At 39.6% G+C, this 127,446-nt stretch overlaps 2 protein-coding genes across 4 annotated transcripts; both read right to left on the bottom strand.

The window, feature by feature from the left end:
* Window positions 1-26,324: 26,324 nt before the first annotated feature.
* Window positions 26,325-89,503, bottom strand: brms1 (BRMS1 transcriptional repressor and anoikis regulator). Of its 3 annotated transcripts, none has more exons than XM_079810804.1 (11): window positions 89,354-89,503; window positions 87,395-87,616; window positions 86,589-86,679; window positions 54,374-54,501; window positions 54,191-54,270; window positions 48,688-48,772; window positions 43,815-43,907; window positions 43,225-43,289; window positions 43,105-43,144; window positions 27,438-27,546; window positions 26,325-27,330 (listed from the first exon to the last, which is right to left on the bottom strand). In XM_079810804.1, the coding sequence occupies exons 2-11, from the start codon at window positions 87,600-87,602 to the stop codon at window positions 27,213-27,215; spliced, it is 1,017 nt and encodes a 338-aa protein (XP_079666930.1). In that variant the 5' UTR covers window positions 87,603-87,616; window positions 89,354-89,503; the 3' UTR covers window positions 26,325-27,212. The 3 variants fall into 3 exon arrangements, with proteins under 3 accessions (XP_079666930.1, XP_079666931.1, XP_079666932.1); XM_079810805.1 differs by having other exon boundaries at window positions 27,438-27,542; XM_079810806.1 differs by lacking the exon at window positions 27,438-27,546 and having other exon boundaries at window positions 26,326-27,330.
* Window positions 89,504-89,786: 283 nt separating this feature from the next.
* On the bottom strand, window positions 89,787-127,046 carry ppp1r14bb (protein phosphatase 1, regulatory (inhibitor) subunit 14Bb). Its single transcript, XM_079810657.1, has 4 exons — window positions 126,236-127,046; window positions 92,402-92,485; window positions 92,275-92,307; window positions 89,787-91,752 (listed from the first exon to the last, which is right to left on the bottom strand). The coding sequence occupies exons 1-4, from the start codon at window positions 126,434-126,436 to the stop codon at window positions 91,684-91,686; spliced, it is 387 nt and encodes a 128-aa protein (XP_079666783.1). The 5' UTR covers window positions 126,437-127,046; the 3' UTR covers window positions 89,787-91,683.
* Window positions 127,047-127,446: the final 400 nt, after the last annotated feature.

Genomic DNA, 127,446 nt, shown 5'->3' with positions numbered 1-127,446 from the left:
ATTCAGAAGAATATAAATGATGATTTTTAGAAAAAGGGAGAAACATTTTTTTAAACGAGGATACCAGTTTTCCATACCGAGTGACTCTTTTAGACGACAGTGAAAGCGGTAGAACGGTTACGGAGGTAAGAAAACCATCGAGAATAATTCCCCTCTGAACTACTTCATTTGCTTTTTCGATTGTATTTAAAAAAATAACAATAGCACTGTTCATTCTAGAGGCAGATATTACATTCTCATGCCCACAATTTCCCCTACAGCCAAACAACAACTCTCCACACTTACTGTATGAATACATTTCCTATTATCACTGTAAAGCTGCTTTGAAGAAATCTGTTGTAAAAAGCACTAGATAAATGAAGGTGACTAGACTGTAGCCGCCACTTTTACACCGTGACGACGCGTGAGTGAACTCAAACCATGCGCACCTGAAGGCGCCATGTTTCTCACAAACACCCCCCCCAAAAAAACATGCCTCAACTACAAAAAACAAAAATACTCCTAAACCATACAAAAAGTAAAATAAATAAATAAAAAAACTCAAGCATGAGTCACCACGCACGCTCACACTCACAACGCTCCACTCACTCCCAGCATGCACACAGAGATAGAGAGAGACTGCAAGTTGTACGTTTGAAGAGGGACAGCAGTTTCATATTAATGTCATGTTAGTGGAGCGTAAAATCAATTTTAAAATGTCTGAAATATAAATACCAGCATATATTCTAGTAGATGCACATTAAGCACTGTGATGTCATGATAACATCATTCTGCAGATTTTGCCAAAAGCAATAAAGTTGAGTAATTATAAACACATAAGATATTCAGATATATATAATAATCAACAATAGAAGATTCAAAACCAGCCATTTTTTGGACTAGCTCACTATAAGGAATGTGTGTAGCTAATGTACTGTGGTTAATATGTCATTATACTGCTTTTGAAAGTTACTGCACTACAAATTCCTTATTTATTTCTCCTCTCCTCCTCTTTTTAATCACTCTATCACCTTTGCACCATGGGAGCGCTCAGGTTTGTGCTTCCATTGTAAGTGAACAGCAAGTCATTACACAAGCAATAATGAAGTAAACAAATGCAAAACATATGTCTGTGGGGCAGCAAAGAGAAGCTTCATTTTCAATACTCCTTCAAAATGTTTTATAAATGTAATTGAGTAATATGTTTACATGAATCCCACTTAAAAGCTCAGACAATGTGCTTTTCTCATTTAGCAGAATGCTTTTTAAAAATTTCCCTATTTGAATGATGTAGAAAAAGAGACCATAATTATGGTAATCGTTGGTGCGCCGTTAATAGTGGAAAAGTCTTTCAGTCTGTTATTAATATGCTGCACAAGATAGTTCATACTTAACCTTGAAATAAGCCTTGATTATAGTTTCATATAGAAATCTCACTGTGACATTTCAATATGGATACATACTAAAATTGAGATTCACAAAAGAAAACCTGGTTGTTGTTGGGGTTTTTTTGCAATATAGGCAAAAAATACAATACAAACGTTCAAACTGATTGAAAAGTTGATGCAGTCTGAAGAGATCAGAGGACGATTGTTTATTGAGCTCTTGGATGCATTCAGTTTTTCAGATTGAATCTTGCTTGCTTGCTTATCAACGGCATAGTGCAGAGAGATCTTCAATTGTGCCACAATTTCACAATAGCTTTTCAATAAATCATATGACTTGCACATGGTTCTCACACATGGTGAGCTTAAATTATTAGCTTTTGTGTGCTAGAGAGGAAATGTGAATGAGCCTGTGCAAATGGTGTTCATATTTGACGCATGTTTTAGCATGTATGCATATGAAAGCCAGAGACGCATACAGACACCTACGTATTACCAGAGATACCAAAAGATACATGAAACAGAAAAATGAACTATTCATTGAAGCTGCTCAATTAAACATGAAAACTGCTTTGTGTTTATGTATTTTTTTTAATGGCGGTTTCTGCCATGTTCTGATGTTTACAAAGGAAATCCTCAACCAATAAGAACCTGTAAGGTTATTTTTGGCATCAACAGCTTGTGGGTTTGATGTGGAACAGTTCTATTGAACTAACAGGACTACAATTACTACAAAGAGAATGTAATAATTATCTTTTATCATCATTACAACTATTGCCTGTTCTTTGTATTCTTCGGAGATAATTACTGTTACATTTGTAATTCATAGTAAACTCAAATTCTGTACGTGGGTGGAGAACTGAGGACATTTCAGTCCTGAGTCTTTCAGTTGAGGATGTCTCTATTGAAGCTGAAGAATTAAAGCTCTGTACGCATTAGTATAATCTCTTAATTTGTTATAAAAGGGAAAGTTTTGTCTATGTATGAGTATGCTGATGCCATTCCGTTTAAATCGTACATTGTATTTACATGATTTTAAGAATGTTTATTTTGTCATTTTGTTTCCTTGTTTTGCTCCATTTTAAACTTTGCCTAGATGGTTGTTGCTTTGTAGTAATACTATTGAAAGATGTTATACAAAGATTGAGAATACAATAAATTAAATAAAGAATTACAACAAAATAAAATATCTTTACTCACAAACACATATTGAGTGTAATGAACTGCTATACTCATGATTTGTGATGGTGTTAATGAATTTCATGACCTAGTGTACTCTCTGTAATGTAGGCCATTGGACAAAGACTATGGACTAAGGTTTTCACAATAGACAATTTTTTGGTACATCATTGAATATGTAACAGATGTTAAAAGTAGGGTGGGCAACTTCGGAAAGGCTAGCAATAGCAAGCTAGTTATGAAAGCATGAGATCCAACCCTTCCATCGGAGCATCTCCGAAGCCACGCCTCCTTCAAAACACATGAACACACACAGCCCGAACATAGTCTGTAAAGCGTCATGAGACGATATTAAATGACCATGTGTTTCAAAGCACATAACATTACAACAATAATGCATGTAAACAAAAAGAATGAGTATATGCAAAAGAATAAGTATATAATCAAGGAAACAGACATAACTACATATAAATATAAAGTTACAAAAACGACTGGAGAGGGTGAGAAAGCCAGCAGGACAACCAAGCTCCACGACCAGTACACTCTAAAAAAAAAAAGGTTCTATATGGCACCAAAAATGGTTCTTGGCTCGTAATCATAGGGGAACCTTTTTTAGTGCTATATAGCACCAATTTTGGTGCTTCAGTGGTTCTTCAGCGGTTCTTCAGAGGTTCTTCACCGGTTCTTCACCGGTTCTTCAGAGGTTCTTCACCGGTTCTTTGACTAAGGTGCTATATAGCACCTCTGAAGAACCGCTGAAGAACCACTGAAGCACCAAAATTGGTGCTATATAGCACTAAAAAAGGTTCCCCTATGATTACGAGCCTTTTTTTTTAGAGTGTAGAGATCAAACTCCCAGCCCTTTTTCCCTTTTCTTCCTCTTCAGCTATCCAGCTTCTTATAAGCAGCATGGTTAATCACCGTCAATTCTCCACACCTGTTTCACAGCGCTTAACCTGAGAACACAAATAGTGTTACCCAAATACAAAATAATGTATTACACCCCGTGGGTTATCACAATAGTGTTGACATAGAAAAGCATAATTCCGATTCCAGGGACGCCATGTTGTGAACTCAGCATAAGCTTGTTGTTTTGGTGTTTTGGGACTGTAAAAGGGACTGTAAAAGGGACTGTAAAAGGCTGCTGTTTGTTTGCTGCGTCTGAAATCACATAGGGCCTACTCTCTTGAGTAGGTACTTATTTTAAATAAGAAATTACTTCACGACTTCTAAAAAAGAATGTTCTATATAGTATGAGTGTGTGCAGTATGAATGTAATCTGGCCGTACTACATTCGCCATGCTGTCATTATCATGTGACCTACCAGCGGTAGTTGCTTTACTGCCATTCACAAATCCTCTCTCGTGGCCTCAGATAGTAAAGTGTTCATCGTATGCACCCTTCAGAATCTTGCCGGAAGTAGTTAGTTCATCCAGGTACATTTTGCCTACTCTTTTATGAGTACTGTGATTTCGGACATACTTTTTTGTCACATACTGTTTTTCGTCTTCTATATAGTAGGGAAGTATGTGATTTCGGATGCAGCCTCTGTCAACTCTGGATAGCATTACGGAGCGCACTCATGATGTGTCTGCGCGGAGGAATGAAAATACATAAATTAACAGGCAGGCAGGGACATCCTATTGGACAAACATTTTTTGGTCCTGAGACTTCTACAGAAGTTATATGTAAATGTTTTCATATATTTAGAGCAATTCTCTTTTGATTGCCATCAGGATGTGAAGAGAATTTTAACCAGTAGGCTATAGCAAAAAAAGTGTTAATGAAAAACCTACCCTACCTTTAAATGAAGGTGATGATATAGAGTATTTACTCAGTAGGAAACATCTGCAGGGTAAATATAGTATTTACTATCAAATAAATACTTACCGGTAACTGCAATATGTATAATCTCTGATGCATCAATGAAAAATTACTCATAAATACATTTTATTTCTTTTTACATAGCAGTAATTGATTATAGCCACAACCCGTTATCTGCTTTCCTGTAACATTTTTATTCATCTTAAAGGAAGATGCTTTGTTGTTATTGGACCCTTCAGGGGTACGTGACCTGGAGGTTGCCATGTTTATTTTGGGTACATTTGTCATGTGACAGATCACTCGTCAAATGCAGCAGACGGGGGAAAAAACAAGTCAATTTCATGCTTTTAGGAGCCCTCCAGATTGAATCTGCTGCTGCTAAAACATTTACTATAATAATAAATTATTTGTATTTTGTGTGTGTTCCTGGAAAATATATATATTTATTTGTCAGAATACACAGATATTTTTTTTAAATGGCTGTCAACTGTTTAAAACCTGAGAAAAAAAGTAAAAACAAAAACAATTAAATGTTTTCCTTAATAGTACATTCTAAGAAAAGTCCAGAAAAAATATACTATGTTATTTAATATGAAGGAATTTTCCTTATTGCTTTTTTCACAGGTGTTTTGCCTATATTTTAAATTATGCTTTGTGTGTTGCATTTTAGGGTTAAATGAAATGTCCGTAAACTGAACAGATACTGTCCTGTTAGTGCCTTTTCTGTTTTTCTACTTATTTTTCTTCTTTGGCCCTATCCGGACAGGATTAGTTTAACATGGAGAGGTGGGGTAAAGTAATTATTACCAGAGCTTCCCAGTGATTTTAGTCCCATTCGAATGCGCCATGTCATTCCGGACAATGTTGTAAAGATTACGGCGATTTTTACCTTCTGTAAAAAGGTCCGGAAAAATTACCTCAGGTAATACTAATCCCGTGCTAATAGACCCGCTGTAAATATGTACGTAAATATTCCACCATTTCCTGTTTAAAAGTAGTTTCTCGTTTTTTCAAGTCTGGAGCCACTTGAAAAAGCCTTCAGTTGGGTTCTAGGTGGAGGCACATGACGTAAATCGCACTTCCCCCCTCCCACTTCTGCTAGCTTTACTGAGATGTTTTATCCTGTGTGAATTGGCCATTAATATTAAAGACATCCTGTGGTAAAATTACCCCATCTACCCTTGTAAAACTAATCCCGTCCGAATAGGGCTTTACAGTGTAATTATGTGTATGGTATTTACAGCAATTTAATGTATAAATCAAGTAATTACAGCATGACTTGCTGGCAACAGTGTTCCACATATGTTACTGTAAAAAGTTCTAAAAAGTGAAAGGCCCCTTCACACAACTCATCCACGTTCCCCAATGTTCTATGGAGAAAAGCATTGTGCTATAGAGTATCACTCCTGGCACAAGTCAAAGTTCATTGCACAAGATAAGTTCAATACCAGACAATTTGCAAGAAACATGGGTGGTTTTGGCCGGATTATCGAAACGATGGAAAAGAGACTGACGCCCAAGTCGAACAACACATTTTACAGAAAATGTTATTTATCAGATAACATTTTCAGAAAAGGAATGTCCTTGCTGCCATGAATTTAAGCAAGCACAATGACTTTTCTCAAAGACTTTACCTCTTTCATTGGCAAACTTTATAGTTTAATGCACTTGCTATAGCAACCTTCTATGAAATTCTTCTATGATGCTATCTGTAACTTTTCATGTGGAGGTGAAAGCTATGCATTGAACCCCTTATGTGAGTCATGTGAAAGGGCTTTAACGGTATAACAACAATATCTAGTGAATGTGTAAAAGCTTGTTTCATTAGTGCTCTTAACATATTCTGACATTTACAGCGGTCTTTCACTACATTGATGCATACATCCCATATACTCTTGAATCTTTTACTTCACTGAAAAAATCTAATAAAATGAAACTACGGTAAAAATTGCATTAACCCTTAAAGGGATAGTTCACCCAAAAATGAAAATTATGATTTTCTCACCCTCTAGCCATCCTAGGTGTATATGACCTTCTTTCAGACGAATACAATTTGAGTTATATTAAAATATGTCCTGGCTCTTACAAGCATTATAAATGACAGTGAATGGCAGCCCAAAATTTGTAGGCCAAAAAAGTGCATTGATCCATTATAAAAGTATCCACACAGCTCCAGTCCACTGGAGGCAAGTTGCTGTTTTATTTCCAAATTCCAAACAGAAAACAAGGCTGTGGCTTGGCAAAACAATAAACAAAAGACTTGACTTGACGACAGACTTGACTATAAAATAAACTTACCAACAGTAGGTTACAACATCAATACTAGACAAGGACCATGATAAACATGAGGGCTTGAATACACAAGGACTGATGACAAGACATGGGACACCTGTGAACAATGATTAGACAATGAACCAATGACACAACGCAAGAACACATGAGGGCATGGGAGTCACATGACAAACCAGGAAGCAAGACAGTGAACATGGCAAACTAAGAACATGAACATGAAACAACACCCAAAACACACTGTGACACCAGGGGGTTAATTAAGGCCTTCTAAAGCGAATTAATGTTTTTTTGTAATAAAAATATCCATATTTAACATTATAAAATCAAATATCTAGCTTCCGCCTTCCGTATTCAACTTACGGAAAAAGCGTAACTGCCGCAATGATGATGTTGGACCTACTGTAGTAATAACAGTAAATGCACTATTACATTCAACTAACCCTAAACCAAATAACAGGTCTTTACCATAGCATTTTTTGTCTTTTACCGTTAAAATTACAAAGGTTAGCATAGCCCTGTTAGCCCCTGTTAGTAAATGTTGTAACTACATCGCCTGCAGGAAAAAAAACTGATTTCAAAAAACAGAAAAAAAACTCTTCAGTTATTATGCTCTTTGAGGTCAACCAAGGATGAAATCCTCCTGGGCCGTTCTCTATCATCAAACTCTCCTGCATTTTCCCCCTACGTATCTTGCGTTCTCTGTTCCTTGAGCTACTCCATCTTGTTTTGAAACAATATCCAGAGCAGGCCAGGAAAATGATGGAGAGCCGCGGGCTTTACAAAGACAGAGAGAGAACAGAGCAGAGGTGAGAGGAGGTCTGGATTAAAGGACCCTGGAAACGGATCTCGCCCGCAGGTCCTGCTCTGTCTCGCTCTGACACTTTCCTTCATCTATCCAGAAAGAGGAGATGGACGGTTTTTCTTTTCCTTCCCTTAAAAGGTTAAGTTCTCTTTACCTTTCCTCATTGTCTGAGACAGCCTGTCTTCTCCCAGACTCCCTCTCATTATTCTTCTCTTTCCTTTTCCAATGGCTTTCGTTTACATGCTGTCTACATATAACTACATATTGCATGCAGCCTCTGCATCTCCATATTTACACATATACACACGCAGACAAACACATAATATGTTGTTCCTTAGCACTGATCTTCGGAAACACAAAACTACACTCAGTCATACTAACATACATAAAGCAATATGACTGGGGTGGGTATGAGAAAACAATACTGAAGAAAATAAACCTGCAATCCAAACACGTTTGCTCAAACACAGTGTTAAAAATGTTTGCACATAAGGAGGGGGGGGGGGCTTTGATGTATGAGCATGGAGAAAATACTGCTGCATAAACCTGAGAAAAGGGAGTGAGAAAAAAAATCCTTAAAAAAAAACAGGCCATACCAGCAGAGAAAAGGAATAACCAAAGGAAATACTGAGGAAAATGTATATGAAAATATGAAAAAAGCACGTAAATGCAGTATTATGAAGGATTTTACGAAGGTATCACATGCCAATACAATGAGGGATAGATGGACGGATATAAGAACAAAAACACAGCTGAACCGAATGAACTAATAATGAAGGTAACCATGGTAACAAAGGAGTGGCGGGAAACTGAACAAAGGAGCACATGAACGAATCAGAATACAAACAGAAAGTCCAAACACAAACAGACATGTGACATTATGCCTCCTCTGAGAAGGCGTGAGCTCAGGCCGTAGAGGGAAGATGGAGGCAGCTTGGGAGGACGACAAGGACGTGGCAAGGGGCATGTACCAAGGGTAGGCAGATAGACCGAGGACGATGACCAGGGGGGGACAAAAGAGGTAGCATCCATTGTGGTGATGCAGGTAGGAGTGGCCAGGTGGAAGTGACCCAGAGCTCAGCCATGCATGACGAGGCTGGAGGCAGAGCCACGGGCTTGTATTGCCCAGGAGCAGGTGACTCCCAGCAGGTCCACGGTGTAACTTCGCCACTGAGAGGAGGATGTGGTGACACGGCGGGACTGATGGGAGACGATGAACGTCCATTTGGGGTGGTCTGTTCATCTGTCATGGTGGTTGCAGGAAGGCAGACACAGATGTAGATAATAAATCCTAATGGTTTAATGGTAATAGAAGCAAACAGATGATCAGGCAGCAACACACACTCACTAAGACGTGACCGTTCACGGAGTGACTGAAACGGAAGAACTTATATAGGAACATAAACAAGCAAACACAGCTAAACAGAATGAACTAATAATGAAGGTAACCATGGTAACAAAGGAGTGGCAGGAAAGGAGCACATGAACGAATCAGAATACGAACAGAAAGTCCAAACACAAACAGACATGTGACACTCGCATCGTTCTGGGGGAATTTTGGCCCACTCTTCTTTACAATGTTGCTTCAGTTCATTGAGGTTTTAGGGCATTTGTTTATGCACAGCTCTCTTAAGGTCCCGTCACAGCATTTCAGTCAGGTTGAGGTCTGGACTTTGACTGGGCCAGTGCAACACCTTGACTCTTTTCTTTTTCAGCCATTCTGTTGTAGATTTGCTGATGTGCTTGGGATCATTGCCCTGTTGCATGACCCAATATCGGCCAAGCTGTAGCTGTCAGACAGTTGGCCTCCCAGTTGACTCTAGAATACTTTGGTATACAGATGAGTTCATGGTCGATTCAATGACTGCAAGGTGCCCAGGTCCTGTGGCTGCAAAACAAGCCAAAAATCATCAACCCTCCATCAGCGTGATGGACAGTTGGCATGAGGTGTTTGTGCTGATATGCTGTGTTTAGTTTTTGCCTAACTTATTGCTGTGCATTGTGGCCAAATATCTCCACTGTGGTCTCATCTGTCCATAAGACATTGTTTCAGAACTTTGCAAACCTAAGCTATCCTGCAATGTTCTTTTTTAGAGAGAAGAAGCTTTCCCCTGGCAACCCTTCCAAACATGCCATATTATCCTGTCTTTTTCTGATTGTTCTGTCATGAACATTTAACATGTTAACTTAGGCCTGTAGAGTCTGAGGTGAAGTTCTTGGGTGTTTTGCGATTTCTCTGAGCAATTGCACTCCTGGGAAGATTGGCAACTGTCTTGACTGTTTTCCACTTGTGAATAATCTTCCTCACTCTAGAATGATGGACTTCAAATTGTTTGGAAATGGCCGTATAACCATTCTCAACTTGACAGCAGCAACAATTGACCTATCGGTAAGCCCCTCCCATCGAACGCAGATGATCCAATGGTAGTTGAGTATCAGTTGCGCTGGGACCAGAACTCGGACATCTTTAGGTTTCAGCGCCATAGAGAAACATTGGAAAATCCGATGCTGTCATCGGTTTGATGGTGTTTATGCTACAAAAATAGTAAACGTCGTGCCTGAGGTACCGCAACACTGATTCCAGGGATCCTGAGAGGATTTTCTGGTTGTCATTCTCACATTAAGTTACTATTAAAGTTAGTAATTCCCTGCTAACGTACAAACCGACTAACTATGACTAACTGTTCTCATGCAACTGTGTAACGTTAGGTCAGAAACACGAAGGTCTACATTTCAGTGCATCTCTCCATATTAAACTGATTAAATTTGAATTTATGTAATCTTACTCTGCGGTACATGAACAGTGTTGATCCTGGATGTTATCATCTGCGATCGTAACAAAGAGGCTTATCCCGTTTGCATTGAGATCTGTAAACCATCGCTTCCAAATTAATCTCTCACCATATTTATTTTATTTCTGTGAGTTTAGATATGTTTAAAGGTCTGCATTATCTGTCTTATAAGGAGGACTCCTATTTTGATGGGTGTTATAGTCTACGGGTAGTGAAAGGGAGAGCTCGCACGCAGTTTATCGGAGTTGTTTTGCACATACAAAGTTCACCAGTAATTAACTGCACCCCCGAAAAGCATAAGGTCTGTGTATATTTTTGTTTACTGTGAGTGTTTTTGTGTAAGTTGCTGTGTATGTTAATGGAAATGCCATGGAGAGAGGGTGAATGAGACGCACTTATGCTTTGTTTGTTTGTTCAGCTCTTACGATGATTTTATTTGAGTGAAAAACGATGTAATAAACTTCATAAACCATCAGTAAAGTTTGGCCATTATTCGGACGGGGTATACGTTACATTCTGTGTCCAAAAACATCTTGGGATAAGGTTTTCACACTGACAGCTGGACATTGTAAAATATAGCAACTTCGTTTGTTTGTCCGAGTTAGCAACAGTAACCAAACAGGGCGGGGCTTACCGATAGGTCAATTGCTTCTTTAAGATAACTGCTGATGTCTTTCCTCCTTGGCATTTTGTTAAGACACACCTGAATGCTCCAGATCAGCAAACTGCCAAAACTTTTGCTTTCATTGAGGGGATCACACTTGCTGATTATCAATTAATCAAAGACATTTGATTTAGCAGCTTCCAAGGCTCAACTTACTGTATTTACAGGGTATAATTCACTCAAAAATGTAAATTATGCCATCATGTGCTCACCCTCATGTTGTTTCAAACCTATAAGAATTTCATTTAAATTAAAAACGCAAATGAAGATATTTTTCAAGAAACCAGAGAAATATTTCTGTACCTCCATTTAAAGTCCATTCCTCTCAAACTTAAAAGATCCAAAAAATGTCATAAAGGCATCATACAAATAATCCATTGAATGGTCTGATCCAAATCCAAGTCTTCTGAAAAGACACCATGTCTTTATATGATGAACAGATGTACATCGACGCACATAGCCTACTGTGGTAAACACGGACGCTCAAATGCTTTCATGACGTGCAAAAATAACATGAGAGAGAGTAAATGCAGAACTTACCATTTACAGTTTGGGAATAGTCATTTTGGCACGCTTTCTTGCGATTAGAACTGTGATTACATTGATCATCTGAAGCGCACGCACTGTGCGGAACATAGCGAGAGTCATAGCGAGTCTGTGTGCACACGGCACGAGTAAGCTATAGGCTACTGCATGAGAAAATATATGAAAGTATACAGAGTTTCAATGACATTACTACATTAAAATACTATACATAATGTTAAATATCATGCATAGTAATGCAATGGAGGAATATTTGTGTGTCCTGATAATAATATAATAACTATAAATAATAATAAAAAAGTAATAATAAAAAAAAACTCTTCTTTATTTTGGCTTAAAATATCGTGATAAATATCGTATTGTGAGTTTAGTATTGTGATAGTATCGAATCGTGACACAAGTGTATCGTTGCACCCCTTGTCCTGATACATAAAATTATATAGGCTAATTCAATAGGATGTTCTCCCTTTTTCACGACTGAATGTTTTATCCAAGTTAACTTACTTAAGAAATAACACATTTAGCCAAAAAGCCTGATTTATATGAGTTGTAAATGAGTTATATAGTCTTGACGCTTACAACAGCTTTGTGTGACCACTTTTATGATATTTTGGGTGCTTTTGCATTCTTTTTGAAGCTTTTTAAAACATCAGTTCTGTTTCATTGTAATTGCAGTGGGGGGCGACCAGTACAATTCTTCAAAATCCTCCTTTTGTGTTCCACAGAAGAAAGAAACTCATACGGGTTTTGGAAGCAACGTGAGGGCGAGTAAATTATGAGTTTTGGGTCCTCCTCTAAATCTTTTCAATTATTCTTAACACCCATGTACTGTCACTTTGTTGCATTGCATCATTCTCTTTCGCTTGCTGGTCTCCAGAATCCGTCTCATCCACACTGCTGCTCTTGTGTCCGATCACCCTTCTCGTTTGTCTTTTTCCATCTTTCTCTCTCTTTTTTTTATCTCTGCGAATTCATCCTCGAGGCTGCGTAGTCGTGAGGACAGGTGGTCTGGCTGTGTGTGTCAGCGAGTGCGTTTTGCAGATGACAGGTAATGTGTCTGCCGGTGTATGTGTGCGCAGTCACGTGTGTGAGTGTGAGTGTGTGTGTGTGTCATCTCAGTGGTGGGTCCTGAGGTTCTCACGGTGCCCTTTCATCTCCAGGAATGTTCTGTCATTCTGTGTTTGTGTCAACGGCCCCCCTTGCGCTGTCACGACAGGGGGGAGGAGAAGAGGATGGAGAAAGAGAGGAAAGGTGAGGTGAATGGAATGAAGAAATTGTTTTCTATTTTTTTTTTTTTTTTTTTACTATTTCCAGTCCCCTACTGAGCAATAAACCAAACTTCTTATGAGTGAACCATTTCAACATTTGACAGCCCCTGGATGTCAAACACACATAGATCTTTTTATAACAACTCTGAGAAAGGGAGAAAGACGGAGAAGGGAGGCCCTTTATGAGTCATGATGCTTATTTTACTGTCTCCACCTCCATGCTGGTCTGTGTAAATGCTGTAGCCCCCTTGTAAAGAGCATGTGACTCTCTTTCCCTAAACACCACACAACATGTGTGCATCTGCTCTGCATCTGACTCATACACACACATACAGGCTCTGGTTTATTCATCCGTTAAACGAACATTCATTTGGTTACATCCTGTCTGGTCAGCGGCGTTTTAATATTACAGCGGTAATGTGTGTGTGCTGTGTGCCGGTGTGCTTACTGTTGGCTTGTCTAAAATTATTATATGATGTCTACAAATGTCTATGTGTGATTAACATGTGAGACAATCTGCAGATTTTTGTCTATCAAGTCTTTTTTTTCTTCTTCTTCTTCTTTGAACGTTTTTTTAAGAAAATGTAATTTAAGAATATGAACTGAAATTTTAAATCAAGTGAACTTGTTTGGAGCCCTCACAACCGACTCCTTCCCTACATACTAATTTAATAATTTGACTCCTGGTGGTCTGCTATTATTATTAATAGTCAGTTTTCCTGTCCATTAGTCATGAACTCCTCTGTAAACACATAGCGGCTGTCATCATTAAAGGAGCTGCAGCATTTTAACTGAGTGCTCACTAAAACCATTAATTTCAAGCATTTTGGAGTCATTTTAAGTTCTTTTTTATTCAAACAAGACTGAAAATTATGATAATGTGGGAGTGGTTCCAATTTTTTTTTTTTTTTTTTTTTTTTACAATATGTGTCCTTAGAGTGTTCTTATGCAAGAAAGTAGCCTTCTGGTGATATAAAGTAACTACATGGGTTAAGGTTTGGTTTAGGGGTGGGTTCAGAGTTATTATAACCAAGTTATTGTAATTGCTATACATAGTATGTACATACGGAACAGGGCTGTATAATATAAATAAAGTGCTACCGTGTGAGTTGTTTATTATTAGGGCCCGAGCACCGATGAGGACCCTATTGGAATTGTTCGGTCTATTCTTCTTCTTCTCCGAAATTAATAGCATTTTTGACGGCTTAAACATGATATGGGTTTCAGAATTAGGTGTGGCAAAATGGCCAGCTACAAAATTTCAATTGTTGTTTCACGTACAAATATGAAATTCGGTAGACATGTAACAGCCTAATACCTACAAAAAAAGTCCCTGGTAGCAAATTCTGAAAACCCATCAGGAATGTATGCGATTAACGCCATGAAACATGACGTTGTTTTAACTCAGGCATACTGTATCTGCCCTAAACCTGAAGACATCTACATAACAATATTCAGTTATAATCAAGGCACCACCTGCTGGTAGCAGGAAGTGTGGCACATCAAAATGACTTTGCTATTTTTCTCCTATATTTACCCACTTAAATGCATGTCGCCCACTATTCCCTGTTTTCCTGAGGCCACCGGGTGGCAGTGGTCCCGGGTGCGAGGGCCCTTTCATTGCTGCTTGCAGCTTTAATTATTATTTATTATATTCATTATGCCTCCTTTCCTCATTTCAGATTGACATCGTTGTAAGCCAATCACAAGGTGGTGTTTTACCCTTTAGGCACAGCACGCCTCAACATTTGACCATGATCATGTCCATACCTTATGATATGCACAGATAATTGTTTTTTAGAATTGATTTTAAATAAAGTGAATTAGTTTGAATCTCTCACAATCAAGCCCTGCCATATACATTTTCACTGGAAACACTTCAGTTTATTTTTCTTTTGGAAGATGAAGGTGTTTCTTCAAGTGAACCTCCCTTGCTGTAAGAAGCTGTACCGGGCATCATTCCTACTGAGCGATATCAGATTGTTTTATTCCTCCTTTCCTGATTAGGTAGCACAATCTATCTTTCTGTCTGTCTTTGTATGACTATCTATCTATCTATCTATCTATCTATCTATCTATCTATCTATCTATCTATCTATCTATCTATCTATCTATCTATCTATCTATCTATCTATCTATCTATCTATCTATCTATCTATCTATCTATCTATCTATCTATCTATCTATCTATCTATCTGTCTGTCTGTCTGTCTGTCTGTCTGTCTGTCTGTCTGTCTGTCTGTCTGTCTGTCTGTCTATCTATCTATCTATCTATCTATCTATCTATCTATCTATCTATCATCTGTCTGTCTGTCTGTCTGTCTATATGTATTTATGCCTACTGTATATAGGAAAAGACAATATGTCTGTCTAACTCTGTCATGACATCTGGAGTTTGATTCTGTCTTACCTTGAATAAAGTGGTATGTTTTCTATATCCATTAATATGCCTAAAACTTGAGGTGGGATTTGTCATACCCAAAGGCAGTCTGGTTTGCCTAGCTGGTTGGACAGCCTGACAGCCCTCGTGTCCACTCTCTCTCCTACTCAGTCTTTGGCAGTGTGTTTTCCCCGAGACTCAACACGGGTGCTTGGATTGCCAATGAGAGCTTGAGGCTCCGATTCTTATTTCAGGTGTTGCTTTGAGGCGGTGTGTGTGTGAGTTTGTGTTATTACAGGGGATTAGCTGGTGAGCTTCTGTGTTCGAGTGCTTGAAAACTCAGGGACATTTTCTGCTGTCATACTACAATATATTTCGAACTAAAATGTGAACACAGTGCTTTATAATTTACATATATGACGAATGAGTCACACAACATATCACGGGTTAGATTAGAAGACAATCAAGACTATGAAGGAAGATAGCGTGAAATAGAAAGACTGGTATAGAGAAAAAGAGATCGCCCCAGCTGTCATTTAAAGATAAACTTCTGCTCCTACTCAAGGACAATCACTGGAGGATGAAAATGACAGATGTGCATCTGTGTGGCAATGTATATGTGCCTGAGTTAAGAACTATACTATACTGTAGTATGTATGAGTAGTATATCACTCTCTTTAGCATGCTGCTTAAGGACGAAATAACCTCTCTCTTTCTCTACCCTCAGGTAAAGTTTTATCTCATCTAGTTAATTGCTGTCATCTCTGCTTTGTTAGGGCTTTTGTACTACACACAAACACATTTCACACACAAGCACACCCACATTGCATACTAATGCTTTTAGCACACACACAAACATACAAACAAATACGCACACACAAATATTAAATATAATGCATACTTATCATTTCTTTATGTAACTGAATAATAGCACCACATAATTCTATTTAAAAATGTGTTAAAGTGTCACCAAATTAACAACATAGTCTGAAACCCTGTTTATGGGAGTGGCATAATACAATTATTCACACATGCAGTTTTTCTTATCAGTATTTCATCATATTGTCCTCATGAGTCTCAATAGTCCAATACTGTTAAAGAACAAAACTGTATATTAATGATCAACACAATGTTTTTGCACAAAGCACAAGAATACTGCTTGTAAATAATGTTGGTATACAATGAGTTTCACTAGCAAAGACTGATATGTTTGGACTGATACAGTCATTAAACTAGATGTATCCTTTACTAAAAAAAAAAAAGATTTGTGAAAGGTCAGCCGTAACCTTTCTTAAATGAAATGATAAATAAATACATTTCAGTAACAAATGCTTGAGTTTAAGGCCACAGAAAAAGGAGGAGGTTTATGCGAGTGTTGGAATGAAAAGAAATACAGATGAAAACACACTGACCTTTGCAAGCATGTTTTTGACTCTCATGATTCACTTCTGCTGCCATGGCCAACTGGGACAGACTGTCTATGACACACACACACGCCTTCAACACCTGCCTGGATTAGAGAATACACTTCTCGCTGTCTGTATATCCCGACTGGATCATAATGCTCCAATCTGTATGCACGTCTCTTTCTCTCTCATTCTATCAAAACACGTTCTGTCGTACTCTGTAGATTATAATTAAATAGTTTTCCTGAAACACTCTCATAAGGCTATAGACTATACAGTCTCCCATGCACTTTTTGTGTATGCACTGTTTGTATCATGCACAGACCTGCAGATCATTTAGAAATAATAATTTAGGATAACACCTGCATGTTTTTAATGTTTTGCAGTCTGGTAAAGTCTGCTGCCAATGTAGGCAGCTCAGTAGCTCTCTTTCCCTCTCTCGCTCTCAAATTCAAAATTGCTTTATTGGCATGACTGTAAATAATACAATATTGCCAAAGCTTGGAATATATGTGCATAAAATAATAATAAAAACCTCAAAATAATGGAAGAAAATATTATGACATAACTTACATTTAAATAAACAGTGTAACAAATTAGAACATGTTTGAACATTTGATCTCTCTCTTTCTCTTTCTCTCTCTCTCTGTCTTTCTGTCTGTCTCCTACTCTTCACACCCACAAGCTGGGATAATAGCGCTGCGTCTGCAGCTTGGCAAGATGGAGAATGTGCAGAGGGAATGAGGAAGTGCTGAGAGATCGAGAGAGAGGGAGGGAGGGAGAGAGAGCAAGTGAGAGCATCTCTAGTGACATGATATTTAGCACAGCCAAAGCTATCAGAGAGAAGAGGAGGTCACAGAACTGGATATGTTAATGAGAAAAGGAGGCCTGGAGCTCCATATCATGAACTCTGTTTAAAAGATCAGCATATATTGTCACCAGCACGTGTTGTGTTTCGGATGCTGGTGTCTGGAGTCCTTAGCAGGCTTCCCAACAAGCTTAACTATTAAAGAGTTAGTTCACCCAAAAATGAAAATTCTGTCATTAATTACTCACCCTCATGTCGCTCCAAACCCGTAAGACCTTCATTCAACTTAGCAACACAATTGTAAATATTTTTGATGAAATCCGAGAGCTCTCTAACCTCTCCATAGACAGCAATTTAATTACCACTTTCAGGGCCGAGAAAGGTAGGAAAAACATCATTCAAATAGTCCATGTGACTCCAGAGGTTCAACTTTCATTTTAGGAAGTGACGAGAATACTTTTTGTGTGCAAAAAACAAACAAAGTTTCTCCTGAAGCCAATACGGAAGTGCCTTAAACTGCAATTCACCGACTGGCCGCTAGGGACAGGCTCCAGAAGGGAGCAGAATCTCATTAAGCCCCATGTTAAAATGCCCAACTTCACAGCAGAATAAAACATGTTTACTGCCTGGTACAAATTGTGGTTTTGGTCTATACGGCTAATTGTGCCCTTCATGACAACTGTGAGGGGGGTGAATTTTTTTATAACTCATTCGTTTACATTATATAAAGCCTTAAAGTTCTGCATAATTAAGGGCGTGGCCACTTCGAGTGACAGTCGGATAGCCATTTATCTGCTGTGTGTTAGTCATCGCGTCACTTAAGCTCCGCCCAAGTCCCGCCTTTTTGTCCATTTTCTGTTATCCGGGAGTGACGCGCGATGACGCGCTGCCAAGATGGCAACGGCCAGCTCGTCCATACTTTGCGCTTCAGAACGGTTCATCAGGATCCTATGGGTGACGTCACGGACACTACGTCCATATTTTTTTACAGTCTATGGTTCTGACGTAGAACTCGGAAGCGCTGCACTGTATTTACAACATGAACTGTGTAGGAGACTGACACAGATGAGAAGAAATTGTTGAATAAAGTAGTTATCTTTGTTAGGTTTTTTTTTTGCGCACAAAAAGTATTCACGTCACTTCATAAAATTAAGGTTGAACCACTGTAGTCACATGGACTCTTTTAACGATGTCTTTCCTACCTTTCTGGGCCTTGAAAGTAGTAATTCAATTGTCTATGGAGGGGAGCTCAGAGAGCTCTCGGATTTCATCAATAATATCTTAATTTGGGTTCCGAATGAAGATCTTACGGGTTTGGAATAACATGAGGGTGAGTAATTAATGACAGAATAAAAATGTTTGGATGAACTAACCCTAAAATGAACTAAGGCTGTTAGTTAACCCAAAAATTAAAATTAAGTCAGCATTTATGGACCATCATGCAGAACCCAGAAAAGACTGATAGAGACCGAAAGAAAAATTACACCAGGACTGAAAACTGAAATGGTATTTGATGTCTACAACTATTTCTCTATTTTCACTTACATAAAATCGAATAGAGTAAATAGTATGTGTATTTGGCGTGCTTTCCGGGGGGAGAGCTCCGCGCTCGGAATGTGGCACAAACCCAGAGAGTATACTCCCCCCGTATCCCTGGCTGGGATATAAACAGATAAAAGTGAGTAGCTGGGGTTTAGGAGGGATGCTGGAAAACTGTCATGAGACAGAGAAGAGTCGGCTATTTATATATAGGTCTAATAAATATCAATTAAAAGCGGATATCAAAATGTGCAAATACAATGTGTTTAAAAGCATGATTGAAACAAAAGCGATTAATAAAAATAGTTTAAAAACTAGAACAGGTTAGGCCAAGGGTGTCCAATCCTGCAGAGATTAAGTCAAGTTAACTTTATTAATATAGCAGCTTCACAGTGTTAAACAGGAAAATAATGCAACAGCATTTGATTCGGCTGTACAGCCGCTCTGGAAAAAATGGTGATGTTATCTAGCTCATTTCAATTATCATATAGTGACATTGCGGGCAGATCAGTAATATAGTTGATGTAGTTAATTTAGTTTAGTAATTAAATTTATTTGGATATTTAGTTGAAAATGTAGTGTCCCCAACTGAGCAAGCCAAGCCAAAGGCGACAGTGGGAAGGAACCAAAACCCCATCAGGTGGCATAATGGAGAAAAATAAACCTTGGGAGAAACCAGGCTCAGTCGGGGTGCCAGTTCTCCTCTGGCCAATTAACAAACTGTGTATGATTATGATTCTGGCAACCTTACAGGTCAGAAGTCATATTAGATCGGAATATTCGAAAGACCAGAGGCCTCATGCCGGAGACGGGTTTATTGAGGATGACGTGTCGATTAAACAATTATTAAAGGGTCATGAAACCCCAAAACACTTTTTTTGAGATGTAAACAGATATGTATAGTGTGCACATCATTGAAAACACTAAAGGTACTCATTAATGTTATTCATATGTGAAAAAAATATTTTTTTTTTCAGTGCGATTTCTGTCTTCCGGTTTTAAAAGCTAAGTCGGAGCAATGTCACAGAAGCTGACGTCAGCGTGTACCGTAGGCCCATGTATGGGGCTGCTCGAACATGCTGACGTCGACCGTTTCGAGCGATTCTCCACCTATATTCATGACCTAAAGCTCATTCAATCCAATCACTGCGCTGTAGTATGCATAAAATATAATTTAGTTATTATGCATGAGACACTTTCTGTCAGGTTCGTCTTCCATCATTATTGTTGAGACATGGTGGGGAAGTTTTGGAAGCAGCGTGCGGAAAAGTCAAGGAGGAAAGTGAGGTGTTGTTCTCAGTGAGTCGTGAAGTTGCTACCTGGATTACTTTTGTGTGGGTAAAGACTGATAATCTTCGGTGGTACAGCCGATCGCGGATGGTCGCGCTGATACGAACTAAGGGTGCTGAGCAAGCTGTAACCGGGACGCCGTCTGTGGAAGCCATTGCTAAAGGTTCGGTAAAGTAAAATTAACTTGAGGAATCGCACGGCGAACCCGCAAGCGTTGACATTAATTTCTTAATTTATGTCAGGAGTGCAAAATAACCGATCTGTAATGAACAATACTTTGAATGAAATATCAACAAAAATCTTAAAAGCCACGTCTTCTCCGTTTTATTTGTGGTCACAGACATGCACTAACCCGCATGTGTTCGGGCTCTTAGTGAAACAGTGTGCATATTTGGACAAATATAGATTTATTCTAGCTGCCGGACAGCGCGGGTTGTCACAGGCAATCCAGCGCGCATCGTCAGTCACTGACGTTACTGCGTCCCTTCGCTTATACCCCGATCTAGTTTCTTTTCTGGTGCACCAGAAAAGGGGCTACTTTGGCTGATAAGCCTGGGTGACCTGAGGATTACAGTGAGGCTTCCCTGCCGAGTAGGCTACATCTCCGTGGGCCCCCCACTCCTCTATCGCATCGCAAGCATGTAGAGACAAATATAGATTTATTATCACATGTTTGCTAAATATTTCGTCATACAGAATAATATTTATTTTCCTTTCTCACTGAATTAGCCTATGCTGATCTGAAGACCTGAAAGACATTCGAGCGATCTCTGTCTGTTCTTCCTGCTGCACACCACTTATGATCTCAGAGCTCTCTCAGTCGCTGTACTCATCCCTCATCTCTCTGTTGTAAACATTGCCAACGTGTGAACCAAGAACATGTCTCAGAATCGCTGTAACTGCTGCTTTAGGTATTGCTATCCATGTCACCTGTGTCTGTGCATTGCCGGTTCGCTGATTTTAATGCGCCTATGACATTCCCCTATTTATGCAAACCATTCCCTCTTTCCACACAATACCCTTCCCACCTTTTCGCAGTCGACCACGCCCCTTTTTGGAAGCCTTTTCAAATCGAAGGTGAGAAGGTTTCATGACCCTTTAAATAGGAATATTCGAAAGATCGGAGTCATCACGCCGGAGACGGGTTTATTGAGGATGCCGTGTCGGTGAGGCAATTTCAGGGGGAGACTAATTGACACAGTCTCTGCAGACACTTCAGGGATGCGTTGGTCATGTCTGGGCGCAGGTCCACAATCTGATCTGGATCCGGCCCGGATCCGGCTGACTGCAGTAAACCTCAGGATAAACAGAGAGACTAGCATTAGATGCCATTCTTTTTATTATGTAACGAGTACATCAGGTGTTATGGGAAGTGTTCCCGGTTCAGGCTGACCTAGTTAATGCAGCCTAACAATCATTTAATTGATTTGAATTCAATAAGTTTTCACCCCCCAGCACTTAATGCATCGTGTTTCCTTCAAATTTTTTTGTCTTGTGGACTATATGTAAAAAAAAAAATTATGTAAAATATTTTCACAGATTCTGCAAGTGGTTCACATACTTTTTCTTGCCACTGTATATATATCTATATATATATATATTTATATATATTAGGGATGCCACAATTCTCAATATAATATTGAACCGTTCGGTACGGCATTCACGGTTCAATACGCGCTTGTGAATTGCGTTTTTTTCGGTTTCCCATTTAATTAATTATTTTTCTACAAATTATATCATTTGCCTCCATCCCAATACTGAACAACATATAGTGTTTTATTTTTACATTCATTCATTCAATTTCATACTTAAATGCTGCTGTACTGCACTGAGCTGCCAGTGTAAATCTTTATATATATTTATTTTATATTATACAATACACTAGGAATGTGTACAAGGTTTTTTTTAAGTAAAGCTTTAAGTTTAAGTAAGGTTTTTCAATTCTTTTAAGTAAAATAAAAAAGAGTATTGCAATAAAAAAATTGTCTTTTTTCTCTTTAACCTCTTGCTGTTCCTGTCGCCTAAGAATAGAATAACAAAAAATGTATGTGACAAGCCATCAGAACCGAACCGAACCGAAAACCGTGGTTAAAAACCGAGGTATGTATTGAACCATGGACTAACTGTATTGTTGCATCCCTAATATATATATATATATATATATATATATATATATATATATATATATATATATATATATATATATATATATATATATATATATATATATATATATATATATATATATATATAGTGTTTAATTTGGGTTGGAGCTAAACTCTACAGGACAGTGGCCCTCCGAGAGCATGATTGGACACCCCTGTGCTAGATACTAAAAACAGCACCTACTCCTCTCTATAAACAATTGAGGCTGCAGTTTACCACACTCAAGCGAATCCCCTAATAAACATTACAAAATGGACAATACATAACATCTTTATGAACACAATAAATTATGGTTATGGAAGGCTGCTCCACAGTCTCTCCATCACAAAGACATTTTGAAGAATGTTTTATCAGTTTTTGCCCACACAATGAAAGTCAAAACAACATTGAACCCTGTTAATGTTCATTGTAACTTTCATTTTGTGTTCCAAAGAAGAAGATCATGCAAGTCGTATGGAATGACATGAAGGTGAGTAAATTATGACAGCATTTTCTTTTTTAGTTGAACTATCACTGTGACAGTTGTGACCCTAGGACACCAGTAATATATGTCAGGTTGGAAAGACAAAAAAAAAAAAAAAAAATTGCTTACAGCATCAGATAATACCTTTTATATATCGAATGATACTTTCACCAAAGCAGTAAACCAGGTTTGCTGATCTAAGACTGTCTTTACAGCAGGATATTTAGTGTAGCCAAAGAAACTGGGAAAGAAAAACACATGGCGAGAGCAGAATGGATGAACAGAAAATGTTCAAATAGAAGTGAAGGAGTGAGATGAAAACTGTGGGGGACAGAGAACAGAGTGAGAGAGAAAGGAGTGCTAATAAACACAGACTCTGATTGACTCGAGTGTTTTTAACTGGATGCTGCCCACGTCCAGTACCATCACCCAGGCTTTGTTTTCACCCTGTCAAGCCTGCTCTCCTCCGCTCCGCTCGCTGGATTGTCTGTACGTTCTGCTCTGCCTCTCCACCCCAGTGCTCATATGAATGATGGGGAGCTCAGAACATGTAATGAGGCTAAAAAAAACTGGAGGATCAACAAAGGGACAAATTATATTTAGGATTTTCCCTTTTTTACCTCTCTTGTCTGTTCAGGAATGAAATGTGCATGAGAGCAGGTGTGTAAATATGTGTGTAAAAATGTTAGCAGCAGGTCCGTCAAGTCCTTTAGGTTGCGAGGTTGAGCCACCATGGATCTAATTTGTTGGTCCAACACATCCGACAGATGCTTACAGATTCCTGAATAATGTGTGCAGTGTGGCAGGGTGCATTATCCTGCTGAATGACGCCACTTCCAACAGTCATGAAGGGGTGTACCTTGTCTGCAACAATGTTTAGGTAGGTGGCACAAGTCACCAGGGTTTCCCAGCAGCAGAATATTACCCAGAGCATCACACTCCCTCCTCAGGCTTGTCGTCATCCCACAGTGCACCCTGGTGGCATCAGTTCCCCGGGTAAATGGCGCACACACGTAAACGGCTGTCCCTGTGATGTAAAGAACTAAGGGCTCAGCAGACCAGGCGACCTCCTTCCACTGCTCCACAGTCCAGTTCTGCCACTTGCTTGCCCATTTCCTGCGATGGTGAGCAGGGGTCATCTTGAACAACATGAACCAATGCTAAATTTCTTTTTCTATATATCATGTATTATTTACTGCAATGAGCTCATTGTTTCTGCCTTAAATTAATATATTGTTTATTAATACAGCTAACTGTGTGATTTGTATATGTACATTTCTGAAATCCATAGCTTCGACACGGTCACATCTGATAACAAGTCACTCTAAATTGTAATGTAGACACATGCATTTTCTGTAAAGCTGCTTTGAAACGATATGCATTGGGAACAGCACTATACAAATAAATGTGAATTGAGTCTTAGGCATTCTGATTGGTCTGCAGCTTTGCAGAAGAGTGTGATGCACTGTCTTAAGACACATAACTCCCATAACCCCAATCCCATTACAATTTTGTGTGACACAGTAGACCTTCTGTTGGCTAGGCCCAGATGGGATAGCTGTTGTTGCTCTCCTGCATCGATGCACCTTGGGCACCCAACACCCTGTCACCAGTTTGTCCCTCCTAGGACCACTGTTGGTAAATTCTCACCACTGCTGACTGATGGCAACCCACAAGCCTTGCCATTTCATACTCTGACCCAGTTGCCTTGCCATACCAATTTGGCCCTTGTCAAAGTCGCTTATTGCTGCCCATTTCTCCAGCATCCAACACTCTGATTACCAGAACTGATTGCTTACCGTAATCTAACCAGACCTTTTTAGGAGATGATCAGAGATATTTGCTTCACCTGCGACTGCTCGTAATGTTTTGGCTCATCACTGGTCAACACATATACATACAGTAAACATCATCATTTGTGATCTGAAGATTATCTCAAGTCTTTTGGGTTTGGAACGACATAGGGTGAGAAGATGATGTCAGATTTTTCCTTCTTCTTTGGTGTACTATCTCTTTAAAGGCGCTGTAAAGACTTGTTGTCCTACCTGACAGATATCACTGGTTTCTTGGGTACACTATAAAAAAAATCAGGTCTCCAATTGAACATTTTCTAGCGACCGATCACATCTAAATTTTTCAGTTAGCCAAATTTAATTTCTGTGAATTAAATTTCATGAAATTCACAGAAATTCAATTTGGCCAACTGAAAAATTTAGATGTGATAGGTCAGTAGAAAATGTTCAATTGGAGACCTGACCTTTTTACAGTGTAATCACACCTGTCTATGCCAGAGAATCATTTTGCATAAGTTGACATGCCTTTGGAGTGAAGGGTTGTGTGGTAAAACCTTTATAAAATGGCAGGAAGCACCTTTTGGATTAAAGTATAAAAAGCATAAGCTGTTCAGGATACTGATTGGTAAATTATACATTTTTCAACAGTGCTACAAGACATGACAGCAACAATCAAGGTACAGAGGTTTAGCTGTATGATTGGACAGTTGCTGTCAGGTAGATGCTATTCTGTGGGCAAAAACGCATCTAATTCCACTGAAATCAGATGTGTGTTCTACTGAAATAAAATGAACACACACACACACTCACACAAAAAAAACAAAACAAAAAAAACAGGCTCAACGCCATGCTTCTGTATATATTAATGTGCAACACCCACAATTAACATAGCTTACCTATCAGGGACTATATCTTCAAGTGCAAGTATGACACTAGTTTGCATTATAAGATATTTTGGTAACACTTTACAATACGGTTGTACTAGTTAACATGAACTAACCATGAACCTCTGTTCAGCATTACTTCATCTTTGTTTACGTTAGTTCATAAAAGTCCAGCTGTTCATGGTTAGTTCACAGTGCATTAACTATGTTAGAAAGATTTTAATAAAGTATTAGTAAATGTTGAAATTAACATTAACAAAGATAAATACATGGTTTATAAGTGCAGTTCATGTTAACTAATGTAGACAAAAAACTGTTCGCAATAAGGTTTGTGCTATATTGGGAATATAATCAAGTGTATCTTTTATAAGTCTCAGTGTATTTATGGTTCAGACCAACCTATTTCCATGCAACTAATGTCTGTCCACCTTAAATCCTCGAGACAAGACCTTACCTCTTCCTCGCGAGTCTGCGCAGCTTCGCCTCTTCAATCTCTACAAATCACGAATCACTCAGAGACTCTTGAATCGTTATATTCATTAAGTTTCAACGACCCAATGATTGAAAGCAGAAGAGTCTCTACTTGGATGACGCCAGGGCTTGAGTTTTTAATTTTCAAATGTATAAATTAATTTTAGAACATCTCGAGTTTTCTATCCCCCGTTGATTATATTTGTTTTCCCTTTAGTGCTTCTGTTCATTACGCTAGGGTTTAGTCCCATCTAGTGGCTAAAAGCAAAGCACTAATGGAAAAGCAGTGACACTACAGCGCCCCCTAGAGGGCACACGCGGTACATGTTTAAAATAAACACCTTCAGCCTCTGACAGTCCAGCAAGATTTTATAATGAACGACTCATTCAACAGCAAACGTAATAAAATTTTAGATTTTAATAATGCTTCTTGTTATAAATACATGGTTATCTTGAACACTTCATAAATAAGTCTTAATAAGCACCCTCTGGTTTAGATCACTTTACAGATGTCTATAAATACGATGATTAAAACAATAGTCTTTCAAAATGTTCTGGGAAAAAATCTGTTACATCTCTTGTTTTTCTGAGTGCAATGAAAGGTGTTTGATTGTGTTTTCCTGCGTTCTAGGTACAGACAGTGCTTTTCACTGAGACCTGATCCTGCTTCCTTCTAAAATACAAACCTTTAGCTATTAAAAGCACATCCAAGATCAGTTTAAAGAAGCGGTTTAAGATAGAGAAGATCTGATGTGTGAACGCAGTCCTTTCTGCCCCGTGGTGTTTTTAGTGTACATTAAATGGACTTTTATAACCATTTTAAATGGCAAAGACAAACAAACAAACCCATAATAATGAGTTTGTATCAGACTTCATTTTCGGTCAGCATTATGGATATATTCAGTGTGAGGAACTCAAAGTATTATGGTGCAGAAAGACTTCATATGATCTATTAGCAATTGGTCAACAGGTTTTGAATGTGCATGTTGTGTATGTATAAATTAAAAATCAGCTGCACCAGAAATTGCCTACTTAATGTTAACAGTGTTGATCTGGGACCAGATCAACCTTATCATATTCATTATGAAATATTTGAAAGGCCAAAACTGATCTAAGATCATAAGTCACTACACATAATACACATCCTCCGTTCTGATCAACACCAGTGCATAGCATTAGATTGGATTTCATAAGCTTTTCTAAAGGTGTTGGTACATTTGTGTGTTATTTGGTAATTATTAAAGGGAAGGTTCACACACTCTCTGAGTGTAACGTTTATCTTCTTTAAGCTTTTCGTATGGCATGTTTGCCTTTCTGAAGTTGGGAGACGTAGATTTTGGTTTTGGTGCCATCTGTGCGCTTGAACCAGACCTCTCCTGCGCTGATCCCTGTTATTATGACCCTAAGAGAAACACACAAGAAAACAGGGAGACCATTTCAATCGAAATGTTATTGCAAACAAAGCCAAAGCGAAGACAGATGCGGTCTTGTGTCTTATGCTCTACTGACTGTGCTGGGCTGTTGTCATTGACTTCTAGAACGACACTGCTGCCTTTGGAGAATCTCTCTCCATCATAGAAGAGAGCCCCATCTTCACATCGCACGGACACCTGCCTGTCTGAGACACAAACAGACACGCTCACCACCTTCAACATGTTACGCTTTAATAGCTCGTAATGCTCCGACTCTCTATTGTTGAGACGTTTTATGACTATAAAGGGCTGTCTAGAAATTGCTGTCATTAAATTGGTTCACAGACATGACATGATAAAGCGTTCAAGAGTCTTTGTGTGAACTAGCTGTGACCACAACAAGAGATGAGTGACAGATTTTGTTAATCAGTTTCACATAGGAGAACGCTATACATCAAATATCGTCTGATCATCTATTTTGATTGTCTCATGTTCATGGTGGGCAATCAAACAGCTTGTCACTGAAAGCTTACTGTGTCATCCTGGTTAGGGTTTCAGAGGTAGGTATTAAGAAATGGGGCCCTGTCATACACCCGGCGCTATGTGACACCAGGCACGACGCAAGTGCTTTTTGCTAGTTTTAGCCTGATGCTTTTTCACATCCAGTTATCATTTTCACGTCCAGCGTCACTGAAACAGACTGCGCCATTGACCAACAAAAACCTGGTCTCAAGTCAATAGTGCAGTATTTTTTTTGTGTTATTTAAAGGGGGCGTTAGTAATATGTGCCTATAGGCGGGTGCACAACATGCGTAACCTGCTTATTACACACACTGGGACGCTCAGCAGCACACAAACATTTTTAAATATTAAAAATAAAAGGAATTCTCTCTGGAGAGAAAAAGTGGATTTGACCCGCCCCAAGTACACCTGCGCCATGTGCTTCAGACCATGCGCTCAGATCTTTAAAATAGGGCCCTTAGTGTTGAGTTTAACTAGTTGAGAGTTTGACTTGCTCAAAATTTTAAATAAACAAATGAAAACTGCATCTGGTTGTCAGTAGATTAGATTAGATTAGATTAGATTAGATTCAACTTTATTGTCATTACACAAGTACAAGTACAAGGCAACGAAATGCAGTTTAGGTCTAACCAGAAGTGCAATAGCAGCAAGTGCAGGATATACAATGGATGCGTAAGTGCAGGACATGGATATGTACTGAATATGTATAAATATGTATAAATAGAGAGACGTTATTACTATAAACAGAACTGAATTTACAGGTGAATATGTACAGTGAATAAATATACAGATGGCTATTACTATAAACAGAATTTACAGGTGAATATGTACTATGAATACAATATACAGATGGCTATTACTATAAACAGAATTTTACAGATAGAGGTATACAATAATATGCTAGGCTAATATGAGGAATAGCAGTGGATTAGGGTAGTGCAATAAATGATGGACAGAGCTATCCGGAAAAAAAAAAAAAGTGGAAAGTGCAGTGGAAAGTGGTTGCATATTACAGTTAGAAGTACAGTGCAAAATGCAAATGTAAACATTGGTACTATAAATACAGTCGGCAGTGCAAATGAGCATAATCCAGTTAAGATATGGCAGTGCAAGATGCATATGTAAACAGTTGTTACTGTGATAAACAGTCGGTAGTGCAAATAACAAAGTGAAGGAAGATGTGAGGTAGGAGAGTTATCAGTTTATGAGGGAAGTGGATCAACGGGGGTTTGAGTTCAATAAAGAGACAGCTCTGGGGAAAAAACTGTTCTTTAGTCTGCTGGTCCTGGTCCGGTGGATCCTGAAACGCCTGCCGGAGGGCAGGAGAGAAAACAGTCTGTGGGCTGGGTGAGAGGAGTCCTTGAGGATGCTGCGAGCTCGATGCAGACAGCGTTTCCTCTGGATGTGTTCGATGGCAGGTAGTGGAGTCCCTGTGATGCACTGGGCAGTTTTCACCACCCGCTGCAGTGCCTTGCGCTCCGCAACAGAGCAGCTCCCATACCATACTGCCACACAGTTGGTCAGGATGCTTTCTATTGCGCAGCGGTAGAAGTTCACCAGGATGGCCGAGGAGAGCTGATTCTTCCTCAGTGTCCTCAGGAAGAAGAGGCGCTGGTGAGCCTTCTTGACCAGGCTGGAGGTGTTGGTCGTCCACGACATGTCCGCCGAGATGTGGATCCCCAGGAACTTGAAACTGGAGACACGTTCAACAGCCATTCCATTGATGTGGATGGTGTCGTGTGTGCCTCTTGACTCCTTCCTGAAGTCCACGATGAGCTCCTTCGTTTTGGTGGTGTTGAGGAGCAGGTTATTATCAGCGCACCATGTGGCCAGGTGCTGGATCTCCTCCCTATAGGCAGTCTCATCGTTGTTGCTGATGAGCCCAATCACCGTAGTGTCGTCCGCAAACTTGACGATGGAATTAGATCCATACACAGGCTTGCAGTCGGCGGTGAAGAGGGAGTAGAGAAACGGACTTAGCACACAGCCCTGTGGCTGGCCAAAATCCAGTTACACATTGAAGTGTTGATGCCCAGGTCTCCAAGTTTGGCTATTAACTTGGATGGGATGACAGTGTTGAATGCTGAGCTGAAGTCAACAAACAGCATGCGTGCATACGTGTTCTTATGGTCCAGATGGGTGAGCACAGAGTGCAGTGCCATGGAAACGGCATCCTCTGTGCTCCTATTGCTGCGGTAGGCAAACTGGTGTGAGTCCAATGTGGATGGTATAGAGTCTTTTAGGTGTTCCAGGACCAGCCGCTCAAAGCACTTCATGACGATGGGTGTGAGTGCTACAGGGCGGTAGTCATTAGGGCACCTCGGGTTAGAGTGTTTCGGCACTGGCACAATGGAAGTGCGTTTAAAGCATGTCGGTACAGCTGCTTGGGCAAGAGACAGGTTGAAAATGTCTGTAAAAACCCCAGCGAGCTGCTCCGCACATGCCCTGAGCACACGTCCAGGGATGTTGTCTGGTCCAGCAGCCTTGTGTGCGCTGATCCGGCTCAGTGCCTTGCAGACATCTGTGGAGGAGAGTGTGATTGGTGGGTGGTCAGCTGAGGGTTTGAGCTTGGTGGCAGTTTCTCTGTTGTCTCTTTCAAAACGAGCATAAAAGTAATTTAGCTCGTTCAGGAAGTTGACATCAGTGGCTGCGAGGGTGGAGTGGGTGGGTTTGTAGTCACTGATGGCCTGGATGCCCTGCCACATGCGTCGAGGGTCAGAGTTGGAAAAGTGACCCTCTATCTTTAGCTTGTAGCAGTGCTTGGCCTTTGTTGATGCCCCTCTTCAGGTTAGCTCTGGATGTACTGTAGGCTTGTGCATCTCCTGATCTGAAGGCAGTATTGCGTGACTTCAGCAGGAGTCGAACTTTCCTGTTCATCCAAGGCTTCTGATTAGGGTATGTGGTGATCTGTTTCTGGGTTGTAACACTGTCGATGGTGGTATTGATATGATCCAATACAGAGGAAGTGAATGAGTCAATGTCCGTGTGAGCGCCACTGGTGGCTTGAGAAGCAAACATACTCCAGTCTGTGTTTAGAAACCTTTCCTGGAGTGTGGAGTCTGCCCCCGCAGGCCACACCTTGATGGTCTTTACTGATGGCTTCACACGGTTGATGAGGGGTGAATATTTGGGTGATAGAAACAAAGAGAGGTGGTCTGACTGTCCCAGGTGGGGGAGGGGTGTCGCAACGTAAGCGCCAGCCATGTTTGTGTAAACATGGTCTAAGGTTTTGTTTCCTCTGGTGTGGCAGGAAACATGCTGGTGAAACTTGGGTAGCACTGACTTTAGGTTTGAATGATTAAAGTCACCTGCAACAATAAACGCAGCTTCCGGGTGATCAGTCTGTTGTTTACTGATGGCTGCGTGAAGTTCTTTCATAGCAAGCTTGGCATCAGCATCCGGGGGAATATAGGCTGCAGTGATAATAGTGGAGGTGAACTCCCGCGGTAGATAAAACGGTCTACATTTAACCATGAGAAACTCCAGGTTAGCTGAACAATGACTCCCAACAATAGCAGAGTTTGTGCACCAAGCTTTGTTAATATAAATGCACAATCCACCCCCTCTGCTCTTCCCGGAGCCATCTAGTGTTCTATCCGCCCGGAGTGTGTGGCGTCCCGCTAGCTCAATAGCGGTGTCCGGTATTCCGCTGTTTAACCAGGTTTCAGTGAAGATTAGGACGTTACAGTTCAAAAGTTTCTTACTGTGTGTAATGCTGAGTCGAATCTCCTCCATTTTGTTCACTAGCGATCGTACATTGGCAAGGAAAATGCTGGGTAAAGAGAGCCGGTAAGGAGTTAGCCTTAGCTTAGCTCTTAGACCTCCACGCTTACCCCGCCTTTGTTTACGATCACAGCGCCGCCTTCTAGCACTTCCGCCCGGCCGGGCAGAGCGCATCGCCTCGGGCGTCCTAGCGATCTCAGGAAGGAGTTGAAGATTGTCCATAAAACTGTCGGAAATTCGCAAACCAATATCCAAAAGCTCACAACGGGTGTACGATGTAAAAGCACAACTGTTCTGTACGAACAGACCCGAGATGAACAAGAAAAATACCGCAAAATTGCAGAATCTGGAGAGACGCTGAGCCTCGCGATCTACTCGCGCCGCCATCTTGGTCGTATAATACATACATACAAAGATGTATACACCCTTGTGAAAAAGAAGTAAACTTTGATATTTTTTTAAAGAGTACTTGTTATGGAAATAATATATGTTAATTAAAGCTGCGAGCAGCGATGACGGGCCCAAGCCGGTGGCACCGCCACGCCGGTGGCATCAGCTTAACTGTGCACTGCAGGCAATATGCATTTAAACAGGATAATTTTTTTAAATCGCTCGAATATGTCACATTTACTGCAGCAGCTGGTGCCACTATCACCACAAGCCACACCCATGATGTAATTTAAATGTAGATGATTTTTAATGTCATGGGATGAAATAGATCTCTTTCAAATATGTGAAAAGTTATCTTTTCCTGCTCAAAATGTTATAAGTCCAGAAGGCCAGTATTTAATTCAAGGTATTTGTATAGTTCTTTTTTTACTTATTCACAAGTGATAGTTATTTGTGATAGTCTATGATATGAAAGGGGTAAATTATCATCATCAAGAGAGAAAGGCACACACACAAACTCACAGGGTGAGAGAGAGACCCCACACACACACACACACACAGGGTGAGCCTGAGAGTGAGGGGGGAGGGGAAGGACTGAGAGAGAGGCAATCTGCACATTGAACAAGATTCACAAGATTTTAACAACAAAAAGAAATAAAATCTAAATGGTGGGAGAAAGTTTTTTTTTACTTCAATCTCTGAAAACATTATTTTGAATATATTTGAAATCACAGATGTTGGGTGATGAGAATTGTAACTCAAATATAATTTACAAAAACTAGTCCTGTCTGAATAGTGATATGTCAGTGAGATCAGCTCGGGCGCGCATACCGTCTATGGGTGATGTCACGTATTTTGCGAAATGCGCAGTTAGGTGATGTGTCGCCCTCCACACGTTGCGAAACAGACTCCGAAATGGGGAAATGTAAATTTGTGGACTCCGGGTTGGAGTAGGATGAGTTTAAACAATGACCTCAGGGTTTTTCTATGGTTTTTCCTGCATAGCGGCCGCCTCCGTCACATTTCGTGCCACCTCCGTCTGTCGACAAAACTCAAGACAGGCAGTCACTTGCTCAGATTAGGCATGTCGTGGTAATTAAATAATCATCAGAAATATATATTGTCACATGATCTTTCAGCAATCATTATTAGTATTTTATGATTTGCTAGTACAAAGTCATCTAAAGCCATTCCATAGCTGAATGTCTTTCCTCCGCTGTAGCTGTCCATCATTCTCCGTTCAGCATTCAAACTGCGCGTCGTGTTTGGTTACAGTCAGTCAGCTGCTCGGTAAAGCTCACTCCAAGATGATATATTCCCGTTGTAATACTTGATATGCAGATAAAATAATTTATCTTCCTGGAGTTTAACAAGCGGTTTCTGAACGATGTTGTGCTCCCTACCCGGGTGACAACACAAGGCATCACACGCACAATAACCGGAATTTAAAACTGTGAAGAAACCGACCGATATACATAGTAGACTAGGATTTGTGCGCTCAACGCTCATCGTCTCTTTATGCCGTGAACTTTTTAATGTGCACTCGCACTGCACTGCGCCCTCTGACTCCATGTTGCTTTAAGCGCATCATTCTGCACCCGGGATGCGCATAAGCGCATTGTGCCACGCCTTCATATATTTTCATAGTTTTGTGCACTTAAAGATGATTAAAAAAAATCTTGTTCTCACGTATCTATCATATATTTGTTGCCCCTTTACAGAGCTGCACATTACGTTTACAATAAACTATAAATCTTGAAATGTTATATTATTTGTGTAGGCCCATATAATTATTTACATTCATATATAAATTAAATATAAATAGTTTTTTTTATAAATGTATTTAATAAGAACACAAAGTAATTTGTACCTTTTCATTAACATTTTTAGATTTTATAAAATTAGTCCAGAGATGTTTTTTCAAGAATTACTTTTTGTAATTGCAAATTTTTTTAACTATCCACTCACCTAATTTAATATATATTTTTGTTATAGCTTATGATTATATATTTTTATTTTATTGCTCAACAGTAGTTCTCATCGCCGATGAGGTCTTTAAATATTTTGAGAAGGTCTTAAAAAAGTATAGTATAGTCATTCCGTTTCATGTTGACCGAGTTTGGTGGTACTTTAGTTGAGTATTTGTGCACATTTATGTGTGTGCGTGTGTGGTCAAACTGCAAACACAAAACAATTCACAATTATTATCTAGTAATGTTCACATCACCAAATACGTTTCTAAAACATTGTAACATCAGCTTTGTGTACTAAGCATTAAACTTTGTTTAACTAAATGCAACATATTTTACAGGCAATACAAACTGTAAATGTCTAAAACAAAACAAATAACATATAGGCGTTTAGGCGCTAATCGCAAATAGCGATCTTCATAGTGATACACAAACCATCACAACACTTAAACAACATAACACTACTCACCACGCTGGGAATATAATGTAAGATAATAGTTTTAGCTTGAATTATTAAATGTTCAAATCTTCATTTGAGATCAACATGGCTTTCTCACTCAGTTCTCTAAGTTCAGTTTGTTTTTCCCTGCACTTCTTCCTGCACGATCACATCACTTGGGCTCACCGGAACAACGTCCTTAAAGGGGCAGCACCCAACATCAGGGATTACCAGTCCACACACACACACACTAGGGCTGCTCGATTATGGAAAAAATCATAATCACGATTATTTTGGTCAATATTGAAATCACGATTATGTAACACGATTATTTCACATGACTTTGGGAATGTGTTGTATTTATTAAAAATACACCTTTCAACAATTCAATTGAAATTGTAACATTTGTTGTACTTTTTGAACTATTAAAATAAATAATATAACATATATTCAAATCAAAGTATAAAAGTATTCACGTAAAAATGATAACCACAAATAAATAAGATCAACAATATGGTTCGGCTAGATATGCTTTCCAGGTACGTCTAACATTAGTTTTCAGGTACAGAAATGTATCAAATGTAAAATAACATTGCATATTTGAGTGCATAAATTAAAGATGAATCCTATTAAACTTACAAAAGCTATTCAATCCGGATCGGAGATGCGTCGTCTTTATCGACTGTATAAAGTTCACTTAAGGCATATAAAGACTATGTCTGCTAGAACACTCATCAAGATGGACATGTTGACATACGTTTTGTGTGAGTTTGTCCGTTCAAGAGCAAGACTTGAAAGAGAACTCAATATTTGCGCGCTGAGAGACGTGTGCGCGCTCTCGGATGAGCGCACAGAGATACATTTTCTCACAGCGCGCGGCTTCTCATTCGCGTCTTCTGGCACTAAACCCGGGTGAAGACGGTGAAAATGACTGGATATATTCGAACATACGGCAGCACTCGCATGCATTGAACAAAGTTTACAAAAAATATGAGGGGAAAAAAGGACGTTTACACGGCATCCCTGCTCTCGTCAGTTTTTGTTTCTTTATTAGATTGTCATAGGTCACTCTGTTTAATTTTCAAGTGGTTAAACAAATTTGTGGTGTTCCCTTACGTTGCAGCCACTGCCATGTAGCAAATCTTGCACGTAGCATGTTTCTGCTCGTCGTCTGATTCCTCGAAGCCAAAATGTTGCCAGACAACGGAGTTGGTTTTGCCTTTTTCGCTCAGCAAACGCTGCTGTAACTGCCCTCCTTCTGCCATCTTTACTCGCGCCGAGTTTTTAAATTCCAGCTTATGATATGCACACGAGACTCACGATCTGAGAAAGTTTGTGGCTTCGGGAGGGGCGGATGAGCGCGTGCACGTTTCATTCAGAACGCAAGACAAAATAAGAGTGTTCTTGCAAAACTGAACATGGCAAAATAATCGTTTTTTCTCGATTATACTATTTTGGTGATCGTTGGGAGGCAAAATCGAAATCGAAATCGAAATTCGATTAATTGCACAGCCCTAACACACACACACACACACACACACACACACACACACACACACACACACACACACACACACACACACACACACACACACACACACACACACACACACACACACACACACACACACACACACACACACACACACACACACACACACACAGACAAATCCCTGAAGAGATGGAATGTTTTTTTTTTTATCCTGTTTCAAAACTAACACAATGCTGCCATCTTGTGTTCATTGAGGGGAGGGCACACACAGGCGCAATACATTATACAAATAAATATTTATAAAATATATATATATATTCATCTGAAAAATAGTATAGTCATTTAAAATTAATCTAAGTTCAATTGCCAAACATACAATCTTAATTTAATTGAAATCAAAATATGATTTTACAAGATATGAGACAATTTCTGTTCCCCTTTTTTGTCCTTATTTAATCCCTCGCCATGGCAACACCGTTTGAGATATCCAAAATCCGTTCACATTTTAGCATCTTCCGTATCTTTGTTTCATGTTGACCGAGTTTGGTGGAGATTGAATAAATCGCCTACGAGGAGAACGTAAAAACTCAGACCCCGATTTAACCAAAAATTCACCTTAAAACCAAAATATCTGACTTCCTGTTGGTCGGAGCTAATGACTGTAAATTAAAAAGTTGTCCGGCTCGAAGAGAACAATATATGTACCGAGTTTGGTGACTGAAGATAAAACTAACCCCCCCACTTTTGTCAAAAGGTGGCGCTAGAGAGGCCCTCATCCCCGCCCATTTCTGATGCTTTACCAATGTGTACTGACTGACATCTCTGATGTGTGTGTTGAGTTTCAAGCAGTTTCAAGCAATTTCAAGCATGCTAAGAGCCTCAAAACAGCCAAAAGATTATTAAACTTTGACACGTTGCCATGGCAACAGTATTTGAAATTTCAGGAATCCATTTCATACGTCTCTGTCTGTCATGTTTTCACATTATACTGATGAAGTTTGAAGTAAATGGGGTGAAAATAAGATGGTGATTCAAAGCATTTTTGAAAGTGACACACTTCCTGCTGCCAGTTGGTGGCGCTATAACTTTGACTCACAAAAGTCATATCCATGTGATCGGCCTCTTACAACGAACACACAGCTGAAGTTTCATCCAAATCAGTCAATGTTTGCTGACGTTATAACACACTTCCTGTTTCCCTTTTCTCGCCATAAATTCGTTGCTTCGCCACGGCCAAACCATTTGAGATATCAAAAATCCGCTCGCAATTTAGCATCCTGGATATGTTCTCTTCATGCTGACCGAGTTTGGCGATGATCGAAACAATGGCCTCGGAGGAGTATATTCAATTCCAGAGCATGGGTTTTCCGAACAACCGATTATAGCTCACTTCCTGTTGGGCTGACGCATAACTATGAGCACGAAAGTTGTTTGGCCCGATGAGGTCTATATGTGTACCGAGTTTCATACATGTACGTGCAAGTGTGTTTGATATATGGACCAAGTTTTCAGACCCCACTTAAGGGGGCGCTGTCGAGCCCCCCTGCCACGCCCGGGTACCAGCTTCAGCCCGGCTCTGATGGCCGCGCATTCCGACGCCTGTGCGAAGTTTCAAGAGTTTTCGAGCATGTTAAGTGCCCCAAAAGTACCCGAGAAGTCGAAAAAAAAAAATAAAAAAAAAAAAAACAAAGAATAATCTGAGGAAGAACAATAGGGCTCTGCGCCCTTTGGGCTTGGGCCCTAATAAACTTAAAGGGGCTATATGCAACTTTTTCCCCAAAATAAACGTAACAATAGCCTTTTTATTTGACCATTTATGACTCAAACATCTCCTGATGAGCATACTGACACCTTGTCCGCTCACAGTGGGTGCACCTATAAGCCTGTATCCTATTTTTCCTATTTTCTGTCAGGTCGGATTTTTCCCGCGCTGTCTGCGGATGTGACGTCACCACCGCTGCGAGAGCGAGCAGAAAATAAGAGCAGTTCTGTTTTTTAGCCACAGGTGTCAGTCGCGAGTTTAAATTTCAGAAAAACGCATATAGCCCCTTTAAGTGCAAACTGAATGTAATGTTTTCAGACACATAACTGCACGTTAATTGAAATTAAATCGATTTATAGTTACATTTATATTACAGTTTTTCTCATAACACTGTAACAGAAAGCTCTTATTGGGCTTCAGGAATAATTTTGCAGCTCAATCTCTATTACAGTATAAAAATAAATGAAAAAGTGCAGACCCCATAAAATACAACAATGAGCTTTAGGAAAAAGTTTCTGTAATTAAAAAAATATATATATATACACTGAAAAATTACTGCCAGTTGAATTAGTTGTTTTAGTGTGTTAGCAATTAAGACAAACTGTAAATGCAATTAGCTTAACTTCTTAGCTTAGCTTAGCTAAGCTTAGCTTACATCTTTATGGAATTTCATAATTACTTCTATTGTCTTTGAAATATGGTTAAAGTGTGCTGCCGAATGTACTGACAAGCACTAACCTAACTGAACTAAAATGTCGTTAATGTAATTTCTACTGAAACTTGTATGTCATGTATTTAAATACATTTGTAATGATAAAGTTGCAATTCAGTACATTTACACTTATAGTTTAAATGTATAAGCACGCTACAGTTAATATGATCAGTATCAAGTACCTCGCTTTACTAGGTTAGTCAACATCAAAATAAGCGCATTTCTTTAAAGCATGGCAAAATATTATTAATTATTTAAAATGTAAGTAAAACTTAATTTGACATTATTACAAAATGCACTTTTTAATAGTGTACTTAAGTGTGTTATGAAAGTAATGAAAGTGTACTCTCTTTAAGTACACTTAACTGTTTTTTATTTTATTAGTATTATATTACGTACAATGTTTAAAGGTCCCGTTTTTCGTGTTTTTTTGAAGCTTTGATTGTGTTTACAGTGTGCAATATAACATGTGTTCATGTTTCGCGTGTAAAAAAACAGTATTTTTCACACAATTTACTTATCTGTATACCGCTGTTTTCACTGTCCTCAAAACGGCTTGAAAGATTTCCCTGTTTTATGAAGTCCCTCCTTCAGAAACACGTAACGAGTTCTGATTGTGCCAGCGGTTCCCGTGTTGTGATTCGACAGCAGCTTAGTGCATGCAGAGCGCACGTTACCGGAAAGGTCACGCCTCTCACCATAACGGGGATGCATGCGCTCAATGGTCTCTAAGTACAGCATCCCTGGGAAAGCCAAACAAAGGTGACTTGACTCCGGGATGAAAATAACAGCGTCTCGACGACATGGCAACAAACAAACTATACGAACGCAACCGAACGCAACACTTGCTATTCTCCACGCGGGAGCAACAAGACCACGCCCCCTTTTTCGCGCGTTCTTGTGGGCGGAGGTTAGTCGACATACTGCTCTACTGACGTAATTAAAGCAGGAAATACCAGGATGTAGTCCTAACCAGCCGTTCGCTGTAGGCTTTGAAAGGGAACTTCTGTTAAATAAAATATCTCGCTTGGCATTGAACTTTGAGCTTTATAATTTTACAGGTATTATAAATGCTCTAACAGCAACATTACACACTAACTAAAGTTTGAAAAATGGGATCACGAAGAACAGGACCTTTAAAAATATATATACTTTTAAAATTTGAAGTACGCACATTCAATACAATTAAGCACACTTTTTCACAAGGGCAGTACTAATTATAGTGGTGTATTTGGTTGTAATTTATGCCTATTATGCCAACGAGAACAGCAAAGGAATGGAGAGATGAACGTGGGAGATCTGAAGAGAAATAAAAAGACAAATGAGAGATGGAGTGGAATCAAATGTTACATGTCTAGCCTTTTTCTTTCACAAAAATAGAACAGGACTCTAAATGTAACATTAATGCCAAAGTACTTTCAGTCGATCAGTCTGGAGTGACAGAACAAGGGAAATGGCACTATAAATCAAATGTCTGTATCTAACTTAATCAGAGGCCAGACAGATAGAGCTTGTGAGTGAGGGTTGGGGCTAATGGAAGCAACTGGGATGGCAGTGGAGAACATGCTTAGGCCTTTCACGCCATTTAAGCTAGAGGCAGATAGTAATACTGTGTATTTATCTATGAGAGTGTGAGTATCCCTGCAGGCATTACTATGAAGTATTTTACCAGATAAAGACCCCATTATTTGAAAAAAAAACAAACAAAAAAAACACACACAAACACACACACACACACACACAGGTCCTCAAAAAAAAAAAACATGAATTGAATATAATTATACAGAATTATATGGTCACGTTTTAGAGAGAGAGAGAGTCTAATGTTGCACTATAAAACCTATTCCGAGATTGTCATGAGAAAGAAATCATTGGTTACATATATTTAGCCCAAGCCAAGAACCCTAATGGTCAGCGCATGTAATTTCCTTCAATAAATATACAGAGTCCATTCTTGGAGGCAGTCAGTTTGGTCAAAGTTTAATGAAGTTCACCTGACTACTAGGGATGCCACAATTCTCAATATAATATTGAGCCGTTCTGTACAACATCCACGGTTTAATACGCGCTTGTGAATTGCGTTTCGGTTTTGCATTTAATTAATACATTTCCGTGCATTTTATTTCTCTCTGAATTGGCTCTGTTTGTGTGTGCCCGTGATTCTACGCGCTGATATGAGTAAATATACAATAAATGCACTAAAGTTAGGGGGTGTTTAGCCACGCTCGCAATGCCAGATTTCACAATTTAACAGAGCGGTGAAGTGAGGCTGCAGTGCACACCTCCGTCTTTCAAATCTGTGGTGTGGGTGGGGTGGGCAATATCACACGTTAGTGGTAGAGTTAAGCTCACGTGGCACTATAGATATTCGCAATCACAAAAGTTCATTATTTGTATGTGTATTAAAGTTCGCCAGTTCGCATGCTTATGCACTGTTTTAACATGTGCTTTTCTGAGCGTGCGCAAACTAAAAGCCTGTCAAACAGGACGTGGACTAAGTAACATTAATGCGCTAATACTATCAAATACACACAAGGTAAACATAAACAGTCTAAAGTGAAAGTAAAAAAAAATCGGATGCGGGTCTTAAAGTGACAGCAGCGAAGCCTAATGGTGAACATGCTGTCCTTAAAGGGACAGTTCACCTCAAAAATAAAATTCTGTCATTATTTACTCGCTCTAATGTTGTTCCGAACCTGTATTCATTTCTTCTGTTCAACATAGATGAAGATATTTTGATGAATGTTGGTAACCAGACAGTTGACGGTAGCCATTGACTTCCATAGTATTTTTCCTACAATGGAAGTCAATGGGGACTTCTTCAAAATATATTGCATATTCAACAGAAGAAAGCACTTTATTCAGGTTTAAAACAACTTGAGCGTGAGTAATCGATGACAGAATTTTCATTTTTGAATGAACTATCCCTTTAATGTTAATAAAACAACAAAAGACAAAGAGAAAATCACTCACTGCTCTTGACTAAAAAACTATAATACAGTAGCTTTATTAATAATCAATGTATATCTTGTAGTGAAGTCTATGTATAGTTTTATTTTTATATTTATTCATTCAATTTCATACTTGAATGCTGCTGTACAGCTCTAAGCTGCCAGTGTTATATATCTTTATATATATATACAGGGAGTGCAGAATTATTAGGCACGTTGATTTTCTGATCATATTTTTTTTCCAGGCACATTTGACCAATTCCAAACCACAGTAATCCTAATAACTACTATTGATTTAGTATTTAATAATGTATAAGTGATATATAATTGTTCATGAAGGCTGGAAATGAAAAACACCTTATATTCAGGTGTGCAGAATTATTAGGCATGTTTTCTTTTACAGATAAATTGAGCCAAAAAAGAGATTTAACTCAGACTGAAAAGTCAAAAAGTATTAAATGCCCATGAGAAGGATGCAATACTAATGCAATACTAGACATTGCAGTTAAGGCATGACCATTGGACAGTGAAATGCTCGTTGGGTCAGCAGGGTCAAACAAAAACATGTGGCGGAGAAAAGACACCTATTAACCGCAAAATAATTAAGAATTAAGGTGAAGAATTAAGGGTGAAACCATCAGGAACCTTTTAGTCACTTTTTGGGAGTTCATTTTAGTCCATCCTGAAGTCCGTTTTGCAGAGATGGACTAAAAATGAACTCCCAAAACGTACTGCCAGATTCTGGAAGATGAATTCTTCAAACAGTGGTACTAGAGGATGTGGTGCTGGTCCTTCAAGAGTCACTCTCAACCTATCTGTCCATAAAGCCTATAAAAAACCTTCTTCATGTATTTTACAACACTTCAGCTTGTGATTCTTATCTAGTGGGGGTCATTTTTTAGGATTCTTTACCTAACTGAAGTCTCTGAGATCCTGACACCTTGCACTTCTGGAGACTCCAGGTAGGTTGCAGCTTTGGAAAATGGTGGCGCTGGAGACTAAAGGGTTCCTGATGGTTTCACCCTTAATTCTTCACCTTAATTCTTAATTCTTTTGCAGTTAACAGGTGTCTTTTCTTCACCACCTGTTTTTGTCAGATCCTGCTGACCCAACGAGCATTTCACTGTCCAATGGTCATGCCTTAACTGCAATGTCTAGTATTGCATTAGTATTGCATCCTTCTCATGGGCATTTAATACTTTTTGACTTTTCAGTCTGAGTTAAATCTCTTTTTTGGCTCAATTTATCTGTAAAAGAAAACATGCCTAATAATTCTGCACACCTGAATATAAGGTGATTTTCATTTCCAGCCTTCATGAACAATTATATATCACTTATACATTATTAAATACTAAATCAATAGTAGTTATTAGGATTACTGTGGTTTGGAATTGGTCAAATGTGCCTGGAAAAAAATATGATCAGAAAATCAACGTGCCTAATAATTCTGCACTCCCTGTATTTTATATTATACAATACACTAGGAATGTGTACACAGGGTTTTTTTTCTTTTAAGTAACATAAAGAAAGAGTATTGCAATTAATTTCTTTTTCTTTTTCTCCTTAACCTCTTGCTGTTCCAAACAAAAAAAAACCTGATGTAACAAGCCATCAGAACCGAACTGAAAACCGTGGTTAAAAAACCGAGGTATGTATTGAACTGTGGACTAACTGTATTGTTGCATCCCTACTGACTACCATGAGGTCCTTGACCTCCCAGTCTAGCTGGCTGAGAAAGACAGAGACTGACAAGGAAGCTTGAATGAAGTACTTAAATTAACACCCATTTAGTAATTGACTTACTGTCTGCTTTCTTCTTCAGAGGCAATAGTGCCGCTTTTGCCTGAAAGACAGAAAGATAAAAGTCACAATCCGTCACACAGCTTCACTGTGATTGAAGGGCTGATCACTCATCATGAATACCTTCTTGATGGCAGTCCAGTCCTCCAGTATATCAATGTCTCTTAGCATATACACTATGTATGGCCCTAAAAAAACAGACAGACACGTTGAGCAAGCAGGAGAGGAAAGAAGACAACTTCTTTAAACAGATTTTGGATAAAAGACTGGGTGATTTGTTGGGCCGATTTTTGTATTTTAGTCTTCTTTAGAAAGACATAATCAGCATAAATCAGGTTGGACCAGTATGGAACGTTTCATGAGGTCTAGTCTCAATTTTCCTATTCAGATTCAGAAAAGGCTCAAACAATAAGACAGCATGTGGTATGGCAATACAACGAATGTTAAGACTATTATTTAATTAAATAAAAAAATAAGCTATGTGTGATTCCTGTATGATCACACTTTATGATCTGGACTACAAACTGTTAATTGGTGGCCATTGGTGAATTATATAAATGTACCGTAAGACCTTTTGGATAAAAGTGTCAAATAAAAGACTAATTAGTAACTGTTGGTACTGAAACAGGATTTAATCTGAAAGTGGTGACAGAAATGATGACTAAGCAAGAGAAGAAGAGATGGATCTGAATACAAAGACAACACTTCATTACCTGACACAAGAGCTGACTTCTTCTTCCTGTCTGGGCGAATCAGGTGACTTCTTCTCTTACACTTCTTTATCTTCTCGTCATCATTCCACCATTCTGATTGATAAAGACCAAGTGTGTGTGTTTAAGGATCTGGTGAGTATTTGCATGTGTTTCTAACAACTAGGAGAGAGTGTTTAAGCTAACACTAGGGTGTAACGGTTCAAATGACTGTTTGGTTTTTATCACAGTTTTAGCATCATGGTTACGCTGCGGTATGTGCTATGTTTATGTGTATGTATTTGCATATGTGTATATGCAAATAAAAATAAAGAAAATAAGACCAAATAATCAAACTACAAGCAACAGCACAAATAAATACAATAGAGCAAAGATACAAAACTGCAGTATTTGTGTACAAGGCTTTTTGGTTGCACCAAAATACATAAGTGACCTTCTGATTCCGTACACTCCCCAAAGAACTCTTAGGTCTTGTAATCAGCTTCTTTTAACTATCCCACGTTTTCGCTGTAAAGCTAAGGGTGGTCGGCCTTCTGTGCTGCAGCACCTAAACTCTGGAACAGTCTGCCCTTCGATGTGAGGTCTGCTCCATTAGCCAGCTTTAAATCGGCTCTTAAATCTCATCTGTTCTCTCTGGCTTTTGATTAGATCGATATTGGTAGATTTAATATTATTTAGTATTTAAGATTGTATAGGGTCAAAAGTGTTTATATTGTGTATCTATTGTGTTTATATTGTGTATCTGCCTATTGTGTATCTGCCTTGTTTCTTTTTATGCTTTCTGTTATATGCAATTTGTCTTATTGTACAGCACTTTGGCGTAACTCTGTTGCTTTTAAATATGCTATATAAATAAAATTTGACTTTACTTGAAATTAAATAAAGAGCGCTTTTCAAGTTATTTAGTTATCTAATAGTAGTTTTCCGGTACGGAAATTGAATAAAGTAATCAGATGTAAAATAAATGTGCATATAATCTTCACTGTAAAAATTAAATAAAGATTAATCATTATTAAAATTATTCAGTAAAGAGCAGTGAGTGATGTCCAATGTCTTTTGTTGTTTGATTAACATTAAAAACAGACAGTAGGAATATTTTAGGCTGCTGTCATTTTATTTTAGGCTGCTGTCACTGTTTACGTTCACTTAAGACATAACCTACTATGTTTGCTCAGATACTCGCCAAGACAGGCATGTGTCAATTTTGTGTGAATTTGTCCATTCAATCCTCATGTCGTTCGACACCCGTAAGACCTTTGTTCATCTTTGGAACACAAATGAAGATATTTTTGTTGAAATCCGATGGCTCAGAAAAGCCTCCATTGGCAGCAATATAATTTGCACTCACAAGACCCATAAAAGGTACTAAAGACGTCGTTACAAAGTCCATCTCACTACAGTGGTTCTACAATAATTTTATGAAGCGACGAGAATAGTTTTTGTGCGATAAAAAAAAATAATACTTTATTTAACTCATGAACCACCACAACGCATGCGTGTGAATAGAGCTGGCGTTCGACACATGACCCGGAAGCGAGGAGCTTTGTTTACAAGCAGAGGAAAACGCTCCATGTCTAAGCTGTTGAATTCTACATGGATCGTGCTTTAGGTCTTGGTGTTGGTCAAAATGGGGCTAAACTGTGCCTTTCCTGGATGCCTGAACGCCGGCCCTACGTCATATTCTTGCGCATGCGTCGTGGTGCTTCGTGAGTTAACGTCTGAGGCCTAGACGGAAGACACGCACCTGTTGAATAAAGTCGTAATGTTTTGGGGTTTTTTGCGCACAAAAACTATTCTCGTAAACTATTCTCGCTTCATAAAATTATTGTAGAACCACTGTAGTGAGATGGACTTTGTAACGATGTCTTTAGTACCTTTTATGGGTCATTTCAACAAAAATATCTTAATTTGTGTTCAGAAGATGAACAAAGGTCTTACGGGTGTCGAACGACATGAGGGTTTCATTTTTGGCTGAACTTGCCCTTTAAAGTGACGAAAGATTTTCCTGATGCCGTCTTTATAAGGTTAATCAAACAACAAAAGACAACGAGAAAAGTCACTGGCTGTTCTAGACAGAATAACCCTTTTAACTATATTTGTAATGTATAGCCTATATTTTATTAATAAAGTGCAGTGTTATTTTACATTTGATTACAGTTTCTGTACCCGAATACTTGAAAATGTTTATTTTCAATCGTATCTTTGTTCAATTGTATTTTTTTGTGCAATTGATAATTTGTTTTGTTTTTTTTAATTACTGAGTGTTTAATTGTCTTTAATAATGCTTGAAATTTATATTAGTTAGGCTAGTTGTTTTTGCTCTGGTATTTTTAAACCATAGGCAAAAGTTCCTAAGTGTTCTTTAACCTGTTGATTTTTGTTAATGGTATTTAGCTACAATACAATGTTTTACAATAAGACTTAGATTAAATGTGAATGATATCCTATTTTTTTTATTGGAATCGAAATTAGGAATCGATAAGAATAAATCGATAAGAAATATAAACACCCTTTCACACCAAAAGAGAAATTAATAAGCCTCAGGCTGAAGGAAAATGCAAATTCCCGCCTGTACACAACCTTTCAACTGTGCTGCCATTCTGGATCACGAAAGAAAAGGATGCAGGAGAAGAAAGTTCAACACACTTCAGCAATAAAAACAAAAGAATGAAACAAATGTGATGTTTATCTAGAGTCATTTTTGCTTATTGGTATTAATACATTTGTGCAAGTGAGATGAGTAAATGCACACTAACATTTAATCTAGAACTACAATAAGCATCATGTTTACACACACAGTTTCTCTCAACATGGGGACAAGAGAGCTGTCAGTCAATAAATGGGAAAACAAAGTAACTTGCGTTACTTATTTGAAAAAGTAACTGATATTTTCCTTTAAATTTAAATGTAATGCGTTACTTTACTAGTTACTTGAAAAAAGTAATCTAATTACGTAAAATGCGTTACTTGTTATGCCCCCAACACTGGTGATAACTACAAAGAAAACAGGCTGTAAAACCATATACATAATGGTCTTCTCAAGTAATTGTACCTGCCCACTTCCGATTATCCGAATACAGATACAAATATGAATAATTTTCAAATTGTTACTGTGGCGGGCAGCGAGGCCGAGGGACCGTGAGGGCGGGACGAGGCGGCGCTCATCAGGGAGGATGAGCGCCAGCTGCGCGCCGCAGCGATCTCGGCCCTTGCGGAGGAGTGAGGGACTATAAAGGAGGAGCGACAACAGTGAGGGACGAGAGAGGACCAGGCCTGGATTTTGTGTTATGTTTTATTTTGTGTTCGCTGCAGTCGTCCGTGAGGGGCTGCAGTTTTTTATTTTCATTTTGTGTTTGTATGTAGGCGGCAGTCGACCGTGAGGGGCTGTCGCCGCCATTTTATTTTGATTAAATGTTTTGATTGTCCGCCGGTTCCCGCCTCCTTCTTCCCGTACAAACAACGTTTTACTACAGTGGTGCCGAAACCCGGGAGGAAGGAGGGACGCGCTGTCGAAGAGCCCTCGCAGCTGAGGGGGATCGCGGTGCCGCGGAGTTCGGGCAGCGCGGAGGAGAGAAGTCCGCGAGCGAATGCCCGAAGCGGTGGTGCTGGAGCGGATGAAGGTCGGTGGGACGGAGAGCTCGCTGCCGTGCCCCTGGGTCGAGGTGGGGTGGCTGCCGTCCTAGAGGGAGCGCAGAGGAGTCACCGGCGTTCGCCGTGGGCCGGAGCCTGTATCCCTCCGCCGTGTAGGGGAGGGGCAGGGAGCGCGCGGGACTCGCTGCCGGCTGCCCTCGACAGGAGGAGCCACCGCCGGCCGCCAGGGGGCGGAGGAGCGTCGAGCCGTCCACCGGCCGTCCAGTACCACCGCATGGCACCGCGAAGAAGAACCTCTTGGCTGGCTGAGGACCGAGCGGCAGTGTGTCTGGGAACCGGACCAGAATTTTTTTTTTTTCTTTCTCTCTTCTCCTCTCTCCACTCTCTCGTCCCTGTCGCTCCTCAGGTTCCTCGCTCCGTTCTCTCACCTCGCTGTTCTTACCCCCAGGTCCCGCGGCCGCCGTGATCGGCCCCCCCGGGGAGGGGGGGGGGAGTAGAGCGCAGACTCGGGAGTACCCCCCGGCCTGCGAAGGGCGTTGGGGGTATGTGGCGGGCAGCGAGGCCGAGGGACCGTGAGGGCGGGACGAGGCGGCGCTCATCAGGGAGGATGAGCGCCAGCTGCGCGCCGCAGCGATCTCGGCCCTTGCGGAGGAGTGAGGGACTATAAAGGAGGAGCGACAACAGTGAGGGACGAGAGAGGACCAGGCCTGGATTTTGTGTTATGTTTTATTTTGTGTTCGCTGCAGTCGTCCGTGAGGGGCTGCAGTTTTTTATTTTCATTTTGTGTTTGTATGTAGGCGGCAGTCGACCGTGAGGGGCTGTCGCCGCCATTTTATTTTGATTAAATGTTTTGATTGTCCGCCGGTTCCCGCCTCCTTCTTCCCGTACAAACAACGTTTTACTACAGTAACAAATAAAGATATTGGCTCCGCTGCACACCCCTAGTCGAGTTTGTGTGCCCATATAATCTTAGTGAAAGTGGTAAACAGATTTGGCTTGCTGTCTGCTATAGAGGGGCTCGGAGAGGATATTATACCCGAGCTCCGATTGCCCCCCTATAACAGGCAAAATTGTACAAAAAAGGAGGAGCAGGGGAGGAGGAGGGATGCTGCAAGAACGGGAAGAGGTAAGCTGCTGGTTTTATACCTTGGTATTAATTGGAAGATTAGATGGGCGTACTCCTCCCGAAATTATGTTTAATAACTTCACTTAGCTTAATTTCAAACAACAGACGTCTATGCTACATCCCTGTTCAGACAGCCAGGTAAAATGTGTGTATGTGTACCTGAACTCTGTTTGTCCTCCTCCAGTCTGCGGATCTTCTCCAGCAGTTCTGTTTTCATGGCATCTAACAAGAGTGTCCTCTCACTCTAGAGAAATGAGCATCTCATTACATATACACACACTGACTGATACGATTCATGCACTGACAACAAACAAACAAACAAACACACCTGTTTTGGCAGAGACATGCAAGTATTTATTTCCAGCAGTGTTTTTCACTGCGGTGTGTTTTGTGTGATAATGCCTCTAGATTATGATAATTGTGGTGTGTTCATGTTTGTTTTTGTATGAATCTATTGTGTATTGAAATATATTATTGCTACTAGGCATGTAAATTTGTCGAATCATACAAAAGCATCATGGTATTATCATGTTTTTGAGACATAGTACCAATCTAATACCATGTTTATAATACCTGAAATGCCCTGCAGTACCATGTAAGTTCCATGGTACATGATCATTAAGTACCATGGTACCACACAAGTAGCTTTTTGAGTCACAGATATTAGGTGTCTTTAACTACTATGTACTTAGATAAAAAAAATAAAGGTACAACAAAGTTGAATATGGAATTCGGTCTGGCGGAAGCTAGATATTTTACTTTATAATGTTTTAAACGCATGGCTTCGCTTCAGAAGACCTTTATTAACCCCCCGGAGCCGTGTGGATTACTTTTATAATGGATGGATGCATTTTTTTTAGTCTTCAAATTTTGGGCTCCCATTCACTGCCATTATAAAGCTTGGATTAGCCAGATTAGCCATTTTTTAATATAATTCAGTATGTATTCGTCTGAAAAAAGAAAATCATATATCATATAGGGTGAGTAAATCATGGGGTAATTTTAATTTTTGGGTGAACTATCTCTTTAAGTAAGGGATAATCCATGGCTAGTAAGGCTGTGCAAAATGGCGGTGTACCTTCTTTTAATGAATTTCACAAAAATACAGCAAGGTTTGTTAACTCTGCTTATAAAAAAATGAAGAACAAAGAATGCATATCAGGTGAGTTTTAATCTTTTATGTTTTTAATTAATCTATGAAGCCACTGTTAACTGTATCGTTATATATTAGGTTATATATTAGGCCAATTGTAATTATAACAAGCACATGATAAATGCCAGTTTCTAGGACGAGTAAACACAATTTCAACAAAAATTTACCATTAACTACAGACGTTGTATCCATTAATTCCGGCATGTTTCTCACTGACAGGCCCCCAACTTGTACAGATCGGGGCTTAAAGAAAATCCCCAACTTCCCACTGGTATTTACAACTTCGTGGTGGCGTTCATGTGCGTTCAACTCGTAAATACGATCTTTACGACATGACTTGAACGCACCTATAGTGCACAGCACTGATCACGTGACGAGAAGAATTGAGCGTGTTATGAGTGTGTGTTACGTGTTAGTGAAGCGCTCGCATTGAAGCGTGTGTTACGAGTGTGTGTTACATGTTAGTGGACTGGACTTATATTTTAAAATGCGTGTTCAGCACCAACACTCCCTATTCACAGAGTACGCACGATCGCGAAAGTGAAAGTAAACGGGAACGCGCATTCAAGTGCGATTTCAATAAGTTACTGGTGTTTGAAAGCGACTCCCTGAGGCATGCGAATATCTCCCAATATGAAAGCTATCTTGTTGTAACCATCTCTTAGCTCTGTCTCATGCTTGAAGAAAAATTTGGTCTATGCTTGCACTTTGAATATTGAGTACTTTGATTATGGTATTATGGTTATTGTTTGCTTAATATCTATGATCAATTTGTGGGAAGGAGTTCAGTTAGGAGGTCAAAAGAAGCTCATGTGCAGTTCTAAGGTCTGAAGAGGCAATCATACAGGAAAGAAGCCAGTCAGTTGAGTTTTTGGCAAAACCTTTACAGTGCTTGTTGTCTTTTACTGCATATGATAATCCTAACTCAGATAGTAGAACTGAAATGACATTCATTACAAGATGATGAGTTAAAACATTTCAAATGCACCTGCAAACTATTTTTCTAGTCATGCATTTCATCATTGAGGATTTCTTAAAAATACTATGTAAAAATTAGTGGTGGGCATAGATTAATTTGTTTAATCTAGATTAATCTCACTGTAATCTTGGAATTAATCTAGATTAATCTAGATTAAACAGCTCATTTGAATTCTGCCGAAGGCATTCAGAATATGTGTGCTCGTAAGTGATCGTTTGTCTTTTTGTAGTTTGAATAATAAATAACTTCTGTCCCTTTAAGACCTGACGCACGCATTGATCCCAAACACTGTTCCTGTGAGCTAGTTACGACTGTGTTTCCGTTAAAACTCACCAAGATGGGCAATGACTCAATGAGACATTTTTGAGTGTATTTGACCATTAATAAGCTGGAAAAAGGAGCTCATTTTTGCACTTGTATGTCAGATTGCGGTGTGTGTGTGTGCGCTTCAGATGCGAGCGCGAAATCTACGGGAATTAGTAGAATTAACGTTGATTGAATGTGCAACCCCGCGCCAAATTCAGACCGGTTACACCAATACTAACCTATGATACTAACATGCTGTCATGGGGGAAAAAGAGCAGAACACCCTTTCGCCATGTTCAGAGGGTTAACTGGACTGAATGAGAGGAGGCGGGTGCGTGTCAACTAGCTGTCGGTCGGAGAGAAGAGGAGAGCGTAGCTGATATCGATACTGTAGAAAATTAGTATCGAATCGTTTCAGATATTTCAGTATCGATACATATTGAATAATGGATATTTTTGACAGCACTAGTAGGCATACACACAGGTTCAAAGTTCTCTCGCCCCTACAGTGCAATTCGGCTAGGTAAATATCGCTAAAATATCAAGGTGAAAGTCATCATAGCTTGCGTAGTATAGACCCAGCTTCCAACCCTGAGAATAGATTAACGGCGATATTTTTTTTATCGCCCGATAAGAGTCTCACGTTAACGCAGCACGTTAACGGCCCACCACTAGTAAAAATCTTGTCTCATCTCGTGAACCCAATTTCGTGTCTCGTCTCGTCTCGTGAGATAAGTGTCTCGTCACACTCCTAATGGCTAGCTGTGCATTTAACGATTTTAATGCATGACATGAAGGCAAAGAACCACCTGATGCAAAGCATCATTTGTTTTTAAATACAAATTTTCAGGTAGGTCTAACATTAGTATTGAGGTAAGAAATACTAAAGACATTTAATAAGAAATCAAATGTAAATTAATATTGGTCTTCCCTGAATAAATTAAATTAGATTAATCCTTACACTTAAGGTTGCAAAAGTTAGTCATTCAAGCAGTGAGTGTCATAAAGGTTCATCAAACACCACAAGACAAAGAGAAACTCAGAGACAGCAGCAGTTTATTCGACAGCTGTCACTTTAAGAGCGAACACGGTTACAGTTACATGCAGTTGCACAAACGTTCACTCGCGAGTCACGACGGGGTTTACGTGCATTCTCGTCAAGACGGTAATTTAGTACATACATTTGTGTGTATCTGACCATTTCGGCGCAATTTGTACTCGCAAGCTTTTTGTGAGATGGCCTGTGTGTGTGTGTGTGTGTGTGTGTGTGTGTGTGTGTGTGTGTGTGTGTGTGTGTGTGTGTGTCTCTCTCCAGACCGGAGAGAGTGCTGAGCGGTTTGAACACTGGCAAGACTTAAAAATAAATGCAAATGATATACTTTAGTGACGATGTGACACTGCCTCGATTGTGCAAAGTGGCAAATCCTGTGTCAACTGTGCAGCTGGATTTTAGTGCACATGCGATGCGCTGATGTGAAGTCATTTGAGCATTTTGAAAGGGAGAGAGAGATGATTGTACGGTGATTCACGCGCGCTGTTTGTGAATTTACGTCCCACAGAAAGTTTTCAAATGACTGCGTAAGTTATTTAATATAGAAATATGAATTGTACCTCACCTTCAGCATTATAATTATTATACCCGCGCTGGAAAGAGAATGAGACGGTGTCGCTGCATATCATGCCCTAGCTCTCACGGCAGGTGCGGGTTTTATGTGTCGTCAGCATGCGATCGGTTCATGAAATTGGCCTTTTTGGAGACCGCCGATCAATCATCCAAAAGTGATTATCGACCGATCGAGATCGGTTGCCGATCAATCGGAGCACCCCTAAAAAATGGCTGTTGTTTTTGTCAGTTACGGCTTGTTAGATACAGCTAGCATTCTGCCCGGTTCAAATCAGACACAGAGATTAAGGAATGCGTAATACTACATTTATTTTAATTAATTAATTATCGCATTTATTTGAATTAATTATTGAGAGAGAGTTGAGAGATGCGTGTGTGAATTACCTGCGTCTTGTTCAGTGTCTTTCTCTATTGAAAATAAAGCTGTGAGTTTAATTACTTCAAAACCAGCAATGTCACCCCATCGTTGCTGAGTAATATAAGGTAGCAATTCATTAGCGAAGCTATTTTATTAATTAAAGTCATGGGGCAGCGTTGATAACAAGTTTCTTTGTGCAAGTGATGTGTGTGTGTGTGTGTGTGTGTGCTTCAATAAAAGCAGCGCATTAATACAGAACAGTGATTAAACTGACTTGGAACTCCCTGTGCATAAAACAGCTTTATTACACGCCTCTGTGGAATACTCGATTCTGATGGGTTAATCGCGCATTACAGCGGATTGTTATCCCCAGATAACAACCGCCAAAGTGAATAACACACCGCTCATCCGGGTCCTACGAGTTATCTTGACCGGTACAACTGATATGCTTAACGTGTCACTCTGCTGTCGACTGCCTGGCGCTATCTTGTGACTGAAAAGCACTTAGGCGATCGGCCGAAACTTTACTTTATAAAGTATTAAACATTTATATTTTTCTTACACAAACGCATCGATTCACTTCAGAAGGCCTTTATTAACGTGTGGAGCACGTTATTTGACACACAGCTGCATTTCTTATGGAAAACAGAGCTACAACTACTGCTATTATAAAGCTTGGATTAGCAAGGACTTTTTTAATATAACTCCGATTTTATTCGTCTGAAAGAAGAATGACATATACACCTAGGATGACTTGAGGGTGAGTAAATCATGGGCTAATTTTCATTTTTGGGTAAACTATCCCTTTCAGCATTAATTTGAACATATATAGTAAAAACTAATCTTTTCAGCAATAGATAAAGGCTTAAAGCAGTTTGGAACTGTTTTTCTTCGCGGAAGCTTTGCGTAAGAGCTAATACAATATTTAAAATCAAGACAATATTTTGTGTCTAATTTACTTGTGAAAAGTAGCCGTGTAATAAGCGGGATAATGTACATCCAGCCGGTTGTTATCGCAGAATAAACCCCTTCAGAGTGACGCATGATCACTTTGTCGGGGTACATTATCCTGCTCACTGCCCACATTACATAATGTACATTATCCCTTACTTATTGCACACCTTCCAGCCAATCAGGCAAGTATTCAGATAGACCATGGAATAAAGACACTTAATACAAAGTGGGACTGCTTTTTATAAACAATGTTAAATCTAGATATGTGTGTCTGATGAGCCGCATTACCTCTAAATGTTGTTTTGCCCCCTGCACTTCACATTCATGTTTGTGTTTGACCACTTGCAGACATAGTTCTCTGTACACACCTAGAGGGGGCGACAGGGAGATCAGTGAATAAACAAACAGTTGATCCAAGACCTGTGGTTAAGAGATGTTAGAGAGATATCACAAGGCAGATATGTGTGTCACCTGCCACTTGTGTCCTCTGCTGTAGGTTCTGCTGCAGTGTTGCCAGAGGTTCTCTGTACTCTCCTGCCTTTCCTGTCAACACCTCATCCAGCTTCATTTTAACCTGGTTCAGACGTTCTTGAAAAAGCCTGAAATAGATTAAAAAGTTATCTATAGAGCTATAGAATTTGGTTGTAGCCTCAATGTACAGGGAGTGCAGAATTATTAGGCACGTTGATTTTCTGATCATATTTTTTTTCCAGGCACATTTGACCAATTCCAAACCACAGTAATCCTAATAACTACTATTGATTTAGTATTTAATAATGTATAAGTGATATATAATTGTTCATGAAGGCTGGAAATGAAAATCACCTTATATTCAGGTGTGCAGAATTATTAGGCATGTTTTCTTTTACAGATAAATTGAGCCAAAAAAGAGATTTAACTCAGACTGAAAAGTCAAAAAGTATTAAATGCCCATGAGAAGGATGCAATACTAATGCAATACTAGACATTGCAGTTAAGGCGTGACCATTGGACAGTGAAATGCTCGTTGGGTCAGCAGGATCTGACAAAAACAGGTGGTGAAGAAAAGACACCTGTTAACTGCAAAATAATTAAGAATTAAGGTGAAGAATTAAGGGTGAAACCATCAGGAACCCTTTAGTCTCCAGCGCCACCATTTTCCAGAGCTGCAACCTACCTGGAGTCTCCAGAAGTGCAAGGTGTCAGGATCTCAGAGACTTCAGTTAGGTAAAGAATCCTAAAAAATGACCCCCACTAGATAAGAATCACAAGCTGAAGTGTTGTAAAATACATGAAGAAGGTTTTTTTATAGGCTTTATGGACAGATAGGTTGAGAGTGACTCTTGAAGGACCAGCACCACATCCTCTAGTACCACTGTTTGAAGAATTCATCTTCCAGAATCTGGCAGTACGTTTTGGGAGTTCATTTTTAGTCCATCTCTGCAAAACGGACTTCAGGGTGGACTAAAATGAACTCCCAAAACGTACTGCCAGATTCTGGAAGATTAATTGTTCAAACAGTGGTACTAGAGGATGTGGTGCTGGTCCTTCAAGAGTCACTCTCAACCTATAAAACCTATAAAGCCTATAAAAAAGCAGGCTTCATGTATTTTACAACACTTCAGCTTGTGATTCTTATCTAGTGGGGGTCATTTTTTAGGATTCTTTACCTAACTGAAGTCTCTGAGATCCTGACACCTTGCACTTCTGGAGACTCCAGGTAGGTTGCAGCTCTGGAAAATGGTGGCGCTGGAGACTAAAGGGTTCCTGATGGTTTCACCCTTAATTCTTCACCTTAATTCTTAATTATTTTGCGGTTAACAGGTGTCTTTTCTTCACCACCTGTTTTTGTCAGATCCTGCTGATCCAACGAGCATTTCACTGTCCAATGGTCATGCCTTAACTGCAATGTCTAGTATTGCATTAGTATTGCATCCTTCTCATGGGCATTTAATACTTTTTGACTTTTCAGTCTGAGTTAAATCTCTTTTTTGGCTCAATTTATCTGTAAAAGAAAACATGCCTAATAATTCTGCACACCTGAATATAAGGTGATTTTCATTTCCAGCCTTCATGAACAATTATATATCACTTATACATTATTAAATACTAAATCAATAGTAGTTATTAGGATTACTGTGGTTTGGAATTGGTCAAATGTGCCTGGAAAAAAAATATGATCAGAAAATCAACGTGCCTAATAATTCTGCACTCCCTGTAGAGTTGATGTTCTTCAAACAATAACCTTTATTTAAAAAATATAGCTGCAAGCAGCAATACCGGGGCCAAGCGCAAAGAGGAGGCCAGACATGCCAAAATGGCTGGCAGTGTCAGATCAACTGCAGCAATGAGCAATTAATCACATTTTAAGATGATTTTAGACAAAAGGCTGAAAATGCATTGTAGTTTGAGAGTGTCAGACCAACTGCAACAATGAACAATTATACAGTTTAAGAAGATTAGGCAAAATGGCTGAAATATAATATATAGAGTCACTGATAATATAAGTTAATGGTTAATCACTTTTGACCAATAAGTGGCACATTTACGAAATAAATGTGGTGTGGTCAAAATAAGGGAACAATGACACAGGCAAAGTTTGATGCCAATATGTCAAAGCATTGCAGAGATAAAGCCTCAAGAGTCATTTTGGCATCATGCCTCAACTTCGTCACTGTGGTAAACTAAAACATTGTTTCATCTATTGATGCAAAATCCATAACTTTTTGTCGGCACAGTCTGAAGATGATACGATTTCATTTTGGTGGAAATCGGACAAACGGTCTAGGACGAGTTAAAAAAATACTACATTGTAGTCAATGGGAATTTCATGTTGTGTTCTATTATAGCGCCACCAAGACGCACAATCCCACCACTTTTTTTATGTGTCCTCAGAGTCCATACATATGGGTGTCGATTTTGGTAAAATTCTTGTTAGATTTTAGCTCAGCATTTTATGTAATGGATCATAAATTATTGCTGGATAAATTGAAATGTCACATATGTACTTCTTACTGTCTGCATTGGTTTAAAAGTTATCTGTTTAATATGTGACAATGTTTATGTTATTATGGAAGTTATTCAGATTTTAAAGAGCAATGTGGTGTTCCTCAAGGAAGTTGTTTAGGACTATTATTGTCATCATTATTTTTCCAATGATCTTTCTCCTGTTTTAAAGTGTGCACGGACTGTCATGTATTTTTTTTTTTTAAATCACTGCAGAACAATGGACTATAATATATAGAGGAATGAAAATATGGAATGATTTACTATCAGATATTACATATTTTAAGAAGTAAAATTAGTTTTAAATGGAAGGAACATTCAATGGGATTTGTATGTTTAATTTTATTGTTGTTGATTTAATTAGGGCCCGAGTACCGATGGCGGTCTACATGCCAATATTCAGTTGGTTATAGTGCCACCTGTGGGTAACTCCTCATTAAGATTGAACCAGAATCATATTTCGTCAGTCTAATCTTAAGCCTTAGTGATGTTAAATTTCAAAGATCTTGAGTTTTGTTGAACGGCGTGTCCGCGGCATCCTGACAAATTCTAATGTTTTGCCAAAATTTTAGTTAGTCATAGTGCTACCAGCTGGTAGCAGGAAGTGTGGCAAATACAAATGATTGATTTAGTCCTCCCATTTTTATATACTTAAATGCATTTTGCCCACCATGCTCTGTGTTCCTAAAGCCCACAAGGTGGTGGTGGCCAGAGTATGTGAGCGGAGTGGAGTGGGAGCGGAGCGAGGAGTCGAGCGGCGTGATTTTTTAAAAAGTCTCCACTACCGCTCCATCACAAGTGCAATTATTGTCAATGGCCCATAATAAAACTGCTTTTTTATCCACAATACACACACACGTTAAACACGTTTAACTAGCTTCAGTACTGCCGCTTCCACCACACAGATGGATCATTCAAATCAGAAAGAATGTAAAGGTTATGATGACGACGACGGACATGAGCGGGATGTTATAGTTCAAGGAATTTTTTGTACCTTCTACATACTGAATATGATCGGGTGAAAGCACATTTTAAACAGGTAGCACTTATTCACAGACACAAGCATTCTCTCTAATGCATTCAAACAAATGTAGTCTTACAGTGCTTATCTGCTTATCTGGATCTTATTTTGAATGAGCAGAAATCTGTAATGTATAGTGAGCCGTAGATAAAATAACGGATGAAAACGTAGTACTATTTTCATGATTCTCAACTAAATATGCACTGCAAAAAGCAGCAATGATATTTAACTTTTAATGCTGATAAAGCCTAATGAGCTTGGCATGTCGTATTTTTTTTTGCACACAATGTTCCAATAAAGCACGTTGAAACTATCGCCTATTATTATTATTTTTTTTTCATTTAATGAATGTTATAAAGCAAATTTTTGTGACATTTCTGAGCTTACTTAAATAGACGCAAATTTCCTCGGAGCGAAGACGGAGCAGTGTTTCTGATATCAGTGAGCGAGGAGTGGAGCTGGGAGTGGGAAATGGTGAACCCGGAGTGGAGCTGGAGCGGAGTGATTATTGAACGCTTAGAGCGTGAATGGGAAATTGATGCCGCTCCACTCTGCTCACATACTCTGGTGGTGGCACAGGAGCGAGGACCCTTTCATTGCTCTTGCAGCTTTAATGTAGGTTTGTAGTTTTTACTTTTTGGGACCTCAGGAAGAGTAGTCACTGCCTAGTTGTTGGCTAATGAGGATCCAAAGAAATAAATAAACTTAGATCAAAGATGGGAAAGAGCATTCACGGCAATACAGGCAATTTAACTAATGAAAAATATGGGGTTTTTTTACAGTTATAACACATCTCTGCTTTTTTTTAGGTGTCCTCAATGTGTGCCCATAAATATGTGTCAAATTTGTTGTAAATATCTCATTTTGTTTTGAAGTTATAGCCACTTATATTTATGAAAGCATGGGCTGCATTAATTGGATTTTTTTGCCACTTCCTTCCAAAATGTTGGCTTTTTGTCATTATTGTTTAGCTATTGACCTATGTTTCTGAATTTGCTGATGTGGTTTTGTTTTGATCGGACTAACTGTTTCGAAGACATTCGCAAAGGTTTTTTAGGTGCTAAAGTACACCTTTTTACAAATCGTAAGGTGAAACCTGGCATGTTTGGTATCATTGGACTCGGCAAGGATTCAGAAGTCTAAGGAGGTGAATGCTGTGAAAAACGTAGGCTTGAAATTTCTCAGGCTCCTTCATGGCATTGTGGCAATGACATATAGAAAGTTTTTTGAGATACACCAATTTCCTCATAGACTATCATGGCACCCTGGACGAAGACAATGAATGCCTATTTTCATCTGACTAATGTTTGGGTGTGTATATTGCATTTTCTTGTGTTTTTCCCCTAATATAGCGCCACCAAGTGGTCAATAATTGCGATTTTTTTCATGTGATCTCAGATTGAGCTCATACATATGTGACCTGAACTTGGTGAAAATATCTCATTTTGTTCACGAGTTATAGCCATTTTAGTAAAAGAGGTCCCGGTCACATCGTACATTTTGGCTCCTCTTACCAATCATGAATCAAAATATGATATTTTTTTTATAATTATTGATAAGCACTCTCCAGAGAACATTTCTGCAGTGGTTTGGTTCTGATCAGGCAAAGAACCTGGGAGTAATTTGCAAAAGTAGGTTTTACAAAAAACCTAAAATATCTCGAAATTGGCGCCTGAAGGGCGAGCAAATCCGAGGAATGCATTTTGTCCGCCTTGAGCCAAGGATTCCAGCGATATAAGGCACTCGAGGCTACGCCTTACGGTTGAGGAGTTATGAGCCGTTTCGTACTTTTGATCGCCGTTTCGTACTTTTGATCGCTGTAGCGCCCCCGTCAGGCCGATCGGGGCGGGCTTCGGTGACGTCAGTAGTCGTTGTGAGTACTACCAGCCCTGCAAGTTTCAAGTCTCTACGACTTACGGTTTGGTCTGCCCGATCAGTTTTAGCTGGAGAATGATGCATCATGGGAAAATGAACAGTTACAATAGGGTTTCAGCCTGACACCTGACTTTGATTGGATTTTACTACCCCTTACTATCAATATTTTGACATTTGGGCTCGCGATTCTGCCTAACGACCTATGTTTCCGAACTTCTGACGCTGGTTTCGTCTCGATCGGACTAGCGGTTTCGAAGATATCGGCAAAAAAGTTTTAAGCGCTAAATTACAACGGTGCACAAACCATACGGCGAAACCTGGCAAGTGTGGTATCGTTGGACTCGGCAACGATTCAGGAGTCCAATGAGATGAGTTTCGTGAAAACAAGTCAACCACACCCAAAGTTCTGAGCATTTTTAAAAAAAAATCTCCACTAGGTGGCGCTGTTTCGAAACTTGTCAGGCTACTTTGGGGTATCGTGGTGATGACCCATACCGAGTTTCGTAACAAACCGTTCATGCGTTGATAAAATACAGCATTTTAGCACATAATTCAAGATGGCCGACAGCCAAAATGGCCGATATGGTAAAATTGGATATCCGTCGACTCGGCATGACGTCCCGAATCTAACGAGGCCCCTTTTATGATATTTGGACAAACGGTTCAGCAAAGAAAAGCTAAAATAGCCATTTTTCGTATCTCCAGACCAGTAGGTGGCACAGCGCCGAAACGCTGCATGTAGCCTCGAGTCATGCTTATGATGACATGTACCAAGTTTGGTTTGAACGCGATAAAGCGTTGCGGAGATATTGCCTTAAGTGTGTTTTTGCAAACGTTATGTAAAATTTGTTCGCGCGTTTATCAAAAACGATTAGACGAATCAACTTGATTTGCAAGATTTTTTGTCAATATTGTCTGAAGATGATCTGGTTCAATTTTCGTGCAAATCGGATGAACCGTCTAGGACGAGTTCGCAAAAGTAGGTTTTCCGGTTAATTGAAAATGGCGGGGAAATATCCAAGATGGAAAATGACGTCATAGGGTGCAATCGAATTGGCACGAGCTCAGAAATTAGAGGAAAAAAGAATTTCGTTTCTAGCCCTTACAGTTCAAAAGTTATTAGCATAAACATGAGTACACATTTGGACAGGTGGTGGCGCTAGAGGGATTGAGATAGAGACACCAAAATTGCCATGGTGACATACCAGACCGTCCTCTATTAGTGTGCAAAATTTCACAACTTTTTACCATACGGTTCTATGGGCTGCCATAGACTCCCATGGCGGAAGAAAAAAAGACGGGAACGGTTTCAATAGGTGCCTTCGCACCTTCGGTGCTTGGCCCCTAATAAGAACGGGAACGGTTTCAATAGGTGCCTTCGCACCTTCGGTGCTTGGCCCCTAATAATAAGAACGGGAACGGTTTCAATAGGTGCCTTCGCACCTTCGGTGCTTGGCCCCTAATAATAATAGGAACGGGAACGGTTTCAATAGGTGCCTTCGCACCTTCGGTGCTTGGCCCCTAAATATAGCTGCAAGCAGCAATACCGGGGCCAAGCGCAAAGAAGAAGACAAGACATGCCAAAATGGCTGGCAGTGTCAGATCAACTGGAGCAATGAGCAATTAATCACGTTTTAAGATGATTTGAAGCAAAAGGCTGAAAATGCATTGTAGTCTGAGAGTGTCAGACCAACTGCAACAATTAACAATTATACAGTTTAAGAAGATTAGGCAAAATGGCTGAAATATCATATATTGAGTCACTGATAATGTAAGTTAATGGTTTATCACTTTTGACCAATAGGTGGCACAGATACGAAATTGATGTGGTGTGGTCAGAATAAGGGAACAATGACACATGCAAAGTTTGATGCCAATATGTCAAAGCATTGCAGAGATACAGCCTCAAGAGTAATTTTGGCATAATGGCTCAATTTCGTCGCTGCGGTTTACAAAAACGGTTTCATCTATTGATGCAGAATCCCTAACTTTTTGTTGACACAGTCTGAAGATGATACGATTCGATTTTGGTGGAAATTGGACAAACGGTCTAGGATGAGTTTGAAAAAGTAGGTTTTGATCAAATAAGAACATTGAGGACATGATGTTTGACCAAATATGGCAAAATTAGTATCTCTGTTCTCGGCATGAGCCAATGACTGTATTATGACCAGTTTCATTAAACTAGGCTAATTTAATCAAAATTTATTAGCATGTTTGTAAATTTTGTTATAACCTCTGACCACAAGGTGGCACTGCCCCAAAACGTTTTGAGTTCCTTCAAAGCATGGTGCGGAAGACATGATTTTTGGACAAACAGTTCAGAAGTTATAAGCAAAAATAGCCATTTTTTGTATCTCCGGACCAGTAGGTGGCGCTGCGCCGAAACGCTGCATTTTGCCTCAGGTCATGCTTGTGATGACATATACCAAGATTGGTTTGAATACGATAAAGCGTTGTGGAGATATAGGCTTATGAGTGTTTTTGCAACCGCTACGCAAAATTTGTGTGCGCGTTTATCGAAAACGATTTGACAAATCAACTTGATTTGCAAGATTTTTTGTCAGCATGGTCTGAAGATGATCTGGTTCAATTTTCGTGCAAATCGGACAAACCGTCTAGGACGAGTTCGTAAAAGTAGGTTTTTTGGAAAATTAAAAATGGCGGGGAAATTATCATGACCGAAAATGACATCATAGGTTGCAATTGAATCGGCATGAGCCAATGACTCTATTATGACCAGTTTCAATATACTAGGCTAATTTAATCAAAAGTTATTAGCATTTTTGTCAAGTTTGTTATATCTTTTGACCACAAGGTGGCACTGCCCTAAAACTTTTTGAGTACCTTCAGGGCATAGCAAGGAAGTCACATACCGAGTTTAGTAACAATATACTAATGCATTTGTAAAATATAGCATTTTTTGACAAAATTCAAAATGGCCGACAGCCAAAATGGCCGATATGGTAAAATTGAATATCAGACGACTCGGCATGCCGTCCTGAATGTAACGAGACCACTTTTATGATTTTTGGACAAACAGTTCAGAAGTTATAAGCAAAAATAGCAATTTTTCGTATCTCCGGACCAGTAGGTGGTGCTGCGCCGAAACGCTGTATGTTGCCTCAAGTCATGCTTGTGATGACATGTACCAAGTTTGGTTTGAATACGATAAAGCGTTGCGGAGATATTGCCTTAAGAGTGTTTTTGCAACCGCTACGTAAAATTTGTTTGCGCGTTTATCGCAAATGATTTGACGAATCAACTTGATTTGCAAGATTTTTTGTTAGCATGGTCTGAAGATGATCTTGTTCAATTTTCGTGCAAATCGAATGAACCGTCTAGGACGAGTTCGTAAAAGTAGGTTTTTCGGAAAATTAAAAATGGCGGGAAAATTTTTATGACGGAAAATGACGTCATAGGGTGCAATCGAATCGTCTTGAGCCAAGGAATCAGAGGAAAAAAGAATTTTGTGTCTAGCCCTTATGGTTAAAAAGTTATTAGCATAAACATGAGTCAAATTTTGGACTGATGGTGGCGCTAGAGGGATTGAGTTTGAGACTCCAAATTTGCTACGGTGACATGTCAGACTGTCCTCTATTAGTGTGCCAAATTTCACAACTTTTTACCATACGGTTCTATGGGCTGCCATAGACTTCGTGGCGGAAGAAGAAGAAGAAGAAGAAGAAGAAGATGAATAATAAATATAGCTGCAAGCAGCAATACCGGGGCCAAGCGCAAAGAAGAAGACAAGACATGCCAAAATGGCTGGCAGTGTCAGATCAACTGGAGCAATGAGCAATTAATCACGTTTTAAGATGATTTTAGGCAAAAGGCTGAAAAATGCATTGTAGTCTGAGAGTGTCAGACCAACTGCAACAATTAACAATTATACAGTTTAAGAAGATTAGGCAAAATGGCTGAAATATCATATATAGAGTCACTGATAATATAAGTTAATGGTTTATCACTTTTGACCAATAGGTGGCACAGTTACGAAATTGATGTGCTGTGGTCAGAATAAGGGAACAATGACACATGCAAAGTTTGATGCCAATATGTCAAAGCATTGCAGAGATACAGCCTCAAGAGTCATTTTGGCATCATGGCTCAATTTCGTCGCTGCGGTTTACAAAAACGGTTTCATCTATTGATGCAAAATCCCTAACTTTTTGTTGACACAGTCTGAAGATGATACGATTCGATTTTGGTGGAAATTGGATAAACGGTCTAGGATGAGTTTGAAAAAGTAGGTTTTGATCAAATAAGAACATTGAGGACAGGATGTTTGACCAAATATGGCAAAATTAGTATCTATGTTCTCGGCATGAGCCAATAAATGTATTATGACCAGTTTCATTAAACTAGGCTAATTTAATCAAAAGTTATTAGCATGTTTATAAATTTTGTTATAACCTCTGACCACAAGGTGGCACTGCCCCAAAACTTTTTGAGTACCTTCAAAGCAGGGTGCGGAAGACCCATACCAAGTTTCGTAACGATAGACTAATGCGTTTGTAAAATATAGTATTTTAGCACATAATTCAAAATGGCCGAGAGCCAAAATGGCCGATATGGTAAAATTGAATATCAGACAACTCTGAATACCGTCCTGAATCTAACGAGACAACTTTTATGATTTTTGGACAAACAGTTCAAAAGTTATAAGCAAAAACAGCCATTTTTTGTATCTCCGGACCAGTAGGTGACGCTGCGCCGAAACACTGCATGTTGCCTCAAGTCATGCTTGTGATGACATGTACCAAGTTTGGATTGAACACGATAAAGCGTTGTGGAGATATAGCCTTATGAGTGTTTTTGCAACCGCTACGTAAAATTTGTGTGCACGTTTATCAAAAACGATTTGACGAATCAACTTGATTTGCAAGATTTTTTGTCAGCATGGTCTGAAGATGATCTGGTTCAATTTTCGTGCAAATCGGACAAACCGTCTAGGACGAGTTCGCAAAAGTAGGTTTTTTGGAAAATTAAATATGGCGGGGAAATTATCATGACCGAAAATGACGTCATAGGATGCAATTGAATCGGCATGAGCCAATGAATGTATTAAGACCAGTTTCATTATACTAAGCTAATTAAATCAAAAGTTATTAGCATTTTTGTCAAGTTTGTTATAACTTTTGACCACAAGGTGGCACTGCCCCAAAACTTTTTGAGTACCTTCAGGGCATGGAGTGGAAGTCACATACCGAGTTTAGTAACAATACACTAATGCATTTGTAAAATATAGCATTTTAGCACATAATTCAAAATGGCCGACAGCCAAAATGGCCGATATGGTAAAATTGAATATCAGACGACTCGGCATGCCGTCCTGAATCTAACGAGACCACTTTTATGATTTTTGGACAAATGGTTCAAAAGTTATAAGCAAAAACAGCCATTTTTTGTATCTCCGGACCAGTAGGTGGCGCTGCGCCGAAACACTGCATGTTGCCTCAAGTCATGCTTGTGATGACATGTACCAAGTTTGGTTTGAATACGATAAAGCGTTGCGGAGATATTGCCTTAAGAGTGCTTTTGCAACCGCTACGTAAAATTTGTTTGCGCGTTTATCGCAAATGATTTGACGAATCAACTTGATTTGCAAGATTTTTTGTCAGCATGGTCTGAAGATGATCTGGTTCAATTTTCGTGCAAATCGGATGAACCGTCTAGGACGAGTTCGCAAAAGTAGGTTTTTCGGTTAATTAAAAATGGCGGGAAAATTATTATGACGGAAAATGACGTCATATGGTGCAATCGAAATGGCTTGAGCCAAGGAATCAGAGGAAAAAAGAATTTCGTTTCTAGCCCTTATGGTTCAAAAGTTATTAGCATAAACATGAGTCTAATTTTGGACTGATGGTGGCGCTAGAGGGATTGAGTTAGAGACTCAAAATTTGCTATGGTGACATTTCAGACTGTCCTCTATGAGTTTGCCAAATTTCATAACTTTTTACCATACGGTTCTATGGGCTGCCATAGACTTCGTGGCGGAAGAAGAAGAAGAAGATGAAATATAGCTGCAAGCAGCAATACCGGGGCCAAGCGCAAAGAAGAAGACAAGACATGCCAAAATGGCTGGCAGTGTCAGATCAACTGGAGCAATGAGCAATTAATCACGTTTTAAGATGATTTTAAGCAAAAGGCTGAAAATGTATTGTAGTCTGAGAGTGTCAGACCAACTGCAACAATTAACAATTATACAGTTTAAGAAGATGAGGCAAAATGGCTGAAATATCATATATTGAGTCACTGATAATGTAAGTTAATGGTTTATCACTTTTGACCAATAGGTGGCACAGATACGAAATTGATGTGGTGTGGTCAGAATAAGGGAACAATGACACATGCAAAGTTTGATGCCAATATGTCAAAGCATTGCAGAGATACAGCCTCAAGAGTAATTTTGGCATAATGGCTCAACTTCGTCGCTGCGGTTTACAAAAACGGTTTCATCTATTGATGCAAAATCCCTAACTTTTTGTTGACACAGTCTGAAGATGATACGATTCGATTTTGGTGGAAATTGGACAAACGGTCTAGGATGAGTTTGAAAAAGTAGGTTTTGATCAAATAAGAACATTGAGGACAGGATGTTTGACCAAATATGGAAAAATTAGTATCTCTGTTTTCGGCATGAGCCAATGACTGTATTATGACCAGTTTCATTAAACTAGGCTAATTTAATCAAAAGTTATTAGCATGTTTGTAAATTTTGTTATAACCTCTGACCACAAGGTGGCACTGCCCCAAAACTTTTTGAGTACCTTCAAAGCATGGTGCGGAAGACATGATTTTTGGACAAACAGTTCAAAAGTTATGAGCAAAAATAGCCATTTTTTTGTATCTCCGGACCAGTAGGTGGCGCTGCGCCGAAACGCTGCATGTTGCTTCAAGTCATGCTTGTGATGACATATACCAAGATTGGCTTGAATACGATAAAGCGTTGTGGAGATATAGGCTTATGAGTGTTTTTGCAACCGCTACGCAAAATTTGTGTGCGCGTTTATCAAAAACGATTTGACAAATCAACTTGATTTGCAAGATTTTTTGTCAGCATGGTCTGAAGATGATCTGGTTCAATTTTCGTGCAAATCGGACAAACCGTCTAGGACGAGTTCGCAAAAGTAGGTTTTTTGGAAAATTAAATATGGCGGGGAAATTGTCATGACCGAAAATGACGTCATAGGGTGCAATTGAATCGGCATGAGCCAATGACTCTATTATGACCAGTTTCAATATACTAGGCTAATTTAATCAAAAGTTATTAGCATTTTTGTCAAGTTTGTTATATCTTTTGACCACAAGGTGGCACTGCCCTAAAACTTTTTGAGTACCTTCAGGGCATAGCAAGGAAGTCACAAACCGAGTTTAGTAACAATATACTAATGCATTTGTAAAATATAGCATTTTTTGACAAAATTCAAAATGGCCGACAGCCAAAATGGCCGATATGGTAAAATTGAATATCAGACGACTCGGCATGCCGTCCTGAATGTAACGAGACCACTTTTATGATTTTTGGACAAACAGTTCAGAAGTTAAAAGCAAAAATAGCAATTTTTCGTATCTCCGGACCAGTAGGTGGCGCTGCGCCGAAACGCTGTTTGTTGCCTCAAGTCATGCTTGTGATGACATGTACCAAGTTTGGTTTGAATACGATAAAGCGTTGCGGAGATATTGCCTTAAGAGTGTTTTTGCAACCGCTACGTAAAATTTGTTTGTGCGTTTATCGCAAATGATTTGACGAATCAACTTGATTTGCAAGATTTTTTGTCAGCATGGTCTGAAGATGATCTGGTTCAATTTTCGTGCAAATCGGATGAACCGTCTAGGACGAGTTCGTAAAAGTAGGTTTTTCGGAAAATTCAAAATGGCGGGAAAATTTTTATGACGGAAAATGACGTCATATGGTGCAATCGAATCGTCTTGAGCCAAGGAATCAGAGGAAAAAAGAATTTTGTATCTAGCCCTTATGGTTCAAAAGTTATTAGCATAAACATGAGTCACATTTTGGACTGATGGTGGCGCTAGAGGGATTGAGTTTGAGACTCCAAATTTGCTACGGTGACATTTCAGACTGTCTTCTATGAGTGTGCCAAATTTCACAACTTTTTACCATACGGTTCTATGGGCTGCCATAGACTTCGTGGCGGAAGAAGAAGAAGAAGAAGAAGAAGAAGAAGAAGATGAATAAATATAGCTGCAAGCAGCAATACCGGGGCCAAGCGCAAAGAAGAAGACAAGACATGCCAAAATGGCTGGCAGTGTCAGATCAACTGGAGCAATGAGCAATTAATCACATTTTAAGATGATTTTAGGCAAAAGGCTGAAAAACGCATTGTAGTCTGAGAGTGTCAGACCAACTGCAACAATTAACAATTATACAGTTTAAGAAGATTAGGCAAAATGGCTGAAATATCATATATTGAGTCACTGATAATGTAAGTTAATGGTTTATCACTTTTGACCAATAGGTGGCACAGATACGAAATTGATGTGGTGTGGTCAGAATAAGGGAACAATGACACATGCAAAGTTTGATGCCAATATGTCAAAGCATTGCAGAGATACAGCCTCAAGAGTAATTTTGGCATAATGGCTCAACTTCGTCGCTGCGGTTTACAAAAACGGTTTCATCTATTGATGCAAAATCCCTAACTTTTTGTTGACACAGTCTGAAGATGATACGATTCGATTTTGGTGGAAATTGGACAAACGGTCTAGGATGAGTTTGAAAAAGTAGGTTTTGATCAAATAAGAACATTGAGGACAGGATGTTTGACCAAATATGGAAAAATTTGTATCTCTGTTCTCGGCATGAGCCAATGACTGTATTATGACCAGTTTCATTAAACTAGGCTAATTTAATCAAAAGTTATTAGCATGTTTGTAAATTTTGTTATAACCTCTGACCACAAGGTGGCACTGCCCCAAAACGTTTTGAGTACCTTCAAAGCATGGTGCGGAAGACATGATTTTTGGACAAACAGTTCAAAAGTTATAAGCAAAAATAGCCATTTTTTGTATCTCCGGACCAGTAGGTGGCGCTGCGCCGAAACGCTGCATGTTGCTTCAGGTCATGCTTGTGATGACATATACCAAGATTGGTTTGAATACGATAAAGCGTTGTGGAGATATAGGCTTATGAGTGTTTTTGCAACCGCTACGCAAAATTTGTGTGCGCGTTTATCGAAAACGATTTGACAAATCAACTTGATTTGCAAGATTTTTTGTCAGCATGGTCTGAAGATGATCTGGTTCAATTTTCGTGCAAATCGGACAAACCGTCTAGGACGAGTTCGTAAAAGTAGGTTTTTTGGAAAATTAAAAATGGCGGGGAAATTATCATGACCGAAAATGACATCATAGGTTGCAATTGAATCGGCATGAGCCAATGACTCTATTATGACCAGTTTCAATATACTAGGCTAATTTAATTAAAAGTTATTAGCATTTTTGTCAAGTTTGTTATATCTTTTGACCACAAGGTGGCACTGCCCTAAAACTTTTTGAGTACCTTCAGGGCATAGCAAGGAAGTCACATACCGAGTTTAGTAACAATATACTAATGCATTTGTAAAATATCGCATTTTTTGACAAAATTCAAAATGGCCGACAGCCAAAATGGCCGATATGGTAAAATTGAATATCAGACGACTCGGCATGCCGTCCTGAATGTAACGAGACCACTTTTATGATTTTTGGACAAACAGTTCAGAAGTTATAAGCAAAAATAGCAATTTTTCGTATCTCCGGACCAGTAGGTGGCGCTGCGCCGAAACGCTGTATGTTGCCTCAAGTCATGCTTGTGATGACATGTACCAAGTTTGGTTTAAATACGATAAAGCGTTGCGGAGATATTGCCTTAAGAGTGTTTTTGCAACCGCTACGTAAAATTTGTTTGCGCGTTTATCGCAAATGATTTGACGAATCAACTTGATTTGCAAGATTTTTTGTCAGCATGGTCTGAAGATGATCTGGATCAATTTTCGTGCAAATCGGATGAACCGTCTAGGACGAGTTCGTAAAAGTAGGTTTTTCGGAAAATTAAAAATGGCGGGAAAATTTTTATGACGGAAAATGACGTCATAGGGTGCAATCGAATCGTCTTGAGCCAAGGAATCAGAGGAAAAAAGAATTTTGTTTCTAGCCCTTATGGTTCAAAAGTTATTAGCATAAACATGAGTCAAATTTTGGACTGATGGTGGCGCTAGAGGGATTGAGTTTGAGACTCCAAATTTGCTACGGTGACATTTCAGACTGTCCTCTATTAGTGTGCCAAATTTCACAACTTTTTACCATACGGTTCTATGGGCTGCCATAGACTTCGTGGCGGAAGAAGAAGAAGAAGATGAAATATAGCTGCAAGCAGCAATACCGGGGCCAAGCGCAAAGAAGAAGACAAGACATGCCAAAATGGCTGGCAGTGTCAGATCAACTGGAGCAATGAGCAATTAATCACGTTTTAAGATGATTTTAAGCAAAAGGCTGAAAATGCATTGTAGTCTGAGAGTGTCAGACCAACTGCAACAATTAACAATTATACAGTTTAAGAAGAATAGGCAAAATGGCTGAAATATCATATATTGAGTCACTGATAATGTAAGTTAATGGTTTATCACTTTTGACCAATAGCTGGCACAGATACGAAATTGATGTGGTGTGGTCAGAATAAGGGAACAATGACACATGCAAAGTTTGATGCCAATATGTCAAAGCATTGCAGAGATACAGCCTCAAGAGTAATTTTGGCATAATGGCTCAACTTCGTCGTTGCGGTTTACAAAAACGGTTTCATCTATTGATGCAAAATCCCTAACTTTTTGTTGACACAGTCTGAAGATGATACGATTCGATTTTGGTGGAAATTGGACAAACGGTCTAGGATGAGTTTGAAAAAGTAGGTTTTGATCAAATAAGAACATTGAGGACAGGATGTTTGACCAAATATGGCAAAATTAGTATCTATGTTCTCGGCATGAGCCAATGACTGTATTATGACCAGTTTCATTAAACTAGGCTAATTTAATCAAAAGTTATTAGCATGTTTGTAAATTTTGTTATAACCTCTGACCACAAGGTGGCACTGCCCCAAAACGTTTTGAGTACCTTCAAAGCATGGTGCGGAAGACATGATTTTTGGACAAACAGTTCAAAAGTTATAAGCAAAAATAGCCATTTTTTGTATCTCCGGACCAGTAGGTGGCGCTGCGCCGAAACGCTGCATGTTGCTTCAGGTCATGCTTGTGATGACATATACCAAGATTGGTTTGAATACGATAAAGCGTTGAGGAGATATAGGCTTATGAGTGTTTTTGCAACCGCTACGCAAAATTTGTGTGCGCGTTTATCGAAAACGATTTGACAAATCAACTTGATTTGCAAGATTTTTTGTCAGCATGGTCTGAAGATGATCTGGTTCAATTTTCGTGCAAATCGGACAAACCGTCTAGGACGAGTTCGTAAAAGTAGGTTTTTTGGAAAATTAAAAATGGCGGGGAAATTATCATGACCGAAAATGACATCATAGGTTGCAATTGAATCGGCATGAGCCAATGACTCTATTATGACCAGTTTCAATAAACTAGGCTAATTTAATCAAAAGTTATTAGCATTTTTGTCAAGTTTGTTATATCTTTTGACCACAAGGTGGCACTGTCCTAAAACTTTTTGAGTACCTTCAGGGCATAGCATGGAAGTAACATACCGAGTTTAGTAACAATATACTAATGCATTTGTAAAATATAGCATTTTTTGACAAAATTCAAAATGGCCGACAGCCAAAATGGCCGATATCGTAAAATTGAATATCAGACGATTCGGCATGCCGTCCTGAATGTAACGAGACCACTTTTATGATTTTTGGACAAACAGTTCAGAAGTTATAAGCAAAAATAGCAATTTTTCGTATCTCCGGACCAGTAGGTGGCGCTGCGCCGAAACGCTGTGTGTTGCCTCAAGTCATGCTTGTGATGACATGTACCAAGTTTGGTTTAAATACGATAAAGCGTTGCGGAGATATTGCCTTAAGAGTGTTTTTGCAACCGCTACGTAAAATTTGTTTGCGCGTTTATCGCAAATGATTTGACGAATCAACTTGATTTGCAAGATTTTTTGTCAGCATGGTCTGAAGATGATCTGGATCAATTTTCGTGCAAATCGGATGAACCGTCTAGGACGAGTTCGTAAAAGTAGGTTTTTCGGAAAATTCAAAATGGCGGGAAAATTTTTATGACGGAAAATGACGTCATAGGGTGCAATGGAATCGTCTTGAGCCAAGGAATCAGAGGAAAAAAGAATTTTGTTTCTAGCCCTTATGGTTCAAAAGTTATTAGCATAAACATGAGTCAAATTTTGGACTGATGGTGGCGCTAGAGGGATTGAGTTTGAGACTCCAAATTTGCTACGGTGACATTTCAGACTGTCCTCTATTAGTGTGCCAAATTTCACAACTTTTTACCATACGGTTCTATGGGCTGCCATAGACTTCGTGGCGGAAGAAGAAGAAGAAGAAGAAGATGAAATATAGCTGCAAGCAGCAATACCGGGGCCAAGCGCAAAGAAGAAGACAAGACATGCCAAAATGGCTGGCAGTGTCAGATCAACTGGAGCAATGAGCAATTAATCACGTTTTAAGATGATTTTAAGCAAAAGGCTGAAAATGCATTGTAGTCTGAGAGTGTCAGACCAACTGCAACAATTAACAATTATACAGTTTAAGAAGATTAGGCAAAATGGCTGAAATATCATATATTGAGTCACTGATAATGTAAGTTAATGGTTTATCACTTTTGACCAATAGGTGGCACAGATACGAAATTGATGTGGTGTGGTCAGAATAAGGGAACAATGACACATGCAAAGTTTGATGCCAATATGTCAAAGCATTGCAGAGATACAGCCTCAAGAGTAATTTTGGCATAATGGCTCAACTTCGTCGCTGCGGTTTACAAAAACGGTTTCATCTATTGATGCAAAATCCCTAACTTTTTGTTGACACAGTCTGAAGATGATACGATTCGATTTTGGTGGAAATTGGACAAACGGTCTAGGATGAGTTTGAAAAAGTAGGTTTTGATCAAATAAGAACATTGAGGACAGGATGTTTGACCAAATATGGAAAAATTAGTATCTCTGTTCTCGGCATGAGCCAATGACTGTATTATGACCAGTTTCATTAAACTAGGCTAATTTAATCAAAAGTTATTAGCATGTTTGTACATTTTGTTAGAACCTCTGACCACAAGGTGGCACTGCCCCAAAACGTTTTGAGTACCTTCAAAGCATGGTGCGGAAGACATGATTTTTGGACAAACAGTTCAAAAGTTATAAGCAAAAATAGCCATGTTTTGTATCTCCGGACCAGTAGGTGGCGCTGCGCCGAAACGCTGCAAATTGCCTCAAGTCATGCTTGTGATGACATATACCAAGATTGGTTTGAATACGTTAAAGCGTTGTGGAGATATAGGCTTATGAGTGTTTTTGCAACCGCTACGCAAAATTTGTGTGCGCGTTTATCGAAAACGATTTGACAAATCAACTTGATTTGCAAGATTTTTTGTCAGCATGGTCTGAAGATGATCTGGTTCAATTTTCGTGCAAATCGGACAAACCGTCTAGGACGAGTTCGTAAAAGTAGTTTTTTTGGAAAATTAAAAATGGCGGGGAAATTATCATGACCGAAAATGACATCATAGGTTGCAATTGAATCGGCATGAGCCAATGACTCTATTATGACCAGTTTCAATATACTAGGCTAATTTAATCAAAAGTTATTAGCATTTTTGTCAAGTTTGTTATATCTTTTGACCACAAGGTGGCACTGCCCTAAAACTTTTTGAGTACCTTCAGGGCATAGCAAGGAAGTCACATACCGAGTTTAGTAACAATACACTAATGCATTTGTAAAATATAGCATTTTTTGACAAAATTCAAAATGGCCGACAGCCAAAATGGCCGATATGGTAAAATTGAATATCAGACGACTCGGCATGCCGTCCTGAATGTAACGAGACCACTTTTATGATTTTTGGACAAACAGTTCAGAAGTTATAAGCAAAAATAGCAATTTTTCGTATCTCCGGACCAGTAGGTGGTGCTGCGCCGAAACGCTGTATGTTGCCTCAAGTCATGCTTGTGATGACATGTACCAAGTTTGGTTTGAATACGATAAAGCGTTGCGGAGATATTGCCTTAAGAGTGTTTTTGCAACCGCTACGTAAAATTTGTTTGCGCGTTTATCGCAAATGATTTGACGAATCAACTTGATTTGCAAGTTTTTTTGTCAGCATGGTCTGAAGATGATCTGGTTCAATTTTCGTGCAAATCGGATGAACCGTCTAGGACGAGTTCGTAAAAGTAGGTTTTTCGGAAAATTCAAAATGGCGGGAAAATTATTATGACGGAAAATGACGATCGTCTTAAAATCGAATCGTCTTAAGCCAAGGAATCAGAGGAAAAAAGAATTTTGTTTCTAGCCCTTATGGTTCAAAAGTTATTAACATAAACATGAGTGCAATTTTGGACTGATGGTGGCGCTAGAGGGATTGAGTTAGAGACTCCAAACTTGCTATGGAGACACTTGAGACCGTCCTCTATAAGTGTGCCGAATTTCATAACTTTTTACCATACGGTTCTATGGGCTGCCATAGACTTCGTGGCGGAAGAAGAAGAAGAAGAAGAAGAAGAAGAAGATGAATAATAATAATAATAGGAACGGGAACGGTTTCAATAGGTGCCTTCGCACCTTCGGTGCTTGGCCCCTAAATATAGCTGCAAGCAGCAATACCGGGGCCAAGCGCAAAGAAGAAGACAAGACATAGCAAAATGGCTGGCAGTGTCAGATCAACTGGAGCAATGAGCAATTAATCACGTTTTAAGATGATTTTAAGCAAAAGGCTGAAAATGCATTGTAGTCTGAGAGTGTCAGACCAACTGCAACAATTAACAATTATACAGTTAGGCAGATTAGGCAAAATGGCTGAAATATCATATATTGAGTCACTGATAATGTAAGTTAATGGTTTATCACTTTTGACCAATAGGTGGCACAGATACGAAATTGATGTGGTGTGGTCAGAATAAGGGAACAATGACACATGCAAAGTTTGATGCCAATATGTCAAAGCATTGCAGAGATACAGCCTCAAGAGTAATTTTGGCATAATGGCTCAACTTCGTCGCTGCGGTTTACAAAAACGGTTTCATCTATTGATGCAAAATCCCTAACTTTTTGTTGACACAGTCTGAAGATGATACGATTAGATTTTGGTGGAAATTGGACAAACGGTCTAGGATGAGTTTGAAAAAGTAGGTTTTGATCAAATAAGAACATTGAGGACAGGATGTTTGACCAAATATGGAAAAATTAGTATCTCTGTTCTCGGCATGAGCCAATGACTGGATTATGACCAGTTTCATTAAACTAGGCTAATTTAATCAAAAGTTATTAGCATGTTTGTAAATTTTGTTATAACCTCTGACCACAAGGTGGCACTGCCCCAAAACGTTTTGAGTACCTTCAAAGCATGGTGCGGAAGACATGATTTTTGGACAAACAGTTCAAAAGTTATAAGCAAAAATAGCAATTTTTTGTATCTCCGGACCAGTAGGTGGCGCTTGCCCGAAACGCTGCATGTTGCTTCAGGTCATGCTTGTGATGACATATACCAAGATTGGTTTGAATACGATAAAGCGTTGTGGAGATATAGCCTTATGAGTGTTTTTGCAACCGCTACGCAAAATTTGTGTGCGCGTTTATCGAAAACGATTTGACAAATCAACTTGATTTGCAAGATTTTTTGTCAGCATGGTCTGAAGATGATATGGTTCAATTTCTGTGCAAATCGGACAAACCGTCTAGGACGAGTTCGCAAAAGTAGGTTTTTTGGAAAATTAAAAATGGCGGGGAAATTATCATGACCGAAAATGACATCATAGGTTGCAATTGAATCGGCATGAGCCAATGACTCTATTATGACCAGTTTCAATATACTAGGCTAATTTAATCAAAAGTTATTAGCATTTTTGTCAAGTTTGTTATATCTTTTGACCACAAGGTGGCACTGCCCTAAAACTTTTTGAGTACCTTCAGGGCATAGCATGGAAGTCACATACCGAGTTTAGTAACAATATACTAATGCATTTGTAAAATATAGCATTTTTTGACAAAATTCAAAATGGCCGACAGCCAAAATGGCCGATATGGTAAAATTGAATATCAGACGACTCGGCATGCCGTCCTGAATGTAACGAGACCACTTTTATGATTTTTGGACAAACAGTTCAGAAGTTATAAGCAAAAATAGCAATTTTTCGTATCTCCGGACCAGTAGGTGGCGCTGCGCCGAAACGCTGTATGTTGCCTCAAGTCATGCTTGTGATGACATGTACCAAGTTTGGTTTGAATACGATAAAGCGTTGCGGAGATATCGCCTTAAGTGTGTTTTTGCAACCGCTACGTAAAATTTGTTTGCGCGTTTATCGCAAATAATTTGACGAATCAACTTGATTTGCAAGATTTTTTGTCAGCATGGTCTGAAGATGATCTGGTTCAATTTTCGTGCAAATCGGATGAACCGTCTAGGACGAGTTCGCAAAAGTAGGTTTTTCGGAAAATTCAAAATGGCGGGAAAATTTTTATGACGGAAAATGACGTCATAGGGTGCAATCGAATTGTCTTGAGCCAACAAATCAGAGGAAAAAAGAATTTTGTTTCTAGCCCTTATGGTTCAAAAGTTATTAGCATAAACATGAGTCAAATTTTGGACTGATGGTGGCGCTAGAGGGATTGAGTTTGAGACTCCAAATTTGCTACGGTGACATTTCAGACTGTCCTCTATTAGTGTGCCAAATTTCACAACTTTTTACCATACGGTTCTATGGGCTGCCATAGACTTCGTGGCGGAAGAAGAAGAAGATGAATAATAATAATAATAGGAACGGGAACGGTTTCAATAGGTGCCTTCGCACCTTCGGTGCTTGGCCCCTAAATATAGCTGCAAGCAGCAATACCGGGGCCAAGCGCAAAGAAGAAGACAAGACATGCCAAAATGGCTGGCAGTGTCAGATCAACTGGAGCAATAAGCAATTAATCACGTTTTAAGATGATTTTAGGCAAAATGGCTGATATATTATATAAAGATTCACTGATAATTTAAGTTAATGGTTTATCACTTTTGACCAATAGGTGGCACAGTTACAAAATTGATGTGGTGTGGTCAGAATAAGGGAACAATGACACATGCAAAGTTTGATGCCAATATGTCAAAGCATTGCAGAGATACAGCCTCAAGAGTCATTTTGGCATCATGCCTCAACTTCGTCGCTGCGGTTTACAAAAACGGTTTCATCTATTGATGCAAAATCCCTAACTTTTTGTTGACATAGTCTGAAGATGATACGATTCGATTTTGGTGGAAATTGGACAACCGGTCTAGGATGAGTTTGAAAAAGTAGATTTTGATCAAATAAGAATATTGAGGACAGTATGTTTGACCAAATATGGCAAAATTAGTATCTATATTCTTGGCATGAGCCAATAAATGTATTTTGACCCGTTTCATTAAACTAGGCTAATTTAATCAAAAGTTATTAGCATTTTTGTAAATTTTGTTATAACCTTTGACCACAAGGTGGCACTACCCCAAAACTTTTTGAGTACCTTCAAAGCATGGTGCGGAAGACCCATACCAAGTTTCGTAACGATAGACTAATGCGTTTGTAAAATATAGTATTTTAGCACATAATTCAAAATGGCCGAGAGCCAAAATGGCTGATATGGTAAAATTGAATATCAGACAACTCTGAATACCGTCCTGAATCTAACGAGACAACTTTTATGATTTTTGGACAAACGGTTCAAAAGTTATAAGCAAAAATAGCCCTTTTTTGTATCTCCGGACCAGTAGGTGGCGCTGCGCCGAAACGCTGCAAGTTGCCTCAAGTCATGCTTGTGATGACATTTACCAAGTTTGGATTGAACACGATAAAGCATTGTGGAGATATAGCCTTATGAGTGTTTTTGCAACCGCTACGTAAAATTTGTGTGCACGTTTATCAAAAACGATTTGACGAATCAACTTGATTTGCAAGATTTTTTGTCAGCATGGTCTGAAGATGATCTGGTTCAATTTTCGTGCAAATCGGACAAACCGTCTAGGACGAGTTCGCAAAAGTAGGTTTTTTGGAAAATTAAATATGGCGGGGAAATTATCATGACCAAAAATGACGTCATAGGGTGCAATTGAATCGGCATGAGCCAATGACTCTATTATGACCAGTTTCAATATACTAGGCTAATTTAATCAAAAGTTATTAGCATTTTTGTCAAGTTTGTTATAACTTTTGACCACAAGGTGGCACTGCCCCAAAACTTTTTGAGTACCTTCAGGGCATGGAGTGGAAGTCACATACCGAGTTTAGTAACAATACACTAATGCATTTGTAAAATATAGCATTTTAGCACATAATTCAAAATGGCCGACAGCCAAAATGGCTGATATGGTAAAATTCAATATCAGACGACTCGGCATGCCGTCCTGAATGTAACGAGACCACTTTTATGATTTTTGGACAAACGGTTCAAAAGTTATAAGCAAAAACAGCAATTTTTTGTATCTCCGGACCAGTAGGTGGCGCTGCGCCGAAACACTGCATGTTGCCTCAAGTCATGCTTGTGATGACATGTACCAAGTTTGGTTTGAATACGATAAAGCGTTGCGGAGATATTGCCTTAAGAGTGCTTTTGCAACCGCTACGTAAAATTTGTTTGCGCGTTTATCGCAAATGATTTGATGAATCAACTTGATTTGCAAGATTTTTTGTCAGCATGGTCTGAAGATGATCTGGTTCAATTTTCGTGCAAATCGGATGAACCGTCTAGGACGAGTTCGCAAAAATAGGTTTTTCGGTTAATTAAAAATGGCGGGAAAATTATTATAACGGAAAATGACGTCATAGGGTGCAATCGAATTGTCTTGAGCCAAGGAATCAGAGGAAAAAAGAATTTCGTTTCTAGCCCTTATGGTTCAAAAGTTATTAGCATAAACATGAGTCTAATTTTGGACTGATGGTGGCGCTAGAGGGATTGAGTTAGAGACTCAAAATTTGCTATGGTGACATTTCAGACTGTCCTCTATTAGTGTGCCAAATTTCACAACTTTTTACCATATGGTTCTATGGGCTGCCATAGACTTCGTGGCGGAAGAAGAAGAAGAAGAAGAAGAAGAAGAAGATGAATAATAATAATAAGAACGGGAACGGTTTCAATAGGTGCCTTCGCACCTTCGGTGCTTGGCCCCTAATAATAATAAGAACGGGAACGGTTTCAATAGGTGCCTTCGCACCTTCGGTGCTTGGCCCCTAAATATAGCTGCAAGCAGCAATACCGGGGCCAAGCGCAAAGAAGAAGACAAGACATGCCAAAATGGCTGGCAGTGTCAGATCAACTGCAGCAATGAGCAATTAATCACATTTTAAGATGATTTTAAGCAAAAGGCTGAAAATGCATTGTAGTTTGAGAGTGTCAGACCAACTGCAACAATGAACAATTATACAGTTTAAGAAGATTAGGCAAAATGGCTGAAATATAATATATAGAGTCACTGATAATATAAGTTAATGGTTAATCACTTTTGACCAATAGGTGGCACATATACGAAATAAATGTGGTGTGGTCAAAATAAGGGAACAATGACACATGCAAAGTTTGATGCCAATATGTCAAAGCATTGCAGAGATACAGCCTCAAGAGTCATTTTGGCATCATGCCTCAACTTCGTCACTGTGGTAAACTAAAACATTGTTTCATCTATTGATGCAAAATCCATAACTTTTTGTCGGCACAGTCTGAAGATGATACGATTTAATTTTGGTGGAAATCGGACAAACGGTCTAGGACGAGTTAAAAAAATACTACATTGTAGTCAATGGGAATTTCATGTTGTGTTCTATTATAGCGTCACCAAGACGCACAATCCCACCACTTTTTTTATGTGTCCTCAGAGTCCATACATTGTTAGATTTTAGCTCAGCATTTTATGTAATGGATCATAAATTATTGCTGGATAAATTGAAATGTCACATATGTACTTCTTACTGTCTGCATTGGTTTAAAAGTTATCTGTTTAATATGTGACAATGTTTATGTTATTATGGAAGTTATTCAGATTTTAAAGAGCAATGTGGTGTTCCTCAAGGAAGTTGTTTAGGACTATTATTGTCATCATTATTTTTCCAATGATCTTTCTCCTGTTTTAAAGTGTGCACGGACTGTCATGTATTTTTTTTTTTTAAATCACTGCAGAACAATGGACTATAATATATAGAGGAATGAAAATATGGAATGATTTACTATCAGATATTACATATTTTAAGAAGTAAAATTAGTTTTAAATGGAAGGAACATTTAATGGGATTTGTATGTTTAATTTTATTGTTGTTGATTTAATTAGGGCCCGAGTACCGATGGCGGTCTACATGCCAATATTCAGTTGGTTATAGTGCCACCTGTGGGTAACTCCTCATTAAGATTGAACCAGAATCATATTTCGTCAGTCTAATCTTAAGCCTTAGTGATGTTAAATTTCAAAGATCTTGAGTTTTGTTGAACGGCGTGTCCGCGGCATCCTGACAAATTCTGATGTTTTGCCAAAATTTTAGTTAGTCATAGTGCTACCAGCTGGTAGCAGGAAGTGTGGCAAATACAAATGATTGATTTAGTCCTCCTATTTTTATATACTTAAATGCATTTTGCCCACCATGCTCTGTGTTCCTAAAGCCCACAAGGTGGTGGTGGCCAGAGTATGTGAGCGGAGTGGAGTGGGAACGGAGCGAGGAGTCGAGCGGCGTGATTTTTTAAAAAGTCTCCACTACCGCTCCATCACAAGTGCAATTATTGTCAATGGCCCATAATAAAACTGCTTTTTTATCCACAATACACACACACGTTAAACACGTTTAACTAGCTTCAGTACTGCCGCTTCCACCACACAGATGGATCATTCAAATCAGAAAGAATGTAAAGGTTATGATGACGACGACGGACATGAGCGGGATGTTATAGTTCAAGGAATTTTTTGTACCTTCTACATACTGAATATGATCGGGTGAAAGCACATTTTAAACAGGTAGCACTTATTCACACACACAAGCATTCTCTCTAATGCATTCAAACAAATGTAGTCTTACAGTGCTTATCTGCTTATCTGGATCTTATTTTGAATGAGCAGAAATCTGTAATGTATAGTGAGCCGTAGATAAAATAACGGATGAAAACGTAGTACTATTTTCATGATTCTCAACTAAATTTGCACTGCAAAAAGCAGAAATGATATTTAACTTTTAATGCTGATAAAGCCTAATGAGCTTGGCATGTCGTATTTTTTTTTGCACACAATGTTCCAATAAAGCACGTTGAAACTATCGCCTATTGTTATTTTTTTTTTTTTCATTTAATGAATGTTATAAAGCAAATTTTTGTGACATTTCTGAGCTTACTTAAATAGACGCAAATTTCCTCGGAGCGAAGACGGAGCAGTGTTTCTGATATCAGTGAGCGAGGAGTGGAGCTGGGAGTGGGAAATGGTGAACCTGGAGTGGAGCTGGAGCGGAGTGATTATTGAACGCTTAGAGCGTGAATGGGAAATTGATGCCGCTCCACTCTGCTCACATACTCTGGTGGTGGCACAGGAGCGAGGACCCTTTCATTGCTCTTGCAGCTTTAATGTAGGTTTGTAGTTTTTACTTTTTGGGACCTCAGGAAGAGTAGTCACTGCCTAGTTGTTGGCTAATGAGGATCCAAAGAAATAAATAAACTTAGATCAAAGATGGGAAAGAGCATTCACGGCAATACAGGCAATTTAACTAATGAAAAATATGGGTTTTTTTACAGTTATAACACATCTCTGCTTTTTTTTTAGGTGTCCTCAATGTGTGCCCATAAATATGTGTCAAATTTGTTGTAAATATCTCATTTTGTTTTGAAGTTATAGCCACTTATATTTATGAAAGCATGGGCTGCATTAATTGGATTTTTTTGCCACTTCCTTCCAAAATGTTGGCTTTTTGTCATTATTGTTTAGCTATTGACCTATGTTTCTGAATTTGCTGATGTGGTTTTGTTTTGATCGGACTAACTGTTTCGAAGACATTCGCAAAGGTTTTTTAGGTGCTAAAGTACACCTTTTTACAAATCGTAAGGTGAAACCTGGCATGTTTGGTATCATTGGACTCGGCAAGGATTCAGAAGTCTAAGGAGGTGAATGCTGTGAAAAACGTAGGCTTGAAATTTCTCAGGCTCCTTCATGGCATTGTGGCAATGACATATAGAAAGTTTTTTGAGATACACCAATTTCCTCATAGACTATCATGGCAACCTGGACGAAGACAATGAATGCCCATTTTCATCTGACTAATGTTTGGGTGTGTATATTGCATTTTCATGTGTTTTTCCACTAATATAGCGCCACCAAGTGGTCAATAATTGCGATTTTTTTTCATGTGATCTCAGATTGAGCTCATACATATGTGACCTGAACTTGGTGAAAATATCTCATTTTGTTCACGAGTTATAGCCATTTTAGTAAAAGAGGTCCCGGTCACATCGTACATTTTGGCTCCTCTTACCAATCATGAATCAAAATATGATATTTTTTTTATAATTATTGATAAGCACTCTCCAGAGAACATTTCTGCAGTGGTTTGGTTCTGATCAGGCAAAGAACCTGGGAGTAATTTGCAAAAGTAGGTTTTACAAAAAACCTAAAATATCTCGAAATTGGCGCCTGAAGGGCGAGCAAATCCGAGGCATGCATTTTGTCCGCCTTGAGCCAAGGATTCCAGCGATTTAAGGCACTCGAGGCTACGCCTTACGGTTGAGGAGTTATGAGCCGTTTCGTACTTTTGATCGCCGTTTGGTACTTTTGATCGCTGTAGCGCCCCCGTCAGGCCGATCGGGGCGGGCTTCGGTGACGTCAGTAGTCGTTGTGAGTACTACCAGCCCTGCAAGTTTCAAGTCTCTACGACTTACGGTTTGGTCTGCCCGATCAGTTTTAGCTGGAGAATGATGCATCATGGGAAAATGAACAGTTACAATAGGGTTTCAGCCTGACACCTGACTTTGATTGGATTTTACTACCCCTTACTATCAATATTTTGACATTTGGGCTCGCGATTCTGCCTAACGACCTATGTTTCCGAACTTCTGACGCTGGTTTTGTCTCGATCGGACTAGCGGTTTCGAAGATATCGGCAAAAATGTTTTAAGCGCTAAATTACAACGGTGCACAAACCATACGGCGAAACCTGGCAAGTGTGGTATCGTTGGACTCGGCAACGATTCAGGAGTCTAAGGAGATGAGTCTCGTGAAAATAAGTCAACCACACCCAAAGTTCTGAGCATTTTAAAAAAAAAATCTCCACTAGGTGGCGTTGTTTCGAAACTTGTCAGGCTACTTTGGGGTATCGTGGTGATGACCCATACCGAGTTTTGCAACAATCCGTTCATGCGTTGATAAAATACAGCATTTTAGCACATAATTCAAGATGGCCGACAGCCAAAATGGCCGATATGGTAAAATTGGATATCCGTCGACTCGGCATGACGTCCCGAATCTAACGAGGCCCCTTTTATGATTTTTGGACAGACGGTTCAGCAAAGAAAAGCTAAAATAGCCATTTTTTGTATCTCCAGACCAGTAGGTGGCACAGCGCCGAAACGCTGCATGTAGCCTCGAGTCATGCTTATGATGACATGTACCAAGTTTGGTTTGAACACGATAAAGCGTTGCGGAGATATTGCCTTAAGTGTGTTTTTGCAAACGTTATGTAAAATTTGTTCGCGCGTTTATCAAAAACGATTAGACGAATCAACTTGATTTGCAAGATTTTTTGTCAATATTGTCTGAAGATGATCTGGTTAAATTTTCGTGCAAATCGGATGAACCGTCTAGGACGAGTTCGCAAAAGTAGGTCTTCCGGTTAATTGAAAATGGCGGGGAAATATCCAAGATGGAAAATGACGTCATAGGGTGCAATCGAATTGGCACGAGCTCAGAAATTAGAGGAAAAAGGAATTTTGTTTCTAGCCCTTACGGTTCAAAAGTTATTAGCATAAACATGAGTACACATTTGGACAGGTGGTGGCGCTAGAGGGAATGAGATAGAGACACCAAAATTGCCATGGTGACATACCAGACCGTCCTCTATTAGTGTGCCAAATTTCACAACTTTTTACCATACGGTTCTATGGGCTGCCATAGACTCCCATGGCGGAAGAAAAAAAGACGGGAACGGTTTCAATAGGTGCCTTCGCACCTTTGGTGCTTGGCCCCTAATAATAGGAACGGGAACGGTTTCAATAGGTGCCTTCGCACCTTCGGTGCTTGGCCCCTAATTATACAGTTTAAGAAGATTAGGCAAAATGGCTGAAATATCATATATTGAGTCACTGATAATGTAAGTTAATGGTTTATCACTTTTGACCAATAGGTGGCACAGACACGAAATTGATGTGGTGTGGTCAGAATAAGGGAACAATGACACATGCAAAGTTTGATGCCAATATGTCAAAGCATTGCAGAGATACAGCCTCAAGAGTAATTTTGGCATAATGGCTCAACTTCGTCGCTGCGGTTTACAAAAACGGTTTCATCTATTGATGCAAAATCCCTAACTTTTTGTTGACACAGTCTGAAGATGATACAATTCGATTTTGGTGGAAATTGGACAAACGGTCTAGGATGAGTTTGAAAAAGTAGGTTTTGATCAAATAAGAACATTGAGGACAGGATGTTTGACCAAATATGGCAAAATTAGTATCTCTGTTCTCGGCATGAGCCAATGACTGTATTATGACCAGTTTCATTAAACTAGGCTAATTTAATCAAAAGTTATTAGCATGTTTGTAAATTTTGTTATAACCTCTGACCACAAGGTGGCACTGCCCTAAAACTTTTTGAGTACCTTCAGGGCATAGCATGGAAGTCACATACCGAGTTTAGTAACAATATACTAATGCATTTGTAAAATGTAGCATTTTTTGACAAAATTCAAAATGGCCGACAGCCAAAATGGCCGATATGGTAAAATTGAATATCAGACGACTCGGCATGCCGTCCTGAATGTAACGAGACCACTTTTATGATTTTTGGACAAACAGTTCAGAAGTTATAAGCAAAAATAGCCATTTTTCGTATCTCCGGACCAGTAGGTGGCGCTGCGCCGAAACGCTTTATGTTGCCTCAAGTCATGCTTGTGATGACATGTACCAAGTTTGGTTTGAATACGATAAAGCGTTGCGGAGATATTGCCTTAAGTGTGTTTTTGCAACCGCTACGTAAAATTTGTTTGCGCGTTTATCGCAAATGATTTGACGAATCAACTTGATTTGCAAGATTTTTTGTCAGCATGGTCTGAAGATGATCTGGTTCAATTTTCGTGCAAATCGGACAAACCGTCTAGGACGAGTTCGCAAAAGTAGGTTTTTTGGAAAATTAAATATGGCGGGGAAATTATCATGACCGAAAATGACGTCATAGGATGCAATTGAATCGGCATGAGCCAATGAATGTATTATGACCAGTTTCATTATACTAAACTAATTAAATCAAAAGTTATTAGCATTTTTGTCAAGTTTGTTATAACTTTTGACCACAAGGTGGCACTGCCCCAAAACTTTTTGAGTACCTTCAGGGCATGGAGTGGAAGTCACATACCGAGTTTAGTAACAATACACTAATGCATTTGTAAAATATAGCATTTTAGCACATAATTCAAAATGGCCGACAGCCAAAATGGCCGATATGGTAAAATTGAATATCAGACGACTCGGCATGCCGTCCTGAATCTAACGAGACTACTTTTATGATTTTTGGACAAACGGTTCAAATGGTATAAGCAAAAACAGCCATTTTTTGTATCTCCGGACCAGTAGGTGGCGCTGCGCCGAAACACTGCATGTAGCCTCAAGTCATGCTTGTGATGACATGTACCAAGTTTGGTTTGAATACGATAAAGCGTTGCGGAGATATTGCCTTAAGAGTGCTTTTGCAACCGCTACGTAAAATTTGTTTGCGCGTTTTTCGCAAATGATTTGACGAATCAACTTGATTTGCAAGATTTTTTGTCAGCATGGTCTGAAGATGATCTGGTTCAATTTTCGTGCAAATCGGATGAACCGTCTAGGACGAGTTCGCAAAAGTAGGTTTTTCGGTTAATTAAAAATGGCGGGAAAATTATTATGACGGAAAATGACGTCATAGGGTGCAATCGAATTGTCTTGAGCCAAGGAATCAGAGGAAAAAAGAATTTCGTTTCTAGCCCTTATGGTTCAAAAGTTATTAGCATAAACATGAGTCTAATTTTGGACTGATGGTGGCGCTAGAGGGATTGAGTTAGAGACTCAAAATTTGCTATGGTGACATTTCAGACTGTCCTCTATTAGTGTGCCAAATTTCATAACTTTTTACCATACGGTTCTATGGGCTGCCATAGACTTCGTGGCGGAAGAAGAAGAAGAAGAAGATGAATAATAATAATAATAGGAACGGGAACGGTTTCAATAGGTGCCTTCGCACCTTCGGTGCTTGGCCCCTAATAATAAGAACGGGAACGGTTTCAATAGGTGCCTTCGCACCTTCGGTGCTTGGCCCCTAATGACAAAACAGAATATATTTTTTTTTATTGGTAGGCTTCCTCTTAAGCCCATCCATCCAAGATGATGGCCCTGTTTGTTTTGGACCAAAAAAAATAATAAATGCCACCTGGTCTAAACCTATCAGAAAGAAGAATTCTTACTTGTCTTTTAACTCCAGGAATTGTTTTTCTAGGTCAGACATTTCATCCAGGCACTGTGATCGTCTTCTCTCACAATCTTCGTCATCCATTTCTGAAAGGGAGAACACACACTCATCCAACCTAGTTCATTCTCTTTTCGATTCCAGTCGGACTTTACTAAACTGCATTCTATATATCAATATATGATCAATGTTGGCTTTTTACAGTATACGCTATTCAAAAGCACTATGCAGTTTAAGGATAAGATTTGGAAGGAGTTTGTTAATTAATTGTTATGCAAAAATTTAAAAAATGTATGGCCCTAAAAATAAGGTTTAGTTTTAGGTAACACTTTACAATAAGGTTAATTAGTTAACATTAGTTAACTACATTAGTTAACATGAACTAATAATGAACTGCACTTATAAACCATTTATTTATCTTTGTAAATGTTAATTTCAACATTTACTAATGCATTATTAAAATCTTGCTAACATTAGTTAATGCACTGTGAACTAACATTAACAAACCATGAACAGCTGGATTTTTATGAACTAACGTTAACAAAGATTAACTAATGCAGAACAGAGGTGTTGTTCATGGTAAGTTCATGTTAACTTATGCATTAACTAATGTTAACTAATACAACCAATACAACCATTGTAAAGTGTTACCTAGTTTTCTTTACGTAAAATATAGTTTTACATTATTTTATTTTAGGGTGAAATATCACTCTCCCAATGCAAACACTTTAAAAGCTGCTGCAACAATACTCCAAGAAAATACACTGAGAAAATTATAAATCATTTAATCTGTTATAAACAGACCTGAACTCTCTTCCTCTTCTTCCTCTTCCTCCTCTGCTTCACTCTCATCCAGGTCGCTGTCCCGCTCCTCTCCACTCTCTTCCATCGTCTCCTCAGCCTCTCCTCCCTCTCTCTCCTCATCCATCTCCCCGTTAGTTTGAGGAACCTCAGAGTCGGCCTCCGTCTCCATCTCCTCCTCTGGCTCTCTGGCAGCGGGATGAGCTGGCATGACTGCTTATAGCACTGTATTGAACAGTGTAATGACAGTGGTAAGATCTCATGGACTACAATTACTTGGTGTCTGGTGCAGCGAATAAACAACCCACACTATTATGCATTCATATATATATATATATATATATATATATATATATATATATATATATATATATATATATATATATATATATATCTCCGATTTTTCATGTTTATTTATATTTTCTCATCAGAAAATGATTATAATAACTTTCATAAGTGATTGATCCATAATAATCTGTTAATAAGTATCCTATATTATATAGTAGGCTACCTATATATTTTTAAATGTTTTTGAAAGAAGTCTCTTATGCTCACCAAGGCTAATATTTTGAAATATTACATTTTAAAATAATTGTTTTCTATTTTAAGAAATTTAAAAATGCAATTTATTCCTATGATGACAAAGCTGAATTTTCAGCATCATTACTCCTGACATGACATGATATTTCAGAATGATTTCTGAAGGATCATGTCATGTCTGATTTGCTGCTCAAGAAACATTTATTATCATTATTATGAATGTTGAAAACCCTAACCCTAAAAATGTTTTAGTGTGTGTGTGGAAACAATGATACCAACATCTGTGGTAAGATTAAAAAGAGAGAGAAATAAATACAATGATTTCTAGTTAACAAATGCTTTAATACATTTAATAAATGCTGTTCATTGAACTTTCTATTCAACAAAGAATCCTGAAAAAAGTATCACCATTTCTGTTCAATTGTTTTCATTTAATATTGATTATAATAAAAAGAAATATTACCCGGGCAGCAAATCAGTATATCAGAATGATTTCTGAAGGATCGTGTGACACTTAAGACTAGAGTAATGATGCTGAAAATGCAGCTTTGCCATAATACATTACATTGTAAAATATATTAAAATAGAAAACAGTTATTTTAATTTGTAATAATAGTTTTTAGATTAAATAAATGCAGACTTGGTAAGCATAAGAAACTTCTTTTACAAACATTATACAATTATAATGTGTCCACACTTTTTAAAGGTACTAGTATGTATAATAGCACACATTTTAGATGTGCGTGTAAAGAGAAATGACCAAACTAAAGACCTCTAGAGGACACTAGCAGCTAAGAGCACAGTACCCTGAGACAGCAGAATATTTTACACCCTATTAACCACTTTATGTTTAATTAGAAAGAGGAAACTCCATGCATTCTTTTGACATCGTTCGCAGTGAGGTGAATCAGCACTCTTCGGTGGGATTTGTGTGACCAGGAGCGCGTTCACAATCTCGACGTACATCATGTACATCCTCTAAAGGCCGCACTGCACTGACTTACATTACAAGCTCATAATTCATTCTGCACATCTATAGCTCAGACATTATCTACTGTGAGATACATTACTAGATACAGTCTCGCGCTGTTCACGTATAGGCTAACTGTGGATTTAAGTTAGTTATAAAAACTCGTTTTCCATTTGAACAACTCCGCACTTCATTCAAACACATAAAGTGTCCGGTTTAACGCGGAACAGTGATGCTAATGTACAAGAGTGAGAAACAAACGTTTACGGCTTTTAAAACGTCTCAATTACAATGTAGTAATTGATTACCTTACTTCGTAACGTTGTATTGGATCTCTTGGTCGCTCCATGAATGTTCTCCGCGAATTAACCGATGAAAGGCACGGGATAACATACACAACGATCTTGCAAACAAACTCTATTAAGTACATAAACCACAGGAAAACAGCTTACCTTTGTGTCGATTATTGCTTAAGTCATGAAAAATATGACATATTGTCGAGTGAATTTGCATATCAGGGCAAGTTGACATCGGACAAGTCTACTTCCTCAGCGTTGATACGTTTGTTGAAACACACTACCGTTTTGAGGCGTCATCCAATCAATGCAAACCTCGCTGCTTCTAAGAACCAATAGAAGCGAAGAGTTGAAGGATCGCAGTCTCGTCCATTTCAGTCCACTGTGATCAAACAGACCAATAGCATTTTGAGCTGCTTAACTTTCTATCAAATGACATGTTTCTCTCTAAAAAAATGTTTTAAATATAGTGGATGAGCAGGAGGCGCATATTTTGCTAGAAAATATGCAACTTATTCTTACAATTTCTTAAACTAGCAATGAAGAATTTGTATTCAGTCAAGCAAGAAAAGAAACAGCCACACAAAAATGTTATTTAACATATTTTTATTAAAGTTGCATAAAAGTGTAACAAAATTGGGCAAAAAACAAGACAGTTTAGTATTGCTACAAGATATTTTTTTCTCCAAAAGGTATGACTTTGCTTACACAATTGCTTACAGTTTTTCCTAATTCATATAAATGAGTCCAGTTGATTCTTTCAGTCCTCCGCTGTCCAATTGGATGCGGAAAAGAGAAATGAACAGCACTACAAGGTCCACATAATGATAAAAACAGATGCTTCCATTTTATGTTAATAGATGTTAATGCATCTAAAAATGCTCTGTATGTAGTCAACTTCCATTCCTAGTAAAAAACAGAATCACTGAAAGTAGTAAAGTACAAGAAGCTTTTTATCCCAAAACCTCAAAAAGATTTCCACTTTTGCAGGCTTGCCGCTATTTTTTTTTTCTTCCTTCAATTCCTCAAACATGATTCAATTCATTTGGTTGTCATAACATAAATTTAACCTAAGGCAACATCTGAAAGTAGGAAGAGTGACTTGTGTACAATGAAATGCTGAAGCGCAGTTGAAAAAGAGAAAATTAAAATGGGGGTTCAAAGAAAAACTATAAGTGTGCAGAAAAAGAGAGAAAACAGTTGAGAGTGTTGTCAGTGTACCTGCCTTTATGTAATACACAAGTGAACTCAGATGGGAGTGTGGAGGAGCTTCAGTGTATGATCAGTGTGTGTTAGTATGTGATGGGAAGCTCTCCCGAAACACCTGCTGGAAATGTTGGACTGGTGAATTTCAAGAGCACTGAGTGAGACTATTAGCCCTCTTATTATAGTGTTTGATTGGCTGAGACAAAAAGAGCAGATGGCTTCCTGTGAGAGATGATTTAGGAGAGTCATGTGAGAGGATTAATTCTAAACGTACGCTTGGCAGTGACCATGACCCACTGCAGCTTGTCTAGCCTGCTCTCATCCAGATTCCAGTCCCTCCCTATCGGTCTCTGGAAGAGTCAATGTGCACATCTGTGGATGTATGTGAGGCCCAAGAGCCTCAGCTGTGGTTGGGTTTGTGTGGTTATTTCTCCTGATCCCTGAGGGTGGTGATGCCCATGAATTTCAGAGAGTGTGTGTGTGTATGTGTATGTGTATGTGTATAATATATATATATGTATGTATATGTATGTGTGTGTGTGTGTGTGTGTGTGTGTGTGTGCCCGTGTGTGTGTGTGGGATGTGGGATGTGTAAAATTAAAGAAAAGAATCAAAGCCCCGTTTTTTTCCTACACACATTTCCTTCCACTGTTAATACCACAAATCCAAAGTAACTCCCTCACTTTATAACCGCTTTAATCACTCTCTTTATTAGTTTTTTTAATTAAAAATGTTCCTGCACGTATTCAAGGAAGAGGAGGATCAAAAATAGTGAGAGAGAGAAAAAAATCCACAAGGCCGCTTCTGTTTGATCTCCTCTAACGTCATTTTAAACCAAGGATCGTCACAGTTTCACAAAGGGTTTTAGTCCATGTGTTCATTGAGAGAGCAGGGAGCTTTGAAACCAAATTGAAACAATATTTTAACAAAAATCAGAGTTTATAAAATAAAACCATTCTATGCATAAAGACTAACGGAAGAAAACAAAAAAAGCAGTCATGAAAATATGTTTAAACCATTTCAAAACAAAGAAATCTTCCCCCCTTTACAAAAAAAGTGAAATAAAATAATACAAATTAAATTAACAAAATGAGAAAAAATAAGCCCTGCTTATAAGGATCTGATTGAATCTCCCATAACTTTGCCTCCACCTCCTCCTCAACGGATGCAAAGGAGCAACCGGACTGGATGAGCACCTGCTCAGGAGTGAATAGTCACGCCCCTAAAATTGGAAAAGGAGGGATAGGATTGGTTGAGGAGCGGTGGAGGTGGGAGGAGCTTCACTTCTTCTGAGGAGTACTGAGCTTCTGCATGCCACGGATCTTGTCCAGCAATTCAGCTACAAACTCCTACGAAAGAAGAAAAAGGAGCAATTTTTTTTTCAAATTTAGCAGAGAGGTGGGTAGTTGAGTAGTTGATTCTGCAGATTTCTCCCTAATTTGAACAGCTGTAAGTCTTAAAACTGTACACATTCATTTGTTTATCCTCATTATGAAGAGAATTAATGTGGTTTAAATATTTGTCTAAATTAATTCTGCTTTCAGCTGTCGATGTGTATAGTGCTCTTAGCTCTGTCCATATTGTCATATTTAAATCCATTTCTCATAGTTTCACAGATCTTTTCACAGAATAGGATATAAAATGTGAAAAAAATCTGTTATTGGTTTTTATTTTTATATTTTCTGTTTTCATTTTAATTTTAGTTAGTTTTAGTAATTTTGCCAAGTTAAACTAAAAGCAAATTAGAAATGTTGCCTTAAAAAAACAAAAAAACAAACATTTTATTTCATTACATTTTTATTTTATTTAAAGCAAACATTTTTAATGGTTTTAGCTTTAATTTCAGTTAACTATAATAACAATTTACTCACTTCAGTAGGTTTATAACAGTCTACCAGCAGGTCCTGTTGGAAAACAAGAGAAAGAATGTCATACAAATGTAAAGCCTGTTAAAAACTGAAGATAAAATATATATTATGACATTTTTGAGAAGGATACCTTGACTCGTGCGGCGCGGTCTACGTCGCTCTCCATGTCCAACAGCTCATCCACATCAATCTCCAGCTCTGGGATTGCCTCTTCCTGTGACACATAAGCATAAGCATCATGAAGTAGAAGCAAATGATCTGTTTGGATCAAGGATACGTCTTTATTCAAACACCCCCAAGAAGTAACAACTAATTAGAAATTACACAACTATACTCGGTAATTCCCTACAGCTCCTGGAAATGATGTAGTATTCCCAGAGGGCAAAGAAACAGTGGGGAAAGAGTAGCTAGGCAGAGACAACGGAAACACTGTGACGCTGGTTGCACGGATGACTCTGGAATGTTTGTGTATGTAAGTGAGTCTCAGACTGGGGATCTGTCTTTAAGGCAGTTATATACAAGTAGCAGTTTCTTATCAAGTCCCCACCAGGGTTGATGAAGGTCAGTGTAATACTGCCTCCTCACCACTAGAGGTATCTCTTGTGTCACACAAACAGTTAAAAGTCAGCCTTTGGGACAAACCGTACATAATACAAAAATAAAGTTATCCAGTTAGTTAGGAGATCAGCACAAGGAGAAGAAACTTAAGTTTGATTCAAGTAGGCTACATATCCATTTGAGTCACCATCCTCTTAACCACTTTAGTGGAATTTATGAATCTATTTAGAGCAATGATGGTTGTGTTACTCACTGGTGCGTATTGAGATCAGTGTCTACATGCCCTGGAGTAAAAACATCTAGCTTGTGTAATTGCATATAAAATATATATGCATGCTCAAGTAATTATTCGTATTATTAATGTTGAAAATGGCTGATAGTTAATGTGTTTGTGGCAACTGTGATAGAAAGTTTATAATACATTAAATTAAAATAATTTTTTAACATTGTGAATGTCTTTACGGTCACTTTTGATCAATTTAATGCAAAGTATTCATTTCTTTACCAAAAAAATATTGCTGAGCCCATTTTTGAATGTTGTGTGTTGTTTTGTGGCCTGTCTTGGAGCAATACTATTGAAGGAATACAATCTAAACTAAGGATTAAAATTGGAATTAAAGTTTATTAAAATATGTATTTTCAGTTATGCTTAGTTTCTTCTTACAATGTAATTATACATTTAAGTACTGAGTAATATTAATTAACTGCATATACTTATTATAGGGTTAGGATTAAGCTTGGTTTAAGATTAGCTGCATGTAATTATGCATAATTTATAGTTATTACTAGTAACTACATGTAACATATAACGGACACTGTAAAATAAAGTGATTTTTCCATATAAACTTGCTCTTGCATGCTGTGTATTTACATAAAGTCTGATTTCACTATTATAGCCCGTCCATCTTATAATTTGTCTACTGTTTGATGATGAGGAAGACATTAATTGACAGTTGTTATGTTAAAGGTGTGATGATTCAAGTTCCAGCATCATCTAATCATGACTAAGACAGAACATCAGGACTAAAAGAGAAGTTGAATAAAGCAGCAAAACATTTAAGACCAAATGTGCCTTTGCAAAGATTTAGATAAGCATGTTTGTTTTGAGAAATACTGCTGTGTTTGGCTATTTTTATCAGCCCAGTTCACATATTTGGCCTTGGGCTGTTGGCAAGGCGCTGGCCATGAAACAGATCTGTCTGCTTTTCTTTCCTTACTTTAGTCTGCCATCAGACGCCTTTGTCTTTATCTCTGATCACAAATTGCCTAATAACTTTAATTCAAATCAAAACCCTGATTCAAATTCAAAAGCTCTTCATATCCCTGTTATAGTTTTAGCTCTGTTTTTAAGAGTAAAAATCCAACTGTGCTAGTGGAGACTCCAAACCTCAATTATACGCTGCTGTATTTTTTCGTCTTGTCCCTTTAGTCTGCCAATTTGGCTTCTTTCTATAAAGTTGTCTCTTTCAATAAAGACTAGTTAATACGTTTCTCTCCCCACAAAGCTATAAATGGTCTTCACAAGACTCGCAAACCCCCCTTTCTCTCTCTCTCTCTCTCTCTCTCTCCCGTTCGTTCACGTTTCCACTCTCCCTATTCTGCAAACATTTGCTCCCTCAAAGCCTTTCCAAAACACACTTCATCTTCCAGACACACACACACACACACACACACACAAGTCTTATGAACACGCATAAGCTCATTGTGGTTCTGCCGCTGTGACTCATACGGCATATTAAAATATCATCTGTCTAGAGAAACAAGCAGTGAAGTGAGGAACATTAAAACTGCCCATTGCTTCACAATGGAAAAATCAAAAGACACATGCAGGAACGGGTCTATTTCTAGAGCTGATGCTTTTTGTCTCCATTCAAACGCGCGCTCTCTCTCTCTCTCTCTCATTCTCGTTGCTACTATCAGTACTTTGTCTTTTCACCGCTCTCTTCCTCCCCCTCGGTTTGAGCAGCCCAGACCAGCTGTCATTGCACCTGCCTGGCTACCCCTTGCCCAAATCTCTGTCTCTCTCACCAACACAAGAACACACACTACAGTTCATTCAGGCACACTGATATTGCCATGGCATCGTCACATGCAAATGGAAGCTTTAATTGCTCTGTTGAATTAACAAACCTTCAATTTGTGTCTATGACCGAGTAGTGCACATATAACTAAAGGGTGCATGAATACACAGGAGAGAATGAGCTGTAAAAACCACTTGAGTTGGCTGCTAAGGGCTGGAATGTGAGTGTGAGAGAGTTTATGTGTGTGTGTGTGTGTGTGTGTGTGTGTGTGTGTGTGTGTGTGTGTGTGTGTGTGTGTGTGTGTGTGTGTGTGTGTGTGTGTGTGTGTGTGTGTGTGTGTGTGTGTGTGTGTGTGTGTGTGTGTGTGTGTGTGTGTGTGTGTGTGTGTGTGTGTGCGTGTGCGCGTGTGCGCGTGTACACAAGACAGACAAAGAATGCAAGGCACAACATGTGGGCACCATGTGCTACTAGCCACTCAGAGACAAGGAAAAAAGATTAAAAAAAGAGCAATAGACAGGAAATACAAATATCACCAAAAAGCCTCTCAAAATCACCTAGACATTCATTAAATCCACAGAGCTGGTCATTCACACTAAGTTTAGATAACCAATTAATGGTAATTTAGCCAGTGCTTTTATCCCAAGCGATTTACAGTACACTTATTATTAATTCTATTTAACTCCTTACTCTTATTGAACTCGTTCATTTGGTTTTCAGAGTCGCACAGGGTCCTTGCACCGGCCGTTCATTATGCAGGCCCATGATCACAAACTCAGCATTCAGAAGTAATTGACTATACTATTTAGAGGGTTGCTCTCATGCTCACTCACTCTAAAAGTATTTTATTTAGTGTCCATAGATCTGTGTATACTTGAATAAAGCAACATTATCTCTAGTCAGAGGTCATGACCACTACTTCAGATATAGCCAACCAATACTTCCTCTAAAAGTAGTTTTGGTATGGTCATGCCATGGTTTCCCATGTACACTTAGCTAGAGAAACTTTACATTTAACAGAGGTAAGGCTCACCCTATTTAGGTTAATCAGTCAACATTCAGTTGTCCTACATGGAAATTCCCTTTATTAGCCTTCACAGTCCAAGTACACTTGAACTATAATAATTGTTCACATTAAATCATGTAGATTTTGGGTGTAGTTCCGGTAATCTCGAAATGTGGAGAGGAGAGATGGGGGAAGAGGCAGTGAAGGGAAAGAAATGTAAATACTTGAGTGATCAACTCAATGTGGTTGCGTATCGGGTGGGGGGATGCTAATTTCACAAGAGAGAGTTCAGATGTTAATTTCCTTTGTTTTCTCTGAGAGTCACCCTCGCTTCCATTTCGTACAGTCTCTCCAGTCTTACAATCCAAATCAACAAATGAGGAACATCACAAGCAATAACTGCTTAAGGTATTAGTCAACGTACCGGGCTGACAAGTTTCAAGAGTAAGCTAGAGTAGCACAGAAACTACAGCAGAAGTTAAAAGGCAGAACAGTTGAGCAAAGAGAGAACAAGGAGATTTATATATGATTAATTTATAGGAAGTGACTTTGATTGTGGTTGTGGTGTAGATTAAAAGTCTGTGAAAGAGGCGTCTTCCGTTACTTGTGGAAGTTGTAAGATTATTATGATTGCTATTAAAGGGTTAGTTGTTAGTGAAATGAAAATAATGTCATTTATTACTCACCCTCATGCCGATCCACACCCGTAAGACCTCCGTTCATCTTCGGAACACAAATGAAGATATTTTGTTGAAATCCAAAGGCTCAGTGAGGCCTGCATAGGCATCTTTGTAATTTGCACTCTCAAGATCCATTAATGTACTAAAAACATATTTAAATCGGTCCATGTGAGTACAGTGGTTCAATATTAATATTATAAAGCGACGAGAATATTTTTTGTGCGCCAAAAAAACCCGAAATAATATTTATATAGTGATAACCGATTTCAAAACACTGCTACATGAAGCTTTGGAGCGGAAACGAATCAGCGAATCGATTCAGCTGTTCGGATCGCCAAAGTCACGTGATTTCAGCAGTTTGGTGGTTTGACACGCGATCCAAATCAGGATTCGACTCGCTGATTCGTTTCCGCTCCGAAGCTTCATAAAGCAGTGTTTTGAAATCGGTTATCACTATATAAGTCATTATTAGTTTTTTTGGCACACGAAAAATATTCTCGTCGCTTTATAATATTAATATTATACCACTGTACTCACATGGACTGATTTAAATATGTTTTTACTACATTAATGGATCTTGATAGTGTAAATTACATTGATGCCTATGCAGGCCTCACTGAGCTTTCGGATTTCACCAAAAATATCTTCATTTGTGTTCCGAAGATGAACGGAGGTCTTACGGGTGTGGAACAGCATGAGGATGAGTAATAAATGAAATTATTTTCATTTTTGGGTGAACTAACCCTTTAAATGGTTACTATACTAATACTAATACTAATAATACCATTATATTTATATTGCAAATTTATTTTCATGTTTAATTGTTAAGCTAAATATTTCTTTATTGTGAATGAATAGCTGTTCTGTAAAAAAAAAAAAATCCAGCCCAAATCCTAAACATTTACACTCACAACAGCCTGAAAACTGCACTTGTACACTTGTCTAATGCCCACTTGTTGTGTAGGAGCTCCCAGTTGTTGTTTAAATCCTAAATCAAACAGTGTTGTCAGCAACAAACACAAATGGGAATACAACATTATTCTAACTACTTAATGAAGCATAAGACCAAACAGTGACCACAGCCACAGTACACAGTATACACTACCATTCAAAAGATTGGGGTAGTAAGAATGTATTTATTAATTAATATGTCTATTCAGCAAGGCATAAATGATCAAAAGTGACAGTAAAACATAAACTTAATACAAAAAATAAATTTTAAATGTTCTATTCATCAAAGAATGTATGCATCACGGTTTCCATATAATATTAAGCAGCACAACCGTTGTCAGCATTGATAATAGAATACATTTTTATTAAGCAGCAAATCAGAATATTACAATGATTTCTGATCATTGATTCTGTGACACTGAAGACTGGAGTAAAGGCTGCTGTATTTTTGTTCAAATAAACAGTCTTGGTGAGCATAAGACTAAAATATCTTACTGGCGCTGGCCCCAAACTTTTGAACGGTAGTGTACATGTCATATATACAAGGTCAAACACTGTGTGATGGAGCATTGTACTCTTCCAGGACCAGACTTCTGACTATCAGCATACAATTTGAACAAACTTAGAAAGAAAGAAACTAAATCACTAATCATTTTCATTTCTGAGACCAGAAATTGATGATACAGCAATCTTGCAGCAGTGTCTTTTCAGATTGGAAATGGCAATTTCAGCTCTTGTAATATTCATCAGACATCAGTGAATGGACAGTGTCTGAGACCAAGTGCTTTGTGTCCATGTGAGTCAACCTGTTGGTAAATGTGCAGAGGTGTGTAGAGTTGCATTAGTCAGGGAGAACATGTCTACCTAGGATTTATGGATGACTGCATTTATGTCTGGAAATACATGTCTGTGTGTGTAACCTTTATAATTCAGCATTTGTGAGTAAGAGCATCTACAGCACTATAGGTCTCTTGCGGTTATGGTGAATCTGATGTGACATTATGAGAGCAGGAGGGTCTCAGACTCAGCGCTAGTTTGACCTACATTACACAGCTGTCTTCATCACCAAGGATGAGGATGGTTGCAATATGGACTCACTGATGGGGCCCTTGAGGTGCCAGACATAACTTGAACTTAGCCAAAAGGCTTTCAGTTCCTATGCGACCTTGTCCAAAACAATAACAAGAGCATTAAATAACATATTTCCAAAGCATAGTATAGATGTTGTATTCTCAGTATCCTCAATATCCTGTGACTGAGTGATGTTTGAGTTAAGGCAGCCAATATTCCAGGTTCAATACAAGCGAAGCTCTATCAATGGAAAAAAAGTATTGAAACGGAAAAATATATGGAAAAACCTACAAAACAAAAGTACACAAGACAAGGCATTTTTGTTCAATTACTATTTGGTCTGAAGGGAAAATTATCCTTTCTAGGAGGGAATTCATTTTTAAATGGATGAACTTCTATGCATTTCCAAATTTAAAATCCATGGTATTTTCACTATGTGAACAGTGCTTTACAGATAGTTATGTCACATGCTGTTATGGTACATCATTGAATGTCTAGCACAAAATTTACCTGCTTAGATCATGACAATGAAGTTAAAAGATTGGAAAGAACTTCACAGACAAGGTCAGTAAACTATAAATTCATATCATATTAAGGCCCGTTTACACCAACAACAATAACTATAACAGTGCCCATGGTATATTACACTATAAGTTTATTAAAAGTACTGCAGTTATATCGTCTACCACCAATTCTTGAGCTCTTAAAAGTTGAGTGGATTCTAGCTGTTTTTATCGTTTATCAGCTGGAAAACGAATTCTAAAGAAATTGTTGCTCTTGTGTTGTGTATAGTTGTGGTGTAAACTTCGCCATTCTCTAAAATTTGAACAATTTATCCCCCGGTTTCACAGACAAGGCTTAAACCCAGTCCAAAACTAAAATGCATGTTTGAGCTGTTTTAACCGAACGCAACTTGCAGTGATATATCTTAAAACATGTCAGTGCCATTGTTTTTTTCTCAAGATGCACATTGCACAACACTAATGTTTTTTTCCAAGGCACGTTTATAAAGCTACTTAAATATCCTAATTAACTAAGGCCTAATATCCTGGCTTAAATCTAAGCCCTCTCTGTGAAACCAGGCCTATAAACGCCTAATTAATTCCATAATTTAAAACAATTAAATGTAAAATTAAAAATACTAAAGTACTAGTCAAAGTTACTTTCTGAGGTAATCAACGTTATACCACAGATGCTATTGACAGAACCGGACCTGTATTGACCCAGAACATCCTCTGAGCTTCAGATGATACACGAGAAGGACAGAGATTGACGTCATGACGTATTAAGGGCAAAACAGATCAACATCATTCAACAGCCAGTAAATCTCAGATTTACACCTCATTTATCATGCAGATGTTGAAGCAAATCCCTATTTTTGTTAATTGCCTGGATAAACATGCTGTTGCAAAAGTGACAATGACACTAAATTAACTTTTGTATAGTTGTATAGTAATTGATTGTTGAAATTGAATAATTTCCTGTTTTTTCCTGTGTATGACTGTTAAGCTGCTTTGAAGAAATCTGTTTTACATAAAGTGCTATACAAGCAAACCTGACTTGACAAGCTTTTATCATAAAAAAAATGCATATACATTTTATCATTTGAATCTTACAAAAATCACAGGCAACTGTATATGATGGGCCCTTCTTAATAGGGTATATCTCTAAATATAATATATGGTAAATATATGCCAAAAATGAAGCACAAATTTCATAAATTAAGGGGGTGACTGTGACACAGCATATTCAATTACACATCTTACCATACTCTCTACTAAAACTTTACCAAAGATGTTAATATCTCTGATTTCAAAGTGTCTTGTGTTAAGGTGATGTTCCCATGAAGTGTTTGTTCTATCTGAGCAGATGTTGATCTGCGCTGTTTATGCTCTGATGCATGTGCGTATTTGCTCAGCGCTGACAGAGTAATTTATGCCTGATATCTGATCACATATTCAAGTGCCAGCACTTCTACCTGTGGCTAATGACTGCAGGAGTTTCTGCATGGGCTGGTTAATCTCTGATGCCAAGATAAGATTGGGGAAAGAAAGAGAACAGAGATGAAGATGATATAGAAGAAAAAAGACAGACTGAGAGAGAGAGAGCAGAAGAAGAAAATGTGTAGGCATCAGACACTGGTGTGAAAAAATACTTCCATTGGTTTGAATTTATCAATAAATCTAACAGCCTTTACACCCACATAATCTTGCTCACTTTGTCTCACGCTTTTACTGTGAGCATATGCAAAAAGTAGCTTAATATTACCCATGAGACAAATTACATTTAAGTCCAGGTGTGTACATTCAACAGCTCTCATCATTGCACAACATCCAGCATAACTGGAGGAGTAATTCAGGCATTTCCTTTAGATATTTTAGCTGTTGGTAAAATCCCACATCCTGGGGCAATACACAGGAAAAAAAATGATTCATTTACATTTACATTTACATTTATGCATTTGGCAGACGCTTTTATCCAAAGCGACTTACATTGCATTCAAGGAACACATTTTACATTTTTGCCAATTCTTGCTTTCCCTGGGAATCGAACCCATGACCTTGGCGTTGCTAGCGTCATGCTCTACTGTTTGAGCTATAGGTAAGCTATTTAAAGACAGTGAGGAAAAGTTTTTTATACACCAGCTCTTAAATGTTCAGATGACTTGCTGATTAAGTGAATTGGTGTGAGTACATGCATGAGTGAATAAAACGATGATTCTTTGGAGAGGCCTGACATTGATAACTGAGAACAGAGATCTATAAGCTGCCAGAAACAAAAGGAACAAGACACTGAGGCTGATGCTGCTTCAAGAATTCGAAGTGCGGATCGACGCACACTCTAACGGCTGATATTGCCCACAAACCATTGCGAGTTAGACAAGGATTAAATTAGAACTACAAAAGTGTTAAAAAACTACAAACATGACGGATGTGCGAGTCCGACAGTTAAGTCGAGGTTTAGATTAAGGGGCTTTAGTGATCAATTATCAGTATTTAACCTGACGAAAAGATATTTCTTCAATGTTATCCACATTATATTTCACCTGCAGTAGCATTGTGAACTTTTGTAATGATACGTTTGGCCATTAACTTTTAAATGCATTATCATATTTAAACTGCAAACACATGAGAGTCTCTGCATTAAAGACCCACAAATGGCAGATCAACGTGCTACTACATTTCTCTCCGACACAGTAGGAAATGAAACAGAATGTGGAGGATTTGAAGTTGAACTGTGATGATTATTGACAAGGCAGTTTAAACAGTGACGGGCTGCACGTAACTAACCGACAGAGTCCGTTAAAGATGACGAAGTAGTATGTCCCAAAGCTTGCATACTCTTTTGCTACACACTCAAAAGTATGTATTTTTTCTTCCCAAAAAGAGTACATACTTTTAGGTCGTAGTATAAGTAGGCGAATTGGGACGCAGCATGAGTCTTTTTAAGACAAGGGATGCATAGCGATAGTTGGCTAATCTGAAGCTAGGAAGAGTTTAGTTTGACAGCTGTGGGAAGTTTAACACAAAACAGGGTTTGCATGAAGACGCGAGGGAAAACCTTAATTTGAAGAAAAAAAGAACGCTTACAATAAGAAGGGAAATTAACATTTAGTAATTGAGACATTACTCTTAAAGGTGAAGTATGTAGTTTCTGCGATACTAGTGGCATCTAGCGGAATTACAGAAATACGGCATATTTGGCAAACGCCCCTTTCATGCGTCACATCTTGCGTTGCCACACCTTCAAACTGACAGAGAAGGTCTGGACTTTATTGCAGCTTTCACTGGTGAAGGACCGCCCAAGAGGACGTCTGACCGACATGTAAAGTATCAAATCACAGTCATTTTTGTTCTTCGTCATGTTTAGGGCAGTGAGCACATAAAGATGATGCCCCTATGTTAAGGTGACCATGCGTCCAAACGGAAAACAGGGACGTTTGGTCACCTTATCATAGGTGCATCATCTTTATGTGTTTTTACAGTTCGTTAAAAACAACCTACAAAATAGGACCAATCGAGTAGTGATTATTTTCACCAATAGACTATTTTCGACCAGACCAAAAATCCTAATAATCAAACTAAATCATAATAGTTATTAATGTTAACAATAATATAGGGAACCCACAACAATTGAAAAAAACTAAAACATTCAAAAATGTATTGTCCCCGTTTTTTAATTAATAGATAACTACACATTAGATTTCAGTGATATTTTGACCACTCAAAAAGGAAATGTCCCAGGTTTCCATTTCAGAAATCTGGTCACCTAAAGGCCTGTTCACACCGAGGCGATTTTGGCGCGCGTTTATCGCCGACGTTTAACGCCTCGTGACAAAACAAAGGGCGCCAATGTGAGTGTGCACACCGACGCGCAATCAAGCGTCATTTAAAAAAAAAAAAAACGCCTCGGGTTCGTTTTTTTATTTTGACGCGGCGTGTTAAAAACTGGCCGACCAATGAGATCCGCGCTTTTGTTCACGTGCCTGGAGCTGCTGAAGTGACAGTAAAACACAACTTGGTGGCGCTCAAGCACAAAACGGTCTTGCCGAGCACACATTGATACGACGAATAAGTAGTAAGTAGACAAAGAAGAAGATGAGCTGCTAATGCTGCTTGCCAGTTAGCAAAAAGTGTGTGAATGATTTTGGCCATAGACATAATATATCTATGGTTTTGGCAAGCACGTAAAAACTGTCTCTCTTCTTCTTCTGTGTGACAAGCGAGTGTCAGAAGCGTAAAGTGCCGCAAGCACCACCTTGTGTACCGGGAGCGCTATCTACTGAATGTGCACGTTCACTCGGTACATCGCCAGTGAAAATCGCTTGGGTGTGAACAATCAAGACCTGACGGAAAACGTCACGAAAAACGCTGGCGATAAGCGCGCGCAATATTCGTCCCGGTGTGTATAGGCCTTTACCCTATGATAACAGAACCTTACCCTATGATAACTTGAATAATAAATTATTCAAGAACGTTGTGCAAGTTTACTGCAACAATGGCACCACAAACTTTAGTTTAGTTGATTCGGATAAGTGCTCATTGTCACAGTTGCTTTCTTCTACCAGGCTTTCTTCTACCAAGAGGGGATTTAACGTCACGATAGCTTTGTTTTCAGACGGACAGTTAAAGAAAGCGACTAAGGGTGCTCCGATCAGGATTTTTGGAGCCTATCACCGATCGCAGGAAGCAGTATCTGCCGATACGATCACCGATACGGATCTATTTGAAGCCTTCTTATTATCATGTAGAATTATTGATAGGGAATTTTACAGACATTCAATCAGGCCCTGAATTGTATTTCGGACAATAGGGGAATCCCCCCTTAGGTGACTCTTGTCATATAAATGTATATAATTATCTCACCTAAATATTTGATCATGCAGTGCATTTTTGTTTTTAAAGACAAATTTTCAGGTAGGTGTAACATCAGTATTGCGGTAAGAAATACTAAAGACATTTAATAAGGAATCAAATGTAAATTAACATTGGTCTTCCCTGAATAAATTAAATTAGATTAATCCTTACACTTAAGGTTGCAAAAGTTAGTCATTCAAGAGCAGTGAGTGTCATAAAGGTTCATCAAACAACACAAGACAAAGAGAAACTCAGAGACAGCAGCAGTTTATTCGACTGCTGTCACTTTAAGAGCGAACACGGATACAGTTGCACAAACGTTCACTCGCGAGTCACGACGGGGTTTACGTGCATACTCGTCAAGGCGGTAATGTAGTACATACATTTGTGTGTATCTGACCATTTCAGCGCAATTTGTACTCGCAAGCTTTTTGTGAGATGGCCTGTGTGTGTGTGTGTGTGTGTGTGTGTGTGTGTGTGTGTGTGTGTGTGTGTGTGTGTGTGTGTGCAAAGCACGCGAGTGCTGAGCGGTTTGAACACTGCAAGACTTAAAAATAAATGTAAATGATATACTTTAGTTACGATGCGACACTGCCTCGATTGTGTAAGTGGCAAATCCTGTGTCAACTGTGCAGCTCGATTTTAGTGCAGATGCGATGCGGTGATGTGAAGTCATTTGAGCATTATGAAAGTGAAAGAGAGAGCGCGCGCACGCGGTGATTGACTCGCGCTGTTTGTGAACTTACGTCTCACAGAAAGTTTTCAAATGACTTTGTAAGTTATTTAATACAGAAATATGAATTGTTCCTCACCTTCAGCATTATAATTATTTTACCCGCACCGGAAAGAGAATGAGACGGTGTCGCTGCATGTCATGCCTTAGCTCTCACGGCAGGCGCAAGGTTTTATGTTTCGTCAGCATGAGATCGGTTCATGAGATCGGCCTTTTTAGAGACCGCCGATCAATCGGAACACCCCTAAAAGCAACACACATATTCCCCTGGAAAACCTGCAGAATTCAACCACAGAAGACTTCAAAACTCCCGAAGTGTTTCCTATTTTGTGTGCCTTACGCATCAGACATACACACATCCCCTGTAAAACCTGCAGAATTCAACCACAGAAGAATTCAAAACTCGCGAAGTGTTTCCTATTTTGTGTGCCTTATGCATCAGACATTCAGACAACAGTCCGTGAGGCTGAGACTACATCTCCCTCAACTCAAGAATTATGATCACAGCTCTTGTGGGTGCTTGTGATGGCATGTCTCAACAGGTAAAAGTAGACAACTTTCAATAAAAGGCCCAACATATCAGCAATAGTTTTAGCTGTGTTGCCATGTGTCATCATGAGTAAGAAACAGACTAGAATAACACTCTAGACTAGAGCAAATGTGAGCGTCTCCCATGCAACGTATCTGCACCGGGTGCATTTTTGACATGACACTCTACAACCTATTGAGGCTGTCTACAGTGGATACATCAAAGTAAACAATATTAACCTTGCACTCTCGTACTCTGAGCTAAATGTCTTTTCCATCAGTCCAACACATCAGTCATGGTATGCATATCCTCTATAGGCCGAGTTGAAAAGAGAAACTGATTTTTACTCCAAGGCTCTAATTTTTATCTTTTTACGTCAAAATACAAACTATAACCTTTATTCCATAAATTCAAAAACATTAATGTGGCTACAAGTCCCTTATGAACAAATAGACACAACATATTAACAACATAACATTATAATAACATAGATCACTATTTTCCAGAGACACAAAATTAGAACCAATTAACCTCAAAACATTTTTGACCCACTAAATCTCACAAATGTTGATATTCAGATAAAACTACAAAATTAAAAATAGCATAGCCATTCCTCAAAAGTGCTGAGATGTGCTATGGACAGGAGAAAAAATTAAGAGGGGGGATGGGGGGGGCGGTCATCTTGCCCTGGAGGTCATCTTACCCCAACTACCAGTTTGCAATATCAAGAAGCATAACAGGCTGTTTTTGTAAAGCTAATAACAAAGTAACTGACACTGGAAGCCTTGCACAATCAAGTAAAAAATGGATGTGCCCGGTCTGATGTTAAAAATAAGCTATATAAAGACCGTAATGATACAGTGATAAGACAAAACAGATGCCCTTTGATATGCCTTGCCCAAGCTTCCTGTTTAAATAGAAAATGTTACAGGAAAGAAAGAAAAATTCGCTCAACAAACTATTTCATGCGGTCTTTTGTAATGATACTATTAGAAAATAGTAGCCTACAATAACATTCAGATGAACTGTAAACTAAAGAGGGTAGTGACAAGAGAGAATTTGAAAAGCCTTGGATCTCATAAAGCCTAAAACCAACAGAAGTCTCTCTCTCCACCTCATACAGCTAACTTTACTAACCTCTGATCTATCTCATGTAAACACACACACAGTGCTGTACTATTGATTTATTCTCAGTTGGCTGCAGTCTGACATTATGACAGACAGCAGTGGTGCTGACAGAGAGCTGGGAGACAAGGGACACATGCCGCCCCAGGAGAGAGTCCTCTGGTTGGGCTGAAGTGGGCCAGTGAGGGGTGGGGGTGTATCTCCACATACCCGCTGTCTCTCTCCACACACTGGGGGCTTATCAGCAGATAGCACACTGACGAATAACAAGCAACACACACACACACACAAAGCAAGACTTTTTTCCCTACATTAAAACAAAAAGGGACTTTTTACATCATTAAAAAACAGCAAAACTGTAAAAGAGAAATGATACGATCTTTTGTTGTTTTTTTATTAAAATATGTTTTTTAAACGAAGTAGCCTATTAGAACATTTTACCCAAGCTGAAAATATAACGTGTATAATAAAGTCACAGAAAGTCAGATGGGCTGTGTATTTTCATATTATGCAGCGAATAACCCCAGGGAGGGAGAGGATGCATTATAAAAGAGACCAGATCATATGGGAGCTGTTTCCATAGAAATACTGTTGCTGAACATAACACACACCCAGACACAAAACACCAAATCAACAGGTCACCACACATTTGACCTCCCGCTTCCTTCTTGACAAAGAATGTAAAAACTAAAGCAGTAAGGATGTAAGAAAAGGAGTCACAAACAGCCATTAGAGAAAAAAAGGATCCAGATGTTTGTAGTGACAGGAAGAAAAATGTAAGAACTCTAGTGATTGGATGAGTTTGTGACAAGCAGAGAAGCATAATTAAGAGAAACAATAATGACCTCACACAATGAAAAGGAATCACAATTAGTCAACAAGCTTAAGCTGTATTAGCTTTATTGACTAATAAAAAGCGTGCAATATATTTTGGCTCAGAATGAATTATAGCCCTTAATTGGAGCAAAAATCATTTAGACTCACTGGCATCCTCTATTTAAAGCAGAGTTTCCATTTTTAACTTAAATGTGCAAGGCTTCCGGTGTCATCCGCTTCTATTTATTTTAAAGCCACATGATGCATTTTTTTTTGAGGTTGCTTATTCAAAACAAAGGCGTAGCTTGATGATGCCTCGATTTCTCAAGCTTTTATTACGACAGAGACCGATTACGGCCGATTCCACTTCTTCCACTTATGCGTATGTGGGATAACTCAGTGCTGTATTAACATATTAGATACATTATTTGAGTGTGTTGAAAGTAGGGATGCACCGAATCCAAAATTGGGCTTTTTGACGGGGTTTGGTTTCTGCCGAACCTTAGAATTTTTCTCCACCGAACCAAACCCTAGTCTTGCACTATGCTCACTACGCTGGTCGACGCAATGATGGCATTGATGCGGTAAGGTGTTTACTGGTGTTTACCTCGCAAGCAGGGACTTTTGGAGAGGGAAATATTTACCCGGAACTTCATTCAGACCCTGGTTCCTGCGGTCGAAACATACCAAGTACCAGCCCAAAGTCCCTAGTTTCTGGGGAAAGTTCCTGCGGTGGAAACACGGCTTAAGTGGACCGTTCGAATACAGGCTGTGAGAAAGTGAAAATGGAATTTGTGAACAGAAAACGTGTTGTTTGGCAGTACTTTCAGTCAAAAGAAGGCGATTCAAGTCGAGCTACATGTTCAATTTGCAATGACGATTTATATTGTGGTGGCAAGGACCTTAAACAATAGCCACTGTTAAAACATTTGCGTCTGAAACATTCGAAAGAATACGAGTTGTGCATGAGGGAATCTACAGACAGCACCCAAATGCAGCAACTTCATGTACGGCAAAGGAAGGACAGTCATCCTGGAATAATGTTGCCAAATCTTGTTTTTTTGTTGTTGTTTTTTTACAGTTAAAATAAAATGAAAAATACAGTGCTGTGGCCTTTGATTACTTCATTAATGTGTTAATTGTGATAATGGACTGAAGATGGGTGTAGGATTCGGTATTCGGTTTCGGATTTGGCAGAATCTTAACTAGTGGGATTCGGTATTCGGCCAAACCCCAAAAATCTGGATTCGGTGCATTCCTAGTTGAAAGTAATGTTATAATGCTACTCTGTGCTCAGCGGCTACTATGAGACACTTGTTGCACACTGCAGTAAGCTAGATCGATATTAGGCATGGTAAAACATGGTAGCCTACTCACGGTAAATCATGAAAACGCGATTTAAACAATAAGGCTAAATATGTTGAGCTACAGTATATAACAATGATTCGTTTTCTGTTGTTGAATGTATCCAAACAGTTGCTTACCTGTCTAATAAACATACTATATTAAAGCATCTTTGGTGTTTCCATGGTTTCTACAAAATAAAACCAGAAATCAAGGGTAATGGTATGATGTCATTGATAGGCGACGCACAAACACGATCCGTGTCCTGATTAAAATTGCTTATTTCTCTGGATTTAAACATTCTTGGAAACATCTGGGATAATGTAAGTACACAAGTCAACAAAATATATAACATTGTTCTAGTGGTTTTTGGATATTTTCATCCAAAAATCGTACATATCGTGCCTTTAACTGAACAAAACAAAAAACCTATGCTGCTAGATGTTGCAAACTGGTATTTGTTATTTTATTTTAATAATCATAATACACATACTGTTTTATAGCACAAATAGTTTTACAGTTTCCTGCACTTGGTTATTCTTCTAGTTAATTTCCTATAGCAGCTAACTTGTAATTCGCACACATTCAAATTAAATAGCATACTTCAGGTTTGAAAAACAAGGTGGATGAAATAATCATTAAATTTGACAGTAAGTAGATAAGATCTACATAAAATTATTTAAATTAAATACCTTTTTTGTGGATAATATTTACTCAATTAAAAAATATGTATATATATTATATTATATTCTATACATAAATAAATAAAACAGCCAATGCTGATAATCTCAAAATGTTGATAATTATTCAGCCTGTCCAATATATCAGTCTGACACATTATATTATAAGATTACAAGTTTAAACATTTTCTGCTTACATAAATTTTTTTTTATGTAAGCAGCCTGCTAGACATCACTAAAAAATCTCTGCACACTGACAAAACATATTTACAATTGCAACCAACTTCTAAAACTAATATAATTTAGGCATAACAAAACACCAACTTCCTTCTCAATAGGAAATGAGCCAACACAGAACAGAAAGTGTTTTTCACAGGGTCTTTAAAACAGAATTTCTATATTCTTTAATATTATGCTTTTTATAAATACTTTTGTGTGTCTGAACATCTTTATTAGTTGGTTTACTGTTTACATAGCCTTTATTTCAAAGCTGTAAATAATGATATAATTTTATAATGAAACAATTAAAAGAAAATATACAAATACTAATATATATATATTTGTTTTCCTGCATGTCATGTGGCCATTAACCAACATCAGAGAACCATGAACATGTTGTGTTGATAAATTATTGAAATACTAACTTTAAACTGAATTTAAGGGGGTACTTCAAGTAAATATTTTATGGCAAAGGGGTTTGGCTGAAAAAAAGTTTGGGAATTCCGGAGTTAAAAAGGCAGATTTAAAAAATCAGAAGTGATGTCTGATATGATATAGCACTGCAAATAGGGGTGTAACGTTACACTCTTGTCACAATTCGATATAAATGGTGATTCTGAACTCACGATATGATACGTATCGCGATATTTTAAGCCAAAATAAACAGAATAATTTTATTTTTACTTTTTTATTATTAAAATAATGTTACTATTATTATTGTATTATTATCAGGACCCACAAATATCCTCCCATTGCATTACGACATTAAACGACTAAATAATGTATAGTAATGTCACTGAACCTCTGTAAACTTACCTTTTTTCCCCTCACGCATTACTCGCGCTGTACAATGCACTGTACATATAAGAATAAACCATCTGAAATTCTTTGAATAATCATACTACTAAAACGAAATGTGATCTGGTGATTTAAATGAGGAATGCCGCTCGGGCAGCGCGTGCGCTTCAGATGATCAATGCGCAATCAGTCATAGTTCTAATCGCAAGAAAGCCTGTCAAAATGACTATTCCCAAACTGTAAATTGTTACCTCATCCAAAAAAATTATATTCTGCATTTACTCACTCATGTTACATCACACAATCATTTGAACGTCCATTTTTACTACAGTATGTGCATCGTGGTAAATCTGTTCATCATGTAAAGCCTCTGTGTCTCTTCAGAAGACTTGGATTTGGAGTAGACCACTCGAATAGTTATTTTTACACTCAAAAAATGTATTCTAGCTATTTGCTCAGTTTATTAAAATAAAATATGCTGCAACTGTGCTAATGCCAGAGGACAAGTGTTTTACTTGATCATTACTTGCATGCTACAAAAGTTACACTTCACTTAGCATGTGAACAAGTTGTGTGTTGGTTATTCGTTTTTATAGAAATAAATAAAATAGTTTGATTCAGTTCCCGCAGTCTTCATATGGTCATCAGTTCTACCCCTCTCAAACAATCTTGGAACATGTATCTCACCACCCAAGCACAAGCTCACCTCTTCACCCCAATGGTAACCAAAAATAAGTACAAAAAAAATAACAAATTTTTAGTAGTCTTGACTAAATTAATTTAAGTTCATACAACAAGATTACAACAAATAATTTCAAACAAATGACATTTTGTGGGAAAGTTTTCCTTAATTTAATTAAGTTTGTTCAACAGGGTTTTTTTTAAGTGTATGATGCCTTTAGGATATTTTTTGTATCTTTTAAGTTTGAGAAGAATGGACTTTAAATGGAGGGACAGAAATCTCTCAGGTTTATTGAATATCTTCATTTGTGTTTGGAAGTTAAACGAAACGACACGAGGGTGAGCACATGATGACAGAGTTTACATTTTTGGGAGAATTATACATTATAAATACAACAAGTTGAGCCTTTGATAAAACAACTCTATACAGCGAATCATATCGTTTACATCAACGATACATATCGTCAAATTTTTATATCGCGATATATCAATAAACGATATATCGTTACACCCCTAATTGCAAAACATCATGAGATCTTGAATCAATAAATACAGTGTACAAGGTGTGCTGTAGTTGTTATAAATTGGCTCTGTGGTCACTCTTTCTAAAGATAGAACATCATATTCCCTAGATTAGAGCACTTTAGGATATTCAGTCTGGGCAACTTCAAGTCAAGTCAAGTCAACTTTATTTATATAGCGCTTTTAACAATGTAGATTGTTTCAAAGCAGCTTTACAGTGTTAAACAGGAAAATAATGCAGCATAATTTTAATCAGCTGTATAGCCATTCTGGAAACATTTCAAGTATCATACAGTGACAGTGTGGGCGTTAGATCAATAATTCGATCAGTAATTTAGTTTAAATGGTTAATTTAGTTAAAATTTTTCAACTAAACATCGAAATTAATCTAAATAATAATGTCCCCAACTGAGCACGCCAAGCCAGAGGCAACAGTGGGAAGGAAACGTCTCGGTTACGTATGTAACCCTCGTTCCCTGAAGGAGGGAACGGAGACGTACGTCGGAACTGACCGACGAATTGGGATCTGTTTCAGAGACCAATCTACTTCGAGTGTATTAAAAACGAGCCAATGGACATTGGCATGCGGTGCACACATTCCACGCACCGCCCCGCATTGCGGGTATAAATACGGAAGTGGAAGTACCGCATATTGTTTTCAACTGAGGAGCCGAGAAGAGTGGCTCGGGCCTTCAGCTGAAGCACAGCACCTGGCGACGGGACGTACGTCTCCGTTCCCTCCTTCAGGGAACGAGGGTTACATACGTAACCGAGACGTTCCCTTTCAGTCGGTCACGTTCGACGTACGTCGGAACTGACCGACGAATTGGGATCCCTACCAAAACGCCAGGGATGCTGGCCCTTCCAGCGCCCTGCCTGAGCTCGCTGGACCACTCCTAAGTTGGAGTGGGAGTCAGGGCTCCCGGCAGGGAAGGACAGTCACTGCTGTTCCTGCAAGACCCACTCAGCGTGACTATTGGATAACGCTGGGAAAGCGTGCCCGTCTCGGGAGATGGTACGCTGCGGAGCCACATCCTTCAATGGAAGGAGAGGTGGAAATACGCATCAGGACTAACCTCCTAGGGTAGTGCAACTATGGAAAATCTCTGGGGTGGACCCAACCTGATCCCAGGGGGGGAAGAACACATCCCAGAGATGACAGAGCGGGCTCTGTCGAGGGAAAGACACGGGGCTAACCGAGCAGGGTAGCAGATACCGTGGAGAATACACATATGGGGTAGCCGTGAGGGGACCGCAACATATGGAACCCAGCCTACACACACGTTCCACAAGCATACGGGTGCAGGCCTGGCGCCAGACGGCCGCAACGTCTGGCACCGCAGGGGTGACGGAGGAACTCACAGGGTTAGCCGTTTCCGGGGAACACAACTGGAGCAAGAATAGACGCACGTATCCGGCCCGGAGGCGGGAGTGGCGTTGCAAGCCGACACTAGAACGGGTACTTAGCGCTACTGGCCCTGGGGGGCGAGGATGCGGGAAGATACCGGCTCTACACGGAGGCTATAAAATCTAGCGAACGTGTTAGGTGTCGCCCAGCCCGCAGCTCTACAAATGTCTGTCAGCGAGGCACCTTGAGCCAGCGCCCAGGATGAAGCAACACTCCTTGTTGAGTGTGCTCGCACCCCGAACGGGCAAGGTACGTCTTGGGACTGGTAAGCCAAGACAATGGCATCCACTATCCAGTGGGCCAACCTCTGCTTGGAGACAGCCTTTCCCTTCTGCTGACCTCCGTAACAGACGAAGAGCTGCTGTGAGGATCTGAAGCTTTGAGTCCGGTCAACGTAAGTGCGAAGAGCGCGGACGGGACATAAAGCTAGGGCTGGGTCTGCCTCCTCCGAAGGCAGCGCTTGCAGGTTCACTACCTGGTCCCGGAAGGGAGTGGTAGGAACCTTGGGCACATATCCAGGCCGGGGTCTCAGGACAACGTGAGAGTTGGCCAGCCCGAATTCTAGGCACGATTCGTCGACCGAGAGTGCATGCAGGTCCCCTACCCTCTTGAAGCCAATGCAATCAGGAGAACTGTCTTCATGGACAGGATTTTTATCTCAACAGACTGCAAAGGCTCAAATGGGGGACCCTGAAGTGCTCTGAGCACCAGGGCTAAGTCCCAAGAGGGTATCGAGGTAGAACGAGGAGGATTTAGTCTCCTCGCACCTCTGAGGAACCTGACGATTAAGTCGTGCTTACCTAAGGATTTACCGTCTACTGCATCATGATACGCCGCTATTGCTGCGACGTACACTTTGAGGGTGGAGGGAGACAGCCTTCGATCCAACCCATCCTGCAGGAAGGAAAGCACAACGTTAATCGAACACTTTCGGGGGTCTTCCCGGCGGGAAGAGCACCACTCGACGAACAGGTTCCACTTCAGAGAGTAGAGGCGCCTCGTAGAGGGGGCTCTAGCTGAAGCGATGGTGTCTACCACTGCTTGTGGTAGGCCACCTAGAACCTCCGCGTCCCGTCCAGGGACCAGACATGGAGATTCCAGAGGTCTGGACGCGGGTGCCATAGAGCGCCCCGCCCCTGAGAAAGCAGGTCCTTCCTCAGGGGGATCGGCCAGGGAGGGGCTGTCGCGAGGAGTGTGAGTTCTGGGAACCAGGTCCGGTTGGGCCAGTAGGGCGCAACTAACAAGACCTGCTCCTCGTCCTCCCTGACCTTGCACAGTGTCTGTGCGAGAAGGCTCACTGGGGGGAACGCATACTTGCGTAGGTCCCGGGGCCAGCTGTGCGCCAGTGCATCTATGCCTAAGGTACCTCCGGTCAGGGAGTAGTACCACTGGCAATGGGTCGAGTCCGGAGAAGCGAACAGGTCTACCTGTGCAACTCCGAAGTGGTCCCATATCAGCTGGACGCTCCGGGGGTGGAGTCGCCATTCGCCCGGAGGTGTCGACTGGCGAGAGAGCTCGTCGGCTGTCTGGTTCAGCGCACCTGGGATGTGAATGGCACGAAGTGACCTCACAAACTTCTGACTCCACAGGAGGAGATGGCGGGCGAGCCGGAGCATGCAACGGGAGCGTAGACCACCCTGACGGTTGATGTACGCAACGGCCGCAGTGCTGTCCGAACGGACCAGTACGTGCTTGCCCCGAAGCGGTTTCTTGAACCGGGCCAGGGCAAGACGTACCGCCAGTAACTCTAGGCAATTGATATGCCAACGCAGTTGGGGCCCCGTCCACAGACCCGAAACTGCGTGCCCGTTGTACGTGGCCCCCCAGTCCGTGGATGAGGCATCCGTGAAGGCCACAGCATGCCTCGACACCTGTTCTAGGGACACTCCGGCCCGGAGAAACGAGGGGTCTGACCACGGACTGAAGGTTTGGCGACAGTAAGGAGTAACTAGGACCCGGTACTGACCGCTCTGCCACGCCCATCTCGGGACTCGGTCGTGCAACCAGCGTTGAAGCGGTCTCATATGAAGCAATCCGAGCGGCGTTACCGCGGCTGCAGATGCCATATGCCCCAGGAGCCTCTGAAATAATTTCAGTGGGACCGCTGTCCTGCCTTTGAACGTATTCAAGCAGTTCAACACTGACCGGACGCGCTCCGGAGTGAGGCGCGCCGTCCGGCTGACCGAATCCAGCTCCATACCGAGACAAGAGATCCTCTGCGTGGGACAGAGTTTGCTCTTCTCTCGGTTGACCCGAAGTCCCAACAGGCTGAGGTGACTGAGCACCATGTCCCTGTGTTCGCACAACTGCTCCCGAGACTGGGCGAGAATAAGCCAGTCGTCAAGATAGTTGAGTAAGCGAACGCCGCGTTCTCTGAGCGGAACAATGGCTGCCTCTAAGCCTTTCGTGGAGACGCGAGGCGACAGGGACAGCCCGAAGGGCTTCAGGTCGATCGCTGCGAACCAATCTTGGGGACGGATGCACTGAAAATTGCGTTTCTGCATTAACATCTTGAACGGGAGCTTGTGCAGGGCCCGATTCAAAATGCGCAGGTCCAAGATTGGCCTTAACCCACCCCCTTTCTTGGGTACAATGAAGTAGGGGCTGTAGAACCCCGACCTCATATCGGCAGGAGGAACCGGCTCGACCGCGCCCTTCGCCAGCAGGACATCGATCTCGGACCGCAAGACATGGGCATCGCTGCTCCGCACGGAGGTGAAGAGGATGCCCCTGTACTTGGGAGGCCGGCGTGCGAATTGAATCGCATAGCCGAGTCTGATGGTACGGATGAGCCAGCGAGACGGCCTGGGGAGACCTAGCCAGGCCCCCAGAGACCGAACTAGCGGGATCAACGGCACCACAGACGTACCCGGGGTGAGGCAGCGAGGTGGAGTATTCAGACCCGACTCGGGAGGCCCGGAGGCGGCCCGGAGTGTTGCCTGAATACTCCAGGTGGGGCAGAGAGTGGGTGAGAAGGCCCGGGGGCGTCCTCGGTGCCCAATCTGCTGCCCCCTGGCGAGGGGTGAGAGGGGAGGAAAGGAGTGGCAAGGCCCGGGGGCGTCGCACACTGCCAACCTGTCCCTCTCTGGGCTCAGGGAGGGAAGAACTGCTCTGAGAATGTGGGTACCGCTGGACTCCGGGGAGCCAGCGGCAGGACCGAAACCAAAAAAATATTCTCCCCCCCGGTCCTCCTCCGGGGGAGGGAGGGGTGCGGACACCGTCTCCCCGAGCAATTCCTCTCTCGCTGGGCTGCCCGTTTCAGGGTCGCTTGCCCTTGTGCTTGCTAGCAGGCTCGCGGGACCCTGGACGGGTTGGGCACCTCCCTTGCGCCCGGCCACCTGCTGCCTGGGTGGAGGCGGACGCAGGGTGGCGCCCTCGGCGACAAGCAGATGGAGGTGCTGCGGCCGACGACTGGGTGTAGGCAGCAGCTGGTCGTCGGGGCAGATTTTTTATTTATTTTTTATTATTATTATTATTATTATTTTTTAGCCACCTCTGTCTGCTTCTGGGCCACCAAGAACTGCTGGGCGAAGTTCTCGTTGGCGTCGCCGAAGAGGCCAGCCTGACAGACAGGGGCAATGAGGAACCGAACTTCGTCGGGCTCACGCATATCTGCCAGGTTTAGCCCCAGCTTCCTGGACCACTGGTGTGGACATCGCCTGACCCAGGGAGCGTGCAGTGACTTTCGTCACTCCGGAGAGCGAGGTCCATCACCGCACGCAGTTCCTGCATAACCCCTGGGTCGGGACTACCCTCATGCATGCAGGACAGAGGGCAGTGAGAGAGGGAAAAACTTATACAGGTTATGGCCCTTTTGGTGTTCCATATTTTGACACCAAATAGTTCCATGCTGTTAAATTTTTCCAATGCACATCCGGGCAGCCACCCCGGAAAGCATTGCTGTCAACTCTGAATCTGATTCAGCATGAGCACACACCATTATAGTGGGAAACTCAGCATTATCATTTCCAGCGCATAACAGCCCTCTCTCCGATGCAGCAATTGACATCTGTCCTCCGCCAGAGCGCCAAATGAAACGCTAGATCCCCTTTTTTTTTTTTTTTTTTTTTGTCTCTTTTTTTTTTTTTTTTTAAAGGACCAGCAATCCCATCTGTAAGCTACCAGCAGGCATGTGAGACAATGAGCGTGGCCGTCAGACTTGACGGCACACGGCGCGCTGAACAATCCAGCCCATATGAAAGAGCAAGGTGAACAACGCGCCGACGTGGTCATGTTCTCGTGAGAGAACATGAACCACCCACAAACAAAGTCTCAGCACGCTCGTGATGCGATAGAGGAGTGGGGGCCCGAAGAGATGTACTCGGCGGGGAAGCCCCACTGTAATCCTCAGGTCACCAGCGCTTATTAGCCAAAGTAATCCTTTTCTGGAGCCCCAGAAAAGAAACTAGATCGGGGAATAAGTGAAGGGACTCAACCCCGTTTGAGGTTTCATAGTCTCGACCGCGCATCAGAGCGCCGAGTGACGCGCTGGGTTGCCGTGACAACCCCCGCTATCAGCCGGCGCGAGACGGCACACGGCGCGCTGAACGCTCAACCCTTACGAGAAAGGTGAGACGAACAACGCGCCGACGTGACCATGCTCTCCTGAGAGAGCATGGATCACCCACGAACGCAATCACACATGTTTATATGTGAGAGAGATCGTGGCCGTCAAATGAGGACAGGAAACAACCGCATCCAGAAACACACGGTTTGAATGACATCTTGAAAAAGACGCAGGGTCAAACCGTGTTGCTCTTTTAGTGACAGAGAGAAGAGAAAACCGCTCCGAACGTGCCGAGGCACACAGGGGAATAGCCGCGGCTTACAGCGGTTTAAAGGTGCAAGCCCGCTGTAAGCACTCAGAGGGAAACGCCCAGCGAACCAACAGTTTCACTTCTGGTCGCGACCACCGCTGTACAGCACCGTCACACCGACACAGGAACAGGTAAGCTGATCTTCTCTCATAATGTCTTGAAACTCGTTCGTAGAACACACTCTTCGCAGGAAGCATGAAAGCTCGGCTCCGAAGTTGAAAGCAATATGCGGTACTTCCACTTCCGTATTTATACCCGCAATGCGGGGCGGTGCGTGGAATGTGTGCACCGCATGCCAATGTCCATTGGCTCGTTTTTAATACACTCGAAGTAGATTGGTCTCTGAAACAGATCCCAATTCGTCGGTCAGTTCCGACGTACGTCGAACGTGACCGACTGAAAGGGAACCAAAACCCCATTAGGTGACCTAATGGAGAAAAATAAACCTTGGGAGAAACCAGGCTCAGTCGGGGTGCCAGTTCTCCTCTGGCCAATTAACAAACATCGTATTATTATTATTATTCTGGCAGCTTTACAGCTCAGAGGTCATAATAGATCAGAATATTCGAGGGACCGGGGGCAACATGCTGGAGACGGGTTTATTGAGGATGATTTTGAATAAATAATTATTAAAGTGCAATATTCGAATGATCGGAGGCAACACGCTGGAGACGGGTTTATTGAGGATGACATATCGATTTAAGTATTATTTAATCGTAATATTCGAACAATCTGAGTCAACACGCCGGAGACGGGTTTATTGAGGATGCCGTGTCGATGAGGCAGTTGCAGGGGGAGTCTAATCACGGTCTCTGCAGACACTTCGGGGTCCTGTGTTGGTCTTCTCTTCTCTAAGTGTGTGCGTGCATGTCTGTGCATGTGTTTTTCTATTCATACTTGATTGAAACCAAGTTACCCACAAGTCAACTAATCCACCAAGTACCTTCATAACAGGGTACTCCATTAACAAGAGTTTTTAATAACAGCAAGTAGGGCTGCTCGATTATGGAAAAAATCATAATCACGATTATTTTGGTCAATATTGAAATCACGATTATGTAACACGATTATTTCACATGACTTTGGGAATGTGTTGTATTTATTAAAAATACACCTTTCAACAATTCAATTGAAATTGTAACATTTGTTGTACTTTTTGAACTATTAAAATAAATAATATAACATATATTCGAATCAAAGTATAAAAGTATTCACGTAAAAATGATAACCACAAATAAATAAGATCAACAATATGGTTCGGCTATGCTTTTCATGTACGTCTAACATTAGTTTTCAGGTACAGAAATGTATCAAATGTAAAATAACATTGCATATTTGAGTGTATAAATTAAAGATTAATCCTATTAAACTTACAAAAGCTATTCAATCAAGAGCGGTGAGTGATGTCCTTGTCTTTTGTTGTTTGACATTAAACAGACAGCAGTAAAGGCTACTGCCCCTTTAAGACCTCGCGTCTTCTTTATCGACTGTATAAAGTTCACTTAAGGCATATACAGACTATGTCTGCTAAGATACTCATCAAGATGGACATGTTGACACACGTTTTGTGTGAGTTTGTCCGTTTAGGAGCAAGACTTGAAAGAGAACTCAATATTTGCGCGCTGAGAGACGTGTGCGCGCTCTTGGATGAACGCACAGAGATACATTTTCTCACAGCGCGCGCGGCTTCTCATTCTAAACCTAAACCCTAAAGCACTAAACCCGGGTGATGACGGTGAAAACGACTGGTCATATTCGAAAATATGGCAGCACTCGCAATCTCGCATGCATTGAACAAAGTTTACAAAGAGAGAATTATTTGAAAAATATGAAGGAAAAAAAGGACGTTTACACGGCTCCCCTGCTCTCGTCAGTTTTTGTTTCTTATTAAGATTGTCATAGGTCACTCTGTTTAATTTTCAAGTGGTCGAACAGATTCGTGGTGTTGCCTTGCGTTGCAGCCACTACCATGTAGCAAATCTTGCACGAAACATATTTCTGCTATCGTCTGATTCCTCGAAGCCAAAATGTTCCCAGACAACGGAGTTGGTTTTGCCTTTTTTGCTCACCAAACGCTGCTGTAACTGCTCTCCTTCTGCCATCTTTACTCGCGCCGAGTTTTTAAATTCCAGCGGATGATATGAACACGAGACTCACGAACTGAGAGAGATTTGTGGGTTCGGGAGGGGCGGATGTGCGCGTGCGCGTTTCATTCAGAACGCAAGGCAAAATAATCGTTTTTTCTCGATTGTACTATTTTGGTGATCGTTGGGAGGCAAAATCGAAATCGAAATCGAAATTCGATTAATTGCACAGCCCTAACAGCAAGTACATGGCTAAAAAAACACTGAGAAGAAACTGCCTTTACATCAAGCTGGAAATAAAAAAGGGAAATGGGAAAGCGTCACTGTGCTACGCTGCTCTAGTTTCTGTAATTACAGGTTTCTAGCTGTAATTATCGCAAAGCCCTTTAGACTAATGAAAGCATTTCTGCATCATTAAAGGACTGAAGGGTATATATTGCTGTCACTACACCCTTTGACCTAATATATGGCTGGTGATGATGTCACAGGTGGAGTTCCGGCCCTGCATATGTGTTTTCGATGTGGAGATTGGTCAGTTTAAGACCATTTAGAGGTCCAATGGCAAGATGAAGGCAGTCTTACATGTCCCCTCCAGCTCTCTAAACACATTTATGTCACAAACACACATCATGCGACAAGATTTAATTAGGGTAGGGATGAACAGAACAGAATGCAGGAATCATGTGTGTTAATTTTGTTTTTTCAACAACAAAAAGCCATCTTTAAAAAAAAAATCAAAACTTATAGCTGACAAAAAACACAACAAAGGATCTGTTGTAACAATCTTTGTAAGGCTATACACCATCAGCAAGGCATGAGAAAGACATCAAGAATTAAAATAAAAAAGGGGAAAAACAACTATTCAACTGCACAAATCGACTAGTCTGTTGATAGTCAACCATTGTGACCCATAACTAATAACCAAGCTGCAACCTCCCATGGTCTCTCTTGAAGCCAACACGGAAGTGACTTACGTATGCGGTGCGCGTTGTTGTGCAGGAGCAGCACGCGTTGTTGTGCTTTCATATATGCTGCGTTTGCAGCGTGCAACTGATCCGCGGTTGTATACCACAAACACAGCATTTATTCATTTTTTTTTTATTTCAAATCCAAAAGTTGTTACTGAACATGGCTTGTCAGAATTGCAATTCTCTTTGTTTACACTTTCATAGATGTCACGTTTTAACGTAGTACATTTAAACAACGTTTTATTAAGTTCATTACTTTATATTTATATAGCCTAGTACTTTAGATTTATCTCACACAAGTGGCAAAACATTTAAACATGGGTTATAGCCTATAAACATTTTAAATTAGAAACTTACAATAGGCTATACAAAAACAGCCGACTTTTAAACCCTTTTAAAAGCAGGTCATAAAGACCTTTGTTTTTCAACCTCCAAGAACGTACGAGTGCTATCCATTATTTCACATTTTTTACCTAAATGCCAGGTAAGATGTCGTTTCCTTGATTTACCCGAGAAAAAAAAGCCATGTGTTGACTTTGAAACAGAGTACATTTTAAATTATATGCATCTGTGGTAAAATGACTAGATTTTCGCGTCAGTACATTTTATTTTAATGCGAACAATGTGCTGTCACTTTAATTCAGCAGTGCAGCACAGCAAAAAATAGACTCGGTACGGAAACGATCGCCGCACTGCTGCAGACGCACCGCACCTGGAACGGACTCACGGACAGCATCCGCGTGCAGTGTGAAAGCTGTAATCCGTTAACATGGGTATGGGAAAAAATACGCACCGCATACGCACTGCAATTCACTGACTGGCCGCTAGAGACAGGCTCCAAAAGGGAATCAAATTTGTATCTCTCCCATGTTAAAATGCCCAACTTTACAGCAGAAAACAAAAACAAAAAGTGGATTTGGTCTATATAGCTAATTTTGCCCTTCATGACAACTGTGAGGGGGGTTTATTTCCGTTTTCCGTTCCATAAACTCATCCTTTTAAATTATATTAAGCCTTAAAGTTCTGCATAATTAAGGGTGTGGCCACTTGAGTGACAGGTGGATTGCCACTATGGTTGAGCTAGGTTGGCGTGGTTTCAGCAACCAGTCACCTCAGCTCCACCCACGTCCCGCCTCTTTGCCCATTTTCAGTTACCCAGGAGTGACGCGCGGTGACGCGCTGCCAAGATGGCAACGGCCGACTTTAGACTTCAAAAATGCTCTTCAGAAACCTACGGGTGGCGTCACGGTCACTACATTCATATTTTTTTACAGTCTATACCAATAACAAATATCAAATGAAAACTGCACTCCTATGCTGTATCTTAGGCTCTCTTGGCTTCAATCTACAGTAACTTTCCGAAGTAACACAGAATTACTTAACTGGATTAAAAACAAGCCAAAGAGCCAGACAGCCTGTCTGTTTGGAGAGGTTAGAATCCTCTGCTCTTGAATTAGGCTGTGTACAAAAGGTTATTTCCAGCCAGATCAGAGCCCTTTTACATAAGGATGTCTGAGTGACCAAAAGAAAAGGCAAGATCTGAAGACATCAAGCTTTGAACATTGAGATCAATAATGTTCTCCAATAACTCTCCCTGTCTATAACTGACCATGAGGATCATTAAAACTGTTTGTGGTTCACTTTTCGAGAACAGAACAGCATCATAAACATAGATCATTTACTGTATAACACACTTACTGTATAATTTCACTTCACAGGTTGCTAACTTTTACAGTGAGGAAAATAACTACTCAATCAGCATTAGTGTGTCCTCGCCTCTACTTCTCTGTAATTAGGTTCTGTGATAAGTGGGTGTGTAAATACGGTTATAAATGGTAGAATGTTGAATTAGATGCTGAGCAAATTAAGACAATGGCTGCATCCAAATTCACACTTATACTAAGAACTAAATTATATACTGTAAATGCACTGGATACTTTTGAGAATGGGACATTCTACTACATTATAAAATATCATATTTAAACAACTGATGTACATAGTTGTCTTCTAGCTAGATTCATTACCTTAAAATTCAGTATTTAGCTTTTTTTTTAACTAAGACAACTGGCCTCATGTTTCTTGACACCTTTTATTGACTGAAAAGTCTAAAAATAACTGTTTCTACTCTTAAGGATGTACAGTATGTGAATTGGGACACAGTACACAATATGATTATCCAGGAAGTGCATTTGATGTTATACGTAATCTGCAGTATAAACTAAAATGAATCAAATTAAAAGTAAAACAAAAACAAAACAAAATCAACAAATCAAATGATTTTGCAAAAGCAACTTCATGTCAAAACATGAAAAATATCATTATTAAAATTGGGGAACATATGGTTTGCCTGTAATATGTGCCATTATTATTCAGTTGAATGATTCAGCTTTTCTATACAGATTCTGAGAAAACTGTTTAAAGGGAGTGTATTGACCTCAGAACTGTCAACAACTGAGAATCTTTTGAGACAAATGCAGAGAACTGACTCCCTGTTACTCTACATACGTTCCGGTTCAATAGTCAGACGATTTTTTTTTTGAAAGAAGTCTCTTATGCGCACCAAGGCTGCATTTATTTGATCATGAATGCAATAAAAACAGAAATATTATTACAATTTAAAATAACTGATTTTTTTTTATATGTAAAAGTCTTTACTTTTGATCAATGTAATGCATCCTTGCTGAACAAAAACATTAATTTATTGTAAAAAATAAAAATCTTACTGACCCCAAACGTTTTAACGGTAGTGTAGATTATAAGTGTACATATCGTGTTGTGTGTGTGTATATATGTTGTTGTTTTTTTGCAAATCTTTAACAGACATGCAAAGCTGCTTTTTTAAATATTCTAACTGTGACATATAGGACATGCCTGAACCTGTTCTCTCCCCTTAACACAAAAACACGCATGCATGCAGAAACACGCAGAACACACACACACACACACACACTTTCACACAGGTGCAATCAGGAGGGGGAAGGGTGTGCTTGACAGCAGCTAGCAGGTGAGGAACTGAAGTATTCAAATAAGGTCTGAGAGTGAGGAAGGAAGGAGATAAGTGAACTCAACACAAAGCAAATATAGAGCCAATATAGAGAGCGGCTCAACATCCTGACACGGTTCATCGTTGCGCAGCATGCGCACACACAAAAGGACTGCTCCAAAGCTGGGGTCACGGGACTGCTGTGACCTTTCCTGCCTTCTTAAAACATCAGAGAGTCATAACATACACAACACACTTCCTGCAGTTTCGCCTGTCACTGGCATTTCCTTCGGTCATGACTGCCGAGCCGTGAGTCTCCATTATGCGGCATCAACCCAATGATTCCCGAAACTGCAATTATGCCTCTCCTTCTCCTCCTAAGCCTGTCAGAATATCCTTCATCCCCTCTTGTTTTCCGCTTATTTTCTTTTCCCTTTCTTGTACGCATATGCAATTTGCTGATTCATTCCAAAGTGAACGAACCGGTAACAAACATGAGTTGTGAACAAACTCTATAACTCACATACTCACAGTTTACACACTTAGATGGACTCATTCATTTAAATTTAATGTCCAAATAAGACATTTATTTTGCAATTTCATGTGTGACATCACATGTTAAATAGTGCAATTATATGTAGCAAAGTGCCACACACTGTGTGAGTGTTAATGAGAGGAAGGAGGAAAAACACTCAACGCCATCCTTGTGTTCCTGGCCAAAGCCACAGCTGTCCCTCTCTATACCTCCCTCCCTCCAACTCTTTCACAGACCGTCTGTTAGCCTCCATCAATGATTGTCTGTTTACTTCTCCCTTGATTTTTGCATCCTCTTTTTTTTTTTTATTTTTTTACTTCATTTAACACTACCATTAGTTCTTGATTTCAAAGCGACTTCACATCAAGCGATGTCGTCTCAGTCATTAGTCAATCATTCCCTGAAAACATACACTTGCTGATCTTGAAAAATTATGTTCTTCCCTCATGCTTCACCCTCCCAGTCTGTATTTTTGTTTTCTCCTCCCTTTTATTATCCGCAGCAATTTTGTGCCAAGCCACATCTGTAGCATTGTTCCTAAAGCTTTTCAGTCTAGTCTTTTTTTAAAATACTACACACACTCCATATCCAGGGAAACCAAACACTTGCTGTGCAGAAAGTGAGATTATAATGACTTGATTGCTTCTCTCTATGGCAGTATGCCACGCCGGCTCCTTCCACGGCAAAATTGGTATCTGGCTCCTGACAATTTAAGTAGTTTTAAATGAAAAGGATTAAGACTCTCAAGGGACTGCCACGTCACGCATTATTGTTTACTAAAAAGCTAGGAAAGTTGGCAAAGCGGATTTAACATGCTGACATGGGTTAGGATAACCTGAAGAAGCAAGTGGGTATGTTTGTTTCTGGCTGTGTGGTTATAGTTTGGGGGAGGGGACATGAGAAATGTGCCAAACCACATGTTCATCTCTTTTGTTAAACTGCTGGAGGTTCCCTCCCAAGACAGGTTTATGATCAGTCTCAACACTCAATTTTGTATTCAAGTAAAAGAAGCCTTTACAACCAGTAGGCCTATTTAAATTAAACTTTAGTGCATATTTGTCCTTTCATTACACTGAAGAAGAGCCATGGCCAACAAAATAAAAAAAAAACGTTTGTCTCAGAAGGTTGTGGGAGCTGAGGGGTCATCAAATTTGAAAAATTGAACAGAACCAAAAAAAGAAAAGAAAGGAAAACTGTTAATATTCTGGTGCCTGGACTCCAGGAATTGTACCCGTTTAACAACACCTGAGTGATTTTTTGTGTGTGAAATAAATTATATTTTGTAACGTCACAGGTCAAAAAACAAATGTCAGAGCATCACATGACGTTATGTGCAGGAATGTATTCATTCGTCGAATTCTAAAAGTATGGCTACTACGTTATCTAAAAATCATTCGACTTAAGTTTTATGAATACTGCCTAAAGTACTGATTTATGCATAGTATGTAGGCTTATAGTTGCAAAGTAGGCCTACGCTTCTTCTTTTTAGTGTATTCGGGGAAACGCTTCTCGACACCTACTGCGTAACAGAACGGGTCACTGAATTAATCTTTAGTAAACGGAAACAAATAAATATACATCAGATCAGAATGAAGTGACAGTAGGCCTACAACTGAGACGGTATAGCCTATAGTCTATCTCATCGTCAGTCACATGTCTTCTTGAAACGCTTTATAGTTTAAATTGCGCTTTCATCAGGTTAACCTCCTCACCGAAATTTTCGAACGCGACGTACACGTGACGTCATCGTGCGTCGATAAAATCGAAACACACGGCTCTCTCCCTTTAACGCTTAAAGTCTCGTAGAATGTGGGTCAACTGCAGATTGACGCTTAAACACATAAGTCACTTACATTCTGCTCATTGGCTCGTAATGATGTTACGGTGGCTGCGTAGGATAACTTCACTGCTGCCGTTACAAATTAAGCGCACCATTATATATGAGTAATAGGTTCTTGACCTGTTGGTGACTTTATCATGGCTTTATATAAACTAGCCCCCTATAGCCGACAGTCCCAAAAGATTAATAAGTCTAGACTAGCTTTACTTTTATTTAGTAAAGCTTCCACAAAGAGTCTTACCTCACAGTCGTAGAGATCCGTTAGCTGGTCAATAATCCACTCTTCCAAATTAAGTCTCTTTCTCAGTTCTTTCCGGTCGTATTTCACTGTTACCCGTCCTTGCTTGCGTACCGGGGTCTCGGCTTCTTCGGTTGAACCGGAGGGCGTCTGGAAGTAAACGCGAGCTGGTTGGCTCGATTCTGGACTTGTTACCGCCGCCATAGTCCGCAAATGTGCCGTGAATAACCGACTGGTAAAGTAGATCGGGGTTTCTGCCCCGTGTTTGTTGAGTAGTGTGATTTAAAAGGCCACTAATAGAGGTATTATTTATTCCTCCTCGCAGAAGTCAATGGCATTTGTCAACTATTTGATAATATTTCTAAAGTCACATAAAGTCACTATATTTGATTGTTTGTTTCGCTTGGTCCTGTCCAAATCTATAAAGCCGCTATCACTTACAGGACTGCAAACCGCGTGTATCCCTTTGCTTTAAGAAAGTAGCCTAAGTCACAAACGCTCAAATCACTTCAAACTCCAGCGTCTTCCTCGTGGCCTACTGTTTTCCTTTAAATAAAAATGGAAGTCGTTTGCAATGATTTATCCGTGTATTTGAATAGAAACGGCAGCGTTTTTTCTCTTATTCAAAGCAATAAAACGAAAACAAACAGTGCAGTGTCTCCTTTCTTTTTGTCCTTCCTTTCCCCCTCCTCTCTTTTCCTACTCTGACTGCTTCCCCGAGTGATGTGTGTGTAACCCCCTCTGAGCCACGGCTGTCCTTTCTCTCCCTCCCTTTCTGTCAGCCTCTCTCTTCCTGTGTCTATTGCTGAGTAATACGTTTACCAACCCTCACTTCAGGCTAAATACAACCAGATAATCCTGTTATTTCAAGTGAGTTGCTAAAATAAGTGAGGAATAAAAATACAAAAGATTTCTTTCATAGTGGCATCTACATGTGACACTTTTGAACTCTGTTAGATATTTAGGGGCCAAGCACCGAAGGTGCGAAGGCACCTATTGAAACCGTTCCCGTTCCTATTATTATTATTAGGGGCCAAGCACCGAAGGTGCGAAGGCACCTATTGAAACCGTTCCCGTTCTTATTATTATTATTCATCTTCTTCTTCTTCTTCCGCCACGAAGTCTATGGCAGCCCATAGAACCGTATGGTAAAAAGTTGTGAAATTTGGCACACTAATAGAGGACAGTCTGAAATGTCACCGTAGCAAATTTGG

Source organism: Gobio gobio (genome assembly GCF_949357685.1).
Source record: "Gobio gobio genome assembly, chromosome: 2".
Classification (NCBI taxonomy): domain Eukaryota; kingdom Metazoa; phylum Chordata; class Actinopteri; order Cypriniformes; family Gobionidae; genus Gobio; species Gobio gobio.
Note: the sequence above shows the minus strand (reverse complement) of the source record. Positions and strands in the feature narration are given on the sequence as shown.

What these genes read in the sequence shown, in the direction of transcription:
- brms1 (XM_079810804.1), bottom strand. Translation starts at nt 87,602, where the DNA reads ATGCCAGCTCATCCCGCTGCCAGAGAGCCAGAGGAGGAGATGGAGACG. An exon ending in GGGCAAAACAACATTTAGAG is followed by an intron (nt 48,773 to 54,190) that starts GTAATGCGGCTC and finishes TCATTTCTCTAG; the next exon opens with AGTGAGAGGACACTCTTGTT. An exon ending in TCTGAAGAAGAAAGCAGACA is followed by an intron (nt 27,547 to 43,104) that starts GTAAGTCAATTA and finishes TTTGTGTCTCAG; the next exon opens with ACAGGCAGGTGTCCGTGCGA.
- ppp1r14bb (XM_079810657.1), bottom strand. Translation starts at nt 126,436, where the DNA reads ATGGCGGCGGTAACAAGTCCAGAATCGAGCCAACCAGCTCGCGTTTAC. An exon ending in CGGATCTCTACGACTGTGAG is followed by an intron (nt 92,486 to 126,235) that starts GTAAGACTCTTT and finishes TATGTGTCACAG; the next exon opens with GAAGAGGCAATCCCAGAGCT. An exon ending in ACCGCGCCGCACGAGTCAAG is followed by an intron (nt 92,308 to 92,401) that starts GTATCCTTCTCA and finishes GTTTTCCAACAG; the next exon opens with GACCTGCTGGTAGACTGTTA.